The sequence below is a fragment of the Pholis gunnellus genome (assembly GCF_910591455.1).
Source record: "Pholis gunnellus genome assembly, chromosome: 13".
NCBI classification, from domain to species: Eukaryota; Metazoa; Chordata; class Actinopteri; order Perciformes; family Pholidae; genus Pholis; species Pholis gunnellus.
Window position 1 is genome coordinate 3,838,439 of NC_136540.1, and position 144,179 is coordinate 3,982,617.

Here is a 144,179-nt window from a genome sequence, read left to right on the forward strand (position 1 = left end):
GCATGCGCAGTTAGTATGTTATTCAGTAACACAAGCTAAAAGGGGAACACATGCACGATAATCAGGCTGCAAAAATATGATATTTACAAACATATGAGGTACTTTGAATATAAGAAATTCATGAAGACGGTAAATAATCCAATCTAAGGGTATTTTATTGAATATCTTCAAAAAAGAAGAAGCTGCACAGCATTTCTAATTGTAATACAACTCAGAAGCAAATTCCTTGTATTTGAAAACATGACAAAGATTCTGTGATAACTTTTTTTACTACTCTTAACTTAACTTTTCATGCAGCTCTGACGTTGGACGCCTAGTTTGCAGGACGTCTTAGATAAATGCAAAACTTTACCAAATTATATTCTACATATTTGTTTCTCCTCCACTGTGTGAGTTGATGAATAGGAGCAACACGTTTGACTCTGGGACCCACAAACTTGATCTGTTTCACGTGTTTGCACTTCTCATATTTGTGTTTGTTTATATTTGCACTACATGTTGGTACCTTGTTTTTGTCTTGGATGAACCTTTTTGTTGCATAATTAATTTGTTTGTTTTGCACCGAGGACCAGAAATACTTCATTTTGTTCCTCTGTGTAGCTGAACTGTATATCGATAGATGACATGTAAAGAGACACAGTAATACTGTAATTTAAAAAGATGGTGTACAAATGTTAGATGGGAAAACATTGTTGTTACGCGTCATATCGGACAATATGAACCATCGTCAGTGTTTCCAGAATATCAACAGTTCCATCAACAACTCCTCAAATAAAGTGATTTTCTTTTTTTTGTTCAGTTACGAACTCAAATCTCCTTTTTTCTTGTTTTGGTTGCAGTATTTTTTATACAACCGTATGTGATTTAGATGATACTAAGAGGAGATTTAAGAACACAACAGCCCTTTGGAGGACGGATCAGCGATTTAGCACAGTGTTGGATGTTTTCTGTCGGCTTCATTGCATCAAAACTAGAAGAAAAAACAACTGAAAGATCCTGAGGAACTGGGACAAGACATTTGGAAATCGTTCCAAGTCTATTTGCCTTTTCAACAGCTTTGTTAATATATTATTTCTCTCAGGACCAGGTTATAAAAACATCTTAAAGGTGCTTTAAGTAACATGTAGCCATGAGCTGCAAACAAACAGGGGGCAGCTTTTCACACTATTGATCCGTACAATCTATATTTACAGTCATCAGTTATATATGTTTTTAGCAGAGCAAGAATACGCAATATTCAAACTCTGAGAGCCGGTAAAAATGACACTTCTCTTCTAAAAAAACCTCGGTGAGTCCGTGACTCATAAATTGGTTTAAAATTCATTAGAAACGATTCACATAAAAATGGCCGCTGCTCTGACCATCGTGCCACGTTTGATTTGAATGGTTAAGAGTCCGTTCTATCTAAATCACGTAGAGCGTAAAGTAGAAGCACGTGAGAGAGCTGCAGGTCACATGAAACTCAACAAAAACTGGCAAATCCTGGCGGCTCGATGGGTTTGTGTTTGTTTACTGCTGCCACTGACTGCTTCACCACGGCAACGTACCTGCCAGCCGGGGGGGCAAGTCGAGGCATGACCTGAGGCATGGGCACACACACACACACACACACACAGTTAGGTGTATCTGTGGAGACGGTTGTGTTTCTCCTGCAGTGGTCAGAGAGCGGTGAGAGCTGCAGCAGGTAGGGTCACAGCACTCATGCATCACTTTTTTTTTATAGTTGTTATAATTCTGACACTGCTGTTGTTTACATGAGTGCGTCTTTGTGTTAATTTAATCGTACGGAGGTCACGCTGTGTGGGACGCGGTCGGCAAGTCGGCAGAAGAGTTTTACTTTGTCCACAAAGAGACAGGCGGCAACCTCCAGTGAAGCCGATGCTTCATGTCTTAAAGCTGCATTCTCTCTAATGTCCACCAGGGGGCGACTCCTCTGGTTGTATAGAAGTCTATGAGAAAATGACTACTTCTCTCTTGATTTATTACCTCAGTAAACATTGTAAACATGAGTTTATGGTCTCAATCTCTAGTTTTAAGTCTTCTTCAATACAGCATGATGTTCATTTAGTAAATGGTCCATTTAGAGTCAAACAGACCATAAAGCAGGGTATGCTTTAGGGCGGGGCTACACAGTGATTGACAGGTCTCTACCAGAGACGATGATTTATTCTTGCTCTTTGGGTTTTTGTGCGGATCAATCAAACTAGATGTGTTAATCAGCGAGCTTTAGAGGAGCTTGTACTCAGATTTTTGTTTCTTTTGGAAGGAGCCAGGCTAGCAGTTTCCCTGTTTCCAGTTGTTATGCTAAGCTAAGCTAACTAGCTGTTATGTAGATTTCTATTTACCGTACAGACATGAAAGCTATTATTTTCCTAAATGTCAAGCTGTCAAGACTCCTGTAAACACCCACGTTAATCCCTTTGAACATTCTAGAAGTGATCCTCTTATTTGAATGTTTAATTAATAGTCGTGTACCTTTATACTTTACATAAAGTTTCTCTTTACTGCAGCAGGAAAAGTTAAACCCGTTCATGTGCATCGACGTGTTGCGGACTCCTGATGAATATGACCGGGGTTGCTGTGCAGGCAGTGTTGCTAGCTGATTGTTCTTCAACACCAATCACTAACATCACTACCAGTACAACCACCACACACACAGCTACAGACCGCTGTATTTACAGCATCTTCATTCATAACTTTATGTAACTTTTTGTAAACAAACACCAAATTTGAGCGCAAAGTTACATTAGATAAAAACAGACTTTTGGACAGCGTTAATGTAACCAGGTGGAGTGAATACAAAGTTACCATGATGTTATAACATGTCAGGCACAGTTGTGGGTATTTGAGATATTTTACTCCCTGATTTGAATGTCCTGCAGGCTTTTCGCTTCATGAGGTGATATATGTAAAATAAAAATGTACTTGTCAAAACTTCAAAAAAATAAAATGTTTTATGAATAAATCTGTAATAAAATCTCCGCTTTGTGTTTCATTCTTTAACACTTAATATTTGTGTACATTTTATATTCCAGGTTGAACACTTATTTTTTTCCCCACTGGTCACCTAGTGTTCTCCACGACATTGCTATGAAGTGTGGGTTTTTTGAGGAAAAGTGTGCACAAATCCAGACTTAAAAAAAGTAAATCAAAATGCCTGAGAGAGTGAGTCCTTCTACACTCATAGGCACGAAACCCTCCGGACCTTGTTGGAATGTGCCTTCAACGGTTCAGACTTAAAGAGCAGCTGCAGTTTGTACTAAAAATAAAAGTGTGATTTGGAATGCAGCTCAAGTGTCTGCAAAAAAATGTAAAAAAAAAAAAAGCGCTGGAGCTGGTAAACCTGTGTTTAAACGTCACAACACAAGGATTGTGGGTAATTGCTTTGGTTTGAGTCTGCAGAAATGTGGACTTCAGTGTGCATAAAGTGCTCAATGTGTTCTGGACTTTGAGATTTTTTTTTATATTTTCATTCGTTGCAGCAATTATTTGTCCAGAATTCTGACATTTGAAATTCATAAAAATGAAGCTGCATGACCAAATGAGTCATTTACATGATGACTCGTGTTACATAAACTAAAACCAAGAGGAGCTGAAACATGAAATTAAAAAAGAAGCCACTTTTAGATCAACCAGCAGAGCTGACTCTGACGCTTTTATTTCTTTTCAATGACAGTTCAATGTTACTTTATTCACACTTTAATATTAGTTTAAAAACAAACAAAACACAGATAAGCATTTAAAATACGTCAAAGTTTAAAAACATGCTTAAACAGCATTACTTTAAATCATTAACACTTTAAACTCTTTTTCCTAAACTGTCCTTAATTTTATTTCCCCCCCTCAAGCGGGGGTCGATGTCTCGTTGATAAACCTGATTTTGGTTCCGGAGGCGCGGCTCTCATCGGGCTTTGCTGACCCAGTGGTACTTGTCCACACGAGGCCCGGCGAAGGTGAACGTGGTTCGATTGGACTTGAAGCCTTTCTGGCTGGAGAACTGGGAGGTGGGACCTCCGACTGGAGGCGGGTGAGGCGGGTGAGGCGGGAACGCGTCAGCAGCAAAGGCCTTCCTCTTGTCCCTCAGCCAGGTCTGAGGAGCGCCCGGAGAAAACTCACTGAACTGAGATTAGCAAAAAAAACCAAGTCAAAAACCCTTCAACTACCTTTATTAACTCTCTAGCTGGAAATGACTGGAGGTAAAGGGGGCTGCACAGCCTTTGACTGAACGTCCAAATACTTAAACAATAAAGCAACTGCTTCATCTTCTAAAAGTGTTTTAATTCTAAGTTCCTGTGCAACTTTATTCAACTACTTTGTCTATTTGTGTCAGTCTGTAGATTTCTCCTAAATTCACCAAAAGTTACCATTACATAATGCCTCATTTGATTCTAAGAACCCTGACGGACTATCTGGTGAAATGTTTAACATTTTTAAATAATAATTTCTACCACATCTGTGCATTGTAGAGTAAATGAAACGTCTCACCCGGTAGACGCTGTTGGGGTTGCTGACGGTCGGGATGGTTTTGGACTCAGCGTTGCTGGTTACAACTGAAACCGGACAAATGGCCGACAGGTTGCAGCTGCTCATGCTGTTGTTTCCGCCCACTTCCTCCTCGTCGTCATCATCTGAGGAGCTTCCCGATTGGACGTCGAGGCTCGCCCGCTCCACGGCTTCGTGGATCCGGCGGGAAAATTCACCGTCCGCACGGCGGGAGCCGTCCACCACCGAGACGCAGAACGGGGTGCTTCGTTCACCGTACCTGAAGAGATGAAAAATGAAATCTAAACCAGATTAGATAGGCTAAGTCCCGCCCCTTCCAGTGTCCTCTAAAAATATTAAGGGTAGTCAATGGGCAAGAGAGAAATAATGTTGGATCCCGTTTGAATTGTGCCATTAATTAGTCGTCTCACCATGTACTTCACCAACAAAGCCGTTGGCTTAGCTAGCTAGCTACATTCCAAATGTAAAGTCAACTCACACGCTTTATCCAGCAACGATCAAGGTGGAGCTAGCAGATTAGTTTAGCGTAAAGACTGACAGCAGAAAAATAAACTTACCACATCTAAAGCTGACCAATTTAAAAAGTAGTATCTCACATTTTTAACCCTTTAACAGGACCCAATTTGGAAATGCGACAGTAAAGTAGATTTGTTACGTCCTGAACCATTTCTTAGATAACGATCTTGAAGAGTTGCAGTTTTAACGATAATCACAACAAGCAGTAAGACTTCTGACCTGCAGGACACCTCTCCAGGGTCGACCCACACCGTCATCTCCCGGGGGAGGCCCAGATCCTCGTACCGGACCGGACCCCGATTGCAGGCCTGCTGCAGCACCGGGTCCTGCAGCTGCACCCGGTTCACCCGGAGACACCTGGAACCGCACAAAACACAACTGTGCCTCAGAGATACGAGGAGATTATGCTGAACATGAGGAACGTCTCATTTAATACGTTTGTTTTCTCTTTGGACAACAGTAGAGGGTTTTAGTCGTAACCAGGTTTCAAGATATCTGGTTGAGATGTTTTGCCTCAACAGTATTTTAACAAAGCTGAAGGAAATTTACATTCTTTGTTACAAAATGAGTCCTAAATCCAGGACATTAGTCAGAATTCTCTCCACTTCCTGTTCCCTTGTCTCAAAGTCAAAAAGGTCTACACACCCGAGGGTTTAGTTACGGTCAAATCATCGAGTGTTTGAGTCTCTCAGACTTTGAGTCCTTTAGGAACCCGTTTTCATAAATCCGCATTTCTGCAGACTTCTCCTGAGGGAATTACCCACAATTCATAGCAATGTGACCGTAAAGCGTGATGCTCTGACCTGTAGGCCTGACCCTTGGAGGGTGCGTTCGGGTGCCAGTGGTTCTTGTAGCTCTCGAACAGAACCGAGGTGAGCGAGGCGGCGAAGCGCTCCCGGCCGTCGTTGTCCAGATGTCCGTATCTCTTCACCAGCCGAGCCACGAAGAACACGGCGGCGGCGATCTCCTCCCTCATGGCTCTCTGAGCTCAAGTTTAACTAAACCTGACTTTAAAAAAAAAACACTCTACGGAGAATAAAACACGTGGAGAAGAAACATAAAACTAACTGGAAGCAACTTAAGCAAACATATTTGCTGCTGGAGCTCTAGAGAGAACTCAGCTTTATATTTCTAATGACAGATAAAAATAAAACATATATATATCTAGATAAGTCTGTGTGTTTGTGAAGCAGCAGCTCGTTCACAAACATCAGACACTAAAACATTCACTTCCTCCAGAAGCTTCTCAAGAGGTTTTAATAGAAACACAGTTCAGGTGTGTGACGAGCTCAGACACCTGCAGCTCGTTCACCTGATGACACTGTGTGAGTGAGTGTGTGTGTGAGTGAGCGTGTGTGTGAGTGTGAGTGTGTGTGTACGTGTGAGTGTGTGATTGATTAGAGTAAACATTAAAGGGTTGGTTCACCCAAATTACAAACATGTTTGGATTTATTAATTTATTTTAAATTTTTTTACCAAAATGTGTCAGAGTAAAAGTTTCTCCACATGAAAAACTAAATATGAAAAAAACAGTAAAAAGTGAAAATCAAGTGAAAAATTCAAATAAGAGACGTCAGACTTTAAGAACAAAACAGCAAAAATAATTTGAAACAAAAAATGACATAAAAGTGATGACAGACTTTAAAAGAAATAAGGTATAAAACTATTAACCAAGAACCAATCCGAGGACTCGATCAGCTCGGCATCATTTGAAACATCTGGAACACAGCTGGACACTTTGGATTTCTTTGTTTGAAACTGTCAGGTTTAATGTGTTTCATCTATTTGGACTCTGGGATTCACAGCCTTTGTGTCCGACATGTGTTTCATCTTTTTAGATGAATTCTTGAGCTTTTGACCGCCAAATTGAAGAGATTCCTTGAGTCCAGGTGGACGTTTTCCTGAGATATCCCGGGACGGACGGAGAGACAACTTGAAAACTTGGGTTGTCACTCACTCATTCACAACGTTCGACTCACTATCCAGAGTTTAGTATGTGGAGGACTATACAGAGAGCTCATCGGCTAAATGATAAACACCTTCAGACACCAGTCGCATCATTTCATACGTATTGTTTCCTTTTTTGTTGAGTTTCCTCTTAAGACACAAAGCTATCTTTAAATGTTAAAATCCAGGAAGTTGATCGTTGTTCAAACAGACAAAGAAAGACAACACAAAGTTGATACAGAAACATTTAAAGCATATATTTTATTTGAGTGAACATTGAATCGATAGAAAGCCGAAACACAAAGAAAATAAACTTAAAAACACTGAAAGAAGTCCCACCATAAAATCAAATCATAAAGCATGAAGGTTTACAGACAGCCGTGACTCACCAAAGTGCAAAAGAAGTCAAGAGAATATGTACATTATATCATATCGTTTTAAAATCAGAAAGAACTTCATAAAAGTGGGACAAAACATGAACAACTTAAAGAAACTAAATGAAGGATTCATTTATAAACAATTAAACTAAAAGTGAGAGTGAGGTCTGGAGGATACGAAATCGCCGATACAAAATCAATAAGTCAATAAATATCGTGTTGAATTGATCAGTTTCATTCAACGTGAGACTAAAAAAAACGTAAAACTTGATTCAGGCACAGAAAGCAAAAAGAGAAATCAGACACATTTTAAACTACAACTACTATTAAACAACAGAAAAGCATCAACAGATTTAAAAACCTGATTACGTGGCATACACCAAACATTTTATTTTATTAAATAATCGTGACTCAAGGGCCACTTTCTGGAGCTTTCAACTGAGCAAACTCTCCATCAGTGACGCTGTGAAATGTTCAATCAGAGCTCAAAATGTTCACAGGGGACATAAAATAATGGTGAAGGGATTTGATTATTTGGTAAATAAGTGAAGGAAATACTTCACCATTAAAGTTGCAAAGATTTCAGTCTACTGGTTGATTTATATTTCAGTGAAAACTAAAGAATAGTTTTTCTGTTGGAGTCTTTTGGCTGCGTCTGAAATGTCACTAACATTTTAGAAGAAAAGGTGAACAAACAAGGCTCTAGTCTCTTTTTATTCACCACATATAAACAATATATATGCAGATGACACTTGGTTATACGTCACTGACTCCTTCTAATCTTGTTCTTACAAACATCTCTTTTCAAACTTAAAGTCCTTCAAATTGGTTAATTTAGAGTTTAGCGGCTGTAAAAAAGCAACGCAATCCTTCTTTGTGAATTCCTCCGTCAAGTATGAGGCATCAGCGCAGGAGGAGCGACATTATGAAAGAAACAACGTAAAGCTGCAACAGGTTTGTTTTTAAAATGGCAAAACTTACCGAATGTCTCTTCATAGATGAAAATAAACAAACTAACAAACTAGGAAGTAAATAAATATGAAACATGACAAAAGCCGAGCTGGTTCAGTCACAACTGAACAGCAGCTATAAATTAAAATATATATATATATATATATATATATACATATACATACATACACACACACCATGTTTGTGCGTTTACAACAGAAGAAAGAGGACTTTTCTCCGTCTCAAGATGATTTTAGGAATTTTATCTGAAGTCAAAGTATAAAAAATAAGGTTGACATAATAAAAACCTTCAGATTTCAGAACAAACTAAAATACTTAAATAAAGCATAACAATGTTTTGGTGATGCTGGTGGATGAAGAACGTCGTCAAACAAATAAATATTCACAAATACTAAGTAGCATGTGTTCGGATACGTATTCACAGAAAACATTTAAAACTTATTGTGTTATTAATTAAAATCTCCTTAAGACTTCAGCAGCTCGGTAGAAACACGTTTTTGGCTTCTTTTGAACTTTCCTGTTCACATCAGCTGATTCTTTCTATTCACCTCAAAACAGTAAAAATACGGAGAAATAACTTTCGCCTTGACGTGAAACTAGCTTTCAGAGCTGCAGACTGGAGGAGAATAAAAGAACCGCATCTATAGAAACAATGAAAAGGTAAAAGGAGCGATTGATGTGGACTGAAGAAGGAGAAAGGAAGAAGAGGAAGAACACCTTTTGGTTGTAAAGTGAAGAAGAGGATCATTAAAAAGGCTTTGGTTCACATTTCAAGTAAAACTTTAAGTCACAGATGTTCAGAGTTCAAATTTATTCTCCGAAGAAATCATGAATAGAACAAAACTTACAAAGTGTTCGAGTCATTTTAAGATTAAAACTGCATTTTGGGAGGAACCTTTTCTTTACACCTAGATGGACAAAAGAAGAACGGTGTGAACGGGGTCATTATAGGAAATAAAAAAGTTAATAAATTGCAGAATTCTCTTGAGATTAAAATTTACGAGAAAAAACTTTAATCTTCTCAGAATTTACAAGAAATAAACTCAGAGATGCGTTTTAATTGAGTCAATGAACAAAGTAACTTTAGCTGAACCTCACAGCACAGGTGCTGCCGGTAAACACTAAATATTTATCAAATTAGTATTTATCTATTTATGTTGATGAAAGAACACAAGCATAAAAACGCTACTTTAGGAGCGACGAAATTCAAAGATGTGTGACTTTATATCAGAGTTTTTTCTCCTCCAGCTTCGTAATTTCTTTATTTTTATTCCTCAACATTTTCCATTCAGAGATTAACCATTAATCCTCAAAGTCTTAATTCTCTCAGTTCAGTAACTTCCTGTAACAGTCAATATGTCGCAGTTTAACCCAACAAAATGCTGCGTTCATACACGTCATTCACGTTAAAATATCACTTTTTAAAACTAGGCTTAGACATTCTGTGATGGTTATTAAAGAAATGTATCTTTTTTTTTACCAGATCTGTGAAGAAGAAACAATCACAAGTGTCTGTTTAAAATAATAAATAATAATAATAAATGCAAAAGTTCACCAAATCAACAAGTCTATCATCTTCCAGTCTCCTGCTACAGAACGTTGAGCTGCCTGAGTGTCGGAGGAGGAGTCTGATGGTGACAGAGATCACCATAGCAACAGTACGAATAAACACAACAAAGTGACAATAAATAAAACACACCGTGAAGAAACAAACAAACAAACAGAGGGAGTTTGGATGAGCATGGGGGGAGATGACCAAACATAGCTCACACCTTCTGACCCAACAACAGTCCAGTGAGGTCCGTTCAGTCCAGTGAGGTCACTTCCTGCTCCGTTAAGTCCAGTGAGGTCACTTCCTGCTCCGTTCAGTCCAGTGAGGTCACTTCCTGCTCCGCTTAGATCGTGAACTTCTGTAGCTGCTCGAATGTGATGAAGAACTGGAACAGGTGGTGAAGGAAAACAGGAAAACCAGACCTCTCTCTCTCTCTCTCTCTCTCTCTCTCTCTCTCTCTCTCTCTCTCTCTCTCTCTCTCTCTCTCTCTCTCTCTCTCTCTCTCTCTCTCTCTCTCTCTCTCTCTCCCTCCCTCTCCCCTTCTCTCCCCCTCTCTCTCTCCCTCCCTCTCTCCCTCCTTGGTCTGCTCATCACTAAAATAATCACCTACAATACCACATCTGTGGTTTTGTAGTTCATTTTGACGTGTGTGGTGGACTTAGTTTGGATGAATGGTTAGAAGACATCGGTGCTGTCCGTGGTGCTGAACTCTCTCTGTGGACCGGGTCCAGTAGAACGGTACCTTTGTGGTGCTCTTTAGTTTTTTTGAAGGTTTCGAACAGACGAAGGCTTTACCGCCACCAAAACAACACTACAAGTATATTTTCCCATGTTTGTTCAGCAATAATATTAACATTTTAGTTACAAAGTAAAGGCTGTATAAACATAAGGGGGAGTAAAATTGAAACATATAATACACATGTGTTTGATGGTCCGTTATATCCGTCTATGATCTCACCATTGACTCCATTTTAGCTCCCAGAACACGAGGCTGGCGGGTCTCTTATTGTGAAACTTTGGTTAGTTCGGATCCACCAAATAACAATAACACAAACTAACGGATGGCGGCAGCGGTAAACCAGCAACTCCTGTGTTCTTTGAGGTTAAATTAAAGTCTGGTGGCTTTAAAGAAGATCTATCGTTTCCTGACAATCTAGATCGTTAAATAGCACAACAGGTAAGAGGAGGAACATGGGTTTGGGATTTTAGGGTCCCTTTCAAATGTTCCTTATTTTTATCAAACTACAGCGCTACATTTCTATTGTGTCGTGGGATAAACCTTCATATCCCTGAATGGAAGAAATAGATTTAGTGTTATTGTGGTTGTATAAATAAACCACCAGTGGAATCTAACACTACAAAGAGTATTATACTAATAACATTAGTGTAGCCTGATCTTTATCTGACACTGTGCCGTCCGGCTGGTTCTAGAGTCCAGCTGGTTCTAGAGTCGGGCTGGTTCTAGAGTCCATCTGCTTCTAGAGTCGGGCTGGCTCTAGAGTCCATCTGCTTCCAGAGTCCGGCCGGGACTAGAGTCCGGCTGGTTCTAGAGTCGGGTTGGTTCTAGAGTCGGGTTGGTTCTAGAGTCCGGCTGGCTCTAGAGTCCGGCTGGCTCTGGAGTCCGGCTGGCTCTGGAGTCGGGTTGGTTCTAGAGTCGGGTTGGTTCTAGAGTCGGGTTGGTTCTAGAGTCCATCTGCTTCTAGAGTCGGGCTGGTTCTAGAGTCGGGTTGGTTCTAGAGTCGGGTTGGTTCTAGAGTCCATCTGCTTCTAGAGTCCGGCTGGCTCTAGAGTCGGGCTGGTTCTAGAGTCCGGTTGGTTCTAGAGTCGGGCTGCTTCTAGAGTCCTGTTGCAGTTTAAACACTTTTAAAACTATTCAGTCTTTGTAGACGCGGACAAAAACATTTCCATTTTATAGTTTTAACAGTCCGTTGTTCAGATTATCTGGATGGATCAGATACCATTTATATTCCTTTTATGGAATTCCACAATGTCTTCAAGAACCAGAAGCGATCAGAAGGAACTCATTTAGGTTCTAAAGGATACGATGATGTTCCACGGTCCCAGCCGCAGCCAGTTGGGCCAGAATCCCTTGTAGAGGGCGAAGAAGCCCTCGTTCTTCCACGTTTGCATCAGTCCGTCCAGCGTTCCTTTATACATGGGGGCTCCCGACAGAACCCGCTGGTTCATCATGCGGGTCCGGACCACATCCACGGGGTTGGAGGCCACCGCTCCGGCAAAACCACACGTGAAACTAGAACTGTACGAAACCACCAGACAGTAAACAAGGTGAACGGATCGGCCCAAAAGCTGAGATCATCAAAAAAAAAAAAAAAAAAAAGAGTTTAAACTTACATGAAATGTGTCAAAATAGTGTCTCCCATTTGGCCCGAGTGAAGGAGGTGCTTCTTCGTGATGTCATAGACAGGAAGCTCCACCCCGACAACAATGGCTGCTCTCTGCGCTGTGGGGATGACACCCTGAGGAAGAAAATAAGTCTGACTGGACAAACAAAAAGCTCGTACGACCAGATAACAAGATGTGAACAAGAACACTTGAGCTGTTGAAAGCGGTTATTTTCCAGTGATTGACAGGCCTCTCCCAGAGACGTACACGCCGTCTCTACGTCACTCTGTTTATTAACACCGCACGCACGCACGCACGCACGCACACGCACACGCGCACACACACACACACACACACACACACACACACACACACACACACACACACACACACACACACACACACACACACACACACACACACACACACACACACACACACACACACACACACACACACACACACAGTAAACCAGCTCTCACCCTCCACAGCCCTCTGGTTCCCTCAGTCTGGTAGATGTTCATGAAGTTGGACATCATGCTGCCTTGGAGCAAACTGCCCTGAGCCTGCATTCTGATCTGGAACGACGACGACAAACAAACAACAACAACAACAACAACAACAAAACGTTAGCTCCCTTTAATACAACCGAGCGTGTGAACTTAGGTTTATGTATTGTTAGATTTTAAAATGAGTTCTTAAACCTAACTGGCACATGTTCTTGATCAATAACTTAAAACAATGAACTGATGAACATGATCATTATTGATTCATTTCAGGGTTTCTCCAGGTTTAAACAGGAACATTTTTTACTTTTTAAGAACACACATAATGAAATTTAAAACCTGTTAATATTTTGTGGTTATAGTAGCAAAGTAAGTAGAAATATTTAAAGTACATGAATTTATTGACATGTTTAAACAGCAATGATATTTAAATATTATGTTTTATTAAGTGAATCTGTGGTCAAATAGGAACATTTCAGCAGAGGATCTTGATATTGATGTATGTATTGGTGTATGTATTGATGTATATATTGATATGTATGTATTGGTCTATATATTAATATGTATATATTGATGGTCTGAGCATTGAGGATCACCTTGAGGACGTCTGTAGGGTTTGCCAGAGAAGAAGACAAGACTCCCGACACGACGCCGCAGAACACGTTGATCACAATCGTCTCATCTGCCATCAATGAGACAAGAAATATGAATTAATACTGATTAACACACACACACACACACCCGCACACACACGCACATTGAGCCAGAAGAAGCTCATGTTCAGATTCCAAACATGAGTTCTTAATAGTGTCGTTTTATTCTAAATATTAAGATTCAAAAAGGTGAAAAAAACATTTCATAAAGTGAATAAAAAAGTCAGATCAGATGATTTTAGTAAAATGATTTCTCCACCTAATAAAGTAGTTTAAATCCCTCTAGGTATTTTATGAATACTAGTACTCTAGCGGTTCTATTAGATTATATGGTAAATAAAGAAAAGAATCAACATTTCTTTATTATTCTTGTATGTAAACAAATAGTCTTTCTTGACCGGCAAAACAAGAAGTTCCAAAATACATTCACAGTTAAACAATTATCTCAGTGATTATCTTTCATTAAATAAACATTACATTAAATAAAGAAAGAGCGCTTTGTATTTTGGCATTAAAAAGGTGAAGTTGAGCCTTCCTCCCTCCTCGCTTCCTTTCCTTCAACTCTCCCTCTGATCTACTTTCTCACATGAGATTCAGAATCAATACTTCTCGATAAGTTCACCGAACGCACAAAGACATCTGCTCTGATTCATCGGTGCTGACTCACGAGAAGAGACTCACACTCGTACATAGCATTTGGGTTTTTTGCAAATTCCTTATTAACCCCTGATTACCCACCTCAAGTTTCATCCCAAAAACTTCATTTTACAAGATAACATGTGAACTCAAAGCACAGTATTCGTACTGGAAACACAAATTAAAATCATCCACGTGACTAAAATACAGTCAGTGCAAGTAGAAGTTTATAATCTTCAGAAAGACAACTGGTGGGATGGACGGGTCCAACATACAGGACTTAAACCCAGAAGACCGTAGTTCGACTCCACGTTGTGGTTTTTGTTTCCTAAACCAAACTGTTTGAGACAGTTAAAACCTAAATGTTGCTTTTGTGGCCTAAACTAAAATGTTAAAACCAACCGTGATGTTTTTTTAAATACTTACTAAGTGGTTAACGTAATGTTGTCTTAAGTATGGGTTTATGTGACATCCTTAATAATAAAAAACAAGTTTTATACAAACTGAAGATGCTACAAATACACACACAGATCAAGACTTTTAGCGCTAAAAGAGGATTATGTACATTATGTCTATTCCAGGATATAATCCCCCATAAAATGGAAAAGTTTGTTTTTTAAATCAAAGAAGATATGAAGTGTACGCTAGCGATTTTGTTACCGTTGTTGGACAGAGATATACCTCTTATGAGGCTAAACACATCTGGACTCACACTTCATGCACATGAATTCAATATTTAAAAAAAAAAAGTCGACCCCCTCCTTTAAGAAAACAAACGTAAAGCTTTACTCCATCTGCTCCGTTATTTAAATTATTCAACTTATGTTCACTGATTGGCCATAAAATATTGAGAGGATAAGGAGAGAGAGGACAAGGAAAGAGAGGACAAGGAAAGAGAGGGAGGGAAAAGAAGGAACCAGTCAAAGGGAAATGACAAATAAAAGGAAGCAGACGGAGAAGTAACAGAAGAGGAGACAGAGCATCACAAACGTCCAGAGACGCTAAATCTCTGATAAATGAAGCGCAGACTCTGACTGATAAGTGAAGAGGTTCTCTGTACAGCTCCAAAAAAATACTAAAACTGAATGAACTTATTCTCTTTGGTACCTTTATGCTGTAAACTACAAGGACGTGTGCATGATTTACCCGCACAGCAACTAGCGACTAGCAGACGGTCACATGGTGCTAATTAAATCACTAATATGGTAATGAGCTACAACCAACGAAACTCACTATGTTTCTCCATTCATCCGTCGTTTGGTGGATTAATCATTGTCATTGTGTCATTGTGTTGCGTCTTTAACCCAACGACAAAGTGAAGCATCATGGGACTTTATTTTGGAAAGATTGTGTTTGGCAAGACAAGTTCTCTTTTGCTTTTTTAATCCCGTTTGAATTGAAAAATAAAAGATAAATTTGCATGTCAATAGTCTAATTTCATCATAAAACGTTGAGGTTTAAGACTTTGAAAGTATGTGATGAGGAAGACTAAATGGTATGATTATATAAAGTAGTAACTTATCAACATAACATAGTACAATATGATAAATTATGATTCTTACCAGACCTTCAGTATGAGGTGAAAGGTACTAATACATCATAACTAAAGGATGGAGTAGAACATCAAATACACTAGTATAAAAACACAATACTATGAGTTTAATACAGTAGGTTTAGTATAATCGTATCATTTATAACAAAATATACATTATATTACATCTCTATTCAAAGAAAGACAAACACTAAATGACAATTGTTTAATCATACCAGTTATGAGCCTTGTGTTTATGTATTTTAGTCTCTTTGGGTCTTGAACGATGGAAGTTTTGTGTATTTCCATTTCAATCAAATATATATACTTGAGTTCTCCACATGAGATCGATGTCAGATGTCAGGAGCACTTACTCTGACTCCCCCTCTCCTTCTCCCCCTTCACTCCTCCCTCCCTCCCTCCCTTCCTTCCTTCCTTCCTTCCTTCCTGGAGGCTCTTTGTCTCATATTTAGCTTTCACATCAGTGCCGGTGGATTAACACACTCAGTCTGCTTCCAGACGGGTCAACACAGGCTGGTTTGGTGGATGTGAGCTGAACAGAAATCTGTTGAGGGAAGCACCGACTTCACCACCACCCCCATCACCCCCACCATATTTTTACATAGTGTATATACGGCGCTGCTCGCTCTCCGTACCATTCAAACCACCTCCTGTAGTTCTTCGTTTGGTTGCTGCTGAGCGACAGACAAGTTTCTTATAATCAAAAACGCTTCCTGTGAATCGTCTCCTTCTCTGTGTTCAGGCTGTAGATTTAGAGCATCAGGATGACAGATATAAAAAGGTAGAAGACGGGATGTTAGAGGCAGACCAACGCTCACCTTCTGGATGAGTCACAAACAGCCTCTTCAGAGAGTTGTAGGTTCCGATCTTGATCGTCCCGTAAGAAGCTTGTCTCAACAGAGCCGGAGAAATCCTGAGAGGAGGAGAAAGAATCTTCATTAACTTCAACCCCGGAGGGAAACTGAACACCTACCTGTGTTCACATCAACAACATGTCAGTCTCAATGAGGATGAACCACTCTGAACCACTTGACTCACAGCCGCTGCTTTGAAAGTCAGAGAGAAGCTGGAATACATTTCCTGCTCCTCTAAGCTGCTTCTTTCAGGTCTGAAGTTGGATTCAGCGACGTCGCAGTTTTAAAAACACCCACAAAGTGCAACAGCTTTGTGTGCAAAGCGTGTTACTGCACAAGCTGTTTCCATCCACACGGGGCACCATGTGTGAGTTTGTATCTGTTATCACATCACAAGCTTGTAGATAGAAGAAGAAAGACTGAACACCAACACTTTACTCATTCATTCATGTGCAGTATCAATGTACATATGTGCAATACAAAACACTTCATACTACCTCATATGTGCAATAATGTGTCTTATATTGTAATTTTAGCTTCTTTTTTTGCATTTGACATATTATACCTTTACTGTTGGACTATTTATTTTCTTGTCTTGTTGTCTACTGATGTCTCTTGTTGTTTTGTCCACTTTGCTGCTGTAATCCTGTAAATGTCCCGGCTGTGGGACTAATAGAGGATTCTCTCATCTTAAACTCGTAGGAGAGTGAATCTTCCAGTATCTCATGATTGGATTTTAATTCTTGTTTTTCTCTAATTCACAGAGCCGCTGCAGTCTGTCTCTTTTAAAAAGGAAGCCGACAGCAGAACCTGACTTAACTTTAATGTTATCAAACTAAAATAAATGCTCTCTCCTCCTAAATCCATACTCGAGTACTTGCCTGATTTATGAATGAAGAGGTACACAAGATGAAGCAGACCCCACCCTGAAAGTTATTGAACTTCCCCTCACATTGAGGGTAAAATGTCCTCAGAACTTAATTTATGGAGAAGGTTCCTGCGGTTCCTCCATGGTGAAAGTTCCTGCAGTCCAACAGAAGCTAAAGAGTGTATCTGACTTCATACAGAACCTAAAGAAACGTCTTCCATACCCGGAGTAGAGCGCTCGGATGCCCTCCTCCTTGCCGATCTTGAAGAGGGCGTGGAACATGCCTCTGTAGCGCACCTCCGTGTACTGGGACTGACCCTGGACCTGTAAGCGAGTCTTTGTCAGGTCAATGGGAAAGGTCCCTGAGGATTCAAAATATAAGAATAAGAACGATCACAATCAATGTAGTGGAGTCATAGCAATGCTGCAGTTGATAATGATTCCGTATGGAGGATATTTTGCACCAAATATTGATGAAATATCAGATTCATACGGCTAAGTAGACTATTCAGGAACCTCTTTCTTTTTGTGCAACACGAATAAATGAAAAGCACCATGAACATATACAAAAAAATAACCAGTACAACTTAAAATGTTTGGGTAATTTCCTTAGTTAGCAAAAAGAAACTTGGGAAATGGTTATTATATATCTAATAAATCACGGAGCTCACGTTAAGTTAACAACTGAGTGACGCCTCAGGGTGTGTATGTTTACATTACTATCATCTGTTTTCTATTTTTCTGCACTCTTTCATGTCTTTAGTTAGCGGTGTTAACGGGTCTAGCTTTGTAGGGTCCATGTCAAATTTATATATTTATGTATATATCAATCTTTCCATCTATCTAATCTGATGGGTCCTAACTGCCACTTTAATTACGTGCTATTTAAATTACACTATAAAGTAAGTAAACAGTGTGGATGTGTGTACCAACAAACTGACCTGATTTCTAACTTGGTGAATCGTGTACACCTGCAGTTCCGGGACAAGATAATGCACACAATGTGCACCAAAGAGCTTTGATATGTATTTATTTATTTATGCATGTCTGGCGACGTGTCTGCAAAAACAAAGACTATTTGCTACAATGGAAGTACAGTAAACACCATATATATCCATGATACATTGGGATGTCTGTGTGTGGTGGTGGTGCATCACGTAGCTCACCGAATTCTGCGACAATCGAGGCCATCCCTCCGTAGATGAACGGCTTCCAGTTGAGGTCGATCATCTCTGCGGTGCCGGCTGCTGCTGCTTCCACCTGCTGCAGACCCGCTACTAGAAACAACAGCAGGCAGAGGTCAACCCAGTGGTGCAGCCTCAGACAATACAACATGGCGATAAACACGGTTTCTGGTGATGCTACTGATCAATGCGAAGCTCCTCAGCATCAGCATCCCCTAGCGAACTGCGCCGGAAAGAGAGAGAGAGCGAGGGAGCCGTCATATTTGTAGCCGGGGGGTGGCTATTGGCTGCGAGTTCAGTCAATCAAGAGTGTCTAAGCGATTTGATTGGCTGATGCGCCGGGCAAAGAGAAAGAGAGAGAGATAGTGAATGAAGGAGCCGTTGTATTTGTAGCCGGGGGTGGCTATTGGCTGCGAGTTCAGTCAATCAAGATTCTAAGCGATTTGATTGGCTGGTGCGCCGGGGAAGAGGCGGAGTTTCCGCGAATGACAGCAACAGTGTCACGAGAATTAAATTAAAAAAGTTATTTACTATCGTTAACGTTTTGTCATGATGAAAACAGATGATATATAGAAGTAATTATTTTAGCTGTGATGTAAGAAAAAGCTTAAAATCGCGTTTATTTATTTATTTATTAAAAATGACCGTTATTACCCGTTAACGGTTGGCTCGTTGCTAAGCTAACGGCTAGTCGGCTAACACTTGTTGGAAATTACTAGCGAGCTAGTTAGCGGGCTCACCAGTAAGCGACTAGTAATTGTCACGTACCGTTGAGTCGATAAAATCCGTTAAACTGCTATTTGAGTTGGTTTTCCATGATTTAACACACAGCCTGACTTGAATAAAGTACAAGAAAGTTAGCTTCTCATTTCAGCTAATGTCAAATAAACCTGAAATGAGCTTCTTCTTCGTTGTTTTTCTTCTTCTTCTTCTTCTCTTTGAGGCTTAACGGCAGCACACACACACTCATGAACGCCATCTTCTGGAGGTAGTTAACTCCTCTAGATCAGTTCTTAATCAGACACAGAATGCCATAATTAATGGAATATAAGATGGAAAATCAAACACAGATTGTAATATAAAAATATGATGAAATAGAATTATACAATATGGAAAATAAAATACAATGAATAATAATAATACAAAATAAAATTCAGTATTGTATCATACTGAGGTGTTGATATATTTTTATATATATTATATATATTATATCAATATTTTGTTGTTTTTACAACCAAAACTTATTCTTGCAACACCCATCTTTTTCTGACACCAATGAATAAACGGATAGTGAGACTGTCCTCAGCAAAACAAAACTTCTGCCGTTGTTTTGTTCAAATGGCAAAAAATTGACAATATCTTCTACAATTTTCATTGCCATGAGCACCACAAACTAAAGTCCATTCACCTCAATTGTATTGGCGTCGAAGCACAAACCTCGGAGATATCACAAAAATGCATAAATAAAACCAAAACCAACAGTAAGTAACTCTTATAGGGACAGTGTGTAGCATTTAAGGGGGATCTATTGGCAGAAATGTAATATAATATTATTAAGTATGTTTTATTTAGTGTATGATCACCCGTTTTTGTTACCTCAGAATGAGCTGTTTATATCAACATAAGGAGCCGCTAATCTGTCATGCCCATTTTGCGTTTTCGCGTCAGGCCGCCGAAGTCCCGGAGAAGTTTCAGTCGGCTGCAATCTGCAACCTCGCCGCTAAATGCCGCCAAATTCTACATTGGCCCTGTTTGCACCTCCCCCTCTAACAAAGACTGGCCGATCATAGTGTAGCTTCGTCCAGCTCTGACCAGGGTCCCACAACTACCGGTCTCTGCTCCACAGACTCTCATCAATGGTTCCAGATGTTCTTCATGTTCAGGCTGGTTTAGTAGATTTGGAGCTCGTCATGTTAAATGTTGTGTAATAGGGATACACGTTACCCGGAGATGTTTGAAGGAGATAAACGTTTCTAGAACATTCTATGTAAGAACCTGTGGAGCTATACGTTAGCAGAGTACGTTAGCACATCATTAACTAGCGTTAGCACGTCAATGCTGTATGTATTTTAATGATTGTAACAGTGAATAAAGAGGAACAGTGTTGTTTCTTAATTTCATTGTCTTCTGTCTGGATCTCCAGATCATGTGTTGGTTCACTTTTACACTTTTTAACATATTTTCACTGCTGTATCAGTTTGACATCTTGGATATTTCCTTCAAACACATATTGTAGACCCTTCTGTCTGCTTCTCTCTCAAATCGCCTTTTTCCAAGAACTGGATACCATTTCTTCGGGGAGTGCAGTTAGTGACAGTGTGGGCTCCATGGTAACATAGCTCGCACAGCTTCACGGAGAAGCAGCGGGGGGTTCGACTCTGATTATCCTCAAATCCCTTTTGGACGATATCAGATATTTTCTTGAAAATAAATTCATACATGATGACTTTAGGTAGTTTTTTAAAACCAAATATTGGACCCGTGAAGACCTTTAGTATGTTGGTTTAAAGCTCACTAAAAAAACGATGCAGGGAAGAAGATTTGCGTTACATTACAACAATACTGCCACTCATTTTAAGCTGCAACCTACAAGCCTGATTCTTTAACCCTCATTCAGTAGAGCAGCAAAGCTCGCAGCAAACCCTCAAAATCTCCACCTCACACAGCAGATACACACATTGTTAATCTACGTCAGTAAAAAAAAATGTTCAGACACTCTTTTGCTTCCGAATCTGAAATATAGTCAGTAGCCCATTTCAGAAGAGCTGGTGGAAACTTCAAAGTCCAAGAGTGGAGTGGGACCACTTCCTCTTCCTCTGTTTCTTCTTCTTCTTCTTCTCTTCTAACCGCCGATGCACTACCAGAGGGCATGCCTGACAACAGCCACAGCGGCCGTGGACAGGTACCAGTTTTTTTTATAGAGTGGTGCGCAGCATTCGGATGACACGCTGGTAAAGCTGCTGGAAGACCGACGCCAGATTCCTGATGGAAATTAAGAAGAAGAGTGAGAAATGAACAGAGGCGTGAGGTCACAGTTTCTGAGCTTTTGCACTGCTAATAAAGGCATCAACCAAAAACAGACAACATGGAGGCTTCATAGTCCGAAACCAAGATGGCAAACTTTATTACTCCTTTCAACCATGACAAAGGCAGCGCACGATTCAGATTCACTCCTTTGGTTCTTCATTTTCACCATAAAAGCCCCAGACATATATGCTCTTAGAAGTAAGACGGGTTCTTCCTGAAGGTTTGAGGTTCTACCCAGGACCCTTGACTTCTGCAGAACTCCTTTTTGAATAAAAAGTTGTTTGGATGATAAAAGGTTCTTAATGGGACCCATAGTCTTACAAAGAACATGTGTAAACCATTTGTAAAAAAAACATTTTCAAACAAAGGACCCTTTTTGGAAGAAAGTTTTTCAAAGATTGTTGAAAGCATGCGTGTTAAAAGGAAACACCTTCAACGTCGTGGGGTTCTAGGGGAAACCTTTGAAATATAAAATGGTTCTCGATAGAGCTCCCTGGTTGGATTCTAGAAGAAACCCTTGAAATATAAAAGGGTTCTGGGTAGAACTCTCTGGGTAACTTCTAGAGAAAACCCTTTAAATACAATTGTGTTCCAGAGCAAACCCTTGAAATACAAATGGGTTCTTGATAGAACCCCCCGGGTGGGTTCTTGTTAGCAACACTAGAAGGTCTTAAGGTTTTGGATAGAGCCAGTAAACTATAGAAGGATTCTGGGTGGAACTTTTCACAGATGGTTCTAGGTACAACCCATAATGTTGGGTTCTAGGTAGAACCCTCTGAAAGGCTCCAAGGTGAACATTCACTGTCGTACAACTTTTAATAGCGCATCAGGGGACAGCATACGAACAATTGTGTGTTAATGTATTAATGTCTACACACAAAAACTCTGGTTTTCTGTAACAAAACGTTTGTGAATGTTGAACTCACAGACTCACCGAGCTCCGTTGGAGAAGCAGTTGCTGCGGTTTGGATTGAGGCAGAAGAGCGAAGCCACGCAGTAAACACAGCACAACAACATGGACAGCAGCCGTCGCTTTAAGGACATCTTCGGTCTGATAGAAACACAAATGCAACCACTCACACATTGTCAGCAGCAGAATATGAACAGGAAAAGTATACAGACAACGTACGCTACACAAAGCAGAGAGAAACAACACTCTTTCTTGGGCTCTTATTTTGAAAGTCTGGCATGTTACTCCAAGATTTTGGGACTGTATATAGGAAGTGGACGTAGTCACCGTGATATCACCCATTAGTTTGTGAACTAAAGTTTTGTAGCCTCAAGTTTGACATTTTGCCCATCGCGATCTCGTTTTTTTTGGAACCAGAAGTGACACGAGAGGGCGGAACTAAGTGCCGAAACGCTGAATAAGGAGTTTTTTAGGCGACCAAAATGCTACAGTTAACTTTCATGAACTGAAAACACACTGTGAAATAGTTAAAGTTGCAAGACAAAAACAAACAAAAACAGCAGACAACTCCCAGACTGGAACACAGTGCTAAAGACCTGTCAATCACTGTGTAGACAGGTCTCTACCAGAGACGTATACGACGTCTCTACGTCACTCCTTCTCATTCCAAATATGGTCACTTCCTGTTCATCAGTTGCAAAAAAGCCAAGATGGCGACGGACATAATCCAAGATGGCGAGCACAAAATTGCCGAACTCGAGGCTTCAAAACGTCAGTTAAAAGCCCCAGCTCCTCCCGAAGGCCACAAACCACTCTGAAAACTTCACTCACATAACATCATTATCATCATCATCATCATCATCATCATCATCATCATCATCACCTTAACAATCCTGTAGAGAAGAACTCTTTCCTGACAGACTGATCTTCCAAAACTGGAAAAGAAAAACCTCCTCTCTTTGGATGAAATAAAACACACGCCCCCGTCTTCTTGGACACAGATCCCAGGTGGAGTTACAAGAATCCGTGGGAGCAGTTTGGAGGATGGTGTTGGCAGAGGTGTAAACAGGAACCACTGGGTGCTGCTGGGCACCGGGCACAATTACTGCTGACCCATGCGTTGTTTTGAAAGGTCCTGAAAGGTCTAGCAGGGGTGAATAACATTCCTACATTGTGTGTCTGTTGGAGCTATTTTGGTTTGTTGGGAGGGAAGAGGGAGGAGAGGGGGGGTATTAAAAAAGAGAATCTTTCCTCTCAGGTGGTGGACTTACGTTGAACTGCTGCTGGCTGAGACTGTTGTGTCGAGGTTTGAGGTGGGTCCGGTTTAACTCTCGAATCGTAGAATCAGCGTCTGATTTAATGACAAATGCACATTTTCAAAGTCTAACAGGACCCACAAAGAAAAAATCAAACTAGAGATGGACGTCATAAACTCATGTTTACAATATTTACTAAGGTGATAAATCAAGTGACAAGTCTGATCTGGATACAATGATTCTGTTTCCCAGGTTCAGCATATGTTAGCATGCTAATTAGCACTAAACAAAAGTATTGAAGAAAGTGAAATTGTGATCTGATGATGGGCTTTAGATGAAAAGTGATGAAAAGTGATGAAAAGTCTGAGGATTTGACATCATTAAAGTCACTATGAGGAACTTAAATTTGGTGGTGATTCTGTTGGTCCCTGTGGACCAAAGTGGTAGTGTTTCTGAGCACCAGACTCTCTTTAGAAAACCTGACAGTCTGCCCCTCTCAGACCTGGTTCTGGTTCTCCCGTTGTCTCCCTTCCCTCCAGCAGGTCCAGCAATATGTCCTGGGTCTCCAGCAGCGTGGTGTCGGTGTTGACTCCCAGAGAGGAGAAGCTCTGCTCCTGAAGGAGGAGGAGGAGGAGGAGACGCTACTGCCGGGAGCTGAGCTCTCCTCCTCCGGAGCTCCGGATCTGGGTCTGTCCACGGTGGACCGGTCTCTGCTGGAGGATCTGGGTCTCTCCATCTTACAGACTGTAGCTGCTACTCACTGAAGCAGTTGTGATGCCAGGTGATGCTCTGAGTGTTTGCAGCTAATGAGAAAGCATCATTAACCACATCTATTTGTGTGTGAATCTTAGTGGAAAATGGTCCCATCAGGCCAGATGTCTCTCCTGAGGGCTGTGGGGCCAGAGCAGGACGGCAGCCAGCAAGCAGGCACGCACGCACGCACGCACGCACGCACGCACGCACGCACGCACGCACGCACACACACACACACACACACACACACACACACACACACACTGTTTGTGTTTCATGTCAGCGAATGGATTTTTAGTAAACTTCCTGGTATTTTATTAACACTATCTCTAATCAATACAGCACATAGAGCACTAAAACAACATTTTTCATCCACAGATCAAATTTGCTTTCATCACATCTTCTTCTAGACTAGTGGAAAGATTTATTTTACTACTTTGTCTATTTGCGTCAGTAATGAAGTGGTGAAGCTTCATGGTGATATCTATGAGTTCATGTTTTGACCCTCTTCACCTGTAGAGTCTCTAAATGTCTGTAGTTGAACTAAACATCTCTTTAAAGGACGTTTTCTCTAAATGAGTTTGTTCTCAGACAGAAATCTCCACTTCAGCAGCTCTTACACACACCAAACGTTACACTTTCATTCCTCCCTATGTTCTGAAGGTTAACACAGAGGGGTTTGTTCACACATCACTCACAGACTCATTTATACTACATGTTATTACTAAAAACATGGAGAACATAGATTTTTCAAAGGCTGTTGACAGTATTTTGTGACATAATATCATAAATTCCTTTTGTAAAAACCTTTGACTCTAATATGTGAACAAAATGAAACAAGAATTTTGAACCTGGATTTATTCAATGTTCACATTTCTGGTCTGGAGATTTATGCAAATGTGCACACGTATACTGATGAAATGATGCCTAATTTGCATATTTAGAAAATTTGCAAAACAAACAATTATTGTCTTAAAAAATAATCATCTGGCAAAATGTCATTGTGATATCTATTAGTTATGCGGCAGCAAATTCCATCATAGATGATTATGCTTGATTAATTAATATCTCGTCCTATCTGTCTTTAATTTATTTATGTTCATGGAAACATGTTAAACAAAGTTATGTTCCGTTATGTCAGGTTTGGTACTTCACGGCGCATAAGCACCAACCAAGATTTTGTTTAAAAAAATGTTTATTCTTGGTTAAAAATGATAAGTAGATGTTTAAAAATAGAGATTTTCTTGCTGGGAGCTGGGACAAGGGTCAATCCAGCAGCAACTGATGAGCAGCGGAAGGGTTTGCATGTGTGTGTGTGTGTGTGTGTGTCTATAGACAGAGTGTGTGTGTGTATGTGTGTGTGTGTGTGTGTGTGTGTGTGATAGAGGGGAGGAGACAGGCGAGACCTGCTGATAATGCTGTGAGTGTTTCTGTCCTTTTTTCCATTTGTTAAACGGGATTCTAAGGACTCGGGTGAGACCGGTTGGATCGAATGGATGTTTAAGCAACAGATTATCTTCCTTAAACTTTTGATGTGAGTCACTATGGAAACGTTACACGACACTGGATCAACAAAACGGGACTCTTCAATGTCGCGGTGACTGCACACACCGGCGTGGCGCTCCTCAGCCGATGAAGTGCTGTCACATGTCGGAGCCTCTTGGAGTTCTTTGACATTTTAGTTTTTGAGCCAGCAACTGCTGTAAAGGCAATGTCAGCTCTGTGGATTTCCCCTTAAAATCCTTTTTTTGGTCATATTTGAGTGCCGAGCCCACTGTTACCATGATTCCCAACGGGTCACCGCGGGTGATGGGCGTGATCTTGAGCATCGCCTCCTGCCTCATCATCTCCACCAACCTGCTGGTGGCGGCCGCTCTGCTGAAGCTGCTCCTGAAAAAGAGAAGCCAGAGCTGGTGCTTCGTCCTCAACTTGGCGCTGGCTGACGCCCTGGTGGGCGTGGCCATCACGGGCCTGGCCACCGAGGACTTCAACGGCAATGACGCTGCTCAGAACCAGCGGATCCTCGTCGGCGCCGCCGATCCGCCAACCAACGCCACGCCGCCCGCTCAGGGCAAGGCCCGGTGTTTGATGCGGATGGCCTTCGTGACGTCGCCCTGCACGGCATCCATCATGTCCATGTTCCTGATCTCGCTCGACCGCTACGCGGCCATCAAGATGCCGCTGCGGTACTCCCAGCTGTCTGGGAAGGGGATAGCGGTCGGGTCCATGCTAGCTCTGTGGATCAGCTCCCTCACGATGGGATTCTTGCCAGGTGAGACTGAAAAAATATAATGCGGTTCTCATACAGCGTTTGTAGCTATATCTGTGAAAAATGATGTGTGTAAAGACTACAAAACCCCACACAGGGCAGGTGTGTGAAACAAGAAGTCAACGTTAATTTAACTGCCACGTAAGTTGCGTACTTCAGTTAAGCCACTTCCTTAGTTATTTTAACCCAAACCACAATCTTTTACTAACGTTAACCAAGTAGTTTTGTTGCCTAAACCTAACAAAGCATTCCACAATCTTTTCCAAAACCTAATTAAGTATTTTACGATCTCATCCAAAACCTAACTGAGAAGTTGTTGGACTTTCATCGGAAAACATATGAATTGTGAGGAGTAACTTCATTCGCAAGATATCATAGGAACCGTTGAATGAGGATACATTTAAGGGTATGAAAAACATACAACTTCTTGATTATTGATGTGTTATGGTAAAGGAAGCTGGCGTTAAGAACAGAATAGCACGGCGTGTTGCAACTGATGTAAAAAAAAGGTCAAGTTTGAGGAATACATCCATGAGTTTGGAGGTTTATCAGCATGTTGATGGACTTTGAGGATGGTTTTCTAGAGTGTCGTATGCCAAATAACCAATGTCCTCTGTTCCTCAGTCATGGTTCGGCAGCTGCAGGCGGACGGGTACGAAGGCTTCTGTGCCTTCTTCTCCGTCATCCACAAGGTGGGCATGATCGTGCTATTTAGCGCCTGCTTCTTCCCCGTGCTCTCCGTGTTCCTTTACATCTACCTGGACATCCTGAAGATCGCCTGCAGCCACCAGAAGCAGATATGCCAAGTCAGGCAAGCTGGTTCCAGGACGGAAAACCAGCAACACTACGAGCATCAGCACCAGCACCAGCACCAGCTGAGGAGCCATTACTGGAGCCATGTCAAGGCCCTGAGGACGGTGGGGGTGCTGGTGGGCTGCTTCTTGGCCCTGTGGTGCCCCTTCTTTGTGGTGTGCATAGTGCACGTTTTCTGTGAAAGCTGCAAACTCACCAGCGTGTTGGAGAATCATCTGTGGCTGTTGGGGCTGTCCAACTCCCTCATTAACCCTCTGGTGTACGCCTTCTGGCAAAAGGAGGTGCGGCTGCAGTTGGCGGCCATGTTTTCCTGCTTTACAGGCGGGTCGCTGGCCGCCGGACCACCAGGTGTCCCAGGGAGGTTTGACTCGCAGCCACCCGTGCTGACTCAAGCCGGTGCTTCTGGTGGAGAAACCCTCAACCCGTCGCTGTTGAGGCCGATTATCGGCAACCACAAGGAACACACTGTGCCACTATCTGCCACCAGCAGCTTGTGAAGGAAACCAGAGAAACAGTGGGAACAAAAATATGGTATTAGTCGTTGTCTGACCTGATTCAAACCCATTCCTTGAGGCCTGAGCCCAATCCGACAACTAAAAAAGTAAACTCCAATTTACAGATCATCTATCACCATGACTTCAGAAGTAATCAGGCAGCATACTTCCTGTTCTGAAGAGTGAAATCAAAGCTTCATGTGTTAAAGCTGCATTCTCTCTAATGTCCATCAGGGGGCGACTCCTCTGATTGTATAGAAGTCTATGAGAAAATGACTCTACTTCTCTCTTGATTTATTACCTCAGTAAACATTGTAAACATAAGTTTATGGTCTCAATCTCTAGTTTCAAGTCTTCTTCAATACAGCATGATGTTCATTTAGTAAATTATGGTCCATTTAGAGTCAAACAGACCACAAAGCAGGGTATGTGGTTTATGGTCTATATACCATATAGTCGCCCCCTGATGGACAGTACAGAGAATGCAGAGATTTGCAGAGGACACTGTGCGGAAAACCCAACAAAAAAGTTGACTGTGATGTTAAAAACAGGGATGGAAAAAAGAAAAACTAAAGTCTTAATTAAAAGTTTGCTTCAGAATCAGTTCCTCCTTGGTGTGTGGTGTGTGTACTTTTTTTGGTAAAGAATATTAGGGAAGATTTAAGTTGAATTTATTCGTCTGCAGTGACGGTGCTGTTGGTGTTCTCCAGGGAGCATGACAATTAAATACTAGGATACTTTTATGTCGTTCGAGGCTATGATTGGGCTGCTTTTTGTACTGTTCAGAATTTAAAAAGCTAAATCTACAATTAAATACATCCTATTTAGCAGCTCCGCTAAAACACTTAGTTACGAAATGAGACAATCTCCAGAAGCGTCAACATAAAACCTATGGTTCACAGATACAAAAACTAACAGGACAGTTAAACATGTCCACACTAACCACCAGAGAAAAAGAAACTAAAGCATTCGAGTCCCGTATTTCCTTTATAAATCGTTGTATTTTGGCGTTAAATGTTTGTTATCTCCTCTGTGTAGTAAATTGAGGCAGCAAAGGTCACGAGACAGGCTGGAACCCACCAAATGATACGTAAACTGAATGCCTTGGCCCTCAGACATGCTTTGTTTTATACTGTTTTATTCCATCCATGTGATTTAGGAGCTTTAAACTGATGGTTGTGAGATAACAGACGAGACTGTTTCATAGCTGGATAAATATTTGGTCACGGAAACTTCCTCGGCTGCTTGAATCTTGATAAATGTCAGCCTGTTTCAACAAAGCAGTTACACATGTTTACTTTAGACCGGCAGACTGGAGTGTCTGCATGAAGGTAGGGTGTGTATACATACGTATATATATATATATGTGGTTTCAGCAGCATTCACCTAAAAGGAGCCTCTATCAACTTGGAATAATGCGTGAACACTCTGTTCTATGTCTTCTCAGTACAAGTCCCAGTTCCATAGATACATGGATAGATTACTACTAAATGACAACAAAGAGACACAAAATGACAAAAAAAACACTAATTTGATTCCAAAGAGACACAAAAGCATTACAAAGAGAGATACAATAATTACAAAGAGAAACAAAATGATGAAAAGAAGCCCACTGATTGATTACAAGAAGACACAAAATGACAAAAAACAACACAAAAAGATCACAAAGAGACGCACAATTATTACAGAGACCAAAAAGTAAAATGATCCATAACGACTACGAAGAGATGCAAAACAACAAAAAAGCGGCAAAAGCATCACAAAGTCTGTGTGTCCGGCTCCCACAGTACCTACAAGACGTGCAGGTTCTTCTCGTCTTGTACACAGTCTATCTTTATAAGATGCTGTTTTTATCATGTGTGCCATGCAGTGAGAACAATGTTATCACAAACGACAGAAATATGAACAAACTTAATGTAAAATTTTTTAGTTATTAAAACTTCACGTCAGGGTAAGAATACTTTTATTTAATCAAAAGTTTGGCTGCTCTACTCACCTCCATCAACAGGAGTATACAGTGGAACAACAGAATCAAGACACATCAAAATGCAAAATATTTGCTGACAATAATGAATCAATGAAGGAGATCACAGAAATATTCTTCTAAACGTTTTCACAAAAAACATGCGGACTGTTGGATCATGATGAGATTTTTAAAAATGACTTCAAGTAGACAGGAATGCTCTCTGAAATGAAATGAAAATGATCCAACTCATCAACTCCAAAGCAGTTTTGTATTTTGTAGCGCTTGAAGCTACGAGGAACTTTCATTTCCTGTTGATTCTGGCGGCCCCTGTGGACTAAAGTGGTAGTGTCTCTGAGCACCAGACCCTTTAGAAAATCTCTCATTTTACTGCAGCAGGGTCTGACAGTCTGCCCCTCTCAGTCCTGGTTGTGGTTCTCCCGTGCCTCCCTTCCCTCCAGCGGGTCCAGCAATACGTCCTGGGTCTCCAGCAGCGTGGTGTCGGTGGAGGAGGAGGAGGAGACGCTGGAGATGCTGCTGCTGCCGGGACCTGAGCTCTCCTCCTCCCTCCGGAGCTCCGACCGCAGGTCCAAGGCTGCAGGTGAAGCTGGACCTGGGTCTGTCCACGGTGGACTGGTCTCTGCTGGAGGATCTAGGTCTCATCTGATTGCACCAGAATCCGACCCGGTGGCACAGATGACGAGCATTAAGAAGAACTCTATAGAAATAGACCATCTTCTCTCTGATGGTCTCTTTACTGATGGAGGTCTAATAGAGGATCAGGACTAAACTGAGACTGGTTCAGGACCAGTTAAAAGTTCCTCACAGTCACTTTAAATTACAGTCTGAGGTATATGTTGAATGTGTGTGTGTGCTAGCTGCGCTGTTTCTGCACCCTCATCGGGCTGAAGAACGGGTGCCACAGCGCCTCCTCCAGCGTGATGCGTCTGTAGACGTCGTACTCCAACATGCAGCCGAGCAGGTCGAACAGCTGCCTCTCCTCCTCGCTCTTCCTCTGCATGAGCTGCTGCGAGACGAACGAGACAAGTTACTCTTTGGTTCACTGCTGCTTAACTTTACGGCTGCAGCTGATTGACTGATTGTGGTTTGTGTACCTTGAGAGGTTGACAGTGTTTCCTGATGTAATCGTCTGACGAGCTCTGATCGTCCCGATTGAGACCTTCGTTGTGCACGTAATGCTGCTTTCTAGGAAAAGATGGTGAAATACTTATTTACATGCTAGATGAGACCAGCATGGTGAAAGTCTCATGTTTGATCCAAACCATGAATCCACCCCGACCTCCTCACGTGTACTTTGATGCCCCCCTGAGACTGAACCAGATCAAGACCCTAACTGGCCTAACTGGAGGATTTGGGGGTCCAAGGAGGACGTTACCTGGTCTGTTTCAGCAGGTGGAGGGGAATCGGTCCCAGGATTCTCTCCATCATGGCCAGATGTTCTTTACTGTCGTGGGTCTGAAACAACACACAGGATAGAAAAAACTCACAGCTGTTCCTGTGTGTGTGTGTGTGTGTGTGTGTGTGTGTGTGTGTGTGTAGGGGGGGGGGGGGGTACCTGGAAGAGTGAGTGTCCCAGGTAAAACTCCATGAGAACGCAGCCCAAACTCCAAACATCACACGACTGGTTCCAGCCCAGATCTGAAACACACTCAGTTAAAACCAGAAGCACGGACCATTTAGTCATTATGTGTGTGTGTGTGTGTGTGTGTGTGTGTGTGTGTGTGTGTGTGTGTGTGTGTGTGTGTATGTACCCAGTATGACTTCTGGAGCTCGGTAGTGGCGTGTTGACACCAGGGATTCGTGGTGTTTGTGGTCGAATGTGGCGGTGCCAAAATCCACCACCTTCACATCCAGACTCCTCAGCTTCCTCTCCTCACACTTCTAACACACACACACACACACACACACACACACACACACACACACACTCACTGCTGAACATCCCTCACTACTTGGCGAATATATTTCTTTAATTTTTTGGGCTGTTAAAAAATGCATTTACCATCTCGTGGTTGAACTCCAGGTCGTAGTCGGAGCAGACGAACAGGATATTCTCCGGCTTCAGGTCTGTGTGAGTCAGCTGGTTACGATGCAGGACTGTGGAACACACACACACACACACACACACACACACACACACACACACACACACACACGCACACACACACACACATTGTAACTGTGTTCTTCTTCAGTTGGTACCATTAAACCATCGCAGAAGAAGAACAGGAAACAAGTCAATAAAAGAGCTTCAGTGAAACACTCTCACACTCACACACACAGTGTGTTTGGTTTTTTAACTGATGCTTCTTGTTATTGAGAACGAGAATTTGTTTATTGACAGTTTGCTATATTTACTGTTCATTTTATTTAATGTTTAGCTTTATTTTACTTATTTGTTTCATGTTAGATTTGAATAAATACATATAAAATGAAATGGTTGTTACTGTCTATTCATATTCATCAACATGAATCCTTTGGTTTATGACTGTAAACGAACGGCATATCGTTTTGTTTCCATTGTCTCCTTTCCTTTAGTAAAGGATGGTCCTGTGTGTCCTATGCTGAAGGAGATAGGAAAGGAAGCATTGAAGCACCTTTCCTTAGAGAATTCAAACATCTTGGAGACACTGAGATACTTCTGGGTCATTTTACTCAGTTAGAAACCTTCTGAAGAAAAAAAAAGACTTTTCAAACCGCGGCCACAGATAAGGTTGAGGTCAGGGGGTCAGAGGTCACACACACACACACTCACACACACACACACACTGGACTCACAGCAGACAGCTCTGAAGAGCTGGAAGGCCATGTGTCGGATCTGCTCCACGCTGAATGGCAGGAAGTCGTTCAGGCGCTGGAAGTCGAAGGTGCTTAGGCCGAGCAGCTCGAACACGATGCACATGTGACCCTCGTGGTCGAACCAGTCCAGCATCCTCACACAGGCACTGGGGGGGGCAGAGAGAGTCAGGGTCCGTTAATTAGAGGCCGAGCTTTAGTCCTCAGGTGAAGATTAAAGGAATACACTACAGGTGAATAGGGTAACAAATAAAACTAATAGACATATTTGAAATATTTTTTGTAAACCAAGTTTTTGTTGGTTTTGTATACCAAGTCTACCAAATTTGGTAGAAATCGACAGATACAAACAGACAAAGCAATGAAATAATAAATGAATAGTTAAAGAATCCACTCACAATCTGTTGTTGTCATCCAGCGTGTTGATCTCCTCCAGCACGGAGATCTCAGACTTCGCCACTTCACGGAAACACTCGATGTTCCTCACGATCTTCACGGCGACACGTTCGTCTCTGATGAACACACAGTACATTAACGTCTTTCAGTTTACGGGACGATTAAACTGTTAAATAAAATAAATGAGGATGTTTCCATGATGGATGGAGACCAGAGAAGTTCTACGATTGGACAGATTTGGATGAGAGAATCTCTTCAGAAGCTTACTTGTCTCTGTCGATGCACTCCACCACTTTTCCAAAGGCTCCCGCTCCCAAAGTAAGTACCACCTCATCTGGAGAAAAGGACAGAGACACAGTTATTCTAAGTGTGGGTCGTGGAAACAGACATTCAGAATTATTCTTTATTCTGAATGTAGCATTTTCTGATTTAGGAGCTTTTTTTGCAACGTCATTAAGAGTATGAGTCTCAATTGTGTGTTTTTTCTTTGACTGTTTACGGCGTCGGATTCTGTTCTCGTGAAATAGTTTTCAACCAGTTAAACTGCAAGAAAACCAGTGTTTGAATATCAACATCTTTAAAAAAACAAAGACTGGTGTTCAGTACATCTTCCTTTCATCAGGAGGCCGACGTGATAGACCAGGTGACCCTCTTCATCCTCATCACAGCTCTCTCCCTTCTGACTCTTCTTTCCTCCATCATCATCATCATCATCAGCGGCATTGACAGCGCTGTCGCCATCAAAAGCCGATTGAAGCTGGAGCGAGTTGTCGTCAGGCTGAGTTTGGTGTTGACAAACGACGCAAACGGAGGAAGACGAAGCGATGAAGGCAGGTGTGTGACAAACAGACAAGAGAAAGACAATTTAAAATCAGTCATAAAATCACTTAATTCCAACGGGGATCAGTTTGAACTTAAATCACACAAAACCACCAAGAAATAGAAGAATAGTGATGAAAGTTCTGTCCGAAGGTAAAACCGTACGAGTGTCAAGAACACAACTGACCCTTGAACAGCAGAATTCATCAAAAATAACCGTATCATACAACGGTTTGTACCATATCCTCATTTTTCATGCATTTTTCTACAAAGTTAACAACAAAGATCATGAAATACTTAGTTAGGTTCAGGAATATATAAATATAAATAGATTTCGTTGTTGGATCATAGTGACTTTCTCTCTGGTGTGACGTTACATTCTAGGTTTCTCCACCAAATACATGTTTATATCTGGTCAGTAAACATTGGTCCTCTTGTTAATGTATTCTCACTAATAGAACACAGATCTGAAAAGTCACTTTGTTAAGGTTTCATTCTCCGTCTTTGGTGGTTAATGTCTTCACATAGCTATCGCACTACGTTGACAAACTCAGTGCTTAACACTTACGTCGTTAACAAACTTAGTGTGTCTAAACAACACGTATTTCCAGATTAAATGGGAAATGTTAAATCTTTTATATTTTTAGGGTAAAACACGAGGAAGAGAATCTCACCGAGTTACTAGTTTCTAAGGAGCCGCAGAGCTCGAAGCTTCCAGTCTTTCTGTCGGCGCGGTCGTCTGTTTTTGGGTCATCGGCGTCTACAAGTAGACCAAATGACAGAAAGACGATTTACTGTTAATGTAATAAACACTTTGATCTGAAGCGACGAGCACCAGCATCACAAGTGTATGATTCAGACACATTTTAAAGAAACTTAAATTATCAATAAAAACACTGAATACTTACTTGTTGTAAAATTCAACCAAGTTGTCTCTGTGATGAATAATTATGAGCAGGTTTGAGTAACAGTTAATGCACAGAAACAGTGTATTATTTCCAATAAATCACTCACTTCTGGAAGGAAAACACTTTTTTTCTGCTCATGCCATCATCTGAAGGTTCTTTATGCTCCTACTGACTCAGTGTGAGCTCCACTAAACATGTTACATTTTAAAGGTCCGGTGTTATGTTTTTGTGTATAAGTGACTAATGGGGAAAACGGTGTTTTACAACATCAGTGTTTGCTTCTTTTTGCCACTGACAGATTGTTATTGTATGTTTCTGCCAATATTATGGATGAAAATCAGTACCGAACCAAATCGTTCCCATTCATCAGGTTGACAAAAAGAATACAACAACATGGGACAATTGAGTCCAGTTTGAAGAATACCAAAAGTCACCCATGACCAAAACACAAGTGGAAACAGAAGGTTACCTTTCAAAGACCCATATTCGTTGTCCTTCTTGCACATAGCGCTGCTGCACACGCTGGGCTCTGAAACCCCAATGTGGCCCCTCTGGAGGTCTGCTGATAGCTGAAGAAGAAGAAGAAGAAGAAGAAGAAGAAGAAGAAGAAGAAGAAGAAGAAGAAGAAGAAGAAGAAGAAGAAACACAAGCTGAGATAAAAGAAATTGTCAGACTGATGGTCTTCCGCGTAGTATAGCTTTGTCAGCTCGCTTTAAAAGAAAAAAATCATCAATGCTCATGCTAACTGTTTTTAAATATTAACTTTAGCGCTAGCATACAACCTTTACCTTTTTTTATGCAGTAGCTTTGTGGATATTTTTAAACTAAATAAAAAGTCGGGGTGTCATTGGGATTCATCCTCTGGGAACCAAAATGTCACAGACATCCATCCAGTAATCATTGAGATACTTAATTCTGGATTAAATTGGACTGACGGACCTTTATTGCCAAACCTGTAGCTAACAAGACAAAACACGAAAATGCATACCATGAATATCTTAACAATAGTTAACAGGAGCATTAAAACTTACTTAAGATCTGCCGCTGCACCTGAATGAAGAACAATGGTTCCTGAGAGTAAAAGTCAAAAAGTCTTCTTTCTGCTTTGTAAAGCTGGAAATGTTTAATTTGGATCCAGAATACATTTAAATGTCTCTGCAGAGCTCACAGCTCTTCCTCTGTGCTCTGCCTGGTATTTAAACCCTCCGTCCTCCACAGCCCTTGATCTCCACCGGGACAAAGATTCCCCCCCTCCTAATGTCCTGTTCTCTGTTTTCCTAAGCACATAGTGTTACATAACTCCAACCTACAACTGTCTCTGTCGTTGCCTGGCCTTTGGAAAAACGGCTTCGTCACGAGTCCCGAGACAGCAGGTCGGCTTCCAGAGGAGAGAAGAACATGAAACTATAATGATTCCTTCGGGAGGAATTAGGTTTTCATTGGATAAGCTACAGTGAAAATATATGTTTGGAGTATTATGTCAGCAGAACATTCATGGATTAAGTTTGAAAAAAATTAATTGTGTTTGTTTGCTTTTTTGATACAAGTTGATTTGATTGTTTAATTTAGAAATTTCATTAAAATGTGCAACAGCTGCGGCACTCAGCCCCAAACCCATTGTGTCCTTCTGAAGACGTAAAACTTTAAAAACTCTAATTCATAGTTTCATTTTTTAAGGGGCAGAGTGCAGAGAGCATTTTCTTTTTCAGCTGGGAGTTGTGAAGTGAATGCTGCATATTTTAGGGGTAATATTTTCTGCACATAGTGATCTAGTTAGTTTGTATCTGGCAGCAGGACAGCGTATGGGATCGGCTCAAAATAAACTAGCGTGACAATGTTCATGGCTATTAAGGACAAGCAGTATCATGGTTCACTGATGTGTTTGTAATGGAGCTCTGTGGTAGTGAGGGAGAGAATACATCAGGATTAACCAGGCGGAAATTCCCATTTTTGAAAAGTGAAGCCGATGCTTCATGTGTTAAAGCTGCATTCTCTCTAGTGTCCACCAGGGGGCGACTCCTCTGGTTGTATAGAAGTCTATGAGAAAATGACTCTACTTCTCTCTTGATTTATTACCTCAGTAAACATTATAAACATGAGTTTATGGTCTCAATCTCTAGTTTCAAGTCTTCTTCAATTGAGCATGATGTTCATTTAGTAAATGATGGTCCATTTAGAGTCAAACAGACCATAAAGCAGAGTATGCTTAAGGGCGGGGCTACCTACGTAACTCCTCTGTCGTCCAAATGTGGTCACTTCCTGTTCACTGGTTGACAGAAAACCAAGATGGCGACGGACAAAATCTCCGATCTGGAGGCTTCAAAACCACACTCCATAAACTAACAGTCTGTGGTATAAACAGACAAACTTGTTTGTAAAATCACATTATTTGGTTTTGCTCTGACAATAAGAAATGCAAAGAATACTGTCAGCCATATCTTCTGAACTTGTGTCTTTTAATTCCAGTAAATCAGGTTTCCAGAGGGTGATTGACATCTTGACAACATGTCCACAAGCTTACAGTTTGCTTCTCCTCTGTCTTCATGCAATGAGAACCTCTCTCTCTCCCTCTTCCACAAATAGCAGACATGCCATTCACAGTTGGGGTTTCTCCCTTCACGTTATTCATCGTTTCATCACCTCCTCCTCCACTCCTGCATCTGTTGCTATGCCATTTCTACCTATGCAGCAGATTTTTATATTCTCATTCGTCCACACTTCTCCAAGCAGGAGAAAGTTAAGAATGTTCCTTTAAAAAAACACAAAGGATTTTTTGGGGTTTCTCTTTCATGTATATTGAAATATTTCCATGCTGTGGTTGACTGGCCAGTAAAAGCTGAGGGTCTTTGCTTTTTATAGCCAACAGTGTGAAGGAGTGTTAGAGCTTCCAGGGCAGGAATGGATCCGAGCCTCCCGGCTCAGCTGTCCCCGATTGACTGTAAATCAGCTCTGAGGACGACTCACTGCTGCTGACAACATGTAGGACAGTTGTGACTCACTTAATTAAGATCCTCCAGCACTCACTACTCACCAACAACTGTCAGGAGGTTTCTCTCTGCATGCAGCTTGATAGGCGGCCACCAAGCCTTAATGTGTCTGGAGTGTGTTAGTACCATAGACTGTTTATAACAAGTGGACGTATTCACCGTGACAACACCCATCGGTTTGTGGACTAGAGTTTAGAAGCCTCCAGTTTGGCATTTTGACCGTCGCCATCTTGCTTTTTTGGTCATTGCCATCTTGGTCTTTAGCTCTCGCCATCATGGTATTTGGCTCTCGCCATCATGGTCTTTAGCTCTCGCCACCTTGGTCTTTGGCTGTCGCCATCTTGGTCTTTGGCTGTCGCCACCTTGGTCTTTGGCTGTCGCCATCATGGTCTTTAGCCATCACATCTTGGTCTTTAGCCATCACCATCTTGGTCTTTAGTGTCATATTCTTGGTTTTTGGCCATCAAGATCTTGGTCTTTGGCCATCAAACACACTGTGAATGGGTTAAAGCTGTTGGACGAAAACACGGACAACCCCCCGACTGGACAACGCTGTGTCAATCACAAGGTAGCTCTGCCCTAAAGCAAACCCTGCTTTATGGTCTAATTGACTTTAAATAGACCAGAATTTACTAAAAGGACAGATTGTTTTTCTCTGCACCAACGTGTAGGACAAACTCACTGACTGTCTGGAATTACCATGCTGATTGTTGACGCTTTGGCGCCATTCGTTTTCTTCCTTGAATGAGATATGATCTAATTCACTAATTTCACAGTTCATCTGATACGGCTTAAAATACACTTAGATGAAATCCAACAACGGCCCACAAAGCTCTGACAATGAGCACTATGCCTGTTAACCACACTGCACATTAGTGTGTGCAGCACTGAGTCATGGAGCATGCCAATTATACTGAATCACAGAAGGAATTTAGTCTTTTTACATCCTGAGTGAAAGAGGCTTTGAAACACTTGTTTATCTATTTTATTAATAAAAAAAAAATTTTGTAAAAAAATAACGCCAGAAAAAAAAGATGAAAACGTAATAAAAAAAAAAAGATCTTGACAGTCATTAAAATGACAAACTTTCTTGAAATATTTACTTAACATTTCCAAAATAATGAGAAACTTAGTCAAAAATACGGACGTAGTATCTCAAAACAATGACTCAGTATCGCAATATAAGAAACTTCCTTGAAATAATTTGACTTTTGAGTTACTAAGTCATAATTTTGAGATACTAATCCTTATTTTGAGATATATAGCTATCATTTTGAGGTACTAATTCCTGATTTAATTTTAAATGCTGTTGACCCAGAGAGATTCCAGCTCTTACTGGACTTGTATCTCCATGTTTTTTTTTTTTGCTTACCTGTCTTTGCTATTGAAGCTGTGATGTCTTCTGCTGCTGTCACTTTGCTTGTTTGGTCTCCTGTTGGTCTGTTAGAATCACTTTCTCTCCTCTTTTCTTCCGCTTCCTCCCACCCGAGTCTCCCCCAGGGGAGTAACCAAAACACTTGTAGCTGCCAAACAAGGAGAGACAAGAACTGGCGTCCGTGGTCCAATAAAACATTATGTCCCACAGAAAACCAAGACGTGAACATTCCTGCGCACTTCTAGGCCGTAAAATCCTCAGCCAGCTGCAGTGAAAAGGGACACGGGGATCTGCTCCAGCCTCGACCCCCCCCGGGCCTGAACCAGCAGGGGCTCCTCTTTCGTCCCGCAGGAGAAAACATAGTGTTCTGTGTCAGGTAATAATCTAGTATTGCATACTAGATTATTAGGACATGTGGATGACAGTGCTATGCCTCATGACACTTATTATTATTATTATTATTTCTTTGCCTTTTATTAGCGAGGACAGGGCCGCGGGTCGGACTCGAACACGGACCCCTGTGGTGAGGGCTCAGAAATGTAATACCTCTGGTTTGTTTTCTATTTCAAAACCCTCAAGAAATGTAATACATTTTTCTTTTTTTTCAATTTGACCAAAATTCCTTTTCCGTCAGTTCATCTAGAACGACTTTATAAATGTGACTAATTCTGTGCAATTTATTTAGTACGTTCTGTAATGTTCTCTTCAAGTAAACATCGAACTTCAACGTAAGCCCAAGTCGTGTACCTGCGTCCATCACAACAAATACATCACAAAGTCCTGCCGTTGGGTTTAAGTCCTGCTGTTGGGTTTAAGTCCTGCCGTTGGGTTTAAACCCCGCTGTTGGGTTTAAGTCCTGCTGTTGGTTTTAAGTCCTGCTGTTAGGTTTAAGTCCTGCTGTTGGGTTTAAGTCTTGCTGTTGGGTTTAAGTCCTGCTGTTAGGTTTAAGTCCTGCTGTTGGGTTTAAGTCCTGCTGTTAGGTTTAAGTCCTGCTGTTGGGTTTACGTCCTGCTGTTAGGTTTAAGTCCTGCTGTTGGGTTTACGTCCTGCTGTTGGGTTTAAGTCCTGCCGTTGGGTTTAAGTCCTGCTGTTGGGTTTAAGTCCTGCTGTTGGGTTTAAACCCTGCTGTTGGGTTTAAGTCCTGCTGTTAGGTTTAAGTCCTGCTGTTGGGTTTAAGTCCTGCTGTTGGGTTTAAGTCCTGCCGTTGGGTTTAAGTCCTGCTGTTGGGTTTAAGTCCTGCTGTTAGTTTTAAGTCCTGCTGTTAGGTTTAAGTCCTGCTGTTGGGTTTAAGTCCTGCCGTTGGGTTTAAGTTCTGCCGTTGGGTCAGATTATGTTCTGCAATCAAACCATACTGGTGTTCACATGGAAACGGTCTCAGGGCGGAACCAGAGTACGATCACTGCGTTCAGAACTTTGACATGACAGTAGAGAACCAAACAGCACTTACTCATGATAGCTAATTCTCATCAGACACGACATGTGGGGTTGCTCAGAGCTCCGTTCCAAAAATGCAGAAACCTTGTAGTTAAAGGTTATGTTTTTCACAATAAAACGTTCACACAAACTGCAACAGGGCTAAACGTGACCACAAAACCAAAATATTTCGTGGTGTTTTCCATCAGCTGTTAAAGGTTATTGTGGTGACATCAGAGATGGGTGTGGCCAGAGGTGCAACAGATTAATTCTTTAAATGGAAAGAGGCCAAGCGGGCAGCAGCTGCAGGTGATGAGCGACTGTCACAGTATGTGCTGCACATCCAATATCAGCCACCCGACCGCATGGAACAAGTTTTATGTGTTTATCACATGCTGGATGATATATGATGATATGTTTTATCTTGTTAGTACCCAATGATTTATGGGTTCCACCTATATTCTCTTATTTTTGCTTAGGTCAGAGAACATTTTACCAGTGGTAAAGTGAACTCTTATCTCTAGGTTTTTTCGTGTTTTCTACTTATTTATTATACCTTTACTGTGTGATCACTTATTTATTATACTTGTTTTGATTTAGTTTTTTCTTACTTATGTCCCTTGTTGGTTTGTCCACTCTGCTGCTGTAATCCTGCAAATACCGCTGTGGGAATAATAAAAGATAATTTAATCTTATTGTCATAAGAGAAAAACATCTTGTTTTCATAGTCCACAAATTGTCCAACACAAGGAAATATAGGTTTTAAATTTAAGAAACATAAAAAAATGCATGGATATTATATAATGAAATTCAGATTATTACAGAGAGCTGCAGGAATGAGTCCTAAAACCCAGAAATGAGTCAGCATTTTGTCACTTCCTGTTCCCCGGTCTGGAAGTCAATGTGTGTCTGGTTATAAATCTGAAATAAAGTCTGTGTTTAACACAGTACGGAGGTACTGCCAAATGGTGTGTTGTACTTGAGGATAGTTGGTGGTGCCAGAAAAACAGAAAAACCTAAAGGTTTGACAATTAATGAGAAAATAACCCTTCTGGTACACAAAACACTGGCCCGGTTCCATTATACTTGAGTGAAAACCACATCAATCCAGTTGTCTGCCTTCCAAAACCTTTTATACCCGGTCACCTGCCGTCTGTGGCCAATCAGGGAAAGTCTCTGGAACTATAGTGCCACTTTACCTCAGCTGGAATCAATCTCCTCACATTCGGAGCCAATCGATGTCAAATATACTTTGGACAGACGATATTAATTAAATGCAACCTCTCAAGAGGCATAAGCAAAACATGAATATTATTAGTGAAGTAGAGAAGCAAGTAAACAATCCATTCTAAAGTGACGAAGATTACAGCAGCAAAGATCAGCCACAAAGACCTTTGAAAGGGGAAGTGCATTCCTTCTTCTTAAAGGGTCGGGAGGTCTTAAAGTCCTCCTTTAGAAAACCTTTCAAAAACAAGTTCTCGACTTATAAAGAGAAGTTTCTTCTCAGCATAGAAACCAACATCCACTCAACGAAATGCGCTCCATGAAAGTGAGATTAAATAAAAATGATAAATAATTGTGGTGGTGAAAGTCAGTTATTTTATATCTAAATGTACTCAAGAATTTACAAATATACAAAACGTCAAATAAAAATGCATAATTGTATTATTAAATAGTTATTTTTGATCCATTGACCCCATGAAGACTATAAAAACCTGTGGATGATATTGAGTGCGTTCAGCTCTTTAATCCGAGATGCTTTTTGAGTTTCCTGTATTAAACCGTTGAAGCTCTGGAAAACCCACAGACTGTCTAGAAGAAGTGGAGGTAGTCATGGGGACGTCACTCATTGAAGCCTCGACTTTGGCGATTTCGCCGTCGTCATCTTGGAATACAGCCGTCGCCATATTGGCAACCAGTGAACAGGAAGTGACCCTATCTGGACTGAGGAGGAGTGACGTAGACGTCGTATACGTCTCTGGTAGAGACCTGTCAATCACTGTGTAGCCCCGCCCTAAAGCATCCCCTGCTTTATGGTCTGTTTGACTCTAAATGGACCATCATTTACTAAATGAACATCATGCTGTATTGAAGAAGACTTGAAACTAGAGATTGAGACCATAAATTCATGTTTACAATGTTTACTGAGGTAATAAATCAAGAGAGAAGTAGAGTCATTTTCTCATAGACTTCTATACAACCAGAGGAGTCGCCCCCTGGTGGACATTAGAGAGAATTAGAGAAATGGAACGTTTGGTGCATTTTTTCTCTTAACAGAAAAAATAAGAGAAGATATGAGAGAAATTAATGAGCATGTTGTTTCCTGAGATCCAATGTGTGTGTTTTTTTTTAACATTTCAATAACTAATAAGTTAACTCAACATATTAAATCTAGTCTTGTTAACTTAACTTGACAGGTTTTACTCACTGGACTAAAAAAATAATCAGAGTTAGTCTCTCAGTATACGTCATCTTAAATATTCATATTTTAACAAGCTGTAAAATTGCAAATAATTGCCAGCAAAGATGGCAGTTTGCAAAGTGAGGAACAGGACGCTTAACTCTGGCATTTTTATGGTCTTTATAAGATCGTTCTATACATTTAGCATACAGTTTAAATAAAAAGTATCGATATTTAACTGTATGTACCGTCGCTATGTTGCGTCACGGTGTATAACACCAGGTGTTTGGTGCGAGGACGTGAGAGGTGACGCGTGGAATCTGTACTGTGGCGTTGACGCACATCGACATGCTTGTTATTTCTGTCCTAAACATAAAAAATAAAAATATCCTCACACTTAACAACTAGCATAGTTCAAATACTGAAACTAAATGCTGACCCCATCAAATGCTAAAGAGCACTCCTCCTCTCAAAAGTTGCTCATTTATTTATATTTAATATTTTATTTCATCAAAGTTCAAAGGCTTTAAAAAAATATCTGAATGTATTTGTATCTGACTTAGATGAAGAAATTAAGCAAAGTACAAACATAAATAATTTTAACAAAATGTATAAAAGGAGGATGCATGTCTCAGGATTGTGATGCACGTTGATGTTGTTTTTGGTTTTATTTTATAATTTAAGATGATTATTTAAGTGTAAATTATAGAGAATGGGTCAGGGCGGTTTATGTCTCTTTACATATATTTATTTAGTTAATTTCAAATTTAGTGTAAATATTTACTGTTTACAGAAAGAAATCAACATATATCCTCAAACAACTCTTCATATATTATTTAAGAAAAGTTAGTTTGCTTTTGTTTTATTGTGTTTTCCTTTGAATGTACAGCAACACGAGCGACTAGTGGGCAAGACCCTGCAGTGTCTATGCAACAAAGGTAATCGGAAAGTTTAAGAAAAGATTGTGGTTTGGGTTCAAATAACTACAGAACTTAAATACGGAAGTTATGTAACAGATAATTCAACGTTTTGGTTCAAATAACTACAAAGGTGACGTTACTTAAAAACAGAAGTTTTGCATCAAATAAGTCGGCGTTGACTGCTTGTTTCATACGGGACGTGAACAGCGGTCTCCTGGGTGAAAGTCCAGTGTGTTTCACGATGTTTTTATATTTTAGGTTCTTGTTGGGCCTTTTACTGTTGAATTATTAACATGTACAATATTATCAGTTTAATAGCTTTACCAACACTCGAAGAGTCTCTACTCAGACTTATGAAGCCGATAGTTTATTACTGGACCCTTTGGACTCCGTCACTCGTCAAGTGGTTAGTTGTGGTTATTGTGCGGATCACTTGGGGGCGCTGATGTTGGACTTTTCCTCTAAACGGTCAATTTGTTTTCGACAGTAACAGATTCTGACTGCTCCTGGTTAGCAATATTTCTATGCATGTGATTCATTACAGGCGTGCGGTCGAAGTGAAGAAGAGAGGAGGGGACACATTTCATTTAGCGGAGAGCACACACACCTACACACACACAAACACACACACACACACACACACACACACACACACCTACACACACTCACAGCACTTTGTAATGAAGAGTATGCCTGCCGTCCAATGGCGGTTTGTATTGACGGACAGATGTGAAAGCTCTCAGCTGTGATTAGAATCCAGTCCGTCAGACACACAAACAGGCGGACTGTTAATATTTATTGTGCTGTGAATCCGTCACACTTAAGATGACACATGTTTTGTTTCACTGACAAAGACACAAAAACACAAGTTCAATATCGTCACAGCACCAAAGAGTCAGAACAAAGCGTCTACTAACAGTCAACATTAGTTTATTTTAACCACGATACTCCTCAAGTCTGATTTATACGACATTTTATTACTAAAAACATGGACAAAATTGATTTTTTAAATGTCTTTTTCTGATTTATGGAATGATACAAAGAGATATCTAAAATTCACTCTGTAAAAACCTTTGACTCTAATGTGTCAACAAAATAAAACAAGAACTTTAAACCCGGCTTTATCCAAAGTGTAGATTTCTGTTCTGGAATTGTATGAAAACTTGCACATATTTAATAAGCAAGTTACTCATTTGCATATTTAACATAACATTCCATAAAACGTGTAATACAATAAATCATCCTCTTAATGTGAGTAATGAGCTGGTGAAGCTTCATGGTGATATCTATGAGTTCATGTTTTGACCCTCTTCACCTGTAGAGTCTCTAAATGTCTGTAATTGAACTAAACGTCTCTTTAAAGGACGTTTTCTCTAAATGAGTTTGTTCTCAGACTCTGATCCAGAAATCTCCACTTCAGCAGCTCTTACACACACCAAACGTTACACTTTCATTCCTCTCTATGTTCTGAAGGTTAACACAGAGGGGTTTGTTCACACATCACTCAGACTCATTCATACGACATTGTTGTATAACTGTTGACAGTATTTTCTGAGTGATACAAAGATATCATAAGTCTCCTCTTTATAAACATTTGACTCTCATATGTCAACAACATGAAACAAGAATTCTTCACATTTCTGTTCTGGAAATGTCTGCAAATTAGCACATATATCATACGATAATGCATCATTTTGCATATTTAAAGATACAAAAAAAAGATACAAAAAAAAGTCTTATTGTAAATAATCAACTGGGGAAGTTTCACGATGATGTTTACCCCTAATATTTGATTGCTAGTATTGATTACTTTAGTAATATACTGTATACTGTACTTTAGGCCGATGAGGTTTATTGAACTGGAGAGACAGAGAGAGAGAGAGGATGAGAGAGAGAGAGACAGAGAGAGAGAGACAGAGAGAGAGAGAGGATGAGAGAGAGAGAGAGAGAGAGAGAGACAGAGAGGATGAGAGCGACAGAGAGAGAGAGTGAGAGGTTCCTCATACTTTAATTGAGTTCAAAAGTTGACCAGCCTTTCTCGCTTTTATGTCGACTTGAATCATGGCAACAGTGTGTGTGTGTGTATGTGTGTGTATGTGTGTGTGTGCTGCAGCAGACCTTACTTCAACAGCAGCAGATTTTGAGCCAGATCATCTCTCTCTCTCTCTCTCTCTCTCTCTCTCTCTCTCTCTCTCTCTCTCTCTCTCTCTCTCTCTCTCTGCTGTGATTACTTTGGTAAAACAGCGCTGCGTCGCAGAGAACCAATTTTCCTAATGCACAGCCTTCAGACACACACACACACACACACACACACAGCATGGTTATTGATGAGGTAAATGGGGAGGGGGGCAACAAGGGGGCACACACACTGCTGGGAAACAGAGAGAGAGGGAGAGAGAGACAGAGAGAGAGAGGGGTGAGGATAGTGGGAACAAGACAGAAGGACGAGCTAGACGGGGACAAAGAGAGAGGGACAGCGGTGGGAGAGACGGGGGAGAAAAAAGGGACGGAGGAGAGGAAGAAGAAGAAGGAGAAGAAGAAGAAGAAGAAGAAGAGGGACTGGGGGGATGACGAAGACGAGGACATTTCAGATGGAGCTAATGAAGCAGAGGACAGAGAGGGAGACGAGGGAGACGAGGGAGGAGGGAAGACGTCTCCGTCCTCACGAGACGATGGACGAGACATCAGGATGATTTAACTTTTTGTTTTATAATATAGAAATATAAAAATATAGAGAATAATGCTGATTATGTGTCTTCGTGCAGGGAGACAGCCAGCATGATGTTCTCCAAAGATAGGAGGCAAAAGTCAGACATCTCACTCCCGGTGCTTTAGGGAAACCCGGAGACAGTTTCATGAAGTCCGTCCGGGGCCGATGGATCTGATCAAGGAGAGAAGCAGGAAACTATATCTAAAGAATACTTCAAGAAGAGTTGGGAAAAGGTTGCAACATCCTGGGACTTTCCTCTCCATATAAAAAAACCAGGAAGTTCTCTTCACATCGCGAAACTCCTCTTTTGAAGAACTTCTCCTCCTGAAAAGGTGTGACCCTGCAATCAAAGATCTCCCTTTAAAAGCTCTCTTGAACACCTACACATCATATCCTTAGTGCTCTTTCTAAAAACCTGCACCATCCTCTGTTCAAGGCTAACTTGAGGTTAGCATGCAGGAACATTCTGCAAGTTTCAACATCTGGCAAGAAACTCTAAATAATATTTAAACGAACATTTGAAATCTCTTTTTAAGGCCTCTATGTTACTGTACTTTTGCAGTTAAAAACCTGGAACCTCTCTTTAAGCTTTAAATATTCACTCTCCTCTCACCTTTTCAAAAAAAGGTTTTCAGCCTCTAAAATATCTTAAATGCTGATTATTCAACTAGAATCTCTTATAAAGGCACTAAATCCACCAAGAACCTCTTTTTTAACTTCATCTAAGACAATATTTGGCAGGAACTCAAACATCTATAAAGGACCTCTCTGCAAAAAGACATCTGTACTTGAATCCATCTTTAAAGGTGGAACCTGCATTTATCTGTTCTTTTAAAAGGATTTTTCTTCCAAGGAACGACTCTTCACACCTCCCAGGATGTTAAAAAACAATACTAAGTGCTTCTACTCTTCATGGTGGGGACAGAAAGAAAATCAAGTGATGCCTTTTTTTATGCAACGCTGCTAAACTTTCTCAAGTCTGCAAAAAACAAAAAGAAAACAAAAAAAACATCGTTCACATCGTCGTCGTGTGTAATTTTTCGCGCCGAGCATCTACAGCATGGGACTCAGCTGCTTCAAATCCTGGAAACATGACAGCACAGGCCACAAAGGTGACACACACACACACACACACACACACACACACACACACACACACACACACACACACACACACACACACACACACACACATTATTTGTTAATCCCTTGCAGAACTGTAGCGCTGTGTGTTGTCCTTCACTGACATCTGTTAAATGCTGACTCAGGGTTTTCTTCATCTACACATGCATGTGTGTGTGTGTTTGATGTGACTTTGAGGAGGACAGACAGTGGAGCATGATGGGACATGTGATGTGATGGGGGGGGGGGGGGGGGGCTTCCATATCACGTTTTCTTTCTGACTAATATAAAGATTTGTTGGACTACTTTTGTCTATTTGCTTCTGATTTCTCTGATTCGAGCCAAAGCAGGAAACAGTTATATTTAAACTGGCCAAACACGTTGAAATAACTTCAATAATACATTAGTTTGCATTTTGAATAACCTCTAAAGACTCGGTGTGTGAGTACAGGAAACAGAGACGTGTTGGCCAGCCCAGGATCCTACTTCTTCCTCTCTAACAGCGCCGGGCAGGGGGACGAGTGGCTGAAGAGCCTCAACAAGGGAGTCTGGATCCCTTTCACAGGTGCGCACACACACACACACACACACACACGTGTTTACAATGTTTACTGAGGTAATAAATCAAGAGAGAAGTAGAGTCATTTTCTCATAGACTTCTATACAACCAGAGGAGTCGCCCCCTGATGGACACTAGAGAGAATGCAGCTTTAACACATGAAGCTTTGACTTCACTTTACAGAACCTGAGAACCTGATGGGGTGAAGGACCTAAATCCATCAACACATTGGTTTTCAGCTGAAAATAAAGTGGTTTAGGAGGTTTAGTTATTCTTTAAAAGAACGTGATTTCTTTCTCTGATAAAGAAGCACTTGGTGTCAAAATATTAGTCTTCTAATAAAGTTTCTTGCCTTAAATACGTTTGCTCCAGTGTACTGGACAGCACATTACACCTCCTCCTTCATCTTACCTGCCCAGTCACCTTCTTTCTGATTGGACGTGATGGCTCCAGAGAGGAATCCCATTGAAACCTTCCTCCCTTGCAGGAGTCTTTGGTCAGCGTCTGGAGGAGACGGTGCTGTACGAGCGACGTTACGGGGTGCGCTTGGTTCCTCTGGTGGTGGAGCAGTGTGTGAACTTCATCCGGGAGCGCGGGCTGCACGAAGTGGGCTTGTTTCGCCAGCCGGGACAGGCCAGTCTGGTCAAAGAGCTGCAGGAGGCCTTTGATGCAGGAGAGAGGCCGTCCTTCGACAGGTACAATGCATCCTCTTTTTGTTTTGTGATCACTTGTTCCTTCGAAGGGTGAAAGAAGTGAACTCGCTGTGTTTTTCTTCCTGCAGTAGCACAGACGTCCACACGGTGGCGTCACTGCTGAAGCTCTACCTCAGACAGCTGCCGGAGCCTCTGGTTCCTTACAGACGCTACCAGGACTTCCTACTCTGTGGTCAGAAGCTGTCAAGTGATCGCACACTGGTAACCAACACACAAGTTCATTGGTTAAAGTTACTGTGAGGAACTTTTAGCTGGTCCTGAACCAGTCTCAGTGTAGTCCTGATCCTCTATCAGACCTCCATCAGTAAAGAGACCATCAGAGAGACGATGGTCTATTTCTATAGAGTTATTCTTAATGCTCGTCATGGGAGCCACCAGGTCGGATTCTAGTGAACTCAGATGAAATCATGCAGGTTCACCAGAGACTCCTTCAGCTCAGACCGGTCCACCGTGGACAGACCCAGATCCTCCAGCAGAGACCGGTCCACCGCAGACAGACCCAGATCCTCCAGCAGAGACCAGTAAAATTAGGTTTTCTAAAGGGACTCTGGTGCTCGGAGACACTACCACTTTAGTCCACAGGGACCGCCAAACTTAACACAAAATAAAAGTTCCTCGTAGTGACTTTAAAGAGCAGCTTAACACCACCTGGAAACCTGTTCGCGGTGATGTACTGACTCCCATCTTCTTCTTCCTCACTCAGGTTTTGGCAGAATTGAGGAATCTTCTTCATGAGTTGCCAGTTGCAAACTTCAACCTACTCAACTTTATCTGCCAGTAAGAAGACTTCACTATAGATGGACAGTTTGTAGCCACATTTCTTGTTTAAACTTACTTGGTTTGTTTAAATGCATTTGAATATTTACATTTAATAGAATTCTGTATCCAAAAAAAATCTTATTATAACTAAAATAAAGTTTTTCTTCTTAATTACAGTAAAGTACTGCAAATATTTCGGAGACTTTTAAACCTTAACAAGAACGTTATTGACAAAATTGTGAATTATTGGGAGTAATTGTCATTAACTTGAAAGAGTATTAATTATCTGTGTGTGTGTGTGTGTGTGTGTGTGTGTGTGTGTGTAGGTTTTTAAATGAGGTCCAGAGTTACTCCAGTAGTAACAAGATGAGCGGACAGAACTTGGCCACTGTGTTCGGACCAAACATCCTCCGAGCCAAAGCTGAAGACCCACAAAGCCTCATGGGAGGTAGACAGCACCATAAGAATGATGAATTATTATTTTTTAAACCAAGTTTTGTTGCCTGAACCTAACTAAGTTCTAGTTGTTTTACCTAAACATGACCAAGTACTTCTGTTGCCTAAATATAACCAAGTTGTACTTTTGTTGCGTTTTTGTTTTGTTTCAATTTCGTTGTAATCTTAAGCCAAACCATGATGTTTTGGAGCAATTTTATTATTTTCAATATACAGCGTGACCCACTTTACAACGTTTCAAACTGTTTCAAACTGTGACTGTGATCTGGGAGAAAATACCTGTCCCTCTAAACATAATTAAGAATGCAACATTTTAGCTGTATGGAAATGTAAATTTGTACGAGACAGGGTTGAAAAAAAGTAGTATTTTATTCTGGCAAGGAACGTGGATCTACTTTTTTTTACAAAGAAAATAACTAATTTCATCAGATTAATTTGTAAGATTTTGTACTCAAATAAAAAGTCTCAGAATGATATTAAGTGTGCTTCCCAATTAGCTCTTGAAGGTGATAAGTGAGATTTGAAACACAACCATTGTTGTGGTGTTTGCCACCTGAGAGAACCAGTAGGGTTCTTGAAGAACATCTGAATCCCTCTCTCTGTTTCCTAGGTGCAGCGCTGGTCCAGGTGTTGATGTTGGAGCTGATCAGAGAACACGAGTCTCTGTTTGCCAAAATCCCCCCGACACTCTCCGCCCATCCACTGCAAGGTTTGCATCATTCACCGAGCGCTCTGAGGCAGCCTCATCTCCACCAGTCACCCTGCCTCCGCCAGCTGTCGATGCCTCTCATCGTGGAGCGCTCCAGAGAGCCGGGGCAGCCCGCCGCAGACGAACAGAACCCCAGGTAACATCTCATGGACTCACATGGTCTGTCTGGGTGATGTGGCAGTTAGCAAATGTTCAGGTCCTTTTAAAATTAAACCCAACCGGAAAAATTCATAGACGCATAGATAGAAGAGACCAACACATTCTCACTCCAAGTGCGTCAAATGCGTCGCTTGGTCAGTGGCCTTACGCTACGGCGCTCTAGCGTCAGTTTTGGACGATTCGGGGATGTCGTGTCAGTTTCTGCTTTCACACGGATAGTGTCTTTTCAAAATAAACTTCCAACATAGATTTGCTTAGAAAAAATATTTTGTTTTTAGGACTATCTACCTATTCGGGTGCAATTTGGGGTCCAAGGACAAGGACACCATGGACGACCCGTTCTACCACTGAGCCACCGTCGCCTAACGAATTGTGGTTTGGGTTCAAATAAGTACGTTTGTTATGTGGCGTTAGCTAAGTATGTTAGTTCATAACAAAACTACGGTAAAATAAGATAACTGTGACTTGGTTTTACATGCGACATGAACAGTGGTCTCCTTGGTGCAAGTCCTGTGTTTGTCATCCATCGACGCAGATCTCCTCGTCTTTTATAATATGTCGGATGCTCTGACATTATGAAGCCTACAGCTTCAGCAACCAGAAGCAAAACAAAGGGTTGAGCCACTTCTTTTTGCAACCAGAGGAGTCGCTCCCTGATGGCTGTTAGAAAGAATGCAAGTTTAAGGCACTTCTGCGTTGGCTTCAGACCCGGAGGTTGCCGCCTGGTCTCATACAGACTCTAAAGGGTGCCTTGGCGCGTCGGTATCAGATGCCACTGACCGTGAGTTGGAAGTGAGAACGGAGTCAAGAAATGGATCCACATTATTGAGTCTCCTCTTTTTTCTAGACCTCTACACTTGTGTCCTTGACATGCCGAACCAACAACCTTTTCTTCATATACGATTCTTTTTTCTGACATCCATCAATCCTCAATATCCAATTCTACCATGCATGATACAACCTTTTATCACATACTGTTGTGTGGTTGGTCCTTGCTCGTGAAATGATTTTAGTTCTAAAACAAATGTCTTAGGAGCTGATCACAACGAGATGAGCCCCTAAAAGAGCCCCTAACGCGTCGGTAGAAACGCGTCGACGGCACAACTACTATTTTCAGAATAAGAACTGTCTTTTGCAACCGTAAAATTTGCAATGAAATATAATAAACAAACAAACTGATAACAGTACGTTTCCTATTATATGGTGTGGTTTTTAGACAAGCATTAAAATTTAAATATTCTCAACTTTTCAGCACCTTGCACGAAGTCGCACAGCTTGTCAATGTCACACTTCACCGAGGCAGCCAATCAAATCAAGCAAGAGGCGGGCGGGCTTTACTATTTTACCACTGACTTCCTGTTTTTATGCCGGTAGATGTGGTAAGAACGGACATTGATTTTAACAATAGTTAATTACGATGAACTATATAATTTCCCCCTCCTCATTCAACAGCAGAGCAACAGCAAGACCTCGATGCCTGCAAAGAATAATTTTTTCCCCGTTATTTACATTTGATTTGCCCGACTCGCTTTGCCAAGGGGTGTTTCTGAAGCGGCCACACCTGTTAAGACTCGTCTCGTGTGATCGGCCCCTTAGTGGATCATCTTAAAAGTCTAACCTTACTTTCCTTTGCTTTCTTCAGCTACGTCTTCTCTGCCGCTGCCAAATCTGACTTGTCCTCTGGTCAGAAGAGATTTCTCGGCCATCGATACACCTCCTCCCACCCAGAGAACTGCTTCTACCCCCTGGCCTCCTCCAGTCAGCCCCTTCAGCTAAAACACAACATAGATTATCACCAGAACCACTCTGGGCAAGGACCATCCACTGCAAATGTTCAAGCCTCTACAAACAGCCTACAAGACCCACCGCCAGACAGCTCCAAGCCCAGACCGACTCCCATGAGCTGGGCAAAGGCCTGGCCTGGCCCAGGAGAGGCAGGCACTGGTTTCTGGAGCTCTGGTGCTGCAGAGGAAGATGGTGCCGCGCCAGGAACAGCCAGCGGGGGAAGCAGTGAGGTTCAAGAGGACAGCAACCTTTCTGCCTACGACAACCTGGACAGAGTGTCTCTACGTCACAGGATGGAGGATGGGCATTTTGAAAGCAATGATCCAGGAGGCCATATCGGACCTTTTGGAGAGCAGGTGGAGCTGGAGGAGGCCGGGCTTACAAGGGACTCCTTGTCTTCATGGTCTTCCTGTGAGGTTCTACCATTCGACGAGGGCGGTGAAGCTTTGGCCACGGTTAGTCCTGACGTATCACTAAAGACACCGATAACTTCAAGTCAGGTGGCAGAAGAAGAAAACAGCGATAACGACGATCATGAAGATGGCAACGACAATGATAACGATGAAGACAATTATGACGGTGCTGATGACGACGTCCACCACCCTAACTCCCCAGCATCCTGTTCCGCGCCCAGCGAAAGCCCTCTCAGTACGGGCAGCTCAGAGGTGTTCCTCCCCTCCGTACCTTCAGACCTCCAGGGGCCCGAGCCAGAGTTACAGCCCGGGGACGCTCACTCACTCCTGGCCAAGCTGCGGCATCAGATGGCCCGGCATAAGGCAGAGTACCAGACCAGGATACAGAGGTGAGACACCAGCACAAGGAGGAAATACATATACATACTTTCACAAATGCTACATGTTTCTAGTGTTTGTTGCAAAAATGTACGTACTATTTGGTATATGTGTGTTTACGGTAGGTTGGAGCGCTGCAACGACGTCCTGGAGCGGCAGGTTGCGGTACTGCGGGTCAGTCTGGAGCGGCAGAAGCGCAGCCGAAGCGTCGCCGAGATCAAGATCCGCAACATGGAGCGGGCCAAAGAGGACGCCGACCTCCGAAACGACACGCTGCAGAGGGAGATGGAGCTCTTCTTTCAGATGTATGGAGAGGCCAAGAGAAGAGGAGGGAATGAAGGAGGTAGAGGAGGAGGAGGGAGTCTCTGAAGACGGATGGAAAGATTCTTTCGAAGTGTGTGGAGCGGTCGGAGGATAACAGTGTGAAAGAGGATGATTGAAAGTCGATCATTGAGGCAGATCGTGGAGGCATCAAACCCAGAAGGAAAAGACTAAGGAGGGCAAGAAATGAAAGGAGTTGTTGTCCGATCCAGAAGACAATCTGAAGAAATAAGACAGTTGTTTTGTCGTTTCAATCAGGTAGCCTCGGGCCGAAGAGGTTCAGCTCACGGGTTTTCCAGAAGGTTTGAATTTAAAGAGCCGGTGTGGACGTATGTCGGATTGGTTTGCTGGAGCAACTGATGGACCCTCTGAGTGTCTTCTTGCAAGTTGAGGTATTATTCAACATAAACCGTAACCTTTGAGAAAACAAACCTAATTCCAAACTGTTCCTGGACAACCGAGATCTGGAAGAGAAAGGAAAACAAAGGCCTTGTCCAGACTTTTCAAGATGTCAGAACTGCTGTACTTAACGACTGATCTCAGATGAGGTTTACGGACTATTCCAGTTGCTGCGACTGGAGCGCATGATGCCAGAATTCGAGCTCAGAGTCCATCAGTCCGTCCCTTGTGTCCACATAAGACAGGGAGCACTAATGCGGGTCTTTGCCGTCTGTTTCGTTGTTCAGGAGAATTCGCTGTCTCCCACCTTCCCCGCTCCAGTTTTTTTGACAATCTTATATGGTAATGCTCAGACTCTCTAAGACTCGTCTCCAAGATACTTAACCAAACATTGACATTGGTATCGTCTTGGACAGTTGACGACGAGGTCAAGAAGCTTGAACTAGACAATCTGTTGTGACGGAAAAAAGCAGGGATAACGTTCGGACACAAGGGTTTCAGTCTCTGAAGTTGTGTTGTCAGCGATAGGCTTTAGAGAACTTAAAGTTACTGTGAGGAACTTTTACCTGGTTCTGAACCTCCATCAGTAAACGAGACCATCAGAGAGGAGATGGTCTATTTCTATAGAGTTATTCTTAATGCTCGTCATCGGAGCCACCGGGTCGGATTCTGGTGAAACCAGATGGAATCATGCAGGTTCACCAGAAACTCCTTCAGCTCAGACTCCAGCAGAGACCGGTCCACCGTGGACAGACCCAGATCCTCCAGCAGAGACCGGTCCACCGTGGACAGACCCAGATCCTCCAGCAGACACTGGAGACACTTGTCTTTTTAACGTATATAAATTATAACCTTTTCATTTCCTGCAAGTGATCCAGGTGTTGTCTCCTAAGTGGTCCGCTAATATACGCTGGAGCGATCTGGTTTACTTATAGACGCAGATCTCAGAATCAACCGGCGACACACTGTTATTCATTATAATAATAATAATAATAAAATGACTGGATGCTGTTTCTAAATTACTTGTTTTCAGGAACTAGACTGACTGCACTGCAGCAGATGGTGGAGATGTTTTAGTTTTTACAGTTCGAGTGCAGTTCACTCTGCATGAAGATGCTTTTGCAAAAAAAACACTTCTGACACTTTATAAGGAAAATAAACTCAGTTACACACAGTTACTCATGTGTTAAACCTGTTTTTTGTTCTGTATTCATTGGTGAACTGAGGCTGAAATAAATGACTACAGATCCACAATGAATGTTTAAATGGAGATAAATAGTTCTGAGTGGAGATATTGTGCAAAATACGTTGAAATAAAACACTGACTCTTTGTTTTTCTGATGACAACATAACATTTATTGTGAAATTTCAAAGTGTACAGAGACTGTATAAACCAAGGACAAGGTCTCTTTGCCATCAACTGGAAAAATATTGACCAGACGAACAGAAAACGTCACAACCGTACAGATTCAGATGTGATTCTTCAGTCAGGGAGAGATTTAAAGGGGAGTGTCACACTTTACACACAGCGAACATAAACTTTAACTCAGAGGAAACAGTCATATCTTAATATTTACAGCTGCTGAGGGTTCAGGAATGTTCAACACAACATCTGTCAGCAGAGGTTTAGGTGCCAAATGACATTTTTACTTCAAACTGCTCAGTCATATTGAGCAATTGATCAAATCAGAGTGAAAGAACAATCAGCCGGGTGCTTCATTTAATTTGACGGGTGAGAATCATTGAGCGCAACGAAGATTCACGTCATCTCGCAGAAACCTCAGCATTTAGCTAGCGCTGCAGGATTTTTTTTGAGTGACAAGGCTTCTGCAGGATGCAGCACCATTTTATTTCTTCAGTCGCGTCGCACCCAAACTCATCTGGAACCCTTCATCATTGACCGTCAGACCGGTAGAAAACAGAGGCCACATGTTGACGGTGCTCACACAGTCTTTAAACCTTCGTCTTCTTTTCGGTTCTTTTGAATTCTTTCCTCCTTTGATTGAAACCAGCAATCGCAAAACTCCCAAAATAAACAAAATCTGTTGCTACAGTGGAATATAAAAAAAAAAGGATCTATAAATTAAAACATCTGTAACACAAAACAATAAGTGTAACGTTTCAGTGAGCAGGATTTCCTGAGACAATTTATTTTTTTTTCTCTTGGTTTGATTTGTTAAACTACACTTAAGGAATCTGTTCGAGGTTTTCTTCCACCCTGCTTATTGAAATGTCCCTTTAAGAAGACGGACTATCAACACAGTAAGTTTTCTCACATTGACTTGCATCCTGGAGGAATGTGTAACACGAGAGGCTAATCGAGCATGTTTAGTAGGAATAAAGTGCTTTTCTTTTTTTAACAGAGGATCATTTTAAACAAGGATCACCGTCATCTTCACTACATATGAGGATCAGCCACTGCCAGCATGCTGCAGCTGTAACAGTAACAAGACCAAGGGTCGAGGGAAAGTATGATTGTTTTTTTACAGCCAAGTAACACAGTCAACGCCTCAAAGATGGAGATGGGAAGTTGTTAAAAACGTAGCATGTTGTAACTACTGCGCAACATGCTGAATGGATGAGGACTTTGTTTTATTTTTTCCTGCTAAGTAAGTTTATTTACAACTTGTTTTGTCAGATTTCCTTTAGGTAACGTCGCCAACATCCCAGATAACAGGCGCCAAGTTTCCATTTAAGTCAAGAAAACATTTGAAATGTCACAAGAAACAAAACCACATTTCCATCAACTGGTTTGGAGCGAATAAACTCAGCTGCAGGGCTGAAATTCAAGATTATTTGGTGAATAAAAGCAACAAAGCCCACGAAGACGTCTTCAAATGTCACAACTCTAAAGATATTCAGTAACCAGAAAACATCCACATTTAACTCTTTCTTTAAAAAATATACTCAAACCAATGAATTGATGATCAAAAGAGTTGCAGATTGATTAAATAGTCGACGACTAATCTGTAATCTGCCAGAAAACGTAGAAGAAGAAGTAGAGGTTTGGGTCGTCTTGGCCGACCAATCAGAGAATGTCTTCAGGAATTTGTTTCAAATTCGAGACGTCACAATTTATTTATGAAAAACGTGTCAAAAAGCACCTCGAGCGAGCGTTGAAGACGTTTCTTTCTGCAGCTTTTCTAATGCGATGTTCATAACGTGTCGATGGAAACACGGCGAGCGATTACCTCGTTGAGCACGTTATTAATAGGAAGGACGTACAAAACTACGAAAATGAGACCCAAGTTGTAATAAAGCAGAGTTGACGACATGATTACATTTCATGGGACCTTTGATGAGACGTGTGCTGGTCTCAGAAGCCGGAGGGCGTGAGGACGTTCATGTCTCTGGGCTTCAGCTTGTGAGGTCGCGCTCCCTGCCGCCGAGCCTCCACGGTGGGGATCTCCATCTTGGGAGGGTTCACCTGCTGAGCGGTGGTGCTGTCGGCGAGCCGCGTGGCCGACGACTTCATCACCTCCAAGGGCGTCGGCTTCTGGGCGCCACGGTATGCCTGCAGCGCAAAGCCTGCTGGGAAAAAAGAAGAAGATTTTTGTTAATTTTTTTATATTCTGGCAAAGAAACAAAGGATTTAACCCTCTGGACCATAAAACCGTCCGGCGGGATTAACATTTTTTCTTTCATCAACAAAACTACCGTTTATCTCAGCCAGAAGCTGTAAAAAACATAATCATCATCAGATATTCCGACAGTCTTTGAACACATCATGTGTGACAAAAGTTTCAGTCAGAAAAAGAAGCAAAAACGAGGCTTACATTTGTGATATTTCATCAAAAACATTTTATTCTTCATGTTCTCATTTAAAATCTTGTCCCAAATAAAGCGTTTGAATCGACTACATTCTGTTAAAACATGTAGAGGCATTTTTATCCAAAACTGGTAACATTGGTTTGAAAACATGTTGGATGTATAGATGCCAGAGTTTTCCAATTGTTGTAAAATAAATGATCAAAGATATTCAACTTGTGTTTTCTTCTTTTTAATGATTGATGTCATCATAACTGTTATTCTGCACTAAAGACATGTTCTAGTTCTCTCTACTTCTAGTCATCATGGTTCTGTTTCCACAGAGGATCAGGACTTTTATTTTGAAGAGAACATAAAGACCTCACAGATAAAAACGCCCCAAACTGCTTTGAGGGTTGAATAAGAAAACCAGCTTGCAAGATCTAAATATTTATATTAAATCATTTTTAGCATCTTTTTTCTTTAAAACTTGTTTACAAAAGTGCTAAATATAAACTATAACCTGTTTATTTACTTATTCAGTTAAAAATTGTACATTTCTTAACAGCTGCTGTGAATAAATGTTAAGATTATATAAACATCTGGCCAAGCAAATGAATGACTGTAAATTTGAAAATAGTATTACTGACATTAAGAATTATTATTATTGTTGTTATTATTATTATTATTATTATTAGTTGTGATAAACGTTCCACTAGTCTGAAAGACGTGTCCCGTCTTAAGTGACTTACCTAAAGTCATGTTGTAACAAAGACTGATAGTTTCCAGACTGAATCGTCCCTCATGTGAGAAGATGAACGTCGTTTCTCAGCGAACAAACTGACACTAAAGTTTGTTTTTAAAGCTCCGTGTTTACCGTCGGTCCTAAGTTCATGTGTTCACCCATTAACCCAAATTCTGGACGTTTCCTTTTTATGTTTTTTCCAGAACAAACAGAAGTCTCTAAACTCTGAGTACAGATTGAGAGCCCCACAGCGGGGCGGTGCTGGTTACCTGAGGCCGTGGGGTCTGATCCCAGGTCAGAGGTCGACTTGTGGACGAGCGGCCGCGGTCCGAACACGCTCCACCGATCCACCGCCGACTCAGAGCCACCGAGGTCCACACTGCTGTTAGTGGAGCTCACCTCTGAACTGGTGCTGCCGAACCAGCCCCTACACACACACACACACACACACACACACGCACACACATACACGCACACATACACGCACACATATACACACACACACACACACACACACACACTTAACCAACAGCTTAAAGGTTTTCAATGTTTCAGTCATTTTATGATCAAGATGGATTTTGTGTGTCTGTGAACCTGCGGTGCTGCTTTGGGGAGCTGTGAGGAGTGTATGTGTGTGTGTGTGTGTGTGTGTATCTGCGGTGCTGCTTTGGGGAGCTGTGAGGAGTGTGTGTGTGTGTGAACCTGCGGTGCTGCTTTGGGGAGCTGTGAGGAGTGTGTGTGTGTGTGTGTGTGTACCTGCGGTGCTGCTTTGGGGAGCTGTGTGTGTGTGTGTGTGTGTACCTGCGGTGCTGCTTTGGGGAGCTGTGTGTGTGTGTACCTGCGGTGCTGCTTTGGGGAGCTGTGTGTGTGTGTGTGTGTGTGTGTGTGTACCTGCGGTGCTGCTTTGGGGAGCTGTGAGGAGTGCTGGATGGAGTGGACTGAGTTGAGGAGCTCTGTCGATCTTCTCTGGCCTCCAAACTCTGAATCTGCAGTTTCTGAACAACAACATTCCGTCTTTAGTGATGACATCATGACCAGAAGTCATGACGTCATCACCAAGCAGCCGACCAACAACAACAGATTGTTTACAGGTGTACTACAGGTGTACTACTGATTTAAGCCTTTTACGTCTTGGCCTTTAAGTTTCTAACAACGTTTCCCATGATTCACCTGGAGGGACTCGGGCATGCGGTGGTGGACCCTGGTCTCCTCGGCGGTGAGGCCTTTGTGGGGGGTGTAGCTGGTGTCGGTAAGCCCCGCCCTCTGCTCAAACCTGTAGACGCTATCCTGAGTCTGCTCTGAGAGAGACAGTTACAATAAAGAGACAATGTTTAAAGATGAAACATTCAAAAGGAGAATTAAAAAGAATGAAATGGTTGTTAATGACTTGTGAATGAGACATGTTCTAGTCCCCATGGTTCTGTTTCTATAGAGGAGCAGGACTTTATACCACAGAGAGAATAAAGATCAGAACATCTGAGAGTTAACAGAGCTCACATACTGGTGATGAGAGAGTTCATGATGACGGAGGAGGCCTTGGCTTTCACCACAGCTGGTGCCCTGAAGGGGGAGCTGTCTGTCACCGTAGACTGACTCACCGCACCGCTCTCATCCTCCTGGTGAGATAAAAAATAAATCATCATCATCCTCCTCATCTACGCTCAGCGTCTTCCTCATCATCCTCTACGCTCAGCGTCTTCCTCATCCTCATCTACGCTCAGCGTCTTCCTCGTCATCATCCTCTACGCTCAGCGTCTTCTTCAGCAGCAGCGTTAGTGTTTGTTAGTTCTCACCTCAGCCAGGCGAGAGAACTTCCTCTCCGGTATGACGGGTCGTCTCCACAGGTTGTTGATGCTGATGTCGTGGGGGGGCGTGGACATGGGGGCCTCCAGGTTGTCATCGTAGCTGAGGGCCCGTCGGGTCATCCCGATGGGGAGCCTCATCCCGCCCATCCCAGAATCCTCTATGGCTGCAAACAACAACAACAACAACAACAACAACAGATTATAATACGACCGGAAGCAGCAACAGATTTAAACTAACGTCACACACTTGGCTGACTCTCTACGTCAGAGATCTTTTCATTTTCATATTTTGTTTTAAATGTTCCTCATGTGTCCCATAAAAGAACCTTCTGATTTAAGAATAATAAACTCTCTCTCCGTATCTTTAAAAATAAATTGAAGACCAATATGTTTTAATCGGGCTTTTAATTTTTTAATTCAATCATTGGTTTTAATCATTTTTATTAAATAATTATAATTACTAATTCATCGATTATTTAGATAAATTGATTAATACTTAGCTCGTTGATGAATCACTCACCTGGTAGATCACCTGTGTTAGACATGATGTCAGTGAGACCACGAACAAGGACCTGAAAATAAAGAGAGATCTGAGTCACCAAAAAGTCCCCTAAAATAAATAAAGTTAAAAAGTCCACTAAAATAAATAAAGTAGCAAATTCCAGAAAAATTAAAAGTTAATAATTCCCGAAAAATAAATAGTTAAATTCCACTAAAATAAATAAAGTAAAAAAGTCCACTAAAATAAATAAAGTAGCAAATTCCCGAAAAATTAAAATTAAATAATTCCACAAAAATAAAAAGTTAATAATTTCACAAAAATAAATAAAGTTAAATTCCACTAAAATAAATAAAGTAAAAAGATTCCACTAAAATAAAGTTAAAAAGTTCCACTAAAATTAAAAGTAAATAATTCCACTAAAATAAATAAAGTAAAAGATTCCACTAAAATAAATAAAGTAGTAAATTCCACAAAAATAAATAAAGTTAAATTCCACTAAAATAAATAAAGTAAAAAGATTCCACTAAAATAATGTAAAAAATTCCACACAAATAAGAAGTAAAAAATTCCTAAATAAATAAAGTACAAAAATTCCACTAAAATGAATAAAGTAGCAAATTCATCAACAATAGAAAAAGTAAAAAAAAAAACAGAATAAATACAAGAGTAAAAATATAAAGTGTATAAGAAGTGATACCAACACCAGTAATTAATGGAAAGTAAAATAGAGATAATATAATAATATTGAGCACGATATTCTAGTATTTAAAAAAAAACGTCATCCTTTATATTGTAAATAAATACACATATATATATATATTAATATAGTAAATAAATATAAATACCTTCCGGCTGTGTTTTTGTGATGCGGACCAACTGGTGACAAGTTACATCGGTCTGTCAGGCACACACAAGGCCCTCTGGTAGTGCATTGTGGGTAAGCAGCCACGCCAAGATGGAAGCAACTACGGAGACAGCGAAGGTCAAAGGTCAACAGTTTAATTCAGAACACAACTCTCTTCTGTCTTTTAAACTTAACTTCTTACTAACAATTATTCTATTTAATCTACATATAATAAAAACAAGGTGATTTGTTTTGTTTAAATGTCAAATTTAGTGTCCAAATGTTTTTGGATATTTTCTGCAACATGGATACTGCTAACAAATAATAATAAAGGTAAAGATATAGTGGTCATGTCTGACAAATGGAGCCGATGATGACATCATCCCAGAGGATGATGACGTCACTCCTACTGCAGCAACAAAAGGCCTGCAGCACCCCTTCAAAATAAAAGCTTACATTTTCCTCTTGTGGGGTTCATCAAGTCCTGCATTACACAAAAGAACTTATTATTACTATTAGCTGACTTATTGTCAATTAAATGATGCTCCAATTAAGGCTGCATCCAACAATTATTATTTATTAATCTGACGGCTATTTTCACAATTAATCGTTTGTCTAAAAATGTCAGAAAATAGTGAGACATGTCAACAAAAGTTACCCAAAGCCAAAGAGGACGTCTTAAAATGTTAAAGATATTCACTTTAATACGACATAAAAGCAGAGAGAAGCAGGTGATCTCCGTATTTGAGGGCCTGAAAAGAGCATTTAATGACATTTAACAGGAAGATATCACTTAAAAGATGAATTAACTGTTAATAGGGTTGAGGGTTCTGTCGACTAGTCGATTAATCCCTGCAGGTCTGAATACAATTAGAAACTCCATGTCTTCTGTGGACAAGAACGTGTCATCAAATAGCAACGACAATCAAATAGCTACGACATCACATCGTTATAATATTATAAACGCAGATAAATAAAACTAATTCTGCCAATATTATCCACGATGAGGCCACAGCCTCGCCAAACTCCATTCAGATATTTAGCATTTTAAGGGTATTCTTTACAATGAGGGTTACAGGTATATTACGGTATTATTCCTTCTATATTCACATGATAGCATAATAAATTCAGCTAATATCTGATTCACCGAAGAACATTTATTTCCAAGCAAATCTCACACGCTGATGTGAGGAAACAGGAAAAGCTGCTTTGAAAAAAGCTAATTTTCACTTCAACAGAACCTGCTTGGTGTTGTTTTACTGATGCCGAATTGAAGCATGGCGTGTACACATTCGCAAAAATGTATAAAATCAAAGTTCAACATTTTTAATCGTCGCCTGGGAGTTGTTTTATCGTTAAAACTCTCATATCTCGGGTGTAGTTTGGTGGCAGCTCGGAGCGTCGACGCACGAGATAGCGGAACCGGTTGGCGCTGGCTGCAGGACAACAAAATCAACCGTTAACCGGGGCGACTAACGGTTGTTGATCAGCGTTATTTCATCTCACCGGAAGGTAACGCGAGCTTCAGGCCAACAACCGAGACATCGGTGAGCCTCCAATGTCGACTGGTTCAAGGCGAAGAAGACGGATTTGTTGGGTAGCAGCCATTATTATTGTGCCCGATGAAATAAAGCAGCTTCCTCGAATGATGGAATGGTAGATTTCTCGTTTGCCTGTTCTCGTTGCTTATCGCGAGAGTTGAGGATAAGATCACAGGCACACAAACACACATGATGGACGCACGCAAACTGTTAAATATAGCAGCACATTTCTACCACTGTGATGAAAACATACTGTTTACTAAAAAAAATATACAAAAATATGACGTTGTATATAATAATGGTTTAACATCTCTAAATAATGATTTAGCATTTCAAAATAAAGATGGAATATCTCAAAATAAGGATTTAGTATCTCAAAATATTGATTTAATATCTCAAAATAATGATTTAGTATCTCAAAATAATGATTTAATATCTCAAAATAATGATTTAATATTGAAAATATATAAATACAGGAGTTATTTGCTGATAGCAGCGACTGTAGGTGAGCAACACTCACTGCACCTCTTGTGGTTGTTTGTCTCCACCTAGTGTTTGCCTCACAGTCACCTGCTGTATTGTCTTCATGATTTTAATGTGGAGTTAATCTTCCATTTTGTCTCCTAAGAGTGTAAATATCACGCAAACATCTTATTAAAGGACATATACCCTCTCTAACAGATGACATCTCACCACCCCGACCCTGGCTCCTCTCCGTTGGCTCCAGGATCGTATTTAGAATTAGATTTTTAGATTTATTAAGATTTTACTGATCATTGGCCCCAAAATATACATTAATCAGAGTTTAACTCTCACTGTTGAGCTTTCTGTGGTTTTATTGTTTATCCGAATCAGATTGAGAACTGTTTATTGCTAAATACGTTACACATTCAATGACCATGTGACCAGGTGATGAGTGCATAACAATAAACACAGTGCAATAGGACATCATTTTAGAATAGAAAACTATTAACACTTACAGTACAATATGGTAAACAAAAGTTAAAGTCATTTCAAGTGACTTCCTGTCAGCTGTGATCCTCCCTCCTCCTCCGCAGTATTTGCGCCTCCCTCTCAGGTTGGGTCTTCCCCCTCCATGGAAGAACTCCTCCAACCGGACTTTCCTCTCCAGTGCGCCCAGCAGAGGAGGAAGTTACACTGGGGCTGAAAAGACAACAACCTGAGGATCCTGCGTGGTTCTGTTTGAGAAACTTTTTAATTTAAAATTTTAGAGTGTCTCTGCGTGATCCATAAAGATGTCTGTTCAAACCAACCGGACGACGAGGACGACCTACCGGACCATGAACGTAGCCTCCGAGGAGCCCGTGACCAACACGACGAGTAGGACCTACCGGACCCTGAACGTGGCCTCCAAGGAGCCCGTGACCAGCACAACGAGTACGACCTACCGGACCCTGAACGTGGCCTCCAAGGAGCCCGTGACCAACACGATGACGACCTACCGGACCGTGAACGTGGCCACCCCGGAGCCCGTGGTGACCAGCCCGGTGTCCCCGATCGCGTCGGTGTCCTCGGTGTCCTCGGTGCATCCTCTCGCGCTCAACAGCTCCTACCAGACGGTGCGGTACCTGGTCCCGATGCAGCAGCAGCAGCAGCAGCAGCAGTACTCGTACATCCCGGTACAGCAGCAGCAGCAGCAGCAGCAGTTCTATGTCATGCAGCAGCCGATGATGCAGCAGCCGATGATGCAGCAGATGGTGTCCCCGATGTACATGCAGAGTATCCCCCGCCTGAGCGTCAGCAGCCAGGACTCCACCGACATGATGTACCAGCACACGGGCACGGTGGAGGTGAGTCTGCTCCCGGTGGAGACACTTTTTAACACTTTATCCTGCAGGTCAGAGCTCAGTGGTATCGACAGACGAACATCAGTGACTAATAAAGTGGTCTACTGAAGAAAAACCAGCAACATGCAGTGAGAAATATCTGTTTACAACAGCTAAAAGTAAATAAAACTGTAAAAAAACATGAGAAAGTATGAAACAAACGGAACTTTACAGGTGTAATTAGGTCGTTTGAAGCCACAATGTGATCATTTAATTGTAATAAATACTCATAATGTAAGAAAACCATGAGGGCATATTGTAATAACACGTTTGTGCACAAGTTATTATATCATAAGTAGATTGTTACATAATAAACTAAGCAAAAATAGTTTTAATAATAGTGCATATATATATATATATATATATATATATATATATATATATATATATATATATATATATATATATATATATATATATATATATATATATATATAATAGAGCATAGTGTAATATTTAGCAATTTTTTTAAAGCTTAAGCCACTTTATTTTTTGAATGGGAACCCATCTAACATAAAAATACATACATGATACCAGAGACATATTTACTATGAACCCGTTGTTTATCTTGTTATGTGTAGAATCACATTTTTCAAACAGAAACACAACACAGAACCAGAAATACAAGAACACATAAATAATTACAACTCTGACATTTTTAGCTGAGTGAATGTTGTTTTTTCTGTTGAGTATATAAATAAAAAAATATTCTCTTAATGTAATAAGTTATTACACTATGTACAAAACTGTTATTATGTTCTGCGCTCAAAGTTTTGTTACATTGTGTGCTGATTATTACATGAAGAGCTTTTATTATATTTAAATAATGACGTTATGAGCTTTTATTATACTTAAATAATTACGTTATGAGCTTTTATTATATTTAAATAATGACGTTATGAGCTTTTATTATACTTAATTAATGACGTTATGAGCTTTTATTATACTTAATTAATGACGTTATGAGCTTTTATTATACTTAAACAGCTGAATACAAGCTTCTGTCCAGATGTGATGGGTTTGATGATGGACTCTTGTTCGATGTCAGCGTCTATCTCTGGCTGAACACAGAAATCACTTTCTCATCACAGTTGGCTGTTAAACGTCGCTGATAGTTTATTGTCAAAGAAGCAACGGAGTCGAAAAACAGAGTGAGACACTTTGCAGAGTAAACATGTTTCTAATGTCGTGATGACTTATTCATTCTGACACTGTGCATCGAATTTTCACAACTCATGACCAGAAAACACACACACACACATATATATATATATATATGTATATATATTTATATATATATTTATATGTATTTATATATATGTAAATACATATATAATGTGTATATATACATTAGAAAATATATGTATATATATGTATATATACATATTTTTTTTACATATATATGTATTGCTTTATGTAAAATATATATAAGTCTATATATATATACACATATATATTTTTTTATATATTTATATACGTATATATACATCGTTGCCTATTTTAAACACACAGTTATACATTAAACATTTTTGTTTTGAAGATGAAAATATTTTAATATCCCTCAATGCGACTTTCTTTTGTTGTAATATAAAATGAAACTAAAGGTACCGTATTGTTACGGATATCAAAGATTTCATTTCCATTATTTGGGCTTTTGGAGATTCTTTTTTGAAGTTTTTGTCATAACGTTTCTTCCTCTCGTGAAGTCAACGTTCACTGAAGGAATTAGAAACTCTTGCCACTCCTCTCTTTTTGTCAGTTGACTTATTGATTAATAGACGCTGAGTCACTGCCAGGACACACTGTTATATTTATACTAGTACTGTCAATACGATCAACAGGAACTGAGCAGGCCTCAGAGGTTGTCACTTCTTCCTCTTTGATCTTTGAATAATTTATCTGTGTGGTTTTTATTTGATCTCTCTCTAGTATTGAGTCCAGCAGAATGTGTCAGGATTCCCTCTGCTTGTTGTCCTGATAATTATTTACTACGAGTTCTGCTGTTTGAGTCACTGCGGTCGGAGCTTTGTGCTCATGTGACGCGTTCGATGCCACGCCTGGTCTGACTCTGCTGAGGTGGCACACCCTCATGTTTGAAGGCAAACAGATTGATCCACCTGGCTGAGTTAGATTGTCATTATCTGAGGTGAGACAGCAGGATTTAATCGTCTGGGAAGATGTGTGGAGCTTTGAGGGACACAAAACTACCCTGGTTTATTTTGCTCAGTATCTACCTTTGAAAATGATGCCACGCCCTGCAAAGCTTCATTCTGATTGGCTGGAGGGGCCTCCTTTATTTGTGTATAATCAACAGGACAGCATACAAATAATCTGTTCATGTTGTAGTTTGCAAATGTCTGTAGATTAAGAGCAACTTTAGTGTTACTTTAATGTCGCTACATGCAGTATTTTGACATCTGAGATGTTTTTTATTAATAGTGCTGAAAAGAGAAACTCAAAATGTACAGTTACAATGAAGCAATTGGTTGTTTAATTGCTTTATACAAAAAAACACTCCGGCTTCATAAAGGTGCAAAATACAAGATCTGAATGCCTCGCAACGGCTCTCAACATGGCGACGCCTGAGACAGCGGCTCGCAGCTAACGGTGCAAACTATAGTAAACGTGCTGACAGAGTTAGCAGTGTTTACCTGCGGAGAGTGGGCGTGTTATATGCTGGCCGTGAGCTAACCAGTGGGGCACGCTCACGTGCACTAACATGCACTAAAATGCACGCGGCCAGTCAGCTATTCCACCAAAGCAAGACGAAGCTCTGATCACGCTCAGGTAGACATCACTCCTCTATGTCTTTATTTAGATGGTTGTTTGATGAGATATTAAAGCTCTGAATGTTGCATATTGTTCCTTTCATTATTGGGATTTTCAGAACAATTGCCGGGGTTGCTACGTTGCATTCTTGGGAGTTTAGTTTGCATCAGTGCAATCACTTTTTAACATATAAAAAAAGTAGGGACAGCAAACAGCAAAACGTGCACCCCAAAATACATACATTTTAAATATTTGTTGCATTAGGGATATTTTAAAAGTGGAACCTCAAAAGTTCAACTAACCCGTCAACATCACAAACGAATGGAAAAGGAGATTTGTCATGTTGATATGTCACATTTGCATTATTAAGCTGACGTATAACTGTAAAAATATCTTTATTAATGAAAGTATTAGGTGACTAAAAATGGAAACCATATTGTCAGTTTTGGCAAACCAAAAAGCTGATGTCTGTTGGCCTGGCAACCACTTTTAAAAGGTCTTGTTGAGCCCGGCATTGTAAATCCAATAGTTTGTTGGTTAAGACTACGGAAGCCATTGATGGTCATTTACTTTGACTATTTTCTGACTTTATTTATCAAATTAGTAGAACACGAATCAATGGATTGATTGATCACGAAGATAAGATTTAATCTTTATAAGACTGATGTATTTTAGGATGTGATCCGCTTCATTGGGTTTATCCGCTTTAGGTGCTTTTTATTTGGCCGGTACGCTGATGCGCTTACCTCATTTCTTTCTAAATGGTTTTGGCTTTGATTCAGTTTTCGTTTGTCGCTCACTCTCCGGAGAACAAGTTCCAACATCCTCCGCACATTTTCATTTACAATGAGGGGCCTGGTTGGTGTGAACTGAACTCTACAGTTAACCGTCTGTGTCACGGTCGACTTCACTTCACTTTCATTCTGATCATGATGCAGTTTTTTAAAATGACTCTGATTTGATGTTGTTTCCTCACCAGTGAAACATGTTTTTACAGATATTTTTGACTTCACATTGTCACTCCCTCTGCTGTAAATATCCACCTTTCTACCTCCATGCTACATGAAACACTGCAGTCAGCTTTTTAAAAACAGTTTGTCTTCACCAAAGGTTTTTTTATATCCTTCATACACACAGACTGTGATATTGCACTCAGGGTTGACAACACGTGCAGGTATTGTTACTTGACTTTTAACAAAATAAAAACACATAATACAAACATTTCAATTATTTGACATATGTTGCATTTGTGTATGTGAGTATGATCCCTGGCTCACTGGCACAATATTTACCTTTGTGGAGTTGGATGTTGTTGACAAACATCGTCGCTCATACTTTTAGTTTGCAAACTCTCACATTCAAAAAGTATTTTGAATTCAAAGTGCATACATCCATTCATTTTACTAAAGACGTTTACGTTTAGTTTAGGCTGAAACAGCATTTGTATTTATTTGCATAGTTTATTTTATTCATCTTCTCAAACTAATGTCATGCGTTGTGTCTAAAGTTTTCTGTTTAAATCTGACTCTTCTTTTTGTCTTTTATTTCAGAGCACCAGCAGGAATTCGTCCGTGTTCAGCCAGTTGTCCAGTCCGATCAAGAGCCCTGAGCCAAGCGCTGAGGAGGAGGCAAGGACACACACACACACACACACACACACACACACACACACACACACACACACACACACACACACTACAGTTCTTCCCATGAAAGCCCTCTTGTTGGTGAAACCCTCAGAAGAACCTGGCAACCACACAAGTATGTGCTCCACTTTATCCTTGTTAGTTTAGTTTAGTTCAGCGTTCTGTCATCCAATATAAAACATACTCAAACAAAATAAAGTTAAGGATACGCATAAAAAAACTAATCTCAACAAAAACAAAAATTGTGACCTACACCTAAAGTAGATGACTTTGGTTAAACAAACTTGTCACCACAAGTTGCAGATAATCCCGCTCTCTGAAAACATTGATCGAGTTGGTGAGAGAAACTGAGAGGGAGGTTTACACCTCAAGTGTTTGCATTCAAGTCCCAACTCAAGAACGACAAGTTCTAAATCAAGTCCCAAGTAGAGACAGTCAAGTTTCGAGTCAATTCTTAAGTCAAGAAAGGCAAGTCTAGAGTGAAGTCCCAAGTCAAGAAAGGCAAGTCCTCAATCAAGTCCCAAGTCAAGACAGGCAAGTCCAGAGGCAAGTCCCAAATCAAGACAGGCAAGTCCAGAGGCAAGTCCCAAATCAAGAGAGGCAAGTCCGGTCCTTGACATTAGCTGATTCAGGAAATGAATTGATCAATAACCAACTCACCACCAACTCAGTTCAATATGAGACCATGTGTGGTAAAATGTACAACCACACCCAACCAAAAATAAGTAGACTCAAGACCAAGTGAAATAATGAGTCATTGGTGCTGAAGTCCACGTTGAGTTGAAATCTCTTTTTTGATTGATGATTGATTTCAATTTGTGCCGACAGTCCAATGAAACCACGCAGAATATGACCACGAAAGCTTCAACGTGTTTGATGTACCAGAGGTTGAAAACGACTTCATAAGAGTTGGCTGAAAAGGGAACAAAGTGTCGTTTCTTCTGCATCCCATTGAGACCACATGCAGTTAGGATACAAAGGGAGCTCAGGTTCAAGTCTAAACCAACAAAACCAAGCTTCCTTTATCTGTTTTTTTACTTTAAACTGTTGGTCTGACGAGTGAACCATATCATGGAACCATGAGTTTGTAGTTTGCTGTAGTATGTGCCTTTGGTGCCAACTCTCCAAATGATTCCCAGATTGAGGTGCAGTCTTTTTGTCAAACATGAAAGTGTTTCATTCAAGATGAGAAAACTAACTGAAGAAGAAGGAAAAAGAATGCAGAGGGGTGGAGTCCCTGAATCTGTTGGTTCAGCAGAGACACACCCCGTCAGCATGAAACCTCAAAATGGGAACAACCACAGTAGCATCTTCTCATGTAGCCGACTCTCTCTCTCTCTCTCTCTCTCTCTCTCTCTCTCTCTCTCTCTCTCTCTCTAATCACAGCACCATCACACTGTGGCAACACTGACAAACCATTCGAGCCGGTTTAAACTTGGGGTGTGTCCGGCTTGCCGCTTTTTTCCCAGAGGCCTTTGTTGCTGAGCTGCATTCCTTTTGGTTTGAACCTGCAGCGTCATGTTTATGGCTGTTGTCAGAACAGGAATGGTTCTTTGATTTATGGCGGCTTTCTGCGGCACGTTGATGCCGTTTGTCCTGAGATGGTCTTGAGTTTCATGTTTAATCGTTAATTAGTTTTTCATTCGTCTGTTGGAGGAGAGACCGTCTTATCTGCTGCTCAACATTTAATTAAGAATAGAATGTATAAATCATATGCTTTATGTTGCCTGATCAGCTTTCCAGATCCCAAAAGTAAAAAGCAGCAAATTGTCACCTTTGAGATGCTGGAACCAGTTTATATTTGGCTTTTTAAAATCCACTTTTGTCAATGAATTCTTTGGCAAATGAAACAGTCCCAGTCTGGTTTGTTGACTTCGTCTCTTGGTTGAGCGGAATCTGTTTATTTGCAGCAAGGCGGTTTATAAAACAATGTTTCAACAATACAGTCTGTATAAAGGTCCACGATAAAACAGTTGAGAGTTTGCACATGCTCAGTACCGATCTGGTACTAAACAGGAGTTTAGTTAACTAAACATGACCATTACCGTTATTTGATCTCTCACGCATGCGTTCATGCTACTTGACAGTTGGCCGTAGTGTTTGTGGTGTGTTCAGGTGCAACGTTTTTTTGGTCAAGAGACAGCAGTCGGCCTTCATCACCGCTGGTTTTCATCTGTAGTCCCAGAGCACAATAAAAGACATGGAGATGAGGATCGACTGGCAATTTCAAAACAGACAGACAGGTGACAGCAGACAGACAGGTTTGTGGTTTCAGGATCTTAAGAGGGAACTTTTAATCATTTTTAGGCACTTTCCCACATGTGGTTGTTGAGTCAGTGAAGCCTATCTGCGCATGAAGCTGTGTTTCTTTTTGCTTCTTTGTTATTAGAGAATCAAATCTTAAAACAGCTGCAGAGGTAAAGTCTCGTGGTGATGTTTTTAAATCTTTAAACCGTACATCATCTGCAGAGTGAAGTCGGCCTCTCATCGTTTTTTTCGCTCCGACTCACTCAGCTCATCTTCAGTCGTCAGCTTCGTTCCACCAGGTGCTCTTTTGATGCTTTTTAATGCATCAGAATGTCTTTTGAGGCGCAGCGTTCTTGACAACTTCTTATCTCTGAAACATCTCTGGAAGCTTTGAGAAGTTTCTCTTCTCACGACATGCCTTTGTGATAAAAACAGACCCGCTGGTGACGCCTGCAGGGTGAGAACAAGTGTGTGTGTGTGTGTGAGCGCAGTGAAGCCTGACAAGTTGTTTAGTGTCAGTTAGGCTCTGCTGGTGGATGACTGACAGATACTCACTTAGACTGAGAGGGAAAAAAACTCTCATTAACTTTCACTAGGCTGCTTTTAAAGAGGACATAGTTCATCAAGATCAATAGAAAGCATTCGTGTTATATAACACGCCCTGCAGCAACCACAGAGAGCTGTGACATGACGTCATCACCTCTCATCCTCTCCAACGATTGGTCGACCCGTTCTCCACAGCTCTGCAGTTCTGAACACGTCGGAGTCAGAAGAGTTTATGTTGTTAATCACCTGTCACACAGTAAAAGATGAATATCGTAGTTTGATTACTTTTCTTTATTAAAACACAACTGCTTCTTAGTTCTTAACGCTGCTGCATATAGTGATGTTTAGACAGCAGGGCGGTCTGTTCCTGTTTCAACATGGCGATAAATCAGGACTGAACAATGTCGGGCTGCTGAGTCCAGCTGCTCATTGGCGTGATGGTTTTCATAGATGATGATGGAATTAGCTGAGGAGTGAGACATCTCGCTTCCTTCTCCTCTCTGTTGAGAGTTTGCACATGCTCAGTACCGATCAGGCACGAAACAGGAGTGTAGTAAACTAAACATGACCATTAACTTTATTGATAATAATGATGATAAAGTTATTTATAGGGGCAAGTTATTATTGACTTTTAGACGAGTAGATTTCTGGTCGGGCAAGTGGAAAAAACAAAACATGAATCATGAAATCCACTGATATTAATTTTACAATAATATAATAAAATCAAAAGCAGTAAATCTTCACATTAGAGAAGCTGCGACCAGATGATATTGTTATTATTATTATTCATAATAATCACAAGTGCGTTACATCGTTGAAACAGGAATAAAAAACATTTCCGGACTGATATGAAATAAACAATGCAAGTTAAAATGGAAATAAAATACCCAAATGAACATAAAAAATACAAATCGATAACATTAAAAAGATAAAGACATGTTGTAAATAAAATGAGAAGTGAAAAAAAGACGTTTCAGGGCTCAGTTTCAGATCTGAAAAGCCCTGACTGTAATTACAGACTAATACACTCATTTAATTATCTTCTGTCAATCAACTTAACGATTTAAGATGTAATAGTTTCATCTCTCGACGTCACTAACGATGTTGTGGAGGCTGTCAGAGCAGCAGATTAATGGCTTCAGAATGAGATGATCAACAATAACATTCATGTCTGACTCATTTTAATCTTCACTGGACTCCAGATTAATGCAGTTAAAGCCTTACACACAAATATACCTTTAAACCTTGTTATGCTTTCTTCACCAGCGCCATAAGTTCTGCTTTTTCCTCTGGATGGTTTGGTTTCTCTTCGTGACGTGTAGTTGTGTAAACAGTTCATCTCAGTAGATCAGAAGGTCAAAGTGTGAGCAGCTTGTAGTGTGACTGACGGACACGTTTTCTACTGTGAAGACGGAATCTGTCGTCTTTTAGGAGAGAAAATAAACCCAGATTACACTGAAGCATTATGGGAGTGAGACCAAATAGTTTGAATATTCTTTCACCTCTGCTCAGCTGAGAGGCTTCTATCACCACTCGATGGTATGTGAAGCGTTCTCACTTAATGACAGGACAGTGAAGGAGTGGCGATGTGGTTAAATGTTTACCACGAGGAAATCTTTTAAGAATATCACTCTGCTGCTTTAATTAAATGAGCATGAATAACATTCTCTCTCTCTCCAAAATACAATGCTCATCACACATTCTGTTGGGGGTTGACTCTTCAATAATAAACAAATGACTCTTCAATAATAAACAAATAACTCTTCAATAATAAACAAATAACTCTTCAAAAGTAAACAAATGACCTTTCAATAATAAAGAAATGACTTCAATAGTAAACAAATGACTCTTCAGTAATAAACAAATGACTCTTCAATAGTAAACAAATGACCTTTCAATAATAAAGAAATGACTTCAATAGTAAACAAATGACTCTTCAGTAATAAACAAATGACTCTTCAATAGTAAACAAATGACTCTTCAACAGTAAACAAATGACTCTTCAATAGTAAACAAATGACTCTTCAATAGTAAACAAATGACCTTTCAATAATAAAGAAATGACTTCAATAGTAAACAAATGACTCTTCAGTAATAAACAAATGACTCTTCAAAAGTAAACAAATGACTCTTCAATAGTAAACAAATGACCTTTCAATAATAAAGAAATGACTTCAATAGTAAACAAATGACTCTTCAGTAATAAACAAATGACTCTTCAATAGTAAACAAATGACTCTTCAACAGTAAACAAATGACTCTTCAATAGTAAACAAATGACTCTTCAGTAATAAAGAAATGACTCAGTTCTCAATCAGGAACCAACAGCTGATCTGAAATTGCGTCCACTCCTCAAAGGAGTGATTTTAAAGAGTATTTGCTGAAGCTTCTCATGTAGAATCGTGTCCACTCTGTTGACTGATTCTTGCAGCTTAAAGTCATCTATATGTTTTTATCTTTTCATCACATCTGCTTACAGCCTTTCTATCTATCTGCACACGGTTACCGTCGGTTCCTTTGTACAATCAGTAAAATCAGGAGATCCTTTTCCAGGAGATTGATATCACTCTCCAATTATTTCTGGATATTGTGAATGAATCTCTTGCTGCTTTAGATCACAACGAGTGAGAAGAGATAGAAGATGACGTACAGCTGCTGCCAAAAACTTCACTTAACGAAACAAAGGCAAAACCTTTATGACTCTAGACAGCTTGCTCAAAACGATAATAATTGCAAGTCTGTGTGTAAATAAACGGTTTTAAATGATCTGATTCACATCTGACACGATGGCGTCAAAGCTTCGTTCCTTCAAAGAGGTGGTCGCTCGTGGGCTGCGTTTCCAGATAAACCAAGTGAATAATCTTCTGCTGCATGTTTAAACTGGTTTTGAGCCGCGAGCTCTCATCGCTGTGTGTTTACATAAAACTTTGCAAAGGCTCATTGTCGGCTTTTGCTTTGATCAGGTGTTGCAGACGCACCTGTCCAGGTTTTTGATGTCGTTTCTGACTGTTGACCATAAATAGAAGAGAAGAAGAGACTTGCAGGGAGACAAACACCAGGGTGACCATATTTTCATACCCTCAAACTGGGACCCTGAAGTGTACACAGAGTGCACATCTCAACACAATGAACAACAGGCAGAAACCTCTGGATCTGAAGAGTGAAGCCGATCCTGAAGTTTGTTATGGATCAAATCTGCCAATGGAGTTAGAATACTGCTAGAATATTAAAAAAACACCTTGCATTCTTTAAATTAGTCTTTGTATATTTACATAACAAAGAATACGACTGGTTGCAGGAGAAGAATCGGAAAAAAATTAAACCTAATTTTTAGAAAAAAGCAGTTTGAAAAGAGAATCAGAAGCATTCTGCCTGAATCACACACAACAAATAGCCTGTATAGGTAAAAAGGACTCTTCTCTCATTCTCAACCTCTAGTGTTACTCAACCAGTCCTGAGGGCCTTCACACAATGACCTACATCACACACACACACACACACACACACACACACACACACACACACACACACACACACACACACACACACACACACACACACACACACACACACACACACACACACACACACACACACACACACACACAGGGTGATTATTGGGTTACTGCTGCTTTTCACAGCCTGTAGAAGTGAAACCAGATCAGTGACCCTGAAGAGACTTTGAGTGATTTTTCTGTTTTGTTTGTAACAGAGAAATTCAGCTTTTTAGATCAAATTTACCTGAAAGAAAAGCCGATGTTTCATCACAACTACAGGAAGTTTCATGCAGTAGACTTATGTATGGAGGGAGGCCAGAAACACCATTTAAACAACCCAATACTGCAGAAAGACTTCTTTAGGGCTGCAACTAGTGATTATCTTTGTTGTGAAGAAATCTCTTTTTTTGGTTGGTCAATTTTTAAGCTTTCAAATAAGAAAAAAATAAGTGGAAATTGGCCATTTTGGAGCCCAAAGTTACCTCCTCAAATACCTTTTGTCTGACCACCAACAGTCCAAAAGACAAAAGATTTAACAGCAGCAAGCAAGCGAACGTCAAGCGAACCTTAAGTGATGCAGACAGAAAGGACTTGATAAGATGGAAATGTGTTGATAGTTCTTCAGCTCTCACACTTTTCTAGGTCAGTCTGCCACACACACACACACACACACACACCCACATACACATTGACCTATAATCATCATAAGGTTGCTGTTACCTCCCACACATTCTGCAGCGCAGTATGAGCTCAGGTCTGCGGTGGATCTCTGGAATGTCGCATCTGCAGGTTAGCTGCATATTAAACTCTGTCAGAGTCGACCTGAGACATTTTACTGATCCCTGAAAATGTCTTGTCAGCTGTAAAGATGTTTTACTCAGGTTTGTAAACATGTTTGTTTATAAAATATAAAACACAACAGGCAGGGTGTCATTCACTTTTGGTCCAGAGAAAGATTTCTTTCATACTGGACAAAAAAAACCACAAACATCAGGCTTCTGTCTTCAGTGATAAAGGTTACGACCAGCGTTCATTACAGCGACTCTGCAGTAGTCAAGGGTATTTATCTGCAGTGATGGAAACATGACACCCGGATGGACACGCTAAGTTTCACCTCTTTCCTGGTACAATGCGCAAAGTTTCGCCTTATTTTTTTGTGCGTTTTCCTATGAAAGTCCAGCAACACGTGTCGATTTCTGCTCGTTACATGAATACAGTCCTTTCAGAACAAACTTCCATCTTCACAGGAAACTACTCAGTTAAGTTTAGGCAACAAAACAACTTAGTTAGGTTCAGAAAAAGATGGTTGTTTGGGTTAAAATAACTACAGAAGTGCCGTAACTGAAGTACTTATGTGCGTGTTTGTTGGACTCATCCATCTCCAATGTCTGTGCTTATACTTCCTCGTTCATGATTACGTTGATTACAAACAAAATAATTTAGTGGGATATCTGAGGATTACGGCGCTTTATTTTCCATAAGTATAACTTCTGCGACTCTTTGTTATCTCGGCCACAAATCTTTGTCCGTCTCTCAGTCTGAGTCTGCGCTTGAACATTGTTCCAAATCAGTCGGCAACGAGTTTGAAAGAGAGAGAAAAAAAAAAGATGGAGCCATTGTAGCATTTTATCTCGTTACTAAACTTTGTTTTTCGGTGCGTTCGTGACGTCAAACTCCAGAATAAAACCAAAAAGGCATGAGTCGTCTACTGACAGTGAGATGGAGTCTATTTTTTAGCAGCTTTTCCTGTGTTTAAAAAATCCCACATTTACACACTAATTGTGTTGGAAAAGTGGTGTAAGTGGCAGATTCCCAGGAATATTGTGTTGATAGTTAAAATCCGAGAGGATCGTTGTTTCACCCACGGGCTAAACTTAAACTCTCCCACATTCCTGCTGGTTCTAATTAAATAACTGACAAATACTCAGCCGTTCTCTGGTGTGTAAATGAAGGCTGTGGTTTTACTGGTGAAACACTGTCTCATTGTGTTGGTGGAGTAAACAGCAGACATCTCCAGGTAGTGTTGCCAACAACTAATTGACTGGTGAAGTAGCAACCCCACATTATTTCCACAGGAATGTGGAGGATAATAAGAGTTATTAGTGAATTGTATGGCAAGACAAATTTGAAAGAAAGAAATGATTACCCACATTGCTGCTTAAAAATACAGTTTAGAAAAGATAAAAGTCAGTGAAATGAGCAGCGTCTCACGGTGAGGACGGATATCTGTCTGGTGATAACGAGCCGATTGTTCTGTTTTGTCGTCTCCTCGCTCTACTTTTTCTCTGCAGGAATGACAGGCATGTTGCCGTAGCAGCCACACCCTCCTCCACGTGATCACATTCGGACACGCTCCTCCCCGTCGCACACTTGTTTGCATTTAAAAATCCAACAGCAGAAGCACGGGTAGTAACAGGACTAGAAGTACCAACCTTTGGTCCTGCGGTGACCTTTGAGCTCCGTCAGACGGGTTTTTTTTAAATTTACAACCTCTCACTGTCGGATTCCAGAGTTATGTGTAACTTAACTTTAGTGCCAAGCCCTTATTCAAACACTGGGAGATCTGCTTTGAGGAGAATAACTCCTCAGGTGTGTGATTCATTAAGACATATATACATTTAGTCACGGTTAATAGTTTGTTTTTACGCTAGAGAGATTTTGCACTTTATGAAAATGAAAAAGTGCAACTGATTGGACTCTCAAACCTGGAGGAGATCTGCTGCACTTCTCTAGTTGAATTGGGTCCAAACATGACTGCATTTGACCCGCATTGAATCAGGTTTTTAGAAGAGTGACTGTTGACAATCTTTTTCCTTCAAGGCACAAAGTCCAATAAAACAGCAGTTCTACATATTTGCGTTGCGGTTTGGCCTGAACAACACATGACAGGTTCCCTGCAGATTCTGTTAGAGTTGTGGTTCCTGGTTTTACAGTAACTGAGCTGAGTTCAGCGTTGGAATCAAACCTGCGATCTTTCCACCTCACTTCCTATGTTGTTCTTCCCTTCTGGGTAATTTCTTGATTTTTCTTTATTTTTTTAATGGAAACAATAGTAGAGTTTCCTGGTAACATTATTATTATTTTTCTGCTGCGTGGGTGTGGTCTACAGGAAGGGCCACAATTTAAAAGAACAGAGACAGAGAACTTTAGCACCTGGAGTATTTCTTTTCCTCCAAATCCTCTAAATCAGACGCTTCTAAATACCTTGAGAGTTGTTTCTAATATTCTGCCCCCCAGCATGCTAAGATTGTAAAGAAACCCGATATGAAACAATCCAATACAGCCAACAAACATGTCAACAGAAACTGAACCCGATATTGAAGTGCTGCAGGCTCCATGCAGGTTTTGGTGGCTCTCCAATGGCACAATAGTGTAAACTTTACCTGCTGGGAAAGTCTGGCTCTTAACCGTCCCCCGGGCTCCTGTGGAATCTGGCTGGACCGCTTTGCAAAGCCACGGTTTGAATATTCAAGAAGGAATGACATCAGACGAAATGTTTGTATGAAAATAAGAATGTTCTAATAATATTGCAGGCAGCTAATCTCTTAATTTAACTCTGAGCCTGCAGGACTTTTACGTTACAGACTTCTTCAAACGTCTTTTTTTGGCATGGAGGTCAAGTGTGTGTGTGTGTGTGTGTGTGAAGGTGTGATGTTCAAAGTGGCTCCTAACAAAAAGATGCATGACTTCTAGTGATTCATGGCCAAACAAATTGTGAGGCTTCGACTCATTGCACTCTGCACAGAGTTCCTATTTCATTTATGTGGATTAGCCCCGCCCCCTATACATAAGCCCCGCCCCATACCTCTTTCATAGCTCGACACAAAGGGCTCATTACAGTCAGAAGCCCACCCTTTAACAAGAGCAGGAGGCTGAAATCTGCCGTGGAGTTCAAGTGTGAGGTTTTGTCACAATTGTAGATGATTAAAAAGATAATGCATCTTGAAGAACAGGTAGGGGACGAGGGCCCCGTGCACACCTGCAGCCATCGAAGCAGTTGCAAGAAAAACAGCTGCACCCTTGGATTTAATTTGCATTCTTAAGACGTGAGAGTTGTAACAAACACGGCCATTAAAAAAAAAAAAACCCAACCAACTTGTCTTTCACACCCTCCAAAAAAAAAAGAAGCGCCAAAGTGCATTCATCATGTATCAGATTTAATCCCAATGAGGACCGAAGGACATTATTCTTAAAGTGCTTTTTAACAGTCGGTTCAGTCCCAAAGGGCTTCACAGGAACTACAGATAGAAGGAAACAAGACACGGCAAACATTGTACATAATGAGCGTGTCAGACCTAATGTTTGCATAGAGTGAGAGTTCACACGTCAGATAAATACGGTTATGCAACTCCACTCTGTTGCCACATGTAGATAAAGGCAGGTGATGGGTGTGTTTGAGTTCACGTGTGTGTGCAGCATTATCAACGTATGCCGTACGGCCAAAAGTATGTGGACACTGCTGTGAGCCGGGCCTCTCATTGGCCCAACATTAAGCTGCGTTGATACTTGTCTCTGAGCATGCAGGGAGGAGTTTCTACTCTACTCTCCCAAATCCCAGAGGGCGTACAAACAAAATGAACTGTGAGGAAATCAAATAGACAACGAGTGTTACTCAGAGATATGAACACAGACTGTAGGTGTAACTGGAAATAAGCCATGAACCAACGAAACCAACCTCCACAATGACGAGGAGGGTTTGTAATTATCTGTAAACTCATTTCTCATATTTATGGCCTACTTTATTGCCTTTGTACAAGCTTTAAAGAAATAAGTCATGTATTAAATGCATTATTAAGAAACAAAGCAATATCCTGTAAACTATTTGATTTGGCTGCTAAATATTTTCTCAAATGTAGATTTTTAACACCTCGTGTTTCTAAAGCATTTAAAAACAAATTGTCCTTCTTTGTTAAATCTGAGACATGTTAGAGTTGCACAAACCAGTAATATTCATATAGATTAATTGGGTTAATCTATCGGGTTCCAACATCTGGTCTGCTCAGAAGAATGGAGGCTGTTATAGCAGCAGATTCATTTGAAATAATTATCTTCAATTGTCACACATGCGTGTCCACATACTTCGTTCTAACATGGCAATGTTATCAGAATCAGCTTTTTTGGCGAAGTATGTGTAAAAGGAATTTGACTAAAGTTGCTCTCAATGTGACACACAGTTCCAATAAAAATAGATTTACAGCGAAGACAAAGTTGAGCAAAGATTAAAAAAATAAAATTATATATATATATATACATATATATATACATACACTTAAATGTGCATAGAATTAGGCATATAACTACAAATTACTATAAAAATCAACAACGACCAACAACATATCTATATACCCAGTCAGTAATAAATATTGTAATAGATTACCTTTTATAAAACGGGTATCTCAAAGTTAGCAATGTGATTGGTTCACAGCCCTGATACAATACCCACAAACCACTGCTGTGACGTCTTAATTCCTTTGCTCTTTCAGTATCACCCTCAACCTCATCAAAAAAACGTTCTGTTTCAATGCAGAAGTTTAATCGATAAACAAATGATTATTTTAAGTATTTCTTTTAGGTTTTGTCTCTGTTTCAGTGACATTCTTATAACTTCTTTGTATTTTTTTACCTCATAAAACCACTAGATTTTTATACTTGACTGAGTAGACTAGTCGACCAATCACAGGCTGCGCTCCTGACTAGTTGACCAATCAGCACAGCAGCATACTAATGATGAAACATCACATTGTATAATCAGTGCTTAATCGTCTGTTATCTGTAAATCGGTGTCAAGTGTTGACTTCCTTGTGCACCATTACGACCAGTAACAGTAGGTTATAACCAGTATGACCGAATCTGTTAATACGTCACTCACTGGTGTCTTTTTATGTCCCAATTTTTCAGTCTTTTTCAACACTGTTCTGACTGTCAGAACATGACAGGAAAGAGTACTAACTTGTCTCGTTTAGACACAGCAGACGTAAACATCTGTCTCTGACCTGTTCCCCCAGGAGGAAGAAGAAGAAGAAGAGGAGGAGGAAGAGGAGGAGGAGGAGGAGGAGGAGGAGGAGGAGGAGGTGGTGGAGGTGGAGGAGGTGGAGATCGTCAACATCATTCAGAACAAGCCGCCGGCGATCGAGAAGATCTCCAGGTCGGAGGTGAGGACCGAGCTGAGGACCGAGCTGAGGGAGATTCCGCAGCCGACCAAGATGGACACGCGCTACTTCGGTGAGCTGCTGGCCGAGGTCTACAGGAAGAACTGCGACATCCACTCCTGCATCTCCGAGCACGTGTCCAAGATCCGTGGACAGTAAGTATGACTCATCTGTCCACAGCAGGGTGCAATTTAAATAATTGGAACGTAACTTTTATAGACATCATGCAGGGTTTTCTTACAGATTAACAGATTATTTGGAGGGTCGACCGCACCACAAATCCTGATATCAAACATTTACAAGATGGCCTCTGCTGAGGGAGGTCTTTTTTCCCCACTCTGTACGCCTGCACATGAATGCATCACTCTGAATCACAGACGCCAGCGGAGGAAGTTTAACATTACAGGGTTTTATTGTGCAGCATTTTTTGGCTCTGAGAATAAAAAAACACAACTAAATCAAGATGACTGCAAAGCTAGTCAATAAATCAATACAGTATCTGTGTATATATATATTTTCCAAATGATCATGTGAGAAGCGGTTTTAAAGCGCCAACAATTAGCTGAAAAATGTTACCAAACTGTAACCTATTTGTGTAGATATCAAGCTACATTGTTAGACATAAAATGTTTACTATTAAATAATAGATTTTGCTAGCAGGATGGAAAAGCATGTTTTCTTTAAACAATTGCTAAAACTACACCGTTTATTATAGCTACATCGTTTTTGATGGTCCTTGAACACATCGTATGTGACGAACACTTCCCTCATTCTTTTTTTTACCTTAAACAGATTAAATTCTGAGCTCTTTAGCACAACTAGGAAGCCATGATTGATTCCTCTGAGACCAACATTCACATGACAAAAATTCTGTGAAACTTGGACTGAACTGCAGGCTGGTGAAGAGGTCTATGGTGATTCACTCGTGTTCGGAGCCAGCCTCTAGTGGCCATTTGAGGAACTGCATGTTTCTGCACTTTCTTTCTATCTCCCTGCACGTTTTACAGCACCAGAGGTTGCCGATTGGTTCGAACCATCAGACAAGCCTTTAAAGGTCTGTCCCAAAGTGAGGACCGACCAAAATATCCTCACTTTCCCAAAATGTCCTCACTCTGAAGGTCTAATATTTAACTGGTCCTTACAAAGATAGCTGTACAAGAACACACACACACATCGTTACGCTGTCGTCCTCATTGTGTGTCTTTCCTCTTCTTTGTGTTACAGGAAACACCAGCTGGATCCATCCAATGACTACAAGGTGAGAAACAAACTTGCGTCACACACATCTGATAAATAAATCAGACCAGAGTTCAGATCTGTCGACTTAGAGCCATAAAAACAAAACAGAGGTTGTATTTAACAGGACGATGTAAAACATTCAGCAAGCTTCAGCATAAATATCAGATATTTAAAAAAAAATACAAGTATATTAAGTATAATTACATTTGTGGAAACAAAATAAAAGTGAGGATTTTGTCAATTTTTTTTTCCAAGCAGCTGATGTTTTTCATTTGTTTCTATTGTATCTATGTGTGTGTGTGTGTGTGTGTGTGTGCGTGCGTGTATGTGTGTGTGTGTGTGTGTGTTCAGGTGGAGAAAGAGGAGGTGGAGGCTTTGCTGCCCAAAGGAGCCACTGAACTGACCAAACAACAAATCCGCTACCTGCTGCAGGTGAGTGAGCGTTAACATTTTTAAAAGACCATGAAACTTCCCCAGTTGATTACTTACAATAAGACAATAATAATTAATCTTTGTGTGTTTGTGTGTGTCAGACTCGTCTCACTGCAGATAAGAGCATGCGTCTGCTGCTGTCCACCTTCAGCAGTCTGAGAGAGGAGCTCCTCCACATGTCTGAGGACCTGCGGGTAAAAACAAAAGCCACTTTCTAGTTCTGTCAACGTAACTCACATTTGGAAAACTCCTCCTGGACTTGAACTCGACATGCGACAGGCGGTAGAACGTGCACATGATGGATTAGTTGCTGCAGTTTGTGCAACGTGAGAACAGTGTGTCCCTACAGCTCGAGCATTATGTGAGCTAGTCACAGTTTAAATGCAGGCGTCACTGCAGGTAATAACGGCTTATTACTGTCAGGCTAATGCAGAGTGGTGGAGTCACTTTCATTGTGAGCTTGCATTCCTCAACAGAAACAATTACAGTGGAAAAACTAGTATAGTGCCCTCGTTCTTTTCTCTATGTCTTATGCAGATTATCATGTAATTGACATTTGAAAGCAACAGCATCGCTATTTACGGAATTTGTTTCTGTTTCAAACGCGGCTTCAACCACAGGTGATTTCTCCGAGCATCCGTCTTCCGTCCTCCATCTCTAGCAGCCACGACTGTTTCTAGTCGAGTCGAGGTCGCCTGAAGTTTATCGTTGGCTGGTTTTTGGCAGTTTCTGCTCCATTCTCGTGAACGCGATATTTTATCTGAGGGATGCAACTTCCAGGAGGAAATAATACACAAGGCCACTCAAAAAATTGTTGAAAAAACCAATGAATTCAAGGTGTTTTTGCTTGTAATAAGTAAAAGAAAGTGAAAATTAGATGGCTAAGATTTCTTGAAATATGACGTAATATTCATGACTTTAAAGATAAAAATGAGTTGTGGAAATAAAAACTTAAGTTAGAAAACTTATTTTGAGCTATTTCACCTGTGTTAGGAAATGTTATATGATGATAATAACAATATGACTGTATTTTTATACTGAAGATTCAACTAAAATAGAAAAAGTTAAATAACAAGAACAAAGACTAAATACAAGAGTAAAAGTGTTTAAGAAGTAATTCTGGCACCGGTGCCTAATTGAAACTAAAATTGACAAAAATAGAAACAAAAAATAAAAAAAAGTGATATGTGATTGATCCACTTATATACAACATGTGTGTGTGTGTCTGTGTGTCTTCTCAGCGTCTGGAGAGCGAGAAGGAGTCTCTGGAGAGAGATCTGAGCTTCAAAGCTGACCAGGCTCAGCAGTACGACCTCCTGCTGGAGACCGTCCGAGAAAACAACCGACAGCTGCAGGTACGGTGCACAAAACGCTGTGTGTGCATTTTTACTTGTTCTACAACAGACCAATAGAAGGCTCAGACTACAATAGACCAACCGAAGGGTCAGATTAGCACAGAAAATAGACACAATACTGAAGAGTAATCAAGTAAACACGCTGTATCTTATAAAAACGTACATGTATGTGCAGAGAGCCGTGTGCGTTTAATAAAACAACAAAGTACACAAATTAAAGGATCATTTTGTCCATTGTATCAATTATGACCAACGGGAGAAGAGACGTAACAGTCGGGTACTCACTGTATACTCAATTACACATATTTAAGTACAGATACTTAAATATCTTCTAATATCTATGTTTATTCAGAATCAGAGTGATGCGCTAGTATTTTGTTTATTAAAAAATATTTAATGGTTATAGACAATAATATTTAGTCTTTCCTTGTATTATTATACATATTATTGATAATAATAATAAACAAAAAAAATTACAATTGTTGTTGTTATTATCATTCATATATTATTGTCATTATTAATAAATTACTCATAACAATAACAGTAATATTAATAATAACTCTTCATACAAGAGAGATGCAGAAAGACAATACAATTATAAAATAACAAATGACAATAATAACAAATAATACAAATGAGAGAATTAGTAGAAAATTATTTAAAGAATGACATTAATTATAAGCCAAATTAAATCATTTGTTCTTCAGATTTTGCATCTTTTACAGCTCTAGGTTGGATAATACATTTTGGAGTTAATTGTGTGTAGTTGTGTGAATTAAAAAAATTCGTCAGTAGAAGACCTGAGAACTGCATAATGTGTGTGTGTGTTTCTGACTTCCTGTGTGTTTGTGTGTGTGTGTGTGTGTGTGTGTGTGTGTGTGTGTCTGTCGTGTCTCTGCAGGTGTCTCTGAAGGAAACCAGCTCCACCCAGCGCTCCCTGGAGAGCCAGCTCATGGGCGCCAAGAACAACGACTCCAGCCGAGACTTCAAGCTCAAAGAGATGGATGGCAGGATGAGAGCGATGGAGAAGGAGAACGACATGCTCCGGCAGAAGGTGATCAGTTATTGACAACAGATCAATTTGATGATTGCGTCCCAACTGTAACCGCTGGACGGGGACTCTTGTCTGGCAGCGTTCAGAGACACACTTGATTCCATGTTTCCAAAGTGGTTTCTTTAATGGAGATGATTTCTCCTGTTTGGCGTCACAACTAGACGGATAGTTAAATATATTCTAATATCTATGTGTAGTTGAAATCTGAATGTGATGCTGAAGTCTTTCTTTATATTAAAAACAAAGAAATACTTAATGTCTCAAAGTATTGAGACTAATATTAAGTATTTTCTCATTGATGGGGTGGGAAAGTCTTATTATTAATAATAGTGATAATGATAATAATGATATGACATTTGACAATAAAAAACACCATTTGAGACACAAAAAAATAACGAGGCAAACATTTTTAACTCTGCAACATTGATGATGACTTCCTTCCTTCCTTCCTTCCTTCCTTCCTTCCTTCCTTCCCTCCTTCCTTCCCTCCTTGTCCGTCTGTCCTGCAGCTGGCCGGCCAAGGCAGCAGCACCACGCTGCACCTGAAGACCGAGGAGCTGTCCCGTCAGTACAAAGACCAGCTCAACTCCATGAAAAATGAGAAGGACCAGGAGATACAGAGGCTGCGGGTGAGAATCAAACTACTGCATCCAGACGTTCATGTCTCACGGTGAAATTTGAAAATTCATCAAGCGGCATCATGAGGACGTTTTTATTTGTGCAACACTTGACCTGCAACAACATCACACTCCGCTTTAGACGAATAGTCAGGCCTTAACCTCCAGTTCTGTAAAGTGAAGTCAAAGCTTCATGTGTTAAAGCTGCATTCTCTCTAATGTCCAGCAGGGGGCGACTCCTCTGGTTGTATAGAAGTCTCAATTGCTAGTTTCAAGTCTTCTTCAATACTGCAGGAAGAAAAGACCTGAACAAATATATATAAACGATCCAAAACGTTCCCTCATGATTCCACTCGTGTTAGAAGGATGTTTTCAACTCATCCGTAGTGTTCAAATGAAAGTTTGATGGCGATGTTATTGAAGGCCGACTGGTGCGAGGAATTGTGTGACGGCTTTATCTCCTCTCCTTTGGTAAAGGTTGGTCCGGTGCTCCTTATATGTGAAAGGAGATAAGAAAGGAAGCATTCAAGGAACCTTTTCTAAACATTTAAAGAGTTTGAACAGCTGTTATCATGGCTGCCACTTAAATACTTTGTACTACTACTATTGTAGTAGTAGAGCTTTTTTTTTGCAGCGTTTTAACTTGTCTATGTGTTGAAATAGCTGAAAATGTTTGTTGGATTATGCATGTCGTACTGGAAAAGAGTCGTACCACATTATATATATATATATATATATATATATATATATATACTTCACTGAACATACAAAGATCTCTCTTTTGACTCGTCTGTCTCTGTGCGTCCTCCCTCCAGAGCCAGATAACGAGGATCCAGACGGAGGTCACCACCTCCACCAGTGAGAGGTCCTCCTCGGATAACAGTCTCCAGCTGAGAATCTCAGAGCTGCTCACGATGCTGGAGCAGCGGAAGACGACCATCACCAAACAGGAGGAGGTCTGTAGCTCAAATGAGACCAAACCAGCCGAGTGGACACATTATTTTGTGTTTTATATTTGCAAACATTATCTTAAAATGATCAGTTTACATATAAACACACACACACACACACACACACACACACACACACACACACCCTCCAGGCGTTTTTATTGCATTGATTAGTTTGCACCTTTCAGGTCGAGCTGCGTTCTAAACTCGTTTTCTTTTTTGTGTGACACCAGTTGAAGCTGGCTGTCGGTTGATTTAACCTCGAGAATACTTTTGTTACCTCAGGGACACCTGTTTTTGTAGTTTCTCACACACACACACACACACACACACACACACACACACACGCACACACACACCGTAATTCTCAAATGTCAAATGTTGTCTAGATGAAACTTAAACTTAATGATAAAATAACTAAAATTGAAATCTGTTACAATCTGATTAAAACAAATAAATTAACAAGACGACAAATCTGATAAGCTAAACTTTTATTCAGATATATTGTTTTAGTGAAACAAACCGACTGTGCTGACCTCTGACCTCTTGTGGCCCTCAGGAGATCAGGAGGCTGATGCAGGCGAAGACCGAAAGCTCCAAGAGCCAAACCACCAAAACCATCATCACCAACAGGTACGACACCACCGAGAACTATACGAAAACTTTATTGACACCAGAGAGCTGAAATGACAGAAACCCCGCTGCTGCTACACAGAGCGCTGTACGCTTCTTTAGTGAAAGTTTATTAATTTTTGAACATGTCGCATGTCAAATTCGACACGGCACTCCACGGGGTGAAGTGTGAAGGAGATCGGATCAACGCTTCGCGAGATATGTGAAGGACACACGGACAGAGATTTAGATTCAATTGTCTTTATTAGCATATAAATTCTTGAGCTTTAACCACCTAATTCTAATCATCCACCAAACCATACCTGAACACATCTGTGTGTGTGTGTGTGTGTGTGTGTGTGCAGCTACAGGAACAGGTACCCACTCCTTGGTCTGCTGGGCGACGACTACGTTGACACCTCGCCCGTCAAAGAAGCCAACACCATCATCATCAAGAGAACTGCCGAGATGATCAGGAAATGAACAGGTAAAAACTGAGTTTTGGTAAAATCTCTGGACTCATGGGCGACTCCTCCTTATTAATAAGGTTTGATGAAGTGAAACAGCAGATATTTACTGAACCAAAACACTTTTTTATGTCGGCTCCGTGGGAAGAAACAATCGATTTATTAATTGATTTTATTTCGTCGCCCGCCGTAGCGATCAATCAATATGGATACAGATAATAAGTTCAGATAATAAGTTCAAAACGCATATAAAGCAGGACATTTGTGTGATTTAAACATCTGTCTATGCAGATCACGCTTCACTAAACACGTCAAAAATAGACTTGAAGCATAAAAAACCTCAGATAAACAGTGGATTTTTTAAACTAATAAATCAGAAGTGTGTCTGTTTCTTGAGTCTGACGTCAAAACGCATCTAAAACACTATTTGTCATTTAGGGGATTTTTTTTGTCATTTGAGCTTCTTTTTTTTTTTTGACCAAAGAAATTATTAGTTTTTCGACAAACACTCTTTTTGGCGACTAATTGATAGGTTGATTTAATTGTCAGAGTTTCTCCAGAAAGAATCAAACTAAAACATCACTTTAAATCTTTTCAAGGCTTCTTAGAAATAAATAAATCATCTTGAAAAAGCATTAAAAGTTTGTCATGATGATGATGGGCAGACTGATTCTGAGAAAGCTGCTAGCATCGAGGCATCGTGCTAAATTCTGTCCGTGCTGACTGATACAACAGACCACCGTCACCACATTCAACACCGACATAATGAAAGGAGAGAGCCAGAGGGTTTCAACCACAACATACAATATCAAATCTATGAATTAAATCTGTGTAAAGAGCTCAAAGATAACACAAACTCAGAGAAGAACGAGGAGAAAAATACACAAAAAAAGTTTTTGGACAGAAGTTCTTGTTTCCTCTGCACTTTTCTTGTTAATTCTGTCTGGCTTTTATGTACCGTGTAGCTTTTTTTGTCAAATGGTGGAAACTGGTCTGCCTGTTCTGTCAAAACATTCAGACAGCTTCATTCTGTTCTTTTAAAAAATGACTAAACGTGTAAAAGAAACGTAACAACTGTACCTGTGTTCTGTTTATTTTCGAAACAGGAAGTCATCACAACCCCTTAAAGACACACTGCTTCTCTCCGACAGGAATGATTGAACGATAAGAAGACCCAGACGTCACCCGGCCCTCCCACCCTGCATGCTCCCCCCCCCCTCCCCCCCCCCATCCTCAGGGCTCCCAGGGTTGGTAGCGGGTAAAATCCCCCCCCCCCCCCCCCCTTACATTTGTCTTTTTGGTTTGACCAAATTGGGCTGGTGACTTTTTTTTATTTGGGCTTTTTATGACATGAAAACAAATAGTTAAAGACCTCATCAATGCTGGAGCTAGTTGGTTGTGCAGTGGATTAAGGTGGCAGCAATCATGACAACTGGGAACTGGGCGAGATTTTAGCAGTTTCGTGCAAAGATCCGAGCTGAGATGATTTACGGGCTGACACCTCTTCTCCTTTCTCACCTTCATAACTGTATTCTGCTTGACTAAAGGCCCAGTGTGTGGAATATAGTTATTAAGTAAGTTTATTTTAGTCTGAAAATAAGAATTGTTGTGTTTTTGTAACCTTAGAGTGAGCGGTTTGTATCTACATATGGAGATATTTTTTTAAGTAAAAATAAAAAGTTTTTAAGTTTAAAGTTTTAAAGTTTAAAGTTTAAGTGAGTGGGTCCTCTGGGCTACGTTTCTACAGTAGCCCAGAAAGGACAAACCAAAACACAGCCTCTAAAGAGGGACATTCATGTTTTTACATCGGCCACCAAAATTCGCTTGACACAATGGAGAGGTTTCAGTTAGTTGCAATAAGCAATCTCACCACTAGATGGCTCCAGATTCTACACACCGGCCCTTTAAGTAAAGGTTTGAGGTTGAAAACATCTCAACGAACATCACAAATAACCAAGTGTCTTTTCTCCCAAACTGGCTGTTGATTGGCTGCAGTAGAAACTAAATATCATGTGAGAAATAATAAAATACAGAATGTGTACAAGGTTGTTTTTAAATACAAGTTTACGCTTCTCTAACAAAAGTCAAATGTGTGTTGAAACAAACAAAACAACTTCAGGTTTAGGCATCAAAGTTACTTGTTAGGGTTTAAGCAACAAAACTACTTCAGGTTTAGGCAATAAATCTACTTTAGGTTAAGCAACAAAACTACTTCAGGTTTAGGCAATAAATCTACTTTAGGTTTAGGCAATAAATCTACTTTAGGTTAAGCAACAAAACTAGGTTTAGGCAACAAATTAACTTTAGGTTTATGCAACTAAACAACTTATTAAGTTTAGGCAACAAACTAATTGGTTAGGTTTAGTGAACAAAAGTACTTTAGGTTTAAGCAACACAACTTAGTGGTAAGGTTTAGGAAACACCGTTATTTGAGTTAAAATAACTATGCTTGTTACGTGACTTAGCGTTAGTTAAGAACACTTGTTTTATCTGATCTTATCCAACCAATGCCTCACTGTGAAGAACTTGTGGTCAGAAGGAAGAGAAACCTAAAACATTTGTTTCCATATGCAAGTTGTCGGGCTTCATCATCAGCTGATCCCTTGTTCGGGGCTCTTGCATTTACATTTCCTCACTACGGGGCTCCCTGAAGTGAAGACAATGTGCTGATGTCCAAGTTACCAAAAGAACGCCGCCTCAGTAGCATGAGATCCTCCTTAAAGCCACCACAGCCATGCTAGCCCAAAATATGAGGAAGTTTACCCTGCATGTAAATATGTGTATTTATATATATATATAACTATTGTAAGATGGACACGCTCAGTTTTCTCCTGTGTGACTGTAGAGCAGCCCTCCTGCTTTAACGAACATTTTAAAAAATGTTCTGTTTCGGGTTTTGTTTTGTGCTAAACGGTAGTTTTTTTATCTCTCCACTGGGTTTTTGTTGTATTTTGATGCTGGTATGTCTTCGACTCGGAGGTGCATGGGTATTTGCTGTTCACACGTAGCTGTAGATGTGTTTGTGTATGACTGAGCGATGTCTCACATGCCTGAGAGGGGAAGGGCGTTCATGGGTGTGATGCATCGTGGTGGGTGGACGTGGAGCATGATTTTATGGGGTTTGATGATGGTGGAAGAAAATGGTAAAGCACAATATTTTGTTAACAGTTTTTTGAGTTTATTTTTTCTGCATAGGCTTTTTACATAAAAGACGCATGTTGACGGCTTTGTGTCCACTGGGTGCTCGTCCTTAAGGTGCTCGACGGCATACACCACAACTCTGAAACTAATCGCTCCTCTAAGACCCAAAATTTTTTACACCTCCCCGGAGCGTCTAGTTGTGATCCGTCTCCCAAACCAGCTTTACCCACGTTTTACGATAGCTGCAAATGTCCAGGACGGAGACAAACACATGTAACTTACACAAACAGGGACAATGTTTTGGTGAAGCCACGAACACAAGCAGCATTTCTATCGCTCCAAACGGCTGCACAAAAAAGGAAGAACCACTCAGAAAAAAGACAACATGTGCCGTGCAGATTGTCTTTACACATGCATGCACTGCAGCTGGTTTAACAGGCTGCGGCACCAGTTAAAGTAAAATACTTACTGAACATTTCCCTCCAAACATGTGACCGACACTGCAGACAGAAACGCGCTCCCCGGTGGACACTGAGCTGAATTTTTGTAGAAAGCCTGTAAAAGTGTAGCAACTATCACGGGACCTCAAGTGCATAAGCTTGTTAGCAAGCTAACGTTGGGCCTGCATCACTGTTGACAGAATATCATCATCATCATCTGATCAGGTGGTCCAAATCTGGCAACATTGTCAAACAGTTTTGTTCTTTTGCCTAAATAATTTGCTTGCTGTCTGTATAACCTCTGAGGAGACCAAATCCTGCTGGCTGAGAATAAATTGTACGCAGAGCTAAATTAATTTGGTTGCAGCTAATCTGCCCATAGATGTGTCTATTTTTGTATGCAAACAGTTTAATTTACCAGTTCAAGAGGATTTGGGCCTCAGTACTGACTAATGTTCCAGCTGTGATAGATTGTGATTAAAATCACTAATGTTTCTATACAAAAGTGCACTTGTTTTGTGTTCTGTGAACTGCACAATCACACAATCATACAGTCAATATGGTCATGTTAAAGAATATTTCCCCCCACATTATAAAAAGAAAACGTACTTAAGTTAACTTCCCTCCTTTACTTTTTTAATTATGACAGAACAGTGAAAAAACATAAACAAACAAATATGAGGTTATTGGATGGGCATTTTAAATAATATATTGCACACGGTACATACAATAAGCACAACATTTTCTCATAATATTCTCCCAATTTGTTTTGGACTCGCCCTCCTTCACTTGTCTTAACGTATGGATCTTGTTTTCTGTATTTATTTTCTATTTATATAAAAATATGTTTTGAAGCACATTTTTCCATTTGCTGGATGAAGAATGTAGTTGAAAGCCCAGAAAAGCAAGTAATTGGACCCTTGAGTTTAGATTATTTAGTTTCATGCTCAAAATCTTAGTAGGAACTGATGAATGCTTAAATATTTGCTTTCTGTCTTCGCTCCGACTACGTCGGTGCTCGGGCCCTAAAAAACGTGTTTGTTGCTTTTTCGGATGGAAGCCTTTGTCACACATGATGTGTTCAAGGACCGTCGGAAAGCTGATAATCTGACGATAATGAGGGTTTTTCACATCTTCTGGCTTTGATAAACGGTGTAGTTGTGGAAATTGTTTAAAGAAAACATGGTCTTTCAGAAGTCACATGCACTTTTCTCCCCTCATATTTTTCCTTCAACTGTCCATCGGCCGTGGTAGTCAATCCCAGCATGCATCTGGTGATAAGCGAGTGCATCAGTAGTTCTGATGTTCATTGGACCCTGGATGAAGTTGTAATTGTGAGAGTGTCCAGCAGAGGGAGCCGGCTCTCCTCAGCAGCTCGCTCCTCTCTCTCGGTGGTGGTGGAGCGGAGAGAGACGGAGAATGAGGTCATGGCAGCTCTGTAGGGCTCGGCTCAGTTGGCTGCTCGTCAACCATTTTGACTCCAGTCTCTGTTCTCAAACCATCACAGGGCTCTGCAACCAGACCCCGGAAGTAACAGATCACACAGACTATCAATAATTAGTGGCCAAGATCGAACTAACTCATCTGATTTGAGATTGAAAGACGACGCGGGAGATTAATGTTTTGGAGAAATATCCAAAACAGTGGATATTTCTGTAACTTGTTTGCAGAGGATAACAAAAAGGTGACCTTTGATGATTGTAGAAAACCATTTGAAAGGGTAAACATATAAAATGTCTGCTGTTTGGTGCTGGGCAGGTCGTTACAGTGGGTTCATCAGAACTATGTGGATGGAAACAGATGCCTGCTGTGTCTGGAACCAGCGGCAACATCAGGTTCTGAAAAGTGAAGTCAAAGCTTCATGTCTTAAAGCTGCATTTTCTCTAGTGTCCACCAGGGGGCGACTCCTCTGGTTGTATAGAAGTCTATGAGAAAATGACTCTACTTCTCTCTTGATTTATTACCTCAGTAAACATTGTAAACATGAGTTTATGGTCTCAATCTCTAGTTTCAAGTCTTCTTCAATACAGCATGATGTTCATTTAGTAAATAATGGTCCATTTAGAGTCAAACAGACCATAAAGCAGGGTATGCTTTAGGGCGGGCTACACAGTGATTGACAGGTCTCTACCAGAGACGTACGTCTCTACGTCACTCCTCAGTCCAGATATGGTCACTTCCTGTTCACTGGTTGCAAAAAACAAAGATGAAGAATTATGGTCATGGTTAGAAGAAAACAGAGAGTGTCCGTAAGAAACAGGACACAAACAGAAACAAACTGTGACAAAGTCCAACATCCATTCTGACCTCTCTGCAGACTTTTTGGTTCTGCAGTAAATACTTCCTCTTCTGCTCCTGATGGACAAGTATCCTATTTTTTTTGTGTGCATTTTGTTGAAACAACTGATGCTGGTTTGTTTTTTTCATCCTACAGCTTTCTCTCATGAACCATTTTTCTTTCAGAGACATAAACTCTTTTAATTTTGCACATACACATCCTTTTTTGTATCTTTTTGAACATTTAATCTCTCACACAACCACGCGCTCGCTCTACAACTTCTGTCTGTCACATTCAAGCTTATGCACCAAGTCTGTATCCTCTCCCTCTCTGTAAACCCAATATCCTCTGAGGCCCGGGGGTTTTAGAGTGTAAAGCCAGTGCAGAGGCAGGAAGAGAGAGACTGCATTATCCACATCAAAGAGCCAGAGTTAACAGCCATAATCAATGCTTCCCCATTACGCACTCCAGTCTGCTTCTCTCTCTCTCTCTCTAATCAGATCAATATGCTTTATTGGCATGAATGGGAGTATGATATTAATATCGGCAAAAAACAGAGGAATTCGTCAACTAAAGGTGGCAACACAGAAAGAAGCTGATCAATGAATCGAAATAGTAGTTTCAAATTTATTTTGAGACTTTTTGAAAGTTGAAAGGGAAAAAAATCTGAACAAACAATATATTCTGATAAAATATACAACTAATATGTTTGACTTACTATCATCATGAATATGTGTATTAATTTATTTGCATTAGGCCTCAAAGCATAAAATGATATAAAATGCCAAAAGAGCTTGTACACATTGTTAAATTGTGAAACTGATGCAGTTAACTTCATGAAACTATTGTGGTTAACGTTGTAACATGCATGGTTAGCGTTGGGAAACGATTGGTTTAGGCAACAAAACTACTGAGTTAGGGTCAGAACAAAGATGATGTTTTGGCTTAAGATAAGTATGTTTGTTACGTTACTTAAGCTATGGATGTCATACGATTCATTTTCAGGTGCTCATGATGGAAGCAGCCAACGATCGAGCCATCTCGCCTCTTTCTCATTTGCACTTATTCAGCAGCGATCAGTCAGGATGTACAGATCTGGTAGTGAGTGACACCGTGTTGGTGTTCCTATGTGGCGTAAGTGAGCTGATAAATGATATGACAACGTGATATTGGATCGGTGCACAGAATCACGTACTTGCTGATTCCCGATCCATCATTTTAGGCTGAATCAGAAGCATTTCTAAAACCGGAATCGGTATCAGAAAAACAAGTATTGACATGTATTAACTAAATGTATGAAAACATTCCCCCTCATGCGTTTGCATGTACTTAAGATACCTTGTGCATTTTCCAACCACAAGAAGCAGATCCAAGTTTAGTTTGTGCTGTGCACACTGCACAGGAAGCATTGTGTGAAAAAGAAAATCACTTTCTGCAAACGGTGCCGGGGGTTATAACCCGACTCCCAGCTATATTTCTCCTGGAGAAAGATCATATCTGAGTTATTTATACGCGTAACCAGATTTATAATCGCCTTGTTACATGTGTGCATGGCGAAGGCTGCCAATGCAGCAGGAAGTATCATAACACACAGTGATACATTCTCATATTCAAATTCAAACTGACACACTTGAAGAAAAAACGTATTTCAGTTATTCTTAGAGATGGTAGATATTATCGCAACAAACTGAATGACAAACTAACAAAAAACATTAAAACTGATAAGACTACACACTAAGAATGCAATGATACAACTGTGATAAGTAAGTAAAAGTAGGTTAAATACAACACTAAAGCAAATTAAAATTTACATTTTCTCTGCCTTTTGCCCTTATTGACACCCTCTGCCCCACACAGCCAGGCCTATCGACCCCTCTCTCCCAGAAACCAGGCCCCATGCCTGGGGTCAGCGACCCGCCGAAGCCCCCTGCCTCGCTGTGAGGTCGGGAAGTGTGTGTGTGTGTGTGTGTGTCACCAACCCCCCACCTCCACACTGGGGCACAGCCGGGCGTTTGTGGAGCTGAAAGGGCTGCAGCTCACTGTGACACAAACCCAACGGCAGGTTAGCTGCTTTGGATAAAAGCATCATCCAAATGAATGTAGTGTCATTTTCAAATGAGGCAGCAGTCACTATTTCTACAAGTTCTCACTTGACGACCAAGTCGTCAGAATAAATTATTGGCATTGCACGTTTCTGCAATCAGAAAGGTACAATTTCTTTCTGAACCAAAAATATGTTTCATAAATACTTGTCATAACAATCGCAACTATTTGGTTACGGTTAAAAGCATCCTGGTTTGTGTGAAAATAACAACGTAGCAACGTTAACAAAACAACCGTCAATAAATAACAACCGCCCTTTCAGTAACAGCGTTACATAACAAGCGCAAAGTCAACGTTTACGTCTGGTTTCTCTCGGGACATGAACAGCGGTCTCCTGGGTGAAAGTCCTGCTTTTGTTTACGACTAGCTTTATTAGCATCAACCATGCTAGCAATAGGCTGCGACCGAGGCAATGTCAAGACTGAGACCAGAATCCTTGGAGACCATGGCAATAAATATAATAAAAACAGTTTGCTACATATGATATCAAGCACTTCCTAAACTAACAGCCAGGTGGCGATCCAGTTGATTTTGCAGCCCTTGAAAAACTTTGAATGTGGCAGCTGCAGTCCAAAGTAGAGGAGTAATGTACAGCAGAGAGCAGAAGATGGGCAAAATGATCTAAATAATGATCTTGTCTTTTTCACTCCTGCAGCCCGTTGCTACTCATATAACAGCTAAACCCTCTTGGGTTACTAGATCCGGATGACTGTCCAGGTTGCATCTAATCAGTCTGGATGTTTTCAGTTTTCCACCAGTCATGGCAGTCATCACTCTCTCACTCTCTCTTCCTCTGTCTCTCACCCTGCCAGGAGCGCGTCAACAGCTCTCATCTTCCATCCATTTTATGTAATCACGCTCCTCTATATACATTTGAAGCCCCCCCCCCCCCATTCACATTTTATGATGTGATGAAAGGCCACAGCATGTTGTTTCTGTCTTCTAGTGTAACAGATAATCCCCTCTCACCTCTTTTATCTCCCACTCTTGAGTGAGACGGAAAATATCCCTCGTTAGTTGCCTTCCCGATGTCGAGTCATGGCTTTGGCTCAAAACCCAGAGAGACAATTTGAACTGCTTCAGCCACCGAGAGTTGCATGAAGATTGTATTGTTTCATTCAGATTCCTAGGCACTGACAATAATCCGGTAAATTACAAACATAGACTAGGATAGAATAAGAAGTGGACATAGTCGCCCATTGATTTGTGGACTGATGTTTTGAAGCCTTGAGTTGACAATTTGGCCGTCGCCATCTTGTCTTTTTTGTAACCAGTGAACAGGAAGTGATCATATTTAGAGAGTCACCATATACGTCTCTCTGGTAGAGACCTGTCAATCACTGTGTAGCCCCGCCCTAAAGCATCCCCTGCTTTATGGTCTGTTTGACTCTAAATGGACCATCATTTACTAAATGAACATCATGTTGTATTGAAGAAGACTTGAAACTAGAGATTGAGACCATAAACTCATGTTTACAATGTTTACTGAGGTAATAAATCAAGAGAGGAGTAGAGTCATTTTCTCATAGACTTCTATACAACCAGAGGAGTCGCCCCCTGGTGGACAGTAGAGAGAATGCAGCTTTAAGACATGACACGTTGTCAAAGCCAAGGGTTTATCAAAGTCTTTAGGGTACATGACTGATATAGCTATCCCTGAAGCCATGCAGACAGCAAAAAACATAAAAACTCCTCACTATGTTTATGCTTCCAAGGTGATTTATCCTTTTAATTTGAATTCATGCGTAGACAAACTTTACATTTACAGTCGTTCACCCAGGAGACCGCTGCTTGTGATCAATTTGTAACATTAACTTCCGTCGGTAAGTAACAGCACTTCCATAGATATTTTAACCCAAACCACCATCTTTTCCAAAACCTAACTAAATATTTCACCATCTTTTTCCTAAATCTAAGTATTGAATGCTCTTTTCCTAAAGGTAACTCAGTATTTCACAAACTTTAAGTTTTTTTGTTGCCTAAGCCTTACTAAGTAGTTTCCTGTGAAGACAGAAGTTTATTTTGAAAAGGTTGTTTGCATGTAACGAGCGAAAATTGACACGTGTTGCTGGCTTTCGAAAATAAAATTAAGTTTTGTAAGATATCACACGAACCGTCGCATGAGGACAAATTATATCGTGCAACTCTACTCTGGTTTTTTTAAGATTAATAATCAGTCATCGGATTTTTCAGGAAATCTCTTCCCCCACATTTAAATCAACATGATGTGTTCAGGAAAGGTTCACTGAGTGACCTTTAGTGTAATGAAGTTACACTGTAAGAGATACTGTATGTTGTCAGCCTATAGAAAACCTCCTCCCTATCTCTCTTTCTCTTATAATGTCTGGCCTCTGGTTTGTTTCACTTAATTCTATCTCCTCATCTCCTGATCCATCCATCAGTGACTCTCCTCGTCTCCCACACACCCTCTTCCTCTCTCATCCCCTTTGCTTGTCTCACATTGTCTCCCTGCAACTCATTTTCACTCCCATCATCCTTTCTTTTCTCGCTCACTCTCTCTCTCTCTCTCTCTCTCTCTCCCTTGATGAGTGAGTGAATGAGTGAGTGTGGGCGAGCTGCTGATGCACTCCTGGTCATTAATAAAAGTTTTATACACAGTCAGGAAATGCATTTGAGCCCCGGTGGCTGGAGCTACTCTCAGACACACAGGAAATGGGCGCTTGGCCGACAGCCAATCCTGCTATTTCAGGGGTTTGTCCGGAGCCAATCAAGCTGGGCCTGGTCAGTTAATGGATCAGTGGCTCTTCTTCTTCTCTACACCCAAATATCAGCAACAATTAGAAGGTGTGTGTGTGTGAGTGTGTTTGTGTGTGTGTGTGTGTGTGTGTGTGTGTGTGGGGGGGGGGGGGGGGGGGGGGGTGCTTTTTAAGAGGCAAGTGAACACAATTGTGGAAACTATTGAAAAGTGCCACATAACATGACAACAACAGTTTGACTAGTTACATGTGACAATTTGTTTCCCATGCTTTTGTGTAACCACATGTGTGGTTTCCAAATCTGTAACCCAACCATAGAAATAGAAAAGTGCTGCGTCCTAAATCACATACACAGACTCAATATGTGAACTAATGTTCAAAGCCGATGCTTCATGTGTTAAAGCTGCATTCTCTCTAGTGTCCACCAGGGGGCGACTCCTCTGGTTGTATAGAAGTCTATGAGAAAATGACTCTACTTCTCTCTTGATTTATTACCTCAGTAAACATTGTAAACATGGGTTTATGGTCTCAATCTCTAGTTTCAAGTCTTCTTCAATACAGCATGATGTTCATTTAGTAAACGATGGTCCATTTAGAGTCAAACAGACCATAAAGCAGGGTATGCTTTAGGGCGGGGCTACACAGTGATTGACAGGTCTCTACCAGAGTCGTGTACGGCGTCTCTACGTCACTCCTCCTCAGTCCAGATATGGTCACTTCCTGTTCACTGGTTGTAAAAAATCAAGATGGCGACAGCCACAATCCAAGATGGTGATGGCTGAAACGCCGAACTCAGTCCAGTAACCAATGTGTGAGTCCAGCATTAAAGCATGGTGGGATTAGCAAGCTAGCTAACTAGCCAGTTGTCCACTGATTAGGTAGCTAGCATGTTCATTGTACGATACTTCAATGCTCCACTGGTTTCAGAAAATGAGCCGAACAAAGTTGTCACTCATCCTATGACAGTAATGTGCTTTACGATGCTGTGACAAGAGTGTGTGGATGAAGCATTAAGTTACTAATTTACTCTGGCTCTCGTAACGCTACAACTCCACTTCTCCTTTCATTCGTTACTGCAAAACCTCAACTCAGTGAGTCTGTGACTTGTCGGATCTGTTTAGCTGATACAGAAGTTAGTCTGCTACAACATAAAAATGTCCGACGCTCTGACCATCCAGCGACGTTGATTGGAATAGAAATGTCCCTTCTACTCCTGTTTTATTTCTACGGTTGTCACCATACCAACAATCACCAACTTTGTTGTTGTTGTACTCATCAAACGACCACAGGAAACAGTTCAATGTCCGTAGTAAGTGAGCATAAATTTCACGTCTGAGCCCGGCACTTGAGATAAAAGCATCCAGTGGGAGGCTCACGTGAGAGAGACATACTGTAATGTGTTGTGTAAGTCGACACCCATGTGCTTCTTCTTGGGTGGGACGCCTCCTCCCCCATCCAGCAGGCGTTTGTTACTGCAGCACAGTGACACAAACACACACAGGAAGAGCGCCGGCAGAAATGAATGACTTTGTCAAGCTGCATGCTGTTAACCAGGCCATTTGACATTGATCCCTGCCTGACCCAGAACATCTCTCCCCATCTCCATTCGGCTGGTTTTGCTTAATTGGCATGCAAGTTGCATTTCAGGGAAGCAATATTTCAGGAAATGGGTTCCACAGAAGGATGAATGTACAAACTCTGTGTCTGTGTGCTTGTTTCAGAGAAGATTTTGAGTTTCAGGAGAGTTTTTGCACGTTTTTCAAAAAACTAAGGCAACCATCCAGACACAACCACCTTCTACCTGGCTGTCATTGCAGGGCTTTTGGTTTGTTTTGCTTTCCTGGCATGTCTCATGACATTTCCAGACTTTACAAATTCACAAGGATCCCTGAATGCTCCATTAAGCAACTAAGCAACGCAGAATCTGACTTAAAAACACAAAAAATAAATGCAGTTAGATTGGTTTATAACTTGTGATATTAATATTATTTATAAAAAGAGAAGTGCATCTTTTTGGTGTAACATTTTCTTTAAAAGAACAGACTTTGCAACAAAAAACAAACAAAGTAATAAACACTTATTTCTTTGACATAATCCTGTTTTCTTTGTCTTCAGTGTGTCTCTATCAGCAGTTTGTTTCATCTCACATATTTTCCTCAACAGGAAACAGCCCCCCCACACACACACACACACACACATTATGGAGCAGTGTCCGGTTACTTTAATGTGTGTGTGTGTGTGTGTGTGTATGCCTACACTGGTGTGTCTTGCTTTGGTCCGGATGGTTGCAAGTTGCTGAGTAAGGGCACAGACCAAAAGAGACAAAAGCACATGCACACGCACGTGCACATGCATGAGTCTCCGCTCACGCACACGCAGACAAAGGAGGCGTTTCATATTACAGTCATGCAGCATATTGTCAGTGATGTCACTTGTCCTCATGGAATGAATGAGTAAAAATCTCCAACATGCTTTTCTCGTGACCGTTATAAAGTTCAATACAACCAAAATATGTGGAACACGGTTTAAAATCTAACAAATATGTCTCCTAAAACCAACTTGTTCACTATCTCCTACATAATTAACACTTGTTACCTTTCAACGTATCCTCATACAACGGTTCGCATGTTATCTTACTTCATTTTTCATGTGTTTTCCTACGAAATTCCGGCAACAAGAATACATGCATAACATCTTTTCAAAATAAACTTTAAACCCACTGAGTCAGGTTTAATAAAAGATGATGAAATACTGAGTTAGGTTTAATAACTACAGAAGTGACATTACCGGAGTATGCAAGTTACGTAACACAAACATTAAGGGAATACGTTGCATCAACCGACCACAAACTCAAATAAGATTTGAATAAGCAAAACTATTCACATACTGATCTTTAACTTCAACGTGTTCTGTATCAAGACAGTGAACCTCTAATCCCATTACGTTCTTTAAGTTAAAAAAATAAGATGAATCCGATAAAATACAACATTTGTGTCAGCAACACGCGTTCTTCTGCCCCGTCATGTTCATAAAGCAGAAGTGAACTGATTCCAGTGATGGGAGAGGGAGGAGGGGTGAGAGAGCGAGAGAGAGAGAGAGAGACAGAGAGAGAGAGAGAGAGAGAGAGAAACAGAGAGAGCTCTCAGTCATTCATCTCTCGGGGAGAGGAGAGGAAACTACTCCAGCACGGGAACAGAAGATTTTTATTCTAAAGTTCAGTGTTTAATCTCTGAAGCTTCTCACTCCAACCATCTGCACTTTTTCTTTTTACAACCCCAAAATATTGAGCTGCTGCAAGTATTTGATTTTTCTTCCACTCTGCATGGAGATACTTCTGCTCCTGGACTCTCTCTGAAAACTGCACACTGAAGAATTAAACAGTTTCTGCTACTCGCATGTCCTCACAACTTGAACAGAGAGAGAGGAGCTCTCCGATGCAGCGAGCGTGAAAACGGGACCGGTTGGAGGTCAGAGCGCTCCGGTTGGAGCTCCGGGAAGAAGAAGAAGAAGAAGAAGAAGAAGAAGAAGAAGAGGAGTAGGAGGAGGAGGAGGAGGAGGGAGAGCATCCTCCCAGCCTCACACACCCTTAAGACAACCAAGCTACAGTGCTTATAGAATACTGTTGCTTGATATCAAAGAACGGTGAACCACACCGTGAAATACCATTAACACATCACAATAAATCACAAACGCACATTAAGGTAAAGATAAATTCATCACTGGATTCCATAGACGTACTATAAGTTTATACACACACACACACACACACACACACAGACACCCGGGACGCCCCCAGCACGCCGCCGCAGGATGGATCTCCCACCAATCAGAGGTAATCATGAATTCATCCCGTTCTGCTGATGAACTATTGATGCTCTGCGTGACCTTGGGATGAAAGAAAAAGTTTCATAAATAAGGAATTATGCAAAAGGTTTGTGCAGCTTAAAAAACAGGCATTTGTTCTACTAGATTTTAGGGGAATATGAAAGCGGTGATGAAGCATGTCTCTGTGATAGAACAGGCGGGAACCAGATGCAGATGGACAGGATGTTCAGAATTTTAGAATCAACAAATTAAAGTGTTTCTGTTGTTGTAACATTGCTAAAGATGCACATTTTGCTTGTTTTCTTGGTTTTGAGATTAGATTAAAGTTTTGGTTTCTTTCTCTTCTGTGAACAAATTGGCAAAGCATCTTGTCAAGCGGAGATGGACGAAGTCCAAACTCACAAGATCGAATGAAACATGAAACAAAAGAGGGCGACCTGGTTTAAACTCCTCTGCAGCTCACATACGACAGATCGTCTGGCGTGTTTCCTCTTCGCTCTTTGATTTGGTGTTCAATTATGCAGCTGGTGAAAAGCTTTAAATGGATTTCTTATTCTTCCTCTCCATCCTGGCTGTTGGGTGGGTGAGTGTGTGTGTGTGAGTGTGAGGGGGGGGTCATCCAGGGAGGATGTGCTTATAATCGTGTAAATCTGCTTCGCCCCTGGTGGACGGATCGCTGCAAGCGTTTTGATTTCATTTAGTCACGTTGACAGAAAGTCTGCTATTAGATTTATGTTTTTACTGACTTTTGGAGAAAGTTCTCTGTTGTTATGTAGAGATCTGAACCATTCCTCCCAAAGTGAAAATGCTCGTATTCACCGGTTAACATCAGTCGTAGCTGTTGCTGTGTGTGTCTGTGTGTGTGTGTGTGTGTGTGTGTGTCTGTGTGTGTGTGTGTGTGTGTGTGTGGGTGTGAGGGGGACATGTGGGGTTGGGATTGATTGTCCTCAAGGTCGGATGCAGAATGTCAATACCCATCTCCGCTGGGGTGGGACGGGGGGGGGGGGGGGGGGTGGTGGGACGGGTATTGTTGGGCGGAGGGAGGGATTGACCAGGGATGGATGGATGGATGGATGATAGAAGGGAGGGAGGGGACAGTTTGTGTGCAGAGGAGGGATATGGCGGATAGATGAATGAATGATGAAATGGGTGGAGGGTTAGATGGATGGTGTGGCGGGGGGGTTAACGCCACAGCGGACGAGCTAATGCGTTGACTAATGCACTGTAGAACCACACACTTGTAGAAACAGATCAACAGTAAAAACACTTTGTAAAAAAACAGCCTGGACTTTCAACTTCAAAGACAGAAAACGGAATGTCTTCTTCAAAGAAACGATGGCTGACATTTGGAGAAATACTTTGTTTCTGATTGTGTTTAAAGTTCATAAAAGATTTTTCATTTCCAAACATTTAGACAAAGTAAAAAACGTGCAGGAAAAGACACTCACTTTAGATTCAGGAAAGAAAAAAGACAGCAGTTAGCTTAACGGGAAGCAACCGTCACGACCGTTTGTACAAATGTCTCACGGTGTAGTTCCTCCAGAGGCCACTAGATGGCACAAGAACAAATACTCAACTCAACTACAGAAAGTAGTAAAAATTAAACTCTCCATTGGAAGCTGGAGGTCTCCGTTCTTGATTTCTCAATTGGTCGGTTGACAAAAAAAGTTTGCCAACTTCTTTGATTATTTAACAATTGTTCAAGTCGTTTACTAAGTAAGAAACAAAACGCTGACAAGTGGGATTTTCATGGAAGTGCACTTCCACAACAATAGTACCTTTTCTTTAGAGTTGTTTTTTGTATGTTTTGTTTGCTTTTTGAAAAAACGTCACTTTAAATTTGGATTACACAAGACAACAGCACTGAAATAGAAGTTGAAGGTCTCGACTCTCTTTCGAAGAAACTAAAGCTCAATTTAAACTAAAGTCGAGGCTAAAATACTGAAACCAATACGATAATCTACAGTATAATACAGAGTGAGTGTTCGCTCTCATTTTTCGTCTTCCATGCACACAAAAATACTTCTTTCTCTCAAAATTTGGTCACAAAGGTTTTATGCAGAAAACACAAAATTCCCATAAAAGACGTTTGTCTGCTGTGTTTAAATAGGACCTTTAATTCTTTCTGCAGACGTGAGTGAAAGCCGATAATATATAGAATACAATATAAATGCTACACTTTGGTTTTCTCTTTTCATGAGTTGAACTAAAATATTTATTTATATTTGCACAGCAAAGACTTATTTCTCTTCAATCTTGGTCATACATTTTTCATGTTGCGCTTAAAACTGTTCCTTTTATTAGCCCAATAAAAAAAGACCTTAACAATCATGCTCTTGACACAGCTGGTGGATTATCTTGGTAGTAGAAGTGTTCACTAACACGGATATCTTTTTACAAATTTGTGCTCACAATTTGAGCTGAATAATTCTGGAAAAGAGTTGCATTTCTATTTTTGTTCTGATAACTTTTTAGGTGCTTCGAGGATTAAATTGACTTTAAATCCTCCACCTGTAACACCACCATCGTGAATCACTGCTTTGTAAATGCTCGGTGGATCTGCCTCCACTTGGCTGCAGCTTGTCACTTGTGATTTGATTGCCAACATATTGTGACCAACAGACGGAGCTGAGACCAGACGAGTAGCTCATTTATTTACAAACTAACATTAAATATCAGTAATCAGTGCAGAAAGCATGTGTGAAAATGTCTGAAGCAAACAAAACAGCAAAGGAAGAGAGTAGACTCCATGTTTATGTGGTGAGTTTTTATAACCAGAATCACATGGATCAGGTGTAGTTCATCAACTGACGATCATAGCCTGTCGCCATCTTGTTTTTGTGTAACCAGTGAACAGGAAGTGACCATATTTGGACTGAGGAGGAGCGACGTAGAGACACAAATATAGTCTATTTGACTCTAAATGGACCATAATTTACTAAATGAACATCATGCTGTATTGAAGAAGACTTGAAACTAGAGATTGAGACCATAAACTCATGTTTACAATGTTTACTGAGGTAATAAATCAAGAGAGAAGTAGAGTCATTTTCTCATAGACTTCTATACAACCAGAGGAGTCGCCCCCTGGTGGACATTAGAGAGAATGCAGCTTTAACACATGAAGCAATGACTTCTCTTTACAGAACTGGAGATAACCGCCTCATGAAAAGTTACTCCTCATGTTTAGTGTTTTCCTACAAAAGTCCAGCAACATGTGTCACTAAATACTTAGTTATGTTTCGTAAAAGATGGTGATGATGATGAGCTTGGATAGAGAGCATAATGTACCAAAACCAGGATTAAATCATCAAACATCACGAGTCGATGGTTCTGATGGTTATCATTTTAGATCTTGACGGGTGGAGTGGATTGACACGTGTTGTGTCAAATCATTTCCTTCTCTTGTTTAGACTTCTCTTATCTCCCTCTCTCTACTTCTGGCTCCACCACTTTCATTGTTATCATTATTAGTATCATCGTCCCTCACTCATTCACTGCCTCTCGTCCTCCCTCCCCCACTCCCCCTGCCTGGACTTGCTGGTCTGCAGTGTCTATTTCAGTCTTTCCGTTGGGGTCAGATTCGGCACATCCGGTATCTCATCCAGTTTATTGTCATTCAATCCTGCTGTGCTCCCGGAGGGCACCAGGGGGAAGGCCCCTGGGTCCTAGTGGCTGATGGGGCCTCAGTCATACATACCCAGAACTACAAAGACCTTTTGAATCTGCTGGTTTTAAAAGTTTTTATATGCAACTCTTTTCTTTGACTTGTTATTTGCCATACTTATTCTTTTACAAAGGTCTTTAAAAGCATTTTGTGATGATTTTGCACAATAGCGACACCTTTTTTAGAATTAGTCTTTTACTTCTGTCACATGTTTGATGGCATTGAACAGCAAACAAACATGTTTTTCTATCACATTAGAAATTTGGATTTTTTTAATAAATCTATTTTATATTGCTGTAAAAGGATCTTCAAATAACTTAAGTTTCTCTCGGAAAACAAAATTGTATAAGCTTGTTTCCACCATCATAACGTTATAATTTACCTTTAGCCCAAAACTCATTTTCACCGAATGGAGCTTGAATGCATCATAAAGTAACTCAATGCAACCGCTAGCTCCGTTATTTAGCCAAGCCGGACGGTGCTGTCCACCCGCTGCTAACAGCTAACAGCTAACGTTAACTAGCTCTCCTCCTGTTGATTTCAACACAGATTTGTTGCTCACAATTTAGAATTACCAGCGTAAAAATATCTGCTGCAGATTCTGAAGACGGAGTTGTACTGTGGCAAGCTAAACACAAGCTACAATGCACTGGATGCATTACTACATTTAAGGAAAGGTTTATAAACTACTGTAATAATATAAACACTGCTTATATATTGATGTATTATTAATTTAATCAGTGTTATTTTTAACAGCAGCATGCTAAAGAATCCGTAAACTTACTTCCATGTATTATACGGTAAATTATGAAGACAGATGATAAAAACTACTTCACTAAACATTTATATAGTCAATAGTGAGGATGTGTGTGAGGGGATACAACTTACAGAATAACAGAATAGTTGAATAAATATGCTGCAGAGCTTTTGGTGTCTCGTACTTTGTGGTGGGGTTACTACACTGAGAACTCTTGACCTCAGTTTTTCTAAAATCTAAAATCTGTCTTTTCTTACTTCTCTGAATGTACAGAGATTAAATTAATATTCATCTTCTCTGTTGCTTTTAACTATTTGTTGGACAGGCTAATCCCATGAAGCATTGAGCTATACCTAGAAATTGAAAGTGCTGTAATTCGTCGATATCCTACAAAATCAATTCACATGTGATCCATGTAATCTTGAACCAGGAAGTATGAAGATCGCAAAACAACCCACACAGGGCAGGTTGTAGTTGGATCGGTCAAACCAGGAGATGACTGTGTAACGTCTGTACTTCAGTAACGACGCTTCCATAGTTATTTAAAACCAAACAACAATGTTCTTCTAAACTTAACCAAGTAGTTTTGTTGCCTGAACTTAACTCTTTTGTTTCCTTTGAGGACAGAAGTTTGCTTTGAAAGGACTGCATGCATGAAATTGACTTGTGTTGCTGGACTTTTGTAGGAAAACGCACAACAAATTGAGGAGTAACTTTTTTCGTAAGATGTCATAAAACCGTTGTATGAGGATACGTTGCATTATTGGGTTCTTCATGTATTTTGAGGGTCACTGCTGAGCTGCAGTTGTCAAGTACAATTAATACAACAAATTCATGAAGCTCTAATCTCCTAGATCTCCTCAAAGCATATGTTTGAGACAAAGAGGGACACAAAGAGCAGAGAAGGAAAGAAAAGGGAGTGAAGGACAGGATGGAAGGGGAGAGCGAAGGGAGGAGGTGATGTGAGAGGGTGAGAGGAAGGGAGGAGAGAGGAGACGACAACAGGAAAGAAGAGGAGGAGAGGAGAGAAGAGGGCAACCCCTCCTCATTCCAAGGCGAAGGGTCACTGCAGTCAGTTTTAAAATAGCCCGAAACCATGATGTCACCGCTGAGAGATGCAGCGATGCTCCGTCCGTTAAAGTCCATCGACCATCGAACAGGTCGAGTTCAGACTCAGCGGGAGTCGGTGGACAGACGAGGGATCAGCACAGTTCACCGCGTTCTGTTCACTAAACACTTAAAAAGTGAGCAGATTATTAGTCGAACTACCGAACAGCATCGTCACAAGAACAACAAAAAGCTAACAGACGTCGCAAAAAAACACTAAACCCAAGAGAGTTTGCTGTTTATTAGCACTGGTTTTGATGGAGAATTTAGTAATATTTGATAATGTTTTTATGCAGATAAACTTCTGTTTTCATGCTGATGCTTTGGAATGGCCAAACGTTTGTCATTGTGGGTCATATACAGAAACATGGATTAGGGGTCAAAACAATAGTAAATGTCTAGTTTTCAACCAGTCAAACTGCAAGAAAACCTACACTGTTTCATAGAAAACTCATTTCATATCAAAATAAGTTTAAAATGTATTAACGTTATTGGTGTTTCCATATATTACAAGAAGTATTTCTGTATCTACTGCTGCTACATTTTATTTAGATGAATTTAATACATTTAAACTCCAATACAGTTCATGACCTCAGTGCCCACTAAAAAATATTAAGATGTTATGTTTAAATATGTGAAGCTAAAACCGATAAAAGATTTGGATGCAAATGTAAGATGTAAATCTGTCTCATATTAAGATGTAACCAACAGGCAGACATTTTGAAAAGTTGGTTTCTGTGCCAAGAACTAATAATTTAACTGAATTTATTCGACATTTCGTGTGTAAACCGGGATTTGAAATGTGCATTAATAAATTTGATCAAACCATATTCTAGTTTATTTAACAACGAGCAGCAGTATGTTCCTGCATTCTTTGACACATGCACATGTAGAAGAACCACTGGGTGTAGTTGCATCAGCAATGAAGCTAAAGAGGAAGAAAACCTGTTGAACACCTCATGGATGTTAATTAATGTTTCACGGCCAAAGTATGAACGTATGATTAAAAACCATCAGGACATTGTGGGCTGGAATTATTATATCTAATTTTTTTCCATACTTCCCCACAGTATATAACAATTATTCCTAATGATATATTTAATGGAATTAAACCATTGACCTGCTGTGGATAAGCAGCATAGCGGTAGCTAGCGGTAGCTAGCGGTAGCGACGGTGTTTTCTGCAGGTGTGATGGTGCTGCTGACTGAAACAGCATTCCACCGTCACAACAATCACACTTTAAAGTTTCAGGTGTGTAACGTCTCCTGACAGCCAGCAATCAGAGACTTTAGTCGATTAAAGACTTGTTAATACCCACCCTGGAAACTGAATTCAGTGATTTTTTACGTGTTATTGAATGTTTTATATGTGAACAACAGATTCACTGCAGACAGTTCAAACCCAGCAGCGTAAATGTTAATTGGGCAGCAGTGTGTGTGTGTGTGTGTGTGTGTGTGTCCCATGGCAGGGGCTCAGTTATTACTGATACTCCCCCAGCACAAAGGTCCATCCTCAGGTTTCCACTGACGGCCTCTTGAAACACCAGCTCTCTCTCTCTCTCTCTCTCTCTCTCTCTCTCTCTCTGTGAATTTCTCTCTTTGGTTTTGCTTCACTAACGTTTCTTTTCACATTTTACACAATGCAACGTTTGGCAAATTCATCACAAGTAAAAAACAACAACATGTTTTGTCCTTTTAAAGAGAGAGGATGGGAGTCCCTCCCATCATCTTCCCTCTCTCCTCTGAGCCAGATGGATCAGTCACTCGTTGTGCAGTCGGCCATGTTGGTTCGGTTTTAACCATAAGCGTGCTTCCCTTGAAGTTTCCCCTGAACTATGGACTGTGGAGGAGGTGGGGGTCATATGCATTGAAACACATATAGACCTATATTACTATTGAAGAGTTAAGGAACACTGTTTTAGTCCAACACCAAAGCCAGAATGAAATTGACTGAGGGGGCTGTTAAAATTGAGAGGGGGACTACAACAGCCTTTTGCTGAACTAGAAAACAACTGGTTCTGGTGCTAGAAACAGCTGTTTGCAGGTCTAGAAACAGCTGTTTGTGTGGCTGTAAATCAGCTGCTTGCTTGACTAGAAACATGTTTGCGAATCTAGAAAAAGCTGTTTGCATGTCTAGAAGCATCTGTGTGTTAAGACTAGAAACAGCTGTTTGTGTGGCTAGAAAACAGCTGTTTGCATGACTAGAAACATGTTTGCGTGACTACAAACGACTGTTTGCTGGACTCGTTTGTGGGACTAAATAACTAAATAAGTAAGGGGACGTGTCTACCGAAGTGTTTTTTCCTGAGGCCAGGCTAAATTCTTTGCAATTGGAGCGTCGCATATTTACGCTATGCTAAAAACGGCAACAGCATGACGAGACGCTGAGCGTCCATTCTGCGCTGAACAGAGCACCCAGGGTTATTTTTTTGTGGTCACCAAGAGATGACATTGTTTTTTGCTTTTTTGAAGTCCATCTGAAAAAATGCTGCGCCTCTCAAGTAATTACCAGTTAGGCAATTTCAAAAGAGAGCTCATTAAAACATTTGCAAAGTATTTTAAATCTTAGTTTACAGCCGTGTTAACTCGCTGCTATTCGTCTCCTTTGTTGGCGCATTGCAGCATATCTTGGCGTGTTACCGCGACCTGTTGATCACCGTAACAGTGCGACACCGTTTGACTGTGTATCGCGTTGCTCTGCGTGCACATGTGCGTCCTCGTGTTTGCTCAGAAGACTAAAAAAACGTGGACCCACTCGTAGAAACTCACACAGGGAACCTTTCACACACGTGGCAACACACACTGCCCTCATCTCCACTGGTAATGTGAGAGGTAAAGGTGCTGCCTGCCCTCCACCATCCTCTAACACACACTGCTCTCATCCCAGCAGAGCCAGACTGAGCATCACTACTAACACAACTGGAGGTCTCAGCGTAGCCAGACAGTGCCTATTCGGGTCATTGAGAACGATGCTACTTTGTTTTTTTCTCTCCAGAGCTAGAAACAATATTCAAGATATAAATAAATGTTTTTATTAAGTTTGCATCTGGAACAGTATAGCCCTGATCATTTAGGTCACAACCATTGACTCCATTGATTCATAGTTATCCCAGTAATAAAACCTTGCTTTTCCTTCTCAGAGACGTTCAGACCTGGTTTACAGTCATCTTTTGCTAAGTCGTAAAACTGATCGAGGTCATGTCCAAATATCGTACGGTAAGGCGATAATGTAAAACTGATCGAGGTCATGTTGATATATTGTATGAAAAATCAATCAGGTATAAATGATTACGGTCATGTCCAAATATAGCACGATATGCGATAAACATAATTATCGTGACCGGCCTACTCCACCACATTTTGTCAGACAAACAGTGCAGTCTCTTAATTTTCTGACACGAGTTAAAGTATTCGTGATGTGTTGGTGGTGGTGGGGGGGAGGGGGGGGGGGGGGGGGGGGGGGGGGGGGGGGGGGGGTTTGGCTCACCAGTAAGTAAATATGAGGTCATAAAATTGGACGGCAGGCCTCTTCTTTTGAACATTTAGATGGGCTGATAGGCCAGCAGAGTAAGAGCGAGCCGTGGCCACTGCTCTGCCTGATGAGATTAGTCACCAGGACCCTCTCCTCTCTCCGAGGACTAATTTGAAAATGCATCCTCGTCTAACCAACCTGGGCCTTCTTATCTGCTCCTCTATGGCTGGACCTCTGGAAGGAGGGGCACTGAGTGATAGACACAGAGAGACGCTGGAGGGAAGAGCACCTTTATGTACAAAAGACTCTCCTTGAAAGCCTGGAGGACAGGAAGCGCTTTTGTTTTTGTTTTATTTTGGTTTTTAACAGTCCAAGCTTGCTAATCACCCCTCCTCCCCTCCTCCCCTCCCAATGATGGATTGCCATTCTGGGGTTTTATCCATGTCCCCCATCCCTTCCGTTAGCTCCGCTCTTATTGCTTTCTCGCTGCATTTTCCTGAGGTCACTCTCTGTATTTCTCTGGCTGTATATAACAGGGCAAATAATGTAATGTGATAGTTAATCTGCCATTAATTAAGTTGTTTGGTGACAATATGATACATTTAAAATGGTTGATTCTCAGCATTTTCTCTTTTTACAGTTTTTTACAAAGAGTTTTGTTTGATGTAACATAACAGTAGACCATTTATTTAATTCATCAATTAGAAATAAAGAGATCAATCAAAAGACAATTAACAATTGCACCAATTTTGAAAGGTGATTAACCTTTTTAAAAACAAATATTCATGCAATTCACCTCGCTCAGTCTTGGCAAGAGAGGAGTGAACACAGGTTTATTTAAGTGGTTGCAATCTGCAACCACACCTCTAGATGGCACCACATCCGACACATAGTCCCTTTAAAGCCGCGAAGATCAGGCAAAGAACCAACAATGATCTAAAAGTAGAAGGGAACTAGTTTGTACAAATTGTCATCTGATCTGAGGCAAAAGTGTTTTTAGCTGTTCTGCTGCGTGAGGTGCAGGTGTTGGTTTTGGAAAGTTACAAAAAATCTTCGACGAGATCCCCCAATTCCGACATGGGAAAGGTCTGGGGGGGGGGTTCAGGTGTTGTTTGATGAGCAGACGAGCACGGTTGAATAGAGGCATGCGGACACCAAAACGATCTCAATCGCCTATGCATTCAACCATACTCCTTAACAGAAGGTGCATCAGATGACCACCTTTAAACTCAGATCCCCTTTTCCACTAAAATGAGTACGTAAAATACAGACGATACACTTGTTTCCCAGTCTATTGTGCCACGTTCTACGTCTCAGGGGCATCGGGTTAGTGAACAGTAGAGATTGTGTTTTTCACAATCAGTGAGTTAAAATGGAGTCTGGCTTTGAGGAGAGCATATTAATTGTATGTTTTGGACATTAAAAGATTAAAAAAATTGTCAAACTATTTTATTATATATTCCCTTCAACGGGCTTTACATAGCATTACACCGAAAAATGAAAATTAGCGTCCTATGCTTCCATCACTGCTGGAGCCGATAAATATTCGTGACTACTGCAGTCATTCGTCCTGGGAAAGAATGCCGATTGTAACCTTTCCCGCTAAAGACAAAAGCCAGATGTTAGTGGGTGTTAGTGGGGCTTAAAAAACAAAGAAGAAGACGTTAAAGTGCTGCTCAGGTCAGTGTGGATGTGAACACCAAGAAAACAACTTGAGAAACATCAATCTGGACACAAAGTCTTAGCTACATTAACAGTGTTTTATGAATGCGTCTGTATTCAGGTAGACGTGGCCTAAGACGGTTATTTGCTGCTGCTTCCTCTTACTTCCGTCCTCCATCTAATCTCATGATCCGAGCTGCTTTTAATGCATTTCCATTTGGCCTCATTACTCTCCGAGAGGACTGGCACCATGTGAGGAGCGAGCTAGCGATCTCTCCCCCGCGGCCACATGGCAAGACTGCAGTTTCTTTGTGTATGTAAAAAGCTATATATGTTTGAGTGTACAGTATTTGTGCATGCTGGTCGGATGGTTTTCTACTGTCTTTATCATACACACAAATACAAAGAAACACTCATTTCTCTTCCAAAGGGAGCAGCAGATATGAAGCTTTTTTTTCTCTAGTTTGGTCTTTTCATTTATCTGATGTCTGAGCAGGGAATCAAATCAGCTGCACTTTCTACTAGACCTTTTATTTAATTTACTTTTATGCTCATGCATTTACTGCACTCATAAGCAAATTTAGATTTAACTTTCAAGCATTTAGTGGCAGTCTTATCCGGCATTATAATAAGTACACAATGCACTACTATATTGTGTATTCCTCAACTTAGTATTTTCATATAGTCACGTAGTTTGTTATAGAGTATAGAGTTACACAATTAACAAATGTCTTTAATGTATTAGCTTTAGCTTTCTCAAAATCAATCTTTCCAGAAACGATGTCCCGGTTACTTCAGATAATCCACACACTTTTCAATAAAATAAAATAAAAAAAGTTCACCAGGAAATAGTCCAGGGTTGATTTTTCAACATTTATTGGTGGCCATTAAAGAAACCACGTCCGAAGGCATCTCCGTACTGTCTTTAGCATTCAGCCGCAGCTTCTGCTTGGTTGAAACCACAAACCAAAACTCAGTACACTTTATATTTAATCTCTGGTTTTCTAAAACCTTTTCAATGAGGTTCTGCTGAATGGGGGCCGATCCATATACTTGAGCGACGTTGTAAAGCTTGTAAACCCTTCAACAGGAAACGTGTCCGTTGATCTACAAACATTTATTTCAGAATTAAACCTGCGACTTTACAGTTCCTTTCTGGCCTCTCTAACTGCTTGGCATGGCGATGCTGCCAAGCTCTGCAGGTGGGTTTTCCTCCGTGGCAGCAGCAGCTGTGTTCAACAGATGCTAAATTACAGTGTGGACCTGATGGTCGTATCTTTCTGGCTCTGGCAGGCTAATAATAGTGTTGGCCTGAGCAGTGGAGAACCTCAAGCGGTCATGATGACATGGCTGATGGTTGTGTTGAGGCTTTGCTATTTGGAGAGTAATAGGCTACCTTTTTGCTGTAAGTAATGTGGTGTCCCCTCTTAAATTTCACTTCACATTAGGCGTTTTCGGACCAAACAGTTCTTGGGACTCCCTGAGAGGAAATGTCCGTTGGGGAGCCTTTAAGGGCTTTTTCGTTTGCTTTGTTCGCTACGTTCATTATGTTTAATATGACCGTTATGTTTGCTACGTTTGCTATGTTCGTTATGTTTGTTACGTTTGCTATTTTCGTTATGTTTGCTTGTGTTCTTTTTTATAATATAAGTATAAATAAGCAACTCAATGTATTTATTCTGTGCTACTGGGATAGCCTTTATGCTCACGTTGCTTTGTTAGCCTTTGTACGACTGGGATAGCCTTTGTGCTAACGTTACTGGGTTTGTCTTTTTCTCGCTGAGCAGTGACTCTCACTCGTTCTTTGGCTCAGTGGATGTATGCTCATGAACGTTTTAACTTCTAGATGTAATCGTCAGTTTATTTGACCATGTTTCCTTTTATTTTCTTTGTTAGGAGCTGTTGTTTGTGTGTTGCGTTGTCTGTCGTTTAGAACAGCAGCAATAGTTGTGCTATAAGCAACAAATGGAATAAGACTTGCATTGTCTGATAAATGTCAACTTTGAATCATTGAAAGTTACATTTCCCTCCTTTCTCTGTGTGTTTGCAGGTTTATCTGATGTGCCGTGAGCGTTGGGAGCACCTTGCCCCAGCCCCGGCCTGCAGCCCTGGTGCTACCCAGCCTGGCTCACCAGGATGGACCCTGCTCATTCCTTCAGGATGGAGCTGGACGGGCTGGACCTCCAGCAGGTCCCAGTGCTGTCGCTCGACCAGATACGTGCCATCCGGGCCAACAATGACTATGTGGAGAGGCCCGTGGCGCTGGAACCGGCATCCCAGTCCGGGTTTTTCTATGCCCATGACGACCGAGTATACCCCCACTACCCACAGCCTTCTTTCCACTCGGCCCTGCCCCGCAGCCAAAGTCAGCAGCAGCACGCTCACCTGTCCCACCTGAGCCGTTCCAGTACCATAAGCTCTTCCATGTCTCGGACCAGTGCCACCTCAGACCAGCGGCTACTGGCGGGTTTGACACCATCTCATTCTGTCCTCGGTTCGGTGGTCCGTTCTCAGCCTAAAGGAGAACTCAAGCCTGACACTTCCTTTGGCAAAGGCCTGACGGAGGACGAGGCTGAGCAGGGCCTTCATTTGTTCATCTGCGAGCGGTGTGGTCGCTGTAAGTGCCAAGAGTGCTGCGCCCCTCGCCGCCTGCCTTCCTGTTGGGCCTGCGGACAGCGCTGTCTGTGCTCCGCCGAAAGCGCCGTGGAGTACGGCACTTGCTTGTGCTGCGTTAAAGGCCTGTTCTACCACTGCTCCGCCCAGGATGACGAGGATAACTGTGCTGACCGGCCGTGCTCCTGCGGTCCGGCCCACGCCTGTGCCCGCTGGGGCACCATGGGGCTGCTGGCGCTCTGCCTGCCCTGCCTCTGCTGCTACCCCCTTGCCAGGCTGTGCCTTGCCCTGTGCCAGTGTGCCCACGACCGCACCACACGCCCCGGCTGCAGGTGCAGCAACACCAACACCGTGTGCCGCAAGATCTCTGCCTCCAACCCTAACCCTGGTCACCCCTCGCTCCGCAGCAAGGCCCTGGAGAAGCCCTTATGACAGGCCATGATGGGGGCCAGGTGAATCCAATTCCCTCTCAGCCGTCGCCAAAGCAATGCTGTCGCCAATCAACCGTGTCACAGCTGACATTGTGATGACAATGCCAATGTGTCCCACCCACCTACATACAACCAATCGTGAAGTGTTGTTCACCTAATGTACCTTGAATTTACTTCATCTCCAGCTCAGGAGGGACCAAAGCTTTACTGTGCCTGTTCATGTCGGAGACTTCATGCCTAAAAAAACTCACGCTGAAGAAGGAGAAGCTGTCGTGCTTTTGCTGGACTGCCCTTCAACCTTAACCAAGACATCCAGACGGAAATCACCTCTCTCCGCATTCTGTGGTGTAGTCTGGACAAGTTAAAATCTATTTATTTATTATTGAACCTCCTTCCTCCCCACCCTCTGCAGAGAGAACGCACAGACGGGCGATGGACCAAATCGGGAAGGAAAGATGCCCGTGGCGATGTGAAATGGTCTACGCCAACACAGTTTCTGTCCTCTACAAGAAGAGAGAATCAGAAGATGCATGAGAGATCGAGGACCACGACGACATTCAGAAAACTCCACAAAAGGTTCACGATGAATGAATGAAGAAAAAAACTAAAACGTTGTGCCACGGTGCATATCTGACTGGGAGCCTTTTAACTAAAGCACCAAGGCATAAAGCGAGAACAAAGACACATCTGTAACAGTTTGACACCAAAAAAAAGGGACCATGCACTGTACGAACTGAGTGAATTTCAATGGTATTAAGCTCATTTGTAAAGGAAAAGCACTGTGAGGTAGATGGACGATGTTTACCCCAGCAGCCAAGAGCTGAATGGGGGATTATTTAACCGGAGGGAGGGTGCATCCATTGTCACTAGGCAGCGTGTGTGTGTGTGTGTGTGTGTGTGTGAGAGAGCGTGTGTGTCCTCCTACTGTACAACAACCTGTGTATGTAGAAGCTGTGTGTATGTTGTTTTCTCAGCAGAAGAAGCCTCCCTTGTCTTATTTTTAGCAGCGCTGCTTCAGTGGAGCTCTGAGGGTCTGGTCGGGTTTCCTCCCGAAGTCAGTCTGCCGCCAACCTCCCTCCTTCTCTGCCCCCCCCCCCCCCCCCCCCACGCTTCTCTCCTCCTCCCATCCTCGAATCAAACGATTTTTTCCTCTGGACCATCTCATTCTCATTCAGTCACTACCTTGAGCAGCAGCTTTAGCAGCACAACACCAAAAAAAAGATTATGGTCATGGCAGTCACTGTCTTTTAAATTCAATGTAATTTGTTAAGCTTGGTTGTATTATAAGCCGGCTGCCATAAGTCTTTAATGTTTGAAGTAGTAAGGATGTTAATATTTAACTGTTAACCAACAATAACAATTTTGACGATTACTGCGATCAGTTGAAACGTTTAGAAACAAAAGCTGAACAAAACTCGTAGTAAAAAGCTTGTCACAAAAATGAAAACAGCTAGTCCACCTTAAAAGGTCAGTCCACCTTAAGCAACCCTGAGCCGTAGTTGTTGGCTAACCCCCTTATCTGTAATCAACATGTGGCAACACGACACGGGAACTTGGCCTGGGTCTTGAGGAGCTGTAGCATTTATTTTCAACAAATTAATTGTAAACATTTTTGTTGCAGCTGGGCGGCTTGTTGGGCCTCGAACACACTGAGGAGCGTCGCCCACAAAACCGTTGTTTTCCAATTAAATGGCGCACCTCCTCACTTGTGCTTTATGTTTTTTCTAGTGTTTTCTGTCAATCACCGTGTAGCCCCGCCCTAAAGCATACCCAGCTTTATGGTCTGTTTGACTCTAAATGGACCATCATTTATTAAATGAACATCATGCTGTATTGAAGAAGACTTCAAACTAGAGATTGAGACCATAAACTCATGTTTACAATGTTTACTGAGGTAATAAATCAAGAGAGAAGTAGAGTCATTTTCTCATAGACTTCTATACAACCAGAGGAGTCGCCCCCTGGTGGTCATTAGAGAGAATGCAGCTTTAAGACACTTCCACATTGGCTTCATTCGGCAGAATCGGAGGTTGCCGCCTGGTAGTGACGCGTGTCGGTGTGATTAGCCACTTAGGCACTTTAACCACAGTACAATGCATGAAAGGCACTAATCCTCTCGGTTAACAAGGGTCTGCTATTGGTCAAAAAAACAAACTATATTAGCATCCCTACGTCTAAGCCACTAAGACCTAATACAAATCTGTAGCTGCTCTTGGTAATGTGCAAAAGTTAGAAAAAATGAGCTTTTAAAAAGAAACAAAGAAATACAATTACAACCAAGCCAGCTGACAACACACCCATATATCCCTCCTGCCTTCGTCCGTCTCTCCTCTCACGCTCAGAGGGCTAAAAGCCTCCAGTTCCTGGTCCATAGAGAGCTGATCAAACAGGCAATTAGCTTCATGATAGCTCTTAATGGGCCGGAGAAGAAGGGAGGGAGGGGAGGGGAAGGGATGATGGAGTTGTGGTGTTTGGCAGATGGACAGCTGATGGGGAGAGAGAGGGATGCTGGGAGGAAAGAGGTTGGCTGGAGGGGAAAGAAAAGAGGATATGAGAGGATGTTGGTGTCGCCATTAAGTAAGATGGAGACCATTCATGGAAGAAAAAATAAAAATAGTTTGCACTTCAGGTTCAAATTTAGCGTCAAACGTAACTACAGCAACAGTGGATGGCTCGTCAAGGAAGGAAATGCTGATGAAAACAACACACACAGATGCACACAGATGTATGCGTGTGTGTATGCGTGTTTATAAGCGTGTGTATTTGTCACATGCACACAAATGTTACTTTGCTATATTTTTATATGTAAATATGGGCTATTAACTGTATAACTATTTTTATTCTGCTTTATTTTGTTTCTATGAGATTGATTACGTCTGTTTTCCATTATAGTGAACATTTACTTATTTCCTGTCCACTTGTGATCAATTCAGGAACTTTTGGGGCAACTGCGTTAGCTCTGTATTATGGTCTGGTATCGAACCATTTGAACACAAAAACATCATTGAGCATCAAGTAACAACAGCTGAGCTCTGCTCTTTCTTCAGGAAACATTTCTTCTCAGATGTGTAACATCGGTCACAATAAAGCAACCTAAACATTTTTTTTTTAATTCAGACATTTTGGGTTTATTTTTCATCGTAAAATAGAAAGTAAAACAATAAGTATGACTGTTTTAATGTGTCAGGATGTGTGAATGTTGCCCCAAATGTTTCTGTGCTCACTGGTTTCACTTTGATCGACAGGTTGGCGACTGTGGAGGACACACTCAGTAATGATATGGCTGTTTTTTTTAATGTTGCAACTTTCTTCACTTTTAGCGTTACTTATGACTTTATTATTCTTATTATTTGAAGTATTGTCAACCAAACCTCGGTTGACATTATGTCCACATTGATGCAGATGAATTTGATAACAATTGTTTCCCCTACATGTTCATGAAGTAAGTGTTTTCAACCACCCAAAGCAGAAAAATCCTGAGCTTCTCGGAAAAGCTCATGTAAGATCATTTTTTTTCTTTAAAATAATGCGCTGGCACATTCTATCCTGCATGCATGCTCTGTGAATGAACAAGCAACGCTGATATTACAGGAAACAAACACGTTTCTATTGTTGTGGTGATCGAAAACAATAATGTGAACAGGAAACTCTTTAAATGAAAACTTTGTTTTCAAATGCAACTGCATTACTGTGAACACACACACACACACACACACACACACACACACTGTCTCCTCATTGGCTGGATGTCAGACATGGTGCTTGGGGAGATGACTTGAGGAACATTTATTTGTACCCGGATTGTTTTGAGTCTAAGCTGGTTGACGTTACAGAGGAAACTGTTGCATATGTTTTAACCGATAATGTTTCATCCGTATTCAGAGTACTCAAATATTTACAGTGACAGTTGTCCAATCATAACCTCTTTCGTATGCAATGTCTTGTATGTACTACAGATACACAAAGAGCAGCACAAGCAGAGGATTGTGGGGCACAAGGTAAATTAACTTCCAATCATGAATGGATTACTGAACAAGCCGACCAGGCACAGGCCCAAGTTCCAGGAGCCAGCCTGGCCTTCACATGTCACTCAGATACATACCAACCAGGAAGATAAGAGACTCAAAGTGACCACAAAGAAACAAAAAGAGACCAAAAACAACTTCAAATATATGCAAAACAAAGAGATTCACAGAGGTGCAAAACGACTACAAAAAGACAAAATAACTATAAAAAGACACAAAACAACTACAGACAAAAAGTAACTGCAAAAGAGACACAAAACCTTTTGCATTGTCTCATAATCTGTCCAGGTTTCCAAATTTTATCGTCCGCTTCATACTGCATCTATCCGATTTCAGTCTCTTCAGATATTTTGTTTACTAAAATGATGTTATAACGTGCATGTAAATGCATTCTCATTTACGGAAAAAAACTATTTTTTTATATTTGAAAAATATCAAACATTTAGGGGTGCTGTTGAGGGAGCTGGTTAAATAGATAAAGGATAAAGTTACATGTGGCATCAATACATTTAAGGAATGTATTGAGTAATGATACTTTTTTGGTAAAGTCAAACTCTTTCTCGTCATTTGTGTTGTGCTGCTTCAATACCTTCACTTCTGCCGTGTGTATCTGTATGTACAACTAAAGCGTTCATATATATATATATATATATATTTTAATCCCAAGATTTCCCAAACACTTCCAAACGTTTCCGACACTCCTCCCTCAGAAGCGGAGCTCATGTCTGATGCTGTACGTACGCAGGCTGCCTCTATAACCACTCAACTTCTCCTCTCGTGTCTTAGCAAGCATCGCTTTTGGTACAAATTGGCATCTTGTATGTTGTAAAAGAATTTAAGGAGAGTATATGGAACAAATATATATAGAAATCTATCTAAAATGAATATATTATATATGGAACAATATGCATTTCACACTTTTCTGTTTCATTGCTGACATTGCTTCATGGGTATTTATTTAAATGGTTGCAACAATAGCGCTAACAATAATCCCGAGGATGGTGTTGATGAGTGAAGTATTTATTTTACAGGTCAGAGGAGATGAAAGAGCACCGGTGTTGTTGTTTGTCTTTTGATTTGGTTTGTTTGTTCCTCTCGGTGTGGCGTGGCTGCTGCTACCCTCCTGGCTAAAGATGAACCAATAAAAAGGAGTTTCCAAACAGAGCAAATGTGTTCACTGATTCAATTGTTCCATTTCATCACTAAAGTGAGACAATATTCACATTAAGTCAAAGCAGTATTCTATGTTGTTGGACGTAAAAAATACAATACATGTATCGGTTAAGTTATTATTATTTTTTTAACCAGTTATATTTCTTTCTCACCGCTCAATGTAAATCATTTAGTTCTGAGTATCTGCTGCCTGGATGGTAGCTGTAAGTTTATTTAAGTTATAAAGTGGGGAACAGTTGGGATGTTGCCGGTTGGGCCCTCAGTGCATTCTGGGTGAGACTTCAGGAGTGATCGCGACCACGTCAAACTGCCTTCATGAACCTCTGTCGTAATGTTTTAACACCCCGTTCTCCCAACTCAATGTATCCTCATACAAATCTTACGAAAGGTTATTCTTCATCTTTCGTGCGTTTTCCTAGAAGAGCAAGCAACACGTGTCAACTTACGCTCGTTATTACATCAAATCTTTTCAAAATAGATTTCCGTCTTCACAGGAAATAACAAAGTTAGGTTCAGGCAACAACACGACTTAGTTAGGTTTGGGAAAACAAAATAAGTGCCATTATTGAAGTAAGCAAGTTACGGGACAGATAAATGAACGTTTACTTCTTGTTTCACACGGGGAGCCCTGTGCGGGCTATTGCGGTATTCATACTTCCTTGTTTATATATTACTTGGTTAACATACCAAATCATTTCGTCACATATATAGTATTGCTATGAATTCTGGATGAGACCAGCCTACCAAACTTGTCAAATACACTTTAGCGTCTGTATGAGACGCACCGGCCTTTCAACTAACTCCACTGTGAACACATCCACGTCATTACTAGACCGCCAGAGCAACTGACATAGAATAAAGAGTGAGGATAGGGAGGAAGTCGGGGTGGATGTAATCGGGATCAAACACAGTTGAATTTTTTGTACCATGATCTGTGTACATAAAGGTCAAGGGCCCCAACCGAACAATGTCCAAGCAGCCTGGACACCTGAAATAACTCGACTTTGATCAGACTAAATACACGTAAAACACGTCCTAATCGTCTACAATGGATCAGCAGCCATTTTTTGAATTTTCTCTGGATATAACTCACTCATTAGTTTTTTTTGCTGACATTGTAAGAAAAGATAAAGTGAACTGTGGTGAGATCTGGGTGAAGTCAAACAACAGTTTTTATAAATGAGGCCCCCCGGTACTCCACTCCCCTCACTCTGCTCTGCTGGGCCCATAAATAAGTAATCAAGGCTGGGTCACACTAATGGCTTCCCAGAGCAGTGGATACAGATGTGTGTGTGTGTGTGTGTGTGTGTGTGCATACGAGAGAAAAAGAGATGAGGAGAGAGGGGGAGAGATTATTAGAGGAAGAGAAACGAGACCTAAGTGTGTGTGTTTGTGTTTATCTGCAGAAAAAAAGGCACAACCTTTCTATCATCTCAAATCAAAGTGCATTAAAGCAGAGCTCTTAGCATCACACAGACACACACAGACACACACACACACACACACACACACACCATGATGATATCCTGTATGTACATACATGAGAAAAACACATACAAATGCACACACTCATACTTTCTCTGCTGTGTGTGTGCGTGTGTGTGTTTAAAGTGTGATAGAGAAAATAAATAATGCATGCATGTTTCCCTCAACAAGCTTTTACCAATAAACCCGTTCACCAGCGCTGACCTGGTGACCTCACACAGAAGGTTGCTGGTTCAATCCCACTTGCGGTTTGTAAGCGTCCATGTCGCAGGTAAGCTGTACCCGTCCACCTTCTCTGAGCTCTGACCCATCTGGTGAAACAGGTACATGTATGCATCTTAAGGGCTGTTTAATGAGTTGTTCTGTTCTGTATGTTTAGTACTTTTCAGACTGATGATTCCTAATACCCGAGCTTTGAAGCAAACTTTACATTTAATACCTGCCAAGTCTCTTATTTAAGATTTCCTTGCTCCTCTCTTGAACCGCCATGTTGACGACCGTCCCATAGCTCTTATTTCTGAGGAGGGGTCTCTGAGGAGCACGAGAGCATCCTTCCGGGAAGTGTTTTAACGGCAGACACGCCCCCTCATTGTTTATAGGTTATTTGATTGGACGCTGCAGCTGATCGGGCTGATGTCATGTTTCTCAATATCACTGATGTTTCATACCAGAGTGAAGACAGATTAAACTCAAGTTTTATATTTGATTTGACAACATAGTCATTGTGACGTCTCTCATTGGTTTGTGGACATTTTGAAGTCTTAAGTTTGCCATTTTGGTCGTCGCCATCTTGTTTTTTGCCACCAGTTAAGTGACCATATTTGGACTGAGGAAGAGTGACGTAGAGACGCCGTATACGTCTCTGGTAGAGACCTGTCAATCACTGTGTAGCCCCGCCCTAAAGCATACCCTGCTTTATGGTCTGTTTGACTCTAAATGGACCATCATTTACTAAATGAACATCATGCTGTATTGAAGAAGACTTGAAACTAGAGATTGAGACCATAAACTCATGTTTACAATGTTTACTGAGGTAATAAATCAAGAGAGAAGTAGAGTCATTTTCTCACAGCCAGAGGAGTCGCCCCCTGATGGACATTAGAGAGAATGCAGCTTTAGGACATGAAGCTTTGACTTTAACACATGAAGCTTTGATCTATGGGATCCATGGAGGCAGAAGATTGCTGGAAGATCCAGTTCATTTTTATCAGAATTTTATACAATGAATTAGAAATTTATTTTGCTTCATGCGCTACTGAGCAACTTTTACAGGAATTCAGTTCTCTTTAGACATCCATCTTCTATTCTTGCAACTGGTCTTTGCAGTATTTTTTAAACAGCACTACTTTCTTAAATCCTAAGTAAGTCAATACAGGAGATTTATATTTTGTAAACAGTTCATTAGAGGTCAGTGTGGCATTGTTCCATAAGTCTAAATGATTGTCAAGTCAAGCTATGAGAAACAAACAAAGTGTACTCTCATTTACTAAAAGAAGCTCTCCCCTCCACGCTGATGAGTGATGCCACTTCCGGCCGTGACCTCTGATCCTACCCGACCCCTTTACCCTCGCCAAGTTGTGCATCTTCACTGTGGCCCGTTGTTGTTTTTCATACAGGCGCTGTCCTGGTGCACCCTGGGAGTCTGTCCCACAGCCACTTAGGGACAAAACCGCCTGTCTGTCAAACACCCATACAGCTGTCAATCAATCTCAGAGGCTATTCTTCAGTGTTTGCACAGACGATACTGGAGCTCTGCTGTCGGCCTCTCACGCACTCATCGCCGTCAATGGCCGTGCAGAAACACAAATGAAAAGGAGGTCAGAGGTCGGGGTTTCAGGGGGGATTCAGTGTGTTGCTCAAGGACACTTCAGCAGGATGAATGGAGGCCGACAAGGATGTTTCTAAAATATTAAAGGGAGATAAGTAAGGTGTAGTTCAGTTCCACTACATTACTTTTAATAATGGAGCAAGAAATGCTTCTGGGAAACGTTCAAAGTTCTGTTTTGATATAATGATGTAGTGATCCAAGACACAAAATGGACTTAGGTGCTGGCAGAGTGTTTGGAAAAGATAAGAGTTCATCACATCCTTTGTGTGTGTGTGTGTGTGTGTGTGTGAGTGTGTGAGTGTGTGTGTGTGTGTGTGTGTGTGAGAGCTCCAATAGGAAGTTGTGGATTAGTTTGGGTGGAAGGGAGGAGAGGATGAAGACAAGGAAATATGAGACGATGAAGCTGCGAAAGAGGACATTTACATCTTGCACTGTATCGCGCAAATATATTTAAAAAAATCAAAGCAAAGACCAGAACAAATTTAAACTTTAATGCAACGTTGATGCCGTGTTCACACCACGAGCAACAAAGCAACAAAACAGCCAAATGTCACCAGCAACATTGTTGTCCTTGAAATGTTGCTCAAGCGGTCGTTCACGTAGTTAGATAGAAACGGTAAAAATGTGTTTTTCTCCCATTTTCTTTAACTAACCATAGAAGGAATTAACCCGTTTTCTACCGTAGGGACTTTCTACAGGGACTAGGAACCTTTAGAAGTCAGTGGGGTTTATCCTCTGGGGACCACCATATGTCTGTACAAAATCATGTTGACATAGATAACGATACTCTCAGTAACATTTATGCGGAAATTTTTTTTCCCAGATTACGTTTTAAATTTAAACAAAAAACATTATAAAACTATTTGGTTGTTTCGTAAAAAAACATCATGTTTTGGCTAAAAGTGACCATGACATTGAAAGAAAACAACAATGCAACAAAAGTTCATGGTTATGTTTAGGCATCAAAAGTACTTGGTTCACACGGGACACAAATAAAAGTCTCCGGGTTAAAGCTCTGTGTTTTTGGATCCATCCACCTCCACGACCTCCTCCCCATGCGGACTTCTGTGGACCAGGCTGGTCTCCTACAGCGTTCGTAGCTATATCTATATAAGAAAAAAAGGCGCCGTGATTCGTAGATATCCTACAAAATTATTTCTTATGTCATCGTAAAGACCATTAAATCACTCACAGGGCGGGAAAGAAGAGAGGTGGATGTGTCCAACAAACATCGATCTTTCAGCCATGAAACTGATGTTCGTTCCCATAGTGTGAAACAAGAAGTCAACGTTCATCACAATCAGAAACGGTTTATTGCCGAGTACACATACAAGGAACATGGCTTGGTGATTGGTGAACAAACAAATGAAGAGTATGTTAAGACAACTGTGTGATTAAGTTGTTATGAAACTTCCGCAGTTATTTTAACCCAAAACGAGCAATTTCTTTCCGAAAACTAAGTCATGTTGTTGCCTAACTGAGTTTATACGAGCGAAACATTGACACGCTTTCTTAAAGAAAACGCACAAATATACTAACTTTTCAGAAGATGTCATACAATCTGTTGTATGAGAATACGTTGTGCGGACTCATTTGAAACTTATTTGTCAAAAACAAACGTAATCCACAACAAAATACGTTTCCCTAAAAACGTGATTCTCAATGCAGTTTCGTTGAATGGGATCCTATTTTAGCCGTCTGTAGAATTCCATGCAATAGCTGCTGTTACGGCCGATGTGAGAATACTTTCTGGTTGGTGATTCATCTTGTGAACCACTTTCACAACTCTGTTCTTGATGATCATCTGAGATAAACAAGACCTGCATAAAGAGACAAGTGAACAGTGGGGATTCATGGACGTACGGGAAACAAGTAGGAGAGACGGATCCAGGGGAGCGAGGGAGGCCTTCACACAGCTGCAGGGATGGGGGAGGGTGGGAATGTTATCTTCACAGGGTCAAAAGATCAGGAGAGAGGTTTTAACTCACTTCCTGTTTCTGCTGCTGGGATGACAAAACTGCTCTCCCTGCCCTCTGGAATTCACATCCATTCCTCCCACTCTCATTCTTTCGTCCCCTGTCCTGTCTTCAGCTCGTTTTTTTTCTGCGTCCCCATTCAGATACTTTCATGTAAATTAATATGTGGCGTCAGGAGAGGAAATGGCATCCCTGTTTTTGTGTAACGTCAATTAAAAACCAGCATGAGCTGACACTTAAGTGTTTCTGTCGATTTGTTTTTTGTTGACCCAGAAGGTTGGCGTCTGGTCAGAGACTGACGCAGCTGTGTTCAACGGCTAAAATAAACCATTTGGTTAAAAAAAATCTTCCCACTCGCTTTATAAAAGGGCGTATTTGAGACTGCTTTACTTGGTCAAGTGAGAGAAATACTAAGATGTGGTGTGGTTTGTTCAGAAACAGATCCCAAACAAAACAACTCCCAAAAATACAAATATTTCTGTGTAGGAGGAGACAGATGTTGACATGAAACGTTATACCTGAAAATCAAACTGCTGATGTACTACACTTAAAGCTACTGCAAGGAGCTTTCATTTGGTGTTGATTCTGGCGGTCCCTGTGGACTAAAGTGGTAGTGTCTCTGAGCACCAGAGTCTCTTTAGAAAACCTCTCCTTCTACTGCAGCAGTCTGACAGTCTGCCCCTCTCAGTCCTGGTTCTGGTTCTCCCATGAAACTAGAGATTGAGACCATAAACTCATGTTTACAATGTTTACTGAGGTAATAAATCAAAAGAGAACTAGAGTCATTTTATCATAGACTTCTATACAACCAGAGGAGTCGCCCCCTGATGGTCAGTAGAGAGAACGCAGCTTTAAGATGAAGCATCGGCTTCACTTGTCAGAACCGGTCTTGAAAAGACTGTATGCATGTCACTAGCAGAATTTGACACTTGTTGCAGGAGATTTCATGCATTTCATTGCACGAAAAATGAGGCGTAACTTTTTCCTAAGTATGGATACGTTGCGTGATTGTGTAATTCACAGTCTCAAGCGTATTGTGCAGAGACAAACCGAAAACCCAAGGCTGCATGGAAGAAATGCTGCGACAAAATTCCTGGAGACATGCATAATTCTTTAAAACAGGATTTCTATTATTTCCTAACTTGGTTTGGTTTTTTGAAGACCAGAAGTGAAGGTTTCTCTTAACGTCATGCGACTGTTGTAAGAGTACGAGCAGACAACCTGATATAGGTCATGACCAAGAGTTTTACATCACACACACACACACACACACACACACACACACACACACACACACACACACACACACAAACCCTTCATCACGTCATCGATACACACACACACACACACACACACACACACACACACACCCTTTCTGTGATTTTTCAATAGACTCTGTGCATCCTGGAGAGAATGTAGAGAGGAAGTGATTGAATAATTCAGCATATTTCCTGAACAGTAATGGCCTGCTGCTGCTGCTGCTGCTGCTGATGGTGGTGGTGGTGGTGGTGATGTGGTATTCAGCGATGGGGTTAAGTGCTGTGTGTACTCAGCCAGCCATGCAACAAACCAACCAGCCATTCATCCATCCGGGCCTCAGTTTATTTACAGCCACAAAGCATTAAAACTGGGAAATTAGATAGAGGCAGAAATATCACTAAATGTGCAGGAGACTTTAAGAACTCTGCACTAAAATACGAAAATAACATGTTTACAATGTCGACAGAAGTAGAGTCGTTTTCTCATAGACTTCTATACAACCAGAGGTGTCGCCCCCTGGTGGACATTAGAGAGAATGCAGCTTTAACACATGAAGCATCGGCTTCACTTCAGATGGGTTTGTCCTCAACACTGTTAGCCCTGCCATGTTGAGAGCCGATGGAAGCAATAAATATACTCAGGATTTTCCGTTTAGCACCTTCAAGGAGAGCAACGCACTGCAACACTAGCTGGCTAAAGTGGACAAAATAACAGAAGGATCAGATTTTGTTTATTTTTCATTATTTTAGCCGATAGGGATTCATTAAAAAATGGAGAATCTGTATTGCTGGTCAGACTCTTTGAGAGCTCCCCTCAGTGAGCAGAGACATTTCTGTCGAAAGAAGTGTAAAACCATTTTGCTACAGATAGGCAAATCTTTGATTTAAGTATCTTTGACTAAAATGCCATCAATGTTGATAGACTTGGAGGTAAAATCCCAGAAAGAACATGCTTCATTTTGCCTCTATAGTTTGTCACAGGGCACGGCTCTGGGTGTATTATATTTAGCTGTTTGGTCCAGGAAGCAGGATGAGAAAGGGGGGTCGGTTGTTGGATATTAGCGAGCCTTTTGGGACAAACCGGGGTTCAAACTTTCCCACAGTCTGAGCTGGAAAACGCTGGACGGAGGCCCTGACAGCTGGGTGACGGACTGCCCACTGCCTCCACAGGAAGGAAAGGTCACAGTGCAAACGCACACACAAACACACCGCTTGTCTGAAAGAAAACCTGAGAGATCATTTCATCGCCCACATTTATTGTAAAACACATGTTTCAGCTCGTCGGCCGCACCAAAGTCATATTTCTCTGTTAGATCCGTTTTAAATGGAAAAACTCTGAGAACTCTAACTGCTGAGCAGCAATACAGAAGACACACTCAGTTAGAGACTAGATGGTGAACAAAGTGGAACATGTATCAGCTAAAGAGACAGATATGTCCCTCAGGAGGTGGTGGAGACCAAAAACAGAGCAAAAAGTGAGAGAATATTGGATTTACGTCCATTAAAGTGGCCATGAACACATTTAATGCTAGCTGTGGGCTTTGTATGATATTTTACAAAAAGTTACCCCTCCAGTAACACGAGTACATTTCTGCTGTTTACATACGTTCTCTATCAAAATGAACTTCCGTCTTCCCAAGAAAATCAATTTGTTTTAGGCAATAAAACTACTTAGTTAGGTTTATTGTGAAATACATGTTTGGAGAAAGATTGTCGTTTGGGTTAAAATAACTGTTTCACACGGAGAACGAACATTTGTCAACTGGTTTGTTTGACCCATCCACCTCCTCTTGTTTTGTCTTCGTACTTCCTCGTTCATGATTACGCTGAATAACATATGAATAGATTTTTTGGGGGATATCTACGAATCACATCACATTATTTAAGGTATCGCTACATCTGAACACACCACCACCAAGTGGCCAAAAAGAGCTGGTTTTAAAACAAATTGCCTGTTTTATTATATTGGCTGTTGGTTCATACATAGTATAATAACTTGAAGAAAATACCGTGCACCACCGTGCACCACCACGAGCATCGACTTCTCTAGAAACAGGAAAAGTAGTCCCCGTTGTCCAACACTGAAAAACGTCCATATCCTTTTTTAATTGAATTAATATCAATCAAATGTAATATTCATGACTGAATAAGCAAGTTATTCGGGGGGGGGGGGGGGGGGGAATATTCTTAGCGCCTGTGTCTATAAAGCGGTCACCGTATTTTTTTAAATGTTCCTGATGAGGAGAAAGCGAATTTTCGGAGTGCTCCGGTTTTATTCAATGCAAACTGACAACAAAACTAGTAGAAATAGATGCGAAATTACAACAAAAAGAAACAATAAAGAGACACAGCACAACTAAAGTAGATACAAAACAATCAGGGATGCAAAGTGACTACAAAGAGAAACACAAGGAGTCTCTAAAAGACTAGATTGAAATGTAGAAGGACTACAAATAGATGCAAAAGGACCAGATAGTCCTGACGGACGCTGATTTCTGATTTTTTTTTTAAATATAGGCCGAGTTTGTTTCTAAGAAGAAATAAATCATTTGAAATCGAAATTCGGATCTCTACCTTCCCTCTACTGTGTCTTAATTGTTTTTTTAATCATTGCCTCTCTTGTTTTTGGGGTTCTTTTTCAGGACTGCTTTGGCGATTTCAAAAAGGTAAAATCAATAAATTCTTCAAAGTTCTTCAGTCCATGCGAGTTGTCTCAGTATCTAAAGATGGAAACACACAAACTTCCTCCTCTTCCCACAGTGTTGTGTTCAGGGAGCAGAGAGAGTGTGGGAGATATTTTCACGGCAACACACACACACAGACACACACAGACACACACACACACACACACACACACACACACACACACACACACACACACACACACACACACACACACACATGATTTAAAATAGTGCATTTGTAGTGAAGACATTAGTGGAGTCTATTATTCTCATATTATGAGCTCATTGCTTCATGTATCGGTCAGTCGAGGAGATAAATGACCCGCTGACGTGTTCGTTAATCTTTCAGGTGAATCCTGAGCGCCTCATCTCCAGGTGAGCGTCCATGTGGAGGTTAAGATCAGTTTAGTGCTGCTCCACATTTCTGCTGAATTCATCAGCTCCTGTGGCTGAAAGAAGAGTTCTTTGTGGGGTTGTAGCTCCCTCTGGTGGTCGCATTGAGACATGACGGGTAAAATGAGTGACACGCTCTAAATGAGATTCACAGTTCACTTCTGTTCAACGTAATGAAGTCAGCAGGACAAACCTCTCTTTGACATTTATTTTTGTGAGAAACACTTTCTCAGATGTGTTTAACTCAACAAACGGTCAATGAAAAAGGGTTTTCTTTTTTCAGCACCATAAGAAGACTGATAGCTCTCCTCTTATAACATCCTGCTGATGTTCAATATCTCTCCCACAGGAGACACGACTCGATTCAAACACACTACAAAGCTGACACACCAACTACAGCGCCAGATTCGTCACATGTGGCATGTGTGTTATCAGACACAGGTCCTGTGTTGGTCTCTTCTAGTGTTTGTACCGTTGAGGATTACTGAATCAGGCTGCAGGGGCCAAAGAGGTCAGGAGGCCTTACAAAGAAAACAATCCCAAAGACACGTTCATGATCACAAAGATACACCAAACGACCCAAAACATCTAAAAGAAATATGCAAAAGGAGCACAAAGTGACATAAAACGACTAAAAAGAAACGAGGAACTACTACTACTAGTAGACGCAAAATGACCACAAAGAGACGCAAAAGGACTAAAAAGAGACATAAAAACGACTACAAATAGATGAAAAACTACTAAAACCAGATGCAAAACAATCAAAGGGATGCAAACGGACTACAAAGGGATGCAAAATGATTCAACTTGGACTCTTTTGGGTGTCCTGTCCCTGAGACAAGGTCCATCTGTCCATTGTTTGTGTACAGTGAGCAACATAAACAATAGAAAACATTGACACAACAGAACCAAACCAATGTCAGGTCACATGACCAGAGCTGCAGCTGATGATCTGTTTTCATCATCAATCTATTAACTACATTTGGTGAATCAGTCAGCATCATTCTGTCACAGCCTAATTTGTTCTATTTCTATTTATTTTTAAATCAACTGTCCCAAACAACGAATGGTCTCATCTGATGAGCTGGAAACAGGAAATATTTGGCATTTGTAGTGAAAAAAGACCCAAAAAATGAATGAATGAATGAATGAATCCATCACCAGAAGGAGTTGATTGTTTCAGCTGCAGTCATGATTGTGTGTTTGTCCTAACGAGTGTGTCTGCAGTCATGATTGTGTGTTTGTCCTAACGAGTGTGTCTGCAGTCATGATTGTGTGTTTGTCCTAACGAGTGTGTCTGCAGTCATGATTGTGTATTTGTGTGTGTATTTAAAAAAACAATATTTTCTGCCACTTCTGCAACAAAAAAACGTTTGACTTATCGAGTAATCGTTGCAGCTTCATCTAAAAGGAGGAAAAGAGGAGGTACGGCATGAAAAGGAGGAAAGGAATAGGTGAGGAAGGGAAAGAGGAGAGGAGAAACTGGAGACAAGGAAGCTATGAGATAGAGGAGTACTGTTTCTGTCCACACGGTGTCACTGTTGCAGCACTAAAGGAACCTTCAGGGAGCTGCAGAGCCAACAAGCTGCTTCCTGCAGCAGTTTGGTTTGGATCCACCTGAGCAGACTGAGACTCGTCTCCAGGTCCTACGGGGAGCTGCTGACTCAGCACATGCTGCTTTTTGTTTTTGTTTTTGTCCCCCCCCCCAGCAACACGGCATGTTACAGTCTGTTAAACACATTCACACCTGGGAGGAGCTCAGTGGCCTCCGAGCAGCTCCGGTGAAGAAGAAGAAGTTTTTTTTTCCAGGAGATATAATCATCAATTTATGATGTTTGACACGATCCAGGAGTTATTTAGAGACCAAGTGTTGCGATTCACTTTGTCTTCTTTGGCCCCTCAACCCGCCTCTATTTCTAATTTAGTGATTTCATACAAATCCCAGAATGCCCCTCACAAAAAACACGTGTTGTGTTCAGGTGTGAGGTTTTTTAAATATTTTTTTGTAGAGCCTCAATTCTTTTTTCCAACATTGGTAACACTTTAAGATAAGTAGTCATTTTCTCATAGACTTCTATACAACCAGAGGAGTCGCCCCCTGATGGACACTAGAGAGAATGCAGCTTTAACACATGAAGCTTTGACTTCACTCTTCAGAAGACGGCGGTTACCGTCTGCTCCAACCTCATCTTCACTCACACAGACCTGTTGAGCACAACACGGAGTTCATGTCAGGGTCACTGAAAACTATATTTATGACACACACACACACACACACACACACACACACACACACACACACACACACACACACACACACACACACACAGATCATGTGTGTGTTGCAGCAGCAGAGTCCCAGGCTGATCAATAAGTAGCGCTGAGGGAGGTTTGCTGTCACTCAGTGTCTGACATCTGCAGAGCAGCAGGTTTGAGTGTGTGATACTCTCACTGACTGACTGAATGATCCGTGTTATATATAAACTATATATGACTTTGTTTCAAAATAAATTGAGTGCATTCATTCATTACATGACATTTCATTTTATGTTTATTTGGTAGGGATAATTAGAAAACAATGATCCAATGCAGTGTATCACAGCATGTTGAGCTAATGTCCAAATCAATGCTGAAAAGACCAGTTTTACAAAAAAACAGATGTAATGTCTCAGGTAATAAATTCAAAACATTCAAGAAAAAACACAACGTGACCTTTCCCGTATGGAGACTCATTGTCAGCTCCCAACATCCAACTAACAGGATTCTCTACGAAATGTAGTTTCCTTCTGATTAGGACAGTTTCAAAACACGTGATTAATGTTAAAACTGCAACAAAACTACAACAAAACTACTTGGTTAGGTTGAGTTACGATGGATGTAAAAAGAAATAAGTCACAAACAGCGGTCTCCTGGGTGAAAGTCCTGCGTTTGTATGACCCGTGCATCCACCAGCATGGCTACATATACCTGTATATGTACTATACGTATATATATATATATAGTACCATCTGATCTGAAGTGGATGTGGCAGGCAGGAAAAAATAAATGCTCCATCTGTACAGTGAGGAGAGAAAGTGGGTCAGAGTACAGGCATGTAGAGCATTTAGAGGCAGCTTGAACACGCTGTGCAATCATGCTTACAGTGAGAGACGCACAGCTCCTCGTGCTCCTGCTACAGTTAGCAAGTTATGATGACAGCTGACTTTAAAAAAAGCACACAGAGACACGTCCATTACAATCCGTCCTCGACTGTCTCTCATGTCGTACCGACTTTAAAAACTCAGAGCGAGAAACAGACAGACGGGTGAGACGCTGGTGGAGTTTGTCAGGTGAGTAGAGAGGCAGTGAGATGGAGAACGAAGCAGCACAATCTAACAACATTACACACTAAAAGATGCATCAGACAAACAGACAAACATACAAGTGTTGACGTGTGTGTTTGTGTGTGTTGGGGGGTTAAAGTGGGCCGCCCCGAACACCCGGGGAGGCGGGCTCCCCCTCTGATGTTGCGGCGTGGAGGTGAGGTGTCTCGCCGCAGGGTGCCTCTGATCCACCGTCGAGGTGGAGCGTGAACACTCACTTCAATGCAGCCACATTCTGGGCTCCCTGGCGCAGCTCCGCCAGGAGGCTTCAAAGGCAGCCAGACTTCAGTGGTGAATCCGCCCCGATAGCTTGATATTCAGATATATGTTTGATTCTACGCTTTAGCGCTCTGAAAGAAAACAAATCCACTTGATTCACATCACATTTCAGACACTTTGAGTCTTCCTAATGGATCATGTTGAGAGTAAAACATGTGTGATATGTTGATATTGTTTAGGTTGGATCATTCTTTGTACATCATTCACTATATATATATGTGTATATATACATATACATATATACATGTACATATATACAGCTCATTCACTATCAGAGTCTCTCTCCTGTTGACCAGCAGCTCTGTGCGTTGAACACAATCCAACCAGCCAACAGTTAGTAGAGCTGCAGTAGAGATGATGTCCAGAAGAACAGAAGGAGAAACATCATGAAGGACTTGGACATCAACAGGTTTCTGGAGATGAACATCTTTTAGAGAAGCTGTTTGAAGGAACGAAGAAGGTCCAACAAGTCCTCCACCTCTGGAACATGCTGAGAGAACATCTGTTAGCTCCTGATGTTCACTTTGACATAGTGTGACGTGATGAACGACGTGTTAGGACGTCGACTCGTCAAACACAGAAGAGAACGACGTCACTGTGGGATTCACTGATGACGATGATGACGATGCAGCATTTAAGTATGAACAGCGGCATGTAAACAGGAATATTAATTTCTTTAGCCATGTAAACAGATTATTAGGAATATTTTCTTTATGGTGATTGTAAACGTATCACTGACTGTGTTACTATAATGTGCCAACAAACTTTGGGATTTCATCAGTGTTTAATTTTAATATTAGGAATTAATATAAATCATATGATACAAAAAAAACAATTCCCCAAAAAACAGGAGAAAATGATTGTGTTATTGAAATGTTAAACTCTTCTCTTTTTCTTAAAGGAACTCCTCTAATAATCTGTCAGTGAGTTTTACTTGCAGCAGCTGTTTCCTGTTTGGACCTAAAATCCAGGTTAAAAATATGTTCAAACCGAAACAGAAATCCAGGTAAAAGTAAAAGTAAGAGGATGAGTTTTGACAGTGTCGGACCTCGACTGGCTGTGTAACCGTTACATCAGTGCTGCAAGACTTTTGATTACCCTCACAGCTGCTTAGCGATGTAGATCTCTCAGAAGTTTCTCATCACCTGGGACAGTCTGACTCAACGAACTTTGCCTCAGGGTCCAGCCCACCCAGCAGCTCACGCTTCCTGGCAGAGGAAAGAGGATGAAATTGGAGAATAGTGGAGTGAGAAAACCAGAAAATGACCTCTCGTCTGCCCTAGAAACTCATGCAAACTCATGAAGCATCAATGAGATTCTGTAGAAAGACATGCACACATCAGACTAATGGTTAGTTTGTGTTGCATTTGGCCAAACAGTTGATGAACCCACAGTGCACCACCTGCCCAGACAGCGGACTGACAGAGTTAGTAGCTGGTAAAGTGTATAAAGGCATTTGTTTGATAGTACGTTCACCATAACTTTCATCTAAATTCGTCAAATACTGCAGCTTAGTCAGTGGCCCTATGCGTGGAACTATGACGCTCTCCATGGGTGTAGTTATGGCAGGAGTAAGGGAGGAAGAACAGCATGGATGGGCGTATCTTTGGGACACGAACACCGGTCTCCTGGTTGAAAGTCCTGTTTTTGTACTAAATCGTCTTACTCCCGGAGCATTCTGGTTTATATTGTAGCTACTTGTAAGCTTGGTGTGTCTCATCCAGACGCTAAAATGTGACAAAACGTCGGCAGTTGATGCAATGGAAATGAGAACGAGAGGTGGACGATTTAAAATACTTTCACCGTAACATTAAGTTACGTTACGTAACTTAATGTTACCTATGTTACGTTACGTAACATAGGTTATGTAATGTACTTTCGTAGCATACTTAACGTAACAAACATACTTATTTCCCTCCTACGATCTTTTGCTAAACCTAACCAAGTATTGTTGCCTAAAGTTGCCTAAAGCAGTGCATTCATGTAACGAGCAGACATGAACTCGTGTACAAGTGAGAGTGAGAACGTGTTGCACCTTTATAAGATGGCGATGAATCAAAGTCTGTGTTTTCAGATTGTTCTAGAGTCTAAAATCTATTGCAGCTGCGAGTTATTTATCATCTCAGTCACATTTTACACAGAGATCCGGAAAGTTCGTCAGAAAAGAAGGTTAACATTAAACCTGTTCAGACTTCTGACTCACAGCCTTACAAAAGCCACAGAAGATTCAGAAACACATGAGCTTTGCTGAAACATTGTGCTTCGGCTATCTTCACTTGTCTTTGTCAGAGAGTCACCTTTCTTGAATGGTTAAGATCGCACCTTGGAGTGAGGACACTTTCTGCTTGAGCCCCTCAGACACGATCGAGTTGTTATTTCCAGATTTTAAGCTCCTTTTTTAAGGCTGCGTTTATCGTCACCAACCGAGATTTAGAGCGAAGCAAAGTGGGAAGAGATGGAGCTGCCGCTCTGAGAGGGAATGTAGCATAACACACAGGACAGAGGGGATGATGGGGAGAAAGAGTTTGTGTGATAAAGAGGTGTCTGAAATCTAATATCAGAAAGATTTATTTATTTTCTAGCATCGAGGGGAAGGAGAGAAGAGGGCGTTAGAAATGGTTGGGGGAGTTTTAAGCATCGAGGTGCTGCGCTGAGAGATTTCACGGCCAGAGATTTTCAAGAATACAAAAGTAGAAGAAAAAAAAAAGAGCTCTTTATATATTGTTTTCATTATCAATCCTCAAAACAAATTATTTTTTTTCACAGAGTGGGACGGGGATGGAGGGAGGGGTTAGTTGATTTTCCTTTTTTCTCTGTTTTTCCTCTTCTCTTTTCTCCTTATTTTTTCAACAGATGTAAAAATGATTGAAATCCCAGCAGGCCTCATTACCGCCGCCCCTCCAGAGAGCCGGGGCAGGGCTTAAGGTCTTCAAGTAACGATTGAAACATGATTTGTATTAAAGCCAACGATCTTCCTCGCCAGAGCATCAAATTAGCGAGAACCTCTGCTGAAGAAAGGAAGAGATATCGCCAAAACGTAATTGTGTCCGACGCCCCGAGACACGTGGAGAGCTCTCAAGGAAAAGTTTGCTTACTGACACGGCTGTGATATTCAATACAAGTCCTCTCACAAGGACACAACGTCACACAGTCAAATGCAAAGGGAGCAGAATCATTCAGCCTCACACTTCACTACGAGGTGAGACTGTTTCCTCAACATTTTCTGCACTTGTCAGAGTCCATTAAAGCTGATAAGAGGAAGGTTGTTGTCAGTGTTTGATGCCGGGGATCACAGTCCCAGAGGAGGCCGCACACTGCCGTCTGTGTTTGAATAATCAAGGCTTTGTTTCTGCTGTTTGTTAATGGAAATGGTTTAACCTTACAAATCCCAACCCTTTGCTTCACAGAACACTGTTTCCCGGAGCATCCCGTCTTCGAGTCGTTGGAAAACGCTCGAGGTCGTTGTTTAATATCTGATATTTACTGAGGTTTTGTCAATCGAACCAAACCTTTCCTGCCTTACAAATTAAATATGTATAACACTGTTTCACACTGGCTTTTGTTATCCAGCACTCGTAGCTGTAACTACGGAATATAATGCGCTGTAATTTGTAGATATTTTATGAAATCAAATTGTATATAATCCACGTAATCATGAACCACACAGAGTGGACAGCAGGGGCGATGTGTGGGTCAAACAAAAAAAACACTTTTCGCTCAGGAGATGGTCATTGATCTATTTGTCACATAACTTGCCTACTTCAGTAACGGCACTTACGTATTTTTCCGAAAGTTGTTTCGTTGCCTAACTCAGTAGTTTCCTGTGAAGACGGAAATGTATTTAGAAAAGACCGTAGACATGTAACGAGACGAGATTGACACGTGTTGCTGATCTTTCAAAGGAAAACGGAGTAACATTTCATAAGGTATAAGAAGCATTGCATGAGGATACGTTGTTTCACAACAGAACACATGTTGGGTTTTGCTCCAGTGATGTCACGGTGCGCTGACATCCTCTGGAGTACACCAGTACATCACTGCAGCGAGCTGAGCAGTTAAACCCCTGGAGGTCGGCAATAACAAGATTTTAAACCGGAAAGGTTTCTTTGCAGAGCCGTAATGACATTGTATAAGATGGGACGGATCAAACAAACACAGGACTTTCACAAAGGAGAGCGCTGTTTGTGTTTGCATGTTCTTCACCCAATGCCAGCTGGGTATCAGCTCCAGCCCCCCGCGACCCTGAACAGGATAAGCGGCTAAAGATAAAGGATGAAATCATCCTCTGATTCTCATAACTCTGTAAACCACCATCTATCCGTCGTCCATTTTTAATCTTCATCAACAATATATCCTTTGACTCCCATCCCTCATCTCAAGGCCTCCTGCATTGGTTCGCAGAAATTGAACAGTGAAATCCCATCAGAAGGGAATGAGAGTGAGAAATCTGTAAAATCAGAACTTAGTGAAAATCATGATTTGAGATCTGCACATCTATGAATACTTTTTGCATATTTTGTCTTCCATCTTTCCCTTTTCTTTCTTCCCTCCCATGGGTCTCTTCCTGTCGTTCACCCTCCCGCTCTTCTTTTTCTCCCTCTCTCCCCAGTTTGACCCTGAGGCCAGGCAGTGAGTCCAGAGAGGATAGAAGAAGTAGAAGAAGAGTGCGATGGGAAGCGAAAAAAGGGAGAGAAAAGAAAAATAACTCTCTTGTCACTCACTCTTCTCCTCCTCCTTCCTCCTGCTCCTCACGTCTCCTTTCTCTCCCGGTTTGTCTGTGTGAATGAGAAGCTTTGAAGGGGAGAAAAAGGAGTCGGTATCGATTGGCCCTCTGAAAGATGCAGCCCGAGCAGCCAGACCCCCGCCGCATTGTGAACGCACCTCCCACCTCTATCACACCGGCGGATCGATACGAGGGGCCGCGAGTGAATTCAGTGTGGAGGGCTGGAGGAGAAAGACGAGGAGGAGGAGGAGGAGGAGAGGGGGAGGAAGGAGGAGTGATGAGCAGAATCACTGAGAGGCTGATTGACAGGCTGACATAAAACAGTATCCGACATCATGAAGGAAAGTTCCTGTTTGGCCAGTTTGGGGAAGGTTTTTCTTTTACAAATGAATGAATATGAACATTTAATAGAAAATGATTTCTTGCATTGAAAAGCAGCTCACAACCCATGCTAATATATATATATATATATATATATATATGCTAGGAGGAAGTATCTGTCAACTCCACCACACAAGTCAGGATTCAGAAATGATCAGACGTGAGATCTCTGCAACAAAACACTGCAACGCAAGAGCAGCATGTTTAAGATTCATCCACTATGAGGAGATTTATTTTCCTACAGTGGTTAAAACAAGAGAAAATTACATGACAAAGCTGAATACTTATATTACTTACATAGATTAGTACTGAATATGTTATTATAAGTTTGATATCTCACAAAAAAGTTGCTCCTCGTTTCCTTTGAAAGTCTTTTCAATTAACTTTCTGCCTTCACAGGAAACATACAACTTAGTTAGGTTTGGAAAAAGATTGTGAAATACTGAGTTAGTTAATACTTAGTTCAAACTATGCAATTTTTAAACATAATAATGTATTGCTGCAGTCAGAATGTCTCAAATAAAACTCTTTGTTTCATCATCGTTCTCTGTGAAGAAAAGCCTGGTTATCATTTCACCAGTGGAGGATCTTGGAATGAACTCGTTAGGTGAGAGTGTGAAGGCAGCCGAGGCAGAAAAAGCACAGAGAGAGCCTGACCCTGCCGGTTGGTGGATTATGACTTTATCCAGTGCTAATGAGGGCGGCTCAGCTCTGAAGCCCTTCTCCAAATCAATAAAGAGAGCTAATAAGAGCCGGGGCTGTTACGGGCTTACCCAGAGATCACAGCAGGCAGGAGGGAGGACAGCACGCCCAAGCTGGTGGACATTACCGAGGATAAGAGAGAGAGGAGCCCCCTGGGAGGAGAGGGGTCTGTCTGCGTGGGAGTGGTGGGATTTATCCCAAATCAAATAAATGTATACGTACATTAAAACATGCACAGTTTGCATATACAGTAGAAATGCTATATATTTGTGTTGGCTAGTTTCGTATTATGCTAGTTTAATACTAAATAATATTGTGTTTTCTGTTGTTTTTTTTAAACTAAAATACACATTTTTTAAAGGTTCAATGATGAGCAAACCAGTCCCGGGTTCGATCCCCGGTCCAGTCAGGCCTTTCTTTCCTGCCCATGTAGCCCCCGCTTCATGCTGGGAATGTGGGGGCTGCATCAGAAGGTGAATCTGGAGTAAAACCAAATCAAATCTGCAGAAAATTAAAAACATCTCATTTCCATTCCCTGGTTACCAACTTGATGAACAGCTGATCCGCTGTGGCGACCCCTCACAAGAGGAGAAGCAAAACTAATCTTTTAAAAAGAGAGGATTGTTTTCACAGAGAGCATATGTCCCCATGCAGCCTGTAGTTTCCTGCAGTTTGCTGGAATGCAAATAAGCTGTTGATTGTGTGTTTACTATTTTATATATACAGAATAATAAATGGTTAAACTACACCGTGTTCTGCTGCAAATGGCTTTTTTAAAGCCTTGAAAGAGGAGTCTATGCTGAAAATATGCTTTAGTACTAACGCAGGATTGATGCATCGAGACATCGAGGTTGGCCAATACTGCAATCAGGCAGCTATGTGGGCCTACCAACACACACACACACGCACACACACACACACACACACACACACACACACACACACACACACACACACACACACACACACACACACACACACACACACACAATCACACATTATTAAACACACAATGCAATGTCTCAGCATCTCTGAGAGGAGACACACAGCAGACTCTGTGGCTGACAGTTTTCGGATGTAAAATATTCGGATCATAAGTGGCAGTGAGAAAGAGGGAGAGGCTGGAAGAGAGACTTGTTTTTTTTATCAGCAAACATTTCCTCTTTCTTTGTTGTCCATTGCAGATTGAAGTGTCACCCCCCCCACCCAAACCCCAGGCCCTCATGGGGGAGGTGGAAGTGAGTGTGAGTGTGTTGATCAAGCCTTGATCAAGCCTTAATGCAGAGATCTACACCCCCTCCATCCAGCACACACACACACACACACACACACACACACACACACACACACACACACACACACACACACACGTCCCACTTTGGCCTGATCTATGCAAACACCATCTCTGCATGGTAAACAGCCTCCTCCCCTCTCATGACGGAGAGGAATGAGCAGACAGGGAGGGGTGACAGACACAAGAAGAGGGAGAGGAATATGGGGAGAGAACAAAACAAGTGGATGGAAGAGTGTGAGAGCGTCCTCAGTTTGAATCCATCACTTTAAATCTGATCATGGCTTTGGCTTCAGCAGGATCATGGAGAGAATTCTGGCCCAATTTGCATGAAACTTTGTAGAACATGATGGAGTGGATTGGCTACGCCCAATGTCTAATGGCAAGAATTCAATATTCTATCAAATACAGTAAAAATATGCATTGATGAGAATATTTATTGAGGGATCGACAGATATTGAGAATGATGAGTGTCCCTGAAGCTGACTAATTACTTTGATGAAGGTACAATGATATAGAATAGAAATAGAAAACTCTACCTCTCTCACAACAGATGCCAAATATCGCACAAGCCTCACAGTCCTGACATGTTTGCAAAAAGCCATTTTGCTATAATGTTTGAATGCTAAAAGTCCATTACTTTAAGAGATCGGCAGAAAGCAGAAATGTGGCTGAAAACGGCTTGAAAAAAAGGTGGAGAAACAAGTTAGAGACGGAAGGAAAAGAACATCGAAAAACGAAGACAGGGATGGAGAAAGACCGGACGAGATAGAGGAAGATGGATCAAATTACAGGGGGGAGTGAGAGAAAATGGTAGAGAGAAAAACAGAGGAGCGAGGGCAGAAAATGGAGAAGTGGGTAACAGCAAGAAGAAGAGAGGGAGACAGAGAGAGACAGAGAGAGAGAGAGGGAGACAGAGAGACAGAGAGAGAGAGACAGAGAGAGAGAGAGAGAGGGAGACAGAGAGAGACAGAGAGAGTGAGATGGATGTAGAGAAATTGTGAGGGAGAGAGAGCCAGCCAGGCGCGGGGTTAAAATTCTTTCAGATCAGGTACACATAATAGGCCTCGTTAATATTCATAGTTTCCTCAGGTACAGCGAAGGTTAAATTTTACTTACTTTTCAACTCTCATTACTAATACATGACGGCAATAAGAATATTCAAAGCGGACGGGTGACCAAAGGTTGATGAGAACCGTACCTTTCCTCTGACATTTAAACACATTACCATTTCAGGGCTCCTTCCTCTCAATCGCGTCCGCCAGAATAAATTGCCGGCTAATCAGGACTCGCCCTGCGCGCCCGGCCTGAATGATGATATGAGTCCA

At 41.1% G+C, this 144,179-nt stretch overlaps 8 protein-coding genes across 10 annotated transcripts; 4 read left to right on the top strand and 4 right to left on the bottom strand.

The window, feature by feature from the left end:
* Window positions 1-3,901: 3,901 nt before the first annotated feature.
* btg4 (B-cell translocation gene 4) lies at window positions 3,902-5,995 on the bottom strand (the record flags this gene model as incomplete). The annotated part of the gene is made up of 4 exons (XM_079172327.1): window positions 3,902-4,120; window positions 4,486-4,762; window positions 5,239-5,376; window positions 5,823-5,995. 4 exons carry the CDS (start codon window positions 5,993-5,995, stop codon window positions 3,902-3,904), a joined length of 807 nt encoding a protein of 268 aa, XP_079028453.1.
* Window positions 5,996-9,136: 3,141 nt separating this feature from the next.
* slc25a14 (solute carrier family 25 member 14) lies at window positions 9,137-19,370 on the bottom strand. 3 transcript variants are annotated; one of them, XM_079172254.1, is made up of 9 exons: window positions 19,232-19,370; window positions 18,446-18,556; window positions 17,503-17,641; window positions 16,376-16,470; window positions 13,313-13,398; window positions 12,693-12,788; window positions 12,220-12,344; window positions 11,911-12,124; window positions 9,137-10,252 (listed from the first exon to the last, which is right to left on the bottom strand). In XM_079172254.1, exons 2-9 carry the CDS (start codon window positions 18,507-18,509, stop codon window positions 10,211-10,213), a joined length of 861 nt encoding a protein of 286 aa, XP_079028380.1. In that variant the 5' UTR covers window positions 18,510-18,556; window positions 19,232-19,370; the 3' UTR covers window positions 9,137-10,210. The 3 variants fall into 3 exon arrangements, with proteins under 3 accessions (XP_079028380.1, XP_079028381.1, XP_079028379.1); XM_079172255.1 differs by having other exon boundaries at window positions 17,503-17,603; window positions 19,232-19,250; XM_079172253.1 differs by lacking the exon at window positions 19,232-19,370 and having other exon boundaries at window positions 18,446-18,572.
* Window positions 19,371-26,218: 6,848 nt separating this feature from the next.
* gpr119 (G protein-coupled receptor 119) lies at window positions 26,219-27,988 on the top strand (the record flags this gene model as incomplete). The annotated part of the gene is made up of 2 exons (XM_079171860.1): window positions 26,219-26,681; window positions 27,303-27,988. The coding sequence occupies 2 exons, from the start codon at window positions 26,219-26,221 to the stop codon at window positions 27,986-27,988; spliced, it is 1,149 nt and encodes a 382-aa protein (XP_079027986.1).
* A 2,834-nt stretch (window positions 27,989-30,822) lies between these two features.
* On the bottom strand, window positions 30,823-38,302 carry LOC306705159 (dual specificity protein kinase CLK4-like; the record flags this gene model as incomplete). The annotated part of the gene is made up of 12 exons (XM_079171861.1): window positions 30,823-30,975; window positions 31,064-31,154; window positions 31,345-31,424; window positions 31,525-31,607; window positions 31,721-31,850; window positions 31,972-32,066; window positions 32,748-32,914; window positions 33,164-33,277; window positions 33,429-33,495; window positions 33,768-33,939; window positions 34,655-34,740; window positions 38,194-38,302. 12 exons carry the CDS (start codon window positions 38,300-38,302, stop codon window positions 30,823-30,825), a joined length of 1,347 nt encoding a protein of 448 aa, XP_079027987.1.
* Window positions 38,303-47,754: 9,452 nt separating this feature from the next.
* Window positions 47,755-54,116, top strand: LOC306705315 (rho GTPase-activating protein 24; the record flags this gene model as incomplete). The annotated part of the gene is made up of 9 exons (XM_079172043.1): window positions 47,755-47,806; window positions 48,268-48,381; window positions 48,863-49,070; window positions 49,157-49,289; window positions 49,792-49,865; window positions 50,174-50,295; window positions 50,914-51,148; window positions 52,814-53,758; window positions 53,873-54,116. 9 exons carry the CDS (start codon window positions 47,755-47,757, stop codon window positions 54,114-54,116), a joined length of 2,127 nt encoding a protein of 708 aa, XP_079028169.1.
* A 1,689-nt stretch (window positions 54,117-55,805) lies between these two features.
* On the bottom strand, window positions 55,806-63,754 carry kiaa1191 (KIAA1191 ortholog). The gene is made up of 9 exons (XM_079170981.1): window positions 63,617-63,754; window positions 62,112-62,231; window positions 61,285-61,336; window positions 60,753-60,928; window positions 60,461-60,575; window positions 60,130-60,257; window positions 59,851-59,954; window positions 59,229-59,386; window positions 55,806-57,995 (listed from the first exon to the last, which is right to left on the bottom strand). Exons 3-9 carry the CDS (start codon window positions 61,307-61,309, stop codon window positions 57,784-57,786), a joined length of 918 nt encoding a protein of 305 aa, XP_079027107.1. The 5' UTR covers window positions 61,310-61,336; window positions 62,112-62,231; window positions 63,617-63,754; the 3' UTR covers window positions 55,806-57,783.
* Window positions 63,755-64,792: 1,038 nt separating this feature from the next.
* On the top strand, window positions 64,793-93,158 carry pof1b (POF1B actin binding protein). The gene is made up of 13 exons (XM_079171862.1): window positions 64,793-65,462; window positions 69,818-69,895; window positions 82,209-82,507; window positions 83,577-83,610; window positions 83,943-84,023; window positions 84,125-84,217; window positions 85,265-85,378; window positions 86,280-86,432; window positions 86,942-87,061; window positions 87,865-88,005; window positions 88,559-88,632; window positions 88,977-89,098; window positions 90,185-93,158. Exons 1-12 carry the CDS (start codon window positions 64,908-64,910, stop codon window positions 89,092-89,094), a joined length of 1,860 nt encoding a protein of 619 aa, XP_079027988.1. The 5' UTR covers window positions 64,793-64,907; the 3' UTR covers window positions 89,095-89,098; window positions 90,185-93,158.
* Window positions 93,159-116,382: 23,224 nt separating this feature from the next.
* Window positions 116,383-117,291, top strand: LOC306704738 (protein sprouty homolog 3; the record flags this gene model as incomplete). Its single annotated transcript, XM_079171237.1, has 1 exon — window positions 116,383-117,291. One exon carries the CDS (start codon window positions 116,383-116,385, stop codon window positions 117,289-117,291), a length of 909 nt encoding a protein of 302 aa, XP_079027363.1.
* Window positions 117,292-144,179: the final 26,888 nt, after the last annotated feature.

Bases quoted from the DNA above. Each gene is read 5' to 3' on its own strand.
- kiaa1191 (XM_079170981.1), bottom strand. From the start codon at position 61,309: ATGTCTAACACAGGTGATCTACCAG. The intron at 60,576-60,752 runs GTGAGAACTAAC...TTATCTCACCAG, and splicing joins AGTTCTCTCGCCTGGCTGAG to GAGGATGAGAGCGGTGCGGT. The intron at 59,955-60,129 runs GTGAATCATGGG...GTTGTTGTTCAG, and splicing joins GCATGCCCGAGTCCCTCCAG to AAACTGCAGATTCAGAGTTT.
- slc25a14 (XM_079172254.1), bottom strand. From the start codon at position 18,509: ATGATCGACCTCAACTGGAAGCCGTTCATCTACGGAGGGATGGCCTCG. The intron at 17,642-18,445 runs GTGAGCTACGTG...TTGAATCCTCAG, and splicing joins CTCGATTGTCGCAGAATTCG to GGACCTTTCCCATTGACCTG. The intron at 12,125-12,219 runs GTAAGTTTAAAC...GGTTTCGTACAG, and splicing joins ACTATTTTGACACATTTCAT to TTCTAGTTTCACGTGTGGTT.
- pof1b (XM_079171862.1), top strand. From the start codon at position 64,908: ATGTCTGTTCAAACCAACCGGACGACGAGGACGACCTACCGGACCATG. The intron at 65,463-69,817 runs GTGAGTCTGCTC...CTTTTATTTCAG, and splicing joins AGCACACGGGCACGGTGGAG to AGCACCAGCAGGAATTCGTC. The intron at 88,633-88,976 runs GTACGACACCAC...GTGTGTGTGCAG, and splicing joins AAAACCATCATCACCAACAG to CTACAGGAACAGGTACCCAC.